Source organism: Gallinula chloropus (genome assembly GCF_964237585.1).
Source record: "Gallinula chloropus genome assembly, chromosome: 3".
In the NCBI taxonomy this organism is placed as follows: domain Eukaryota; kingdom Metazoa; phylum Chordata; class Aves; order Gruiformes; family Rallidae; genus Gallinula; species Gallinula chloropus.
Genome location: NC_140087.1, coordinates 120,243,468 through 120,369,815, shown reverse-complemented (window position 1 = coordinate 120,369,815; position 126,348 = coordinate 120,243,468). Strand labels below are relative to the sequence as shown.

Sequence of the window (126,348 nt, the reverse complement as noted above, 5' to 3'; positions counted from 1 at the left end):
TCCACACACAGTTCAGAAACGTTACTAGAAGTTTGGGACAGTGCTTTTGTTTCAGAGGGTATTTATAGTGCTGTGGCCAGGCATTCCTAAGAATTGGAGGAGAGGGGAGACCTTACCATGCTCTACAACTACCTGAAAGGAGGATGTAGAGAGGTGGGTGTTGGTCTCTTGTCCTAAGTAACTAGTGATAGGACAAGAGGAAATGGTCTCAAGTTGTGTCAGAAGTTTAAGTTGGATATTGAGAAAAATTTCCTCCCTGAAGGAGTGGTAAGGCATTGGAACATGCTGCCCAGGGAGGTGGTGCAGTCACCATCCCTGAAGGTGTTAAAAAAATGTGTAGACATGGCAATTTGGGAGATGGTTTAGATGATGTGGTGGTATTGGACAGATGGTTGGACTTGATGATCTTAGAGGTCTTAACCTTAAATATTCTATGACTCTAACATTGCTGTTTTAGAAATTTGAGGTTTTAGTTAATTTTCATTGCCCTTTACTCTCATTTCTGGTGATACTGGGGGAAACAACTTTGTGTGTCCTTGAGATGAGCTTGTAGTTTTATGCCCAAGCTAACTGGAACAGCTTGCCAAATTCACACCTAGAATCGACATGACTGCAGGAGAGGGACAAGATCACAAGAACATACATGTATGGCAAGGATTAAGTATGGGTTGAGTAGCAAGAAGTCCTTTTGTCTTCTGATAACAACTATCTGGTATGTCATGTCCCTTGATTCACGATCACAGCCAAACTGGCTCCTCCACCTGCCCACTCTCATTCCAGGGATCTTTCCATCTCCAATGAGGATATAAATCTCAGGCACTGAAGTTTTATAGACAATTCATAGAGAATTCCTAGACTGGATAACTCATACAAACCCATTCCCCTTAACTATTCAACCTTCACAGAACCTGTGCTTTCTCTTCTTCCAATCTGTAAAGGGGATGAAGAAAGAGGCTGAGCAAAGCTGAATAACTCAGCATCCAAGAAAGTAAAAAAACCCATAAAATATTACTGGAGTGAGCAGCTGATGAACTAGGAATATGCAGAAAAACCACAGCCTGAGTCAAGGCATGACCAAAAAGTGACACCCAGAAACCAACTACTGAGAGATGAACCAAGAAACTCATGACAATCGTTGAAGAGGCTCCTTCTACAACTGGATCTGGACTTGGGAGTTAAAGGCTGTATCTGAATAGAATAAACTTACTGTAGGTTCCATCAACTTCAGGTGTTGGAAGCTTTTTTCCAGCTTCTAAACAATCCTACTCAGACCCTTCTTTCTCAGGGTGGTGCCCAACTCCACATGCACACAGGCAGCTTGGATTGTTCTGATTAGAAAAGAACTTTCAGATCAAGTCCCACCGGTAACTTCACCACACAAACCTCCTGAGTTTCTTTCTTAGGTCCACAGTCCCAGGCAATTACCAATTTTGATTTTCATTAATGTGCTTCTTGCACTCTTAAAAAGCTATTTCAGAAATATTTCATCACCTATACTCTTTCTCTCTCACTTTTTCAATATGTTTATTACCAAGTCTGTGGACAGCTTTTATTCACCCAACAATGAGTCTTCAAAAACCCTTTGAAATAATCTTCCAAGCCAAATTAGGCTCTGCATAAAATTTGATAAGCAGTAGAAGCAGTCCAAGAGTTCCTGGCATCATGTGTTTATTTGGCCTTTTGTCTTCAATTCTTGTGCCATACAATTAAAGGTCACTTCAAGTCCTAGCCAAACTACCCTCCTATAGCCTTTTTTTTTTAAAAGGCATTCAATAACTCAGCCAATTTTTAATAATTTTCCTCCTTTTTCATTATTGATGCTGCTTTTTGCACTACTTCTGCTGTACCCCCAATATTTTTACCCTTCCAGGTTTTCTTATTCTTGATTTTAATTCACATCACCAGAACTTGGACCTCTCATCAAGGGTTATATTGCTAATACTGGTACCCTGGCCAAAGTTGAAATCTGTTGATTTCTGCAATTCTTTTCCTTGGCTACACTTGTTCTTTCTTTTCTCAATGTATTGAACCTCTGTGCCAGATTCTCAGGTTAGAGGAGCCAGCAGGACTCACTGGAGCTCACAAGATCCCTTGGGATTAGTTCTTGCTGAACACCTGCTCCTTTTGGGCACTGTGCACGAGCAGAAAGGTCAATGCTGTCTCTCTGCCACCAACTCCATGACAATGGTGAGTACCTCCCACAGGCACACATCTTCCCAGATGTGTTGGGAACAACTCTGGAAGAAGAAAGTGTTGTGGTGTGACAATACGGTCAGGTGGCTCCACAGCTGCTCAACACCAAACAGGGTCAGAAAGATCATGTGCAGTCATGGAGTACAGACAAGGATCAATCAACACTTGAGCACCATGGGTTGAATATATCCTAGCTGGGAAGGATGCTTTTGCCTCCATATGATGTCTAATGTCTCTAATTGAGACAATCTGCAGCCTTCCTTCAGATTCACCTTAAAGATGTGGTGCCTTTTATGCTGCTATCAACTCCTCCTGAACTGGATATCTGAGATAGAGTTCATCTTAAAACTACAGTTTCTCTCCACAGTCTGGAGAAGAAAGTCAAGGTGATGAACACAGGTGATGACAATAAGGTTGTTTCATTAGAGGCATATCATTCCTTGTGTCCTGGCTGTAAATGACCAGAATCAAATAGTTGAAATGCTAACAAAGAAGAGGGGAAGCAGAGGAATCTCCTTGGATGACCCTTCAAAGAATATTTTTTTTTATGTTTAAGAAAAAAAATTGGATGCAAATAGTCACTAGAAATAAATATCTGACATACTAAGAAGGAAAAAAAAAAAGGCATAAAATGCACCACATTCCCTTCTGTGCTGACCCTTCGAACAGCATTGCTTTGATATTTTCCTTAATTTTCTTTCTACTCTTTCAAAGTAGGTAAAAGAATATATGTGGTTTAAGAAAAAAAAAAGAAAAAATATAAATTTCATATTGAAATGTTCAAAAGTTCATGCACTGAGTGGTTTGGGTCCTTTAAAAGGCTTCACATTTAAAAATAACATTTTTTAAAAGCTTTAAAAAAGCCACCTCCTGCCCCTCCTCTACTCAAACTGCAGTTGAGGTCCAGCTCTCCTCCACATCAGTGGACACCACATGCGTTAACCTCAGTCTTCTTTGTGAGAGACCATCCATCTGCTGCTGCCTTTCTTCCATACCTTCTGAACACCTTGTTACTTCTTCCCCACCCTTCTTGCCTCTCCTGTTGATATCATGCTCCCTGTGATGTCAGCTGGTGATGTCATTCTCAACATACATGGTAGCAGGTGTAACGCTCCACTGCTGGGTCTCTCCTACCCTTCCTCTAAGCTCTTTCCCAGATGTGGGGCTGCCAACTCTTTTATCATGGTTAGAAGAACACCTCCTTATCTTTCACCACAAACTCTTCCCTCCCCCAGTCCTCCTTGCTGTGAGCAACCTGCACTCATACGACACTCAAACCCACAGCCTCCCTGTTGTGTTCAACACTTACATCTCCTTCGCACCAACCGCTCGCATCTGGATCGTTGCCAAACCCTGCAGATACTTCACCGTAATCCCTCCAGAACCTCAGGCCACCCCTTCCTGCTGAAACACCTATCTGCTTCTGAGTTAGCTTATCTCAACTTTTATAAACTTGACCAGCTTTCACAATACTATGCAACATCTATTTAAAAAATGCTGCCTTAAAAATCCTTTGCTTCTGCAAACTGGTGGTTTCCCTTTGTTTTTATATGTTTTTCCATTTGCCCTTACCACCCCTCAAGCAGCTCTGAAGGTCTCAAAATTCTCCTTTCTTACTCCTGAAGATTCTCAGGGTTGGCCAATTCAGCTCACACCTTGCAATCCATGGGGCAGAAAGTGTTCAGATGCTATGGTAAGAGGTGACACTGTAAGGAGAGATGTAGTCCTCCTTGCTTGCTGTGCACCAACCTCCCCTCCCTGGTTTCATACCCATCCTAAAAACACAGATCTCTAAAACATGTAGGAGTTAATGCAAAGCTTGTATAACCCCACAGCCATCACACAGCTCTTCATCACCACCATTTCCCAGCCTACTGCTGATCCTGACCTGGATTCAGATGTGAATGCTGTCCCATTTGTCCTGTCTCTCACTCAAAGGCAGATGTGATAAGAAATAGCGAGATTATTTATTAAGAGGCTTTGCATGCCTTTGAGGAAGCTTAAAGTGATAGTGGGCAAATGAATCCTCAACAAGAAGGGAATAGGTCTGGAAAAGTACTGCAAAACATACCTGGGATTACTTGTGCTACTTTTTTTTTCCCCATGGATTGGCCAAATGCCACATTTTTCCAACTTCAGCGTTGACTTTTTTTGCCTGAACTTTAACAGCAAGACCATCTGCCAAATGTGCTTATGGGCTTGCTGAGGTGTTTGTGGAGTGCAAGTCAGAACTACCTCCCTGCAAGACCTCATGGCCAGATCTCGGTGACACAAGATTGGCTTGCACAGTCAAGAAACAAGGATGACACCAGGTGACTCAGCCCCGTCAGCTAATGCAGAAAGAATGCAAATATGAAGAAACCAAGCCACCAGAGTGAAGGAAACCTGTGAGCAGTCTGTAGGGGATAATTCCAAACTAACTTTGACTCAACAGTGAATGTTCCCTCAAGTAGGGCAAAAAAAAATATTTCCACTGAACTTGTAAAACATTGAACCAGCTGTAGTGGCCAAGTTACAGCCACTTATCTTACCTTTATAAGATATATCTCATTACTCTTAGGGGCACTTTTAGTGCCAAAAGTTCCTCCAAATGTGTTTCTTCCCAGTAACTCTAGATCAAATATGCTAAATTTACAAGTCCATAGGTTATTTTTATCACCTGCCAGAGCCTTATTTCTTTTTGGGCTCTGCTCTTCTATCACTCCCAGTGCTACCCAGCACAGTAACTGGAGGTTAACTGGCACCAGCACCTATGTTTCCATAAGGCAGCAAAGAACCCATTTCTCATTCCCACAGCCTTTCTGACTGCACCAGGCTAAAAGTTGAAAAGACACATGCTTGCTTAAGAGTTAGAACTGGCACAACATGGTTCTGGGACGTGCATCAGGTATGTTGAGTAAGCAGATAGCATTTCTACAGATTTATTGCTCCTTTGGATTCCTTTGGAGGCTGCTGCTGAGATGGCTGATGGTAAATGCATGTGTTAGGACATCCACACCACCAGCCAGCACCAGCCCAGGCTTGCTGTCAGGAACAGACTCGTCCACCACCACAGTGTGATCAGGTATGTGTGCATGGAAGACAGAGGTCACATCTGCTCTCTGGGTGCTGTAACACATCTCAAGCTCTTTTTGCAGGCCAACATGCAGGTGGTGCTGTATATGCCATCACCAGGTATCCAAGCATGTGGTGGATGCTGAGACCCAGCTGAAGCCCAGCACATGGCACAGAGGTAGGGTTGGAAGCAGCCAGCCTTGCTTCATGTCCAAGATGTATACAGACAAGCCCAGGAGATAGTAATGGTTCCCAGAGAACCAGATGGCTAAAAGGGAAACTGAGGCACACCAACTGACTTGCTCAGTACTGCTTATTTAGCTATTGGGACAGCATTAGGAATATAACCTTTGTCTCCTTGGTCCTGATACAGAAGTGCTTTGTTTCTAGGTGAGCTGCTCTGAAACCAGCGTGGTTTCATTGGTACTGCCACCTCAGCAGCCCACCTTGCCCACTAAGCCTTTAAGTACATTCAGGACTCCTTACACAATCTGGGGCATCAACGCTGCTGGAAACTTACTGAAGTATGTAAGGCAAGAAACTTAATTTGTTTAATTAAGTGCACAGAATCACAGCATGTTAGGAGTTGGAAGGGACCTCGAAAGATCATCTAGTCCAACCCCCCTGCCAGAGCAGGAGCACCCAGACTAAAGTGCAGGAGGAGTAGGAGGAAGACTGAGGGTAACACTGGACAGCCACAAGCCTGCAGGATGCTGACAATTTTGGGGAGAAGCAACAAAATATTTGAAGGGTTGGTTAGATGAATTGAACGCAGTAAACATACATTGCTTGGCCAACTAATGCCTAAGGGAAAATAAGAGAGCTGGCAAGCAGGAGGGAGCTGAGAGCCAAGGAAGAAGTAGGATCTCCATTGTTAAGAGCTCTCAGCCCTTGTAAGTGAACAATGAGGAACAACTGCATGCTGCAAGCCAGGAGATAAGTTACGCTGAGGGGAAGCTGATGAGTGTAGGCACCACACAAATAGATGAAATCAAGTCCTTTCTGAAACAACATTTCTGGCACTGGGTGCACCTGGGTCCTGATTGTCTCCTGTGTTTTACATTCTCTGCATGGTTAAAACGTTTAAGGCGTTAATTCTTCCCAGGGATGCGGGGGAACCGCTTAATGCGGAGCGGGAGGGTATAAATAGATGTGAGAAAAGGGCAAGCGAGGTCATTTGGATTGGAATAATCTTCAAATGGAGTAGTGGAAGCCCCTTCCCACAGGTTATTTAAAATTAGGCTTAGGGAAAACAAAGCAAACAAAAAACCCCAAACAAACAAACAATCAAACAAGTTGTTTTATTTTTCTAAGGGAGAATAAAATTTAGGGAGGAAAAAGACTTCCACTGGGGAGGGAAGAGCTAAGGGGATCCATATCTTAGCTCTCCAAACTGATTTTTTTATATATATTAAAACAAGTTAAACTGTATAAGCAACATTTTCCACTTGAATGTGAAGTTTAGCCCTCTTTTACATTTAACAGGCACAAACTAATAATAACTGATAGGAATAAAACTCACCTACTTGGCCAGTGATTCATGTTTCTCCAAGGCACATTAAGACAACAGTCATGATTACAAAGAAATAAATTAAAGAGAAGAAGAAAAAAAAGAAGACAGAAGGAAAACAACCATTAAAGCTCCAAAGGAGAGTCAAGTGAAGCAGGGAAGGAGGAAAAAAACCCAACTCAAACAAAAGTCCAGGAAGAAATCAAGAAATGGAAATAGTATCTTGTGCCTTAGTTGATATAAGGAGCAATTTGGGGGAGTGGAAGATTAATACTAATTAATCACTGTTAAAACTGATAATTCATAGTGATTATAGGTAGGCCAAGGACCTACTGTAAGTTGAGATATTTAAAGACAAATACAAACCTTGGCCCTAACTGTAAAAGAAGAATCAGACAGATACTGAAATTCCCAGATCAGGAGTACTGTCCCCAGGCAATGTTCTTCCATAACAGATGAACCAGCTGGGTTTTGAGCAAGAAGTGACTGATTATTGCCAAGGTCCTCTCTTCAAAGGCTCAATGAGCTGCTGACCTACGGCTTCCTGGGAATTTTATATCAGAATTTTCCTCACATCCATGTTAATTCAACCCCTAAATATATATGTGTTGTCCTGACATTATGAGCTTCCTAACACAACTTGTAGAGGCCATAAATGAAAGGCCAGGAGATATGGGATGAAATTCAGTGCCCCCTTACTATGATGACCTGAACGACCCTCATCAACTATATGAAGTTCTCTTCAAGAAATGATCACATTTTTTAATAGTAACTTGCTCAAGAACTTGCAGGGGTTAATGACCTGAAGCCTGTATTCACCAAAAACACACAAGGGCCCCTTTTAAGGGCAGACTGAGGGCTTTCCAACAAACTAAAAAGAAAGGGAAAAAAACCATTTTTAAAAATGCCTTGTGGGCTATCTGGATCTTACAGAGACAAATCAGAGCAGAAGTTCTTTTTGGTTTAGACCCCAGCTGGGATTGTGGTGAAAATCACAGTCTCTCCCACCATGGACCAGTGTTAGAGCAAGTGGGCAACCAGCCTGGGTCCCTGCCAGGATATAAACCAGACAGGAGTCCCCCATCTTCTTATGGGCCTGATCTCCTGCTGCCCCTGAATAACAGCAGAGAATTTAAGTGGCTGCAGTGAATTATAGCAGGAAAACTGGAATCTAGCTCTGGTCAGAAAGAAGACCTCTTTGCTTGGGAAATGTCTCAATAAGGATGGACCCAAAGCCCACTACAAAAGCTCTGAGGAAAGCAACAACAACAACAAAAAACCCAAAACAGCCTTTGGAAGGCTTCCAGGGATAACATCTACATTGCTCAACAGAGCAAAACACAGCTATCAGCTGTGGCTTTGTCACTTCTGCAACCTTCCCCCTCCATAAGTATAACTTATTTTTCACAGGCACCCACTTCTCCCACATGAACATCAACCACATCTCCCTTCCCTAGAAAGAAACAAAGATTTAAAAATAAAGAGGACAACAAAGCTACTGAAAAAGGTGACCAATACCAACTTCAGACCTCCTGCTGCTGCCTGCTCTCCATTGCTCCATCAGATCTTCCACGGTGCTCCTTTCCCTGCACTGATTCACAAGCACACAGAGGGACAGAGAGAGGCAGCTTCAACTCACCACAGTGAAGGTAATCCAGGTACATAGCTCTGCTCAGGTCAATAATCCATCCCAAGTCAGATCTCCCTTGAGTGCTGAAAGCAGAGATCAAAAGCCAGGCAAAGAAATCTCCTAGGTTTGGGTTTCTCAGCCCTACAAATGAAAGATGGGACACTTCTGCTCACCCACTGCAGACACAGGGGGACAGGTCCCCACCTTCCTTCCTAAAGCTTTACATCTCTCCCTTCCTTGCAGCTTTCACCACCACTACACACTCCTGTGCTCAACCTCTTCCCCAGATAAAGAAACAGGCTGTTCTGCCTAGGGTAGCCACTTGGAATGGGATTAAGATGAGCAGAAAGGAGCTTACAGCTGGGCACCATCTGCAGTGACGATAATTAACTAATGAGGTTTTAAAGATGGGGTTTTTTCTTGCTCCTCATACAGCTCTGAGGATGACAAATGTGCATCATTGTCCTTGGTGATTGACAAGCTTGACCCAGTGCCTCCTTCTCTGTACCCATGTATTTGAGTCACGAGCCTGAGCAGAAGGGAAAAGCTGGCTCCTGGTGGAAAAGGCTTTCTTGCCTTTTCTGATCACAAAACCTACGTGTTAAGTCTCCTCCCTGTGATATACAGTAAGTAAATCAGATTAGATAATGGCAAAGGTTCCTCTCAGCCTGAAAAACTTCATGCACACTGATAAGAAACACTTGGATTCTGGGACAGAGTTTTATATATCCCATCACAGCATCCTAAAAGGCATTTGTAAATGATGAGGAATGAAAAAATATCCCAACTTCAGAGATTTGGAAGAAAAATTGTATTGATTATCCACCAGTGGGAAGAGAGGCATCTTCAAAAACTGGAATTCTTTCCAGTCAGAGGAGTGCAGACCCCACATGTCCTGATGCTTACCTTAATACCTTCACCCCAGACCATGCTTCCTTGCTATGACTCTCATATTTTTTCTTATATTAAAACATTGTCTGGCCTGCAAAGCCAGTGTGCTCTGCAGTTCCTGTTGATGACTGGGAATCCCAATCACAAGCACAGCTTCTGTTACGTTTTACCAATAAAAATAACTGGTGATGCCCAGCTTTTCCTGCTGAGTGCAAAGTTCTCTTTTAACAAGGTCAGATGCCTTCTTGCTCCACCTTAGCTGCAGATCACCCTTAGCCCAGCAGTAGGAGAGCCAGAACATCTCAGAGGGGGTTCAACATCCCCTTACAACTGAGCCTAAACACACTCTGTGGCTGCCTGTGAAATAAGTTAGATTTATTTTATTGACTAAGAGAAAGCACAGGAGGGTTCACACAATCACAAGGTTGGAAAAGACCTTTAAGATCATCAAGTCCAACCACTCCTGTCCTGTGCTAAACCATATCCCTGAGTACCTCATCTACCCTTTTTTTTAAACACATCCAGGGATGGTGACTCAGCCCCCTCCCTGGGCAGCCTGTTCCAGGGGTGGGTTTTTTTGGTTTGTTTTTTTTTTTTTTTTCTATTTGGGAGGGAAAAATCAGGGAATAAAACTGCAAATTTGGGAATTTCACCTGAGAGATGACAGGTGCCTCTGGGCCCTTTGCTTTAGAGTGTGCCTAAGTGTTTTCCAGGCTCTGCTGACTGTGTCTCATCCAGGAGTAACACCACCACCATACACAAAACACGTGCAGTGTAAGCAGAAAGAGTTCAATATCTGAGTTTATACAATCAGTCCCACCCACCCTTACCTCAGGTGACCTGTGGCTGTAAATACATAGCCCCAGCAAACACTACCTACCTTCAGGTGCTTCTGTTTCTTCTGCACAAACAGGGACAGGGAGAGATCTCAGCCAGCTCTGAATCACCCTTGCAGGTAACTGTTGCCCCACTGATGACAGACCAGAGACTGTTTGCAATGTATTATTCAACATTTGTAACTAGAGGAGAATCTGATTCTGCACGATCAGCCTAAAATTATACTCCAAAAGAAATGCCACATTAAAAGGGGTGTCAAAAGGTTTTCCTTTTCTGTATTGTACCCAGAGCCTTCATTCACCCTGTCCCATCTGAAACCTAAATCCCAGCAGCAGTGATGTTCAAACCACAGAGGGAAAACAGGGCTCCCTTCAGGCATGTGCAAGGACTCCACACGTTGCAGGCTGTAACTTCAGGATGGTGTCATGTTAAATCTCTCAGGGGATTGATTGCTGTTTATCATGTGAACGAGGGGAATCTCTCCAGCTTTAGCCTGTGCAATGGCTTCATAAGTTAAAGCTGCACATGATCAGCTTGACCTCATGCTGCAGTTGTGGACTGGTTGGTTGGTTGGGGTTTTTTTTCTCAAAGAAGATTACTCACTGAGTTGCTCAGAGTGGGATTTCCAGCACTTTTCCACTTTTCTCCTCTGAGATTGTCTTAATAATTAATTGTTTATTATCATTAATTGCATTTTGGCAGCCTCTCTGGACTATGCTATCTGCAAATCTTCATGCAACTTCAAGGCATTAATGAAAATGGACTTACCCACAGAGGTGACTGAGGTTTTTATTAAGCATTAAGGGAGAATTCAGGGGGGAAAGGCATTCTGGAAAATATGTTAGGTTTGAGAAAACTCCTGCTGGGAACTTTTCTCAAATTCAGGGCTGAACAGGGGAGAGGAAACTCCCAGGGTGGATAGCTATTAAACCAGATTCAACCTTTCTTAATAAATTAGGTCCCAGCTCCACACCACAGTGGCTGTTCTGATCCTGTCTCCTCTCTGAATAGAGAGTCCTATAAGGTCTCAAGCCCAAGAAAAAGCCTTGAGCTCACCTGCTTTGAGAGTGAGAGAAAGGCAAACGAGATACCACGTTGAATGTGACAAAGCAGCAGGTCACACAACAAACCCCTCTTGTCTAATCCCCCTCCTCCTCTAATAAGTACATCTTGTCCCCCAGTGAGATAGGAGAAACATGCTGACTGAGAGACAGGGAGAACTTAAGTTCTTTGACTCCCATCAAGCACTTGGCTATTGTTATCACCTGTTTCTAATCCATTATTTAAAGGTTTTACTGAAATTGCCAAGGGTGTCAGGTCTCACTCAGAAAAACTCAGTGTGGTACAACTGAGGTTACTTTAGGCAGTTCATCTACTCCTTGATCACAAAGGAATATGAGCCAGCACCTCGTTCCCAAGAGGTGAGTCTCTTCCTCCTAGGTTGTTCTCTGCTGAGTAGGGCCTCATTGTCATAAAATCACAGACTGGGTTGGGTTGGAAGGGACCCCAAGGATCACAGAGCTCCAACCCCCTGCCACAGGCAGGGACACCAACCTCCAGGCCTGGAGCTACACAAGGTTGCCCAGGGCCCCACCCAACCTGGCCTTGAACACCCCCAGGGATGGGGCACACCCCTCCCCCCCTGCCCTCTGGGCAGCCCCTTCCAGCCCCTCACCACTCTCTCTGCAAAGAACTTCCCCCCAGTCTCTTCTCTAACCCTTCCCTCCTCCAGCTTCACTCCAGCCCCCTTGTCCTGCCAGTCTCTGCCCTTTAACAAGCCCATTCCCCTCCTGTTCCTCTGCTCCCTTCAGGGATGGGGAGGCTGCAGTGAGGTCCCCCCACAGCCTTCTCTTCTCCAGGCTGACCCAGCCCAGCTCCCTCAGCCTCTCTCCATAGGGGAGCTGCTCCAGCCCTCTGAGCATCCCCGTGGCTCCTCTGACCCCTCTCCACCAGCCCCACATCTTCCTTGTGTTGGGCCCCAGCTCTGGACACAGGACTCCAGCTGGGGCCTCCCCAGGGCAGAGCAGAGAGGGACAGTCCCCTCCCTGTCCCTGCTGCCACCCCTCTGCTGATGGAGCCCAGGATCCCATCGCTGTTCCCAGCTGCCAGAGCCACTGCTGGCTCATGTTAAGTTTCTCATCCACCATGCACACCTCTGCACTTCCCCACTCTGACAGAGCACAGACGTCTATCTCTATTATCATTCACTGCTGTCTACCAAAATGATTCCCAGCACTAATAGGGCTCTTTGAAGTTCCTGTGTCCATGGTGACATGTCAATGTTCTCCAGCTGGTCACTGACATAGAGGTGACACCCCCTCCTCATCTCCCCTGCCTGTGTCCTTCCCTCCCAACACTCCAGTCATAGGAGACATCCCACCACGTCTCTATGAGGCCAATGAGATCACAACCCCCCGGGCGTGCGCACGTCTCCAATGCCTCTTCTTTGTTCCCCATGCTACGTGCGTTTGCCTAGAGGCATTTAAGTTGGCAGCTAAGTCTCCTTGTACCCAAAATCTGTATGAGAGAGACCTGTCTTATAGCCTAGGGAATTAATGTATTAGTGCTAAGAGCATTAGGGACTTGATTAGTGCTTTAACCTCCACGCCCCCACCCACCACGTGACTGTGCTTTAAAGGGCTCCATCCTTGCCTGGTCCTTGTGCCAGATGATCATTCATCATCTTCTGCAGGGATACTAAAATACACCCATGTGTCAGTGGGAGGCCTGTCTCCTGTACTCCTTAGGACATGCAAGCTCATAGCAGGAATGAGCTACTTTGCAAGCCATTTTGGCTGGTTCCTATAGCCACATCAAAACACTCTCACTTTGACATATTTCCTTCAGGCCAAAGGTAGTTTTTTTTCTCCACAATTTCAAGCTGCATCAGCCTGAATTCATCCAATATGTAGACAGATTGTCCAAGGAAGTGGTGAATACCCTCTCCCTGTAGGTGTTCAAGGCCAGGTTGGATGAGGCCTTGAGCAGCCTGGTCTAGTGAGAGGTGTCCCTGCCCATGGCAGGGGCTTGGAACTTGATGATCTTTAAGGTCCCTTCCAACCCCAACCATTCCATGATTTACAGAGTAAATGGAGATCTTCCTGAAAAGACCTTTGCTGGGAATAATTCAGGCCACATAGAGGAGATGGCAGCAAGGTCTGTGTGTGTGTGTGTGTGTGTGAAACTCCTGTATTCTGAGGAGTAATGCATCTTTCTCTAAATCTGAACCTGAAGATTTGGCCCCAGTCATACCAGGACACAGGGAAATCTCTCCCACCTATCATAGGAGATGGTTGCTACATAGAACGCTCTGAACTCCACAAAGTGGTGATGGAATTGACACTGCTGAGTAGGACACAAAAATCTCCAGTGCTTTCCTGGCTGTGCTGCAAACTCTGAATGCTCTAGCACATGCTCTGCAACTGGGACACAAACTCTTACTGCAGCTCACCTGATGAGCAGCTGTGGTTAACCAGAGAATGAAGGACTTGAACAATGCCAGGCATTGCCTGGGTAAATGCACCTTCTCAGGGTGGAGAATGTCCTGTGTCCTCTGGGATACACACACAAATGACCACAGGAGGAGTTACTCTGATAAATTTATGGACTGGGAAAAGAGAGGCATGGAAGGGTTGATGATCTTAGATTTCAGACAGAACCACCTCTGATTCTTTGGTTTAGAGAGGAAGGGTAATGCTAAGTGTGATTTGGTTGCTCCAAATCACATTTGCATTTTTGTGCATCAGTGTTGGAGATGCTATACAGATGCAGAACAAGAAGATGACATCTCTGCTAGGAAACTAAGCAGGGCTTGCAATCGCTTTCTGATCCTGAGGCCAATTGTCAGTGCTGACAACATACACAGTATTAAACTTCCTCCAAAACAAGGTGAATGCTAACTGACTAGCTCTGGCTTCCAAAACCCTCCTGCAGAGCCCAAAGACCCCTCATGACCACAAAAGGAGACTTGGAGAGGGATGGGGTGCCAGGTCCTGTGGGAGCTCCTGTGTTGGGAGCCCTGAGATCAAGTTTGAGATCTGCAGTGCAGTGCAGGACATGAAATGAAATTAAATTAAATGGAAAGTTAAGCTTCAGTGGTCCAGGATGAGCTATTTGCACATTCTGTCTCCCTGAATTCGGGGAAGCTGAGAGAACACCAGTATCCCAAGACCTGCAAGAGAAGAAATAACCCAAATTGTGCACTTTTGAGGCACCGTTTTTATCTGAGCATTCAGTGATTTGTTACACCTACAGCATGGTGGCTAGCAGGCCAAATCCACACCAGGAGATGGCCTTATCTCAGGTCCTTTTTGAGTAGGGCCTTCAGCTCAGCCCATGAAACACAACCTCCCAGCCTAAACAAATCCCAGTGCCACCAGCTTCTTCTACCTCCTTGTAAGTCCCATACCTGGGCTCCCTGCAAAGCACCACCTGACCTCTGCAGCCTGGACATCTCCAGGTTCATCCCACATACACTGAAGACCTTCATGAGGTGTCTAAGCAAGGCATGTTGCAACATTTTGGTCTTCCTTGCCAATGGAAAGGAAAAGATACCTCCAGAGATGGTTTACGTAAACAGCGTGGGAAGGTTTGCTCAAAATCCAGGCCATCTCAGGTAGATACTGTTTCAGAGAGGGAGTAGAAATTACATCATGTGTAAACACAGGCAGAAAAGTTCATGGTGGTCTGAGACCTGCCCCAGGCTGGGGAAAGCCCAGGAGGGAAGGATTTGTTAGAGCTGTGGTTGCTGGGGACACCATAATCCACGCTGTGCTCTGGTCAAAATGTCTGGGAGCACAGCCCAGCAGAACAAGTCTGGTAGGGTTGCTGGCATATTCATACTCGTGTGATTGGTATGAAATCATGCCCTCACCCTACCTCCCAGTTTGCTGCTGAAGAGTTTCCCTGTTTTGTAATAAAGATGACAACATCCAGCCATCCCCTGCCAAGCTGGGATCCGAGTGCAGCAGGTAAACATCCCCGTGCTCCCCTGAGGCCAGCAGGCAAGAGGGGGGTCCTGCCCACTGCTCTGGCTGGTGCAGGGTGAAACAGCACTCACCCCTACACGTGCCTGTGGTTTGCTGCAGCAAACAACTTTACTCAACACACACACACATACTCACAATACGGGGGTGTGTGAGAGAATTTCCTCCTTTGTATGACTGGCTTGAGGGACTACTGTTTAACTCAGGCCACGTGGCTTTGGGACCTGGTCTCAGGATGTGTCCAAACACTTTCCTTGTGTTGTCTTTGTCCCAGACATTTAAAACTATACTTACACCACCTTAGAAGTGAAAAGTGAAATAAAAGTCTGAGCCTGCAGTCCTATGCAGTGCAGCAAAGATATTGCTACTGATTTAACTTCTGTCTTACATCGCTTTGGACTTAGGTAAATTCTTGGGCATCAGGTCTAGATACAGATTCTCCTCCACAGTATTATTAATCTAGAGTAATGAGATTACAGTTGAAGGTGATACTATGGTTTTACACCATTGTAATTAATCCAGAATTCAACTTGAGGCTGAGTATTATAATCATGTTGGGTATGACAGTCTGTATGGGAGTGAGAAATTGGCTCTGCAGAAACCTGTCTGTGCCATTGCTGCAAATTCCAGTGCAGATGGGTTCTTCTCAGTGCATAAGGGCAGCCTTTACCCTTTTCTTCTTCCAAAACCACTGTCTGGAGTTGTTAATCCTCCACCTGTGCTGCTGCAGGCATGTCACCACCTTGCCCAGGTCTGACTATTCACAGAGGTGGCCCCATTAGCTCTTTAGTGAAACCTGTGAAGATTCTTTCTTAATAGGGCATTTTCTACTCACTTCCAGTAGTGGAGTCCCTTGAGGATCACCAAGAATGATGCACTGGTAAGTAAGAGTGAATAAGACCTAATCTGTGCCTGAGCATGTGTATGGATGCCCAGAACGCTTATCTTGATTCACTGGCAACTTTAGCTACTGGTACGACTAATGTCAAGTCCCTGACATGGTTTTGGCATGACCTTGGCCCACTCTCACAGTCTACAGGCATGGATCAGGAGCTAGTACAAGACCACCCTGTTCTGAAAGCTGAATTTTACAGCATGGACATGGCCAAACTGTACCAGTGGTACCAAGGCCCAGAGGATGGACAAGGCACTCTTTGATTTATAGATCACAGAATCACAAGGTTGGAAGAGACCTTTGAAGATCATTGAGTCCAACCATTCCCATCCTGTGCTAAACCATATCCCTAAGAATACTGATATATCCCTAGATACTGCAATCAACTCTTTTACATTGCCTCTGCTGGTTGTGGCTTTGTTGGACACGAATATATAGGTATCTTAAGGGCTTTACCCTGCAAGACACTCAGTTTGTGTTGCCTTAGCAGTTTCAGAGTGGGCAAAACAACTCTGTCCTTTCATACTTTGAAGTACCTGCATTGTTCTGGACATTTATGAACATCATCGGGCAGTTGGTTTCTTTCTTGCCCCCACTTGCTGCCAAGAAATAAATTAGAGTTAATACTTCCCTTGTTTACTTATGAGATAACAGAGTCACTTCACACGGCTGGGTGTGCCCAATGTGTACTCAGCACAGCTCTGAGCAGTGATGGGCAGTCACCTTTGACTGTGGAGCTTGGTGTGTGAGCTTCCTTAAAGCTTCCCTTACATCCAGTGTTGGGAAGGACACCCACAGATGTGGATTTGTCCTCTGCTCTTCACAGAATCACGGAGTGATGCAGTTCAGAAGAGGCCTCATCAGGTCTCTGGTCCAAACCTCATTCTAAGCAAGGTGAGTCTGAAGTTAGATCCAACTTCAAAGTTATAACATATTGCTCAGTCATACTCAGTAATGGTGGGAGTTTCTCCAGAGGTGGAGGTCCCCTAACACCTCCATGTACCTCCTCCAATTTTTCATTGTCTTCATGGTGGATTTCCCATCTGATGTCTAATTGGAATTTCTATTCTTGCAATCAAAGTCCTTTGACTCTTTCCCTTCACTATGGGCATTCAAGGAGAATCTGACTCTATATTCTCTATACCAAGTTAGGTAGTTGAAAATGGCAATAATGTCCTCTTTAGACATCTCTGCTGAACAAACCTCAGCCCCTGCTGTAAATCCTATGCTTTAACGCCCTAGGTAGGTTGGTGACCATCTGTCTCCAGCTTGTCAATATACCAGTGGCAAAGAACAAAACTAGAAAGCACAAAACCAGCAACAGTATTCTGGATGTTTCCCACACTACTAAATATTTACATATAGAGGAGATTAGGTCTTCCTTTACACTCTAGAAAGTGTAAGAATGATTATTCTTCTCTTGGGCTGGGTTTTCAGCCAATTCAGAAGTCTTTCTCACTTATGCATACATACAAGATAGAAATCAGATCTGAGCTAAGAAAGAGGTGAGGATGATCCCTTTCTCCTTCATGACTCCATTGAGAGTGAGAAGGATGGAGCAATAGATGAGAGAATCCAGAAGCAAAGCCACATCAACAAGGATCATCAGAAGATGTCCACATAAACATTGGGTAAATAAAAACCCAGCTAACTCCTCCACTGGATGGAGAGAGAAGAGGGAATGGCCCTATGGCACCATGTTGGTTTTGCATGCTGAGCTGGTTGATGTCCCATCTCACTCATCTTTTGGAGGTGGTCCACGTCCAAAGAGAGATAACAGGCTTTTGTACTGGAGTAAACCTGTTTATTTACTGGGGGGGGGGGGTTAGGGTACGTTTGAAATCTAATTAACAGTAGGTCTAGGGAGGTGATTGTGCCCCTGTACTTGGCATTGGTGAGGCCACACCTCGAGTGCTGGATCCAGTTCTGGGCTCCCAACCATAAAAAGGACATGGAGGTCCTCAAGCAAGTGCTGAGAAGGGCAACCAGGTTGGGGAAGGGGCTGGAGGGCAAATCATATGAGGAACAGTTGAAGGAGCTGGGGCTGTTTATCTTGGAGAAGAGGAGGCTGAAGGGAGACCTTATCACCACCTACAACTACCTGAAAGGAGGTTGTAGAGAGGTGGGTGATGGTCTCTTCAGCCAGGGGACAGGTGATGGGACAAGGGGAAATGGGCTCAAGCTGTGCCAGGGCAGGTTTAGATTGGATATTAGAAATTATTTTTTTTCTGAAAGAGTTGTCAGGGCCTGGAACAGGCTGCCCAGGGATGTGGTTGAGTCACCTTCCCTGGATGTGTTCAAAAAAAGGGTAGATGAGGTACTTAGGGATATGGTTTATCTTAGGATGGGAATGGTTGGACTTGATGATCTTCAAAGGTCTCTTCCAACCTTGTGATTCTGTGATTCTGTGTAATATAACATTAATAACTCAACACAGACCTGATGCCTGTGCCTGAACATACATGGACAGTGCCAGGCCCTAAGCAACACGCTAAAAGTGCAGAGCAGAGAAGAGAAGGTACTAATCTGTCCTGGATTAGACCCTGCACAGGGCAGCCTGGGAGATTCGGTATTTTGGTGCTTACAGAGCTGTTTAATCATAAGATAATGCACAGCCTGTTCACACACAAATTAGGGTGGGTCCTGTTTGCATAATGTTGATTTCAGAGGTGAATTAATCTCCCCGTCAACTTGTTTCTGCTGTGGATTTTATCCATTCAGCACATTCGATACAGGATCAGATCTCAGTCTGATGAAATTGTTTGAGGGTGGATTTTAGGAGGAAGGAAGAAGGAAAAGGGAAGCACAACCAGAAAAATAGCTGGACTTCACTGTATCATTGCTCCTGGGTTGCTAGTTTCAGGCAGAATTTAGCCAAGGCTTTTTAACTTCAGTGGGATCTTTGTTTCTTGCTGACCCCTCTGATCAAAGGATGTTTATTAATAATTAATTCCTTATTTGTTTTGCAAATAATACAACTTCAATCATGGATTAAACACCCACCTCCCAATCTGCATCTGCTCCTTGCCCCACACATCTTACTTAGTGGTGAGGGGCTGGAAGGGGCTGCCCAGAGAGGGGGTGGGTGCCCCGTCCCTGGAGGTGTTCAAGGCCAGGTTGGCTGGGGCCCTGGGCAACCTTGTGTAGCTCAAGGCTGGAGGTTGGTGTCCCTGCCTGTGGCAGGGGGTTGGAGCTCTGTGATCCTTGAGGTCCCTTCCAACCCAGACCATTCTGTGATTCTATGATACCTTCCTTGCATTTGCTTTCCCAGCACTCCACTGAGCACTGATTTTCAAACATTCCCTTTGAAATAAAAATCTGCTCAGGACAATCACTGCTTCTTAGCAAATTAATTAAATTTTAATTAAACATCACTAAGAAATTACATTTCCTTTTGCAGTCAGCTGGGTTGGGAAGGGCCTTGGGCTATTCTGACGAAGTTGCAGCTTTTCTCAGGCATCAAAGAGGAGGGATCTATGCTGATTCATTCATAACCAGCCTGTTGATGACAGACTGAAGTCCTGAGAAGGAGCCAGTGTACTTCCACAGCTCTTGGATGGGAGGAGTGGAGAGAGGAAGTGAAAAAGCCTTTCAACTATAAGAAGCCAGGATGGAAAACACAGGTTTGAGGACTTAGTGAATCATAAAATGTGTTAGGTTGGAAGGAACCTTCAAAGGCCATCTAGGCCCACCCCCTGCAGTGAGCAGGGACATCTTCACTAGATCTGGTCACTCAGAGCCCCATCCAGCCTGACCTTGAATGTCTCCAGGGATGGGGCCTCCACCACCTCTCTGGGCAACCTGGGCCAGTGACCCACCACCCTCAGAGGGAAGAACTTCTTCCTAATGCCCAACCTAAATCTCCTTTGTAGTTTAAAATAGTCACCCCTCATCCTGTTGCTCCATGCCCTTGGGAACAGTTCTTCCCCAGCTTTCCTACAGGCACCTTTCAGGTACCAGAAGGCCACTATAAGACCCCCCCAAAGCCTTCTCCAGGCTGAACAAGACTGACTATCCCATCCTGGCCTCACAGCAGAGGTGCTTCAGTTCTGTGGTCGTTTTTGTGGCCTCCTCTGGCCCCACTCCAACAGGTCCATGTCCTTCTTGTGCTGAGGGCTCCAGAGCTGGACCCAGCACTGCAGATGAGGTCTCCCCAGAGCAGAGCAGAGGGGCAGAATCCCCTACCTTGATCTCCTCATCAATCTGCTGGGGATGTAGCCCAGGACATGGGTGGCTTTCTGGGTTGTGAGTGCACATTGCCAGCTCATGTTGAGTTTTTCATCAAACAACAACATCAAATTAGGTCTACTCCTTAGGTCTGCTCTCAATCCATCCTCCACCCATCTAGTCTAACCCTCCTCCTGTAAGCAGGTTGCTCAAAGTGTCATCCAAACTGACCTTGAATGGTTCCAGTGATGAGGCATCCACCAGTGTTCTGGGCAACATGTTCCAGGGTCTCACCAACCCCATCTTAAAGAAATTCTTCCTTATGTACAACCTAAATCTACCCTCTTAAAAATCACTGTCTCTTCTCCTTGGTAAAAAGTCTCCCCCCATCTTACTTATAATTCCTATTATATATTGAAAGGGTGCAGTAAGGTCTCCCTGGAGCCTTCTGGTTATTTTTTCCTCCAGTTACCTCTTCACAGGCTGGGAAAGAATTTTCTGACATAAAGCCCATCTCTTCCCAGCTCTGTTGCTGTGATCCTATTCCTCTAAATACTGGTGGACTTTAGGAGAATCTTTTATTTAATTGCCCATCCCATTCAGGCAGGATGTGGTAAGAACAGTTGTCAGTGTCAGAAGATGGTCCCACTAGAAACGTTGGGGTGGGTATGATCACTCAATCACAGTTTATGAGACAGATGTCCCAGTAACACCTTTTTATCTGGTGTCCATAAATAGTGTAACTCACAAGCCAATGTCTACTTTATAGGCATGGGAGATGAAATTCACCTACCTTCAGATACCTTCCCTGACATCCAATGCCACTCCCAAACATTGGGAGATAAACAACCAACCTCTTCAGGTTCTTTCCTTCCTCCAAATAACCCAAATCCTTTCACCTTGTAACACCTTTCAGTGCAGTAAACATCCCAACTTTACAAGCTGGGGAACAAGGATAATGCTATGATTTGCCCAGAGTTCTGTAGCAGGTTACAGCATGACTAGGAAGAAGCATCCAATATCCTGGCCTATCCCACATGATTCTACATCATGCAGTTGTCAAGCTGTGAGGGAGCTCACCTCAAAGCTTGTCTTGTACACCATGCACTACTAGTAGGTCTTGCCCAAATGGATGCTCTTGTGTGCAGAGGTGTAGTTGTGTGTGTGCTGTGGCCACATCCACAGGAATAAGGAGTATTAAAGTGTCTGAATTCAATGAATGTCATCAAAACTATCTGAGCTGGACATCTATAGGACTTCTTCCATGCCCTCAGATTGGACAAGAGACTTAGAAATAATGGAGGAGAGGGAGGTGGATGTGGAGAGATTGTGTGATTGCAAAGGTCGTGTTTCCATAGAATTTTGTGCTTTTTCTCTTTTTAAAAAGCTGAATTTGTGCTAAAAAAGAAAGACTCCAAGTCAGAAGAACTTCTCCCTGGTGAGGGAGCCCTGGGACAGGCTGCCCAGGGGGTGTGGAGTCTCCTTCTCTGGAGATATTCCAGCCCCATCTGGACGCTGACCTGTGCGCCCTGTCCTAGGGACCCTGCTTTGGCAGGGGGTTGGACTCAATCTCTGGAAGACCCTTCCAACCCCTAAAAGTCTGTGGTTCTGTGATATTTCATTATATTATCTTTAATCTACTAAAACTAAATAGGCCCTCAAAGTGGTAGAAACTGATCATGAGGAGGAAGCCTAACTTGACCAAGAAAATGCTAATTGCAGGTAATGGAAAGAAAGAAATAGAGTGCATGAAGAAAATATGTTCAATTCTGTAATTTCTATAGATGTTCTGGGGGAGCTTGGTTATTGCTATGAAATATATTATTTTTTAAAAAAAATATGCATTTATAAAGTCAAACAATCTCACTCTGACTGGTCAGTCATGACTTTTATTTTTCCTTTATTCATATAGGCTATTTAGGAAGAAATAAAAGTGTAAGGAAAAGTCATATAAAATGCACTTTCTTTTAAAACATGTTTAACTAAGCTGAACCTAGAATTATCATTAAGTTTCTTATTATTTTTTTTTTCCTTACAAGGATGTTTTCTGCAAGGAAATCATCAATGGAAAATGTTTGACCAGCTGTATTCTTATCTTTAGATCTGGAAACACATGCAATACATGGAAATCCCCACCTTACTTGAAGTTTCAAGGAGGTGACTGGATTTTGTGCTCATACTTCTTTGGATGTGAGTAAGTGCTTCAGTATTTGCTTTTGTTTGCTATCCATCCACTCCAGGCCAAGCAAAAACACAGGAAAATTTCCCCTCTTTGCCATTACAGTGCATGATTGCTGTGCAGGGATCTGCAAAGTCCATGCCTGCTGATTTTTCTGCAGTCCCTTAAACCAAGGCTTGGTCTTGGCTCCTTCCTTTGTCTTCAGGGAATTTTAATCTGTGGATTAACTTCCAGCTTGCAGGAAATGACAGAGACAACCTGGATATAGCTCGATATGGACTGGCTGTCAGAGCTCAGTTGTTTTAACTGTTGTTAGTGTAGCCCTTAGCTTGGTTTTGGACTGAACCTGCTGGCCCAGACCCATAAGATCCCCAGCCACAGGTCAGGAGTTAGTGTAATCCAAGGACAATTCCTGGTATGTTGTTTAGATGCAGCCACCTTGCTCTGGAGAGAGTTTATCTATAAGGACTTCACCAGACCAGGTCACCAATGCAGAGCAAGGGCACTGGTCCACGTTACTCTGCCTGCAACTATCAGGGTTCATCACAGACTGGTTTTCTTTCTCTGGGGTTAATGGCTCAAGTGCATCTTTGTTCCATGGAGCAAAATAGCAGAAGGGTCTTGTCCTTTGGTGAATGCTGCCCTATGGGAATCCTTCTCCATCTGCTTTACTTCTCAAAACCCTCCAGGTTATCCTGAAGAAACATTAAACAAGTACTGGTTTTGGAAACAGCAGCCTCCCACCCTCTCTCCAGCTCAGGTAGGAAATAAAATGAAAATAATAATAATAAAGGGGGAAAGGGGGTTGAATTCCATTTTCCAGTTGAGTGAACATAAGTTGATGCCAATAGCTGCATTTTTATCTTTATTTTTTCAAAACCAGAGTATCAAAATTGTCCATGTTGACAACCACATGGCATTGCTATGGGATCATTTAGGCCTGCATTCACTCACCTTTGGGCACACAAAGAAGGTTCCTAGATGATTTTAGTTGGCTGTTTTCTCTGGAATGCATGGAGAGAGGGGTCCTCCTCTGGAAAGCTAAAAAGAACAGCATTGGTGGATAAGGGAAGAGCAACTGATATCATTTCCATGGACTTCTGCAAAGCACATGACACTGTCCTGCATAACAACCTTGTCTCTGAATTGGAGAGACATGGATTTGATGGATGAACCACTTGTTGGATTGCTGGATGGCTGCACTGAAATGGTAGAAGTCAATGGCTTAATGTCCAAGTGGAGACCAGTGAGAAGTGGCATTCCTTGGGGGTCAGTGTTGGGACCAGCACTGTTTAACAGCTTTGACAGGGACAGTAGGATCAAGTGCACCCTCAGCAAGTTTGCCAACGACACCGAGCTGTGCAGTGCGGTGTGGTTGACATGGCATGGATGCCCTCCAGAGGGATCTTAAGCTAGAGAGCTGGACCTGTGTGAACCTCATGAAGTTCTACAAGGCCAAGTGCAAGTACTCCAGCCCTTTGCCACCAATCCACTCTCCAACCTTTTTACCTCTTAATTTTTCACCTATGAGACGAAGGGTGAGGATGGGAAATGAGACTTGTCTTTGATGTAAAGAGATCTGGTTCTGTTTGCCATTCAAAGCATTTGAGTTTGGAATTCCTTTGTCCCTCTGGGTTTCTTTTTTGCCAAGCCTCAATAATGAGAACTAATCTATCTGAGAGTGACTTCTAATTCCTGATCACCACACCTCCTGCCTGTGTCTTTCAAGGGGACTGTAGTGCAAAACCCTGCTGTTCTTCCAGAAGAACAGCACTTTCAGCAGGAGGTTTGGGTGCAGAAAGCCTAAGATTCAGCTTCTCTTAATACAATCTGGACTGGGTTGCTACCTCTGGTTTTATTTCATAGCCCAACCATGAGGTGTTGATTGGAAATAAAGAAAAAAAAAATCACATGTACAAATAAATAAATAAAAAAGAAACCTAAAAAACCCCAGACATACACACACACACACAGACCTGCTTCAGCTTGCATTACAGGTTCTCAGCCCGGGAGCAAACCACTTGGGAAATTTAATTAAACTTTAATGAGGTACTTTGATTGTTGGGCCGTACGCCTAGTAGAATTAATGTACAATGAAGGGGTGTCTCGTCATGCTGCTGGCAATAGCTGGCAAGCTCATGTAGAGCAGAGCATGTCATCCTAAATCACCTTTTGAACTCGAGAAAGCAGCAGGGAAGAAGAACCAGGAAGCTCTAATTGGTCATTTAATTGCAGCAGGTCCTTTCCATGTGAGTCCTGTTCATTGAAGAAACCCCCTCTGAGCCGCTTTTGGGACTTTTCAGGAGGTTGGGGGATGGAAGGCAAGAAGGGCAGTGGTGGTGGTCTGGGTTGTGGGTTTCATTCTCTGCTTTCCCTTGAGAAGGCAGGAGCCTGGATTGGAGGGAGGGAATTCTGGCATGGGAGGTGTTGGGAGAGTTGGGTGGTGAGCAGGAATCTCCATGGATCCTCCATGGGACCTCAGTGCACAGCTACCCACCAGCCAGAGAAAGGCGCTATTTAGCTGCTAGTGGAGATGTGGCTTCTGTTTCAAGTGCAAAGCCCATTCAAACCCTCTCAGGCACCAGGGAAAGGCTGTTTCATAATGTAAAGATGGTTTGGACAGGGTCATTCAACCGCAGAAGTGACCCACCTCCTTCTGTCTCAGAGTTACACCAACATCTTAGGAAAGATCTGTCATAGAGCCCATGCAGGATCTCCAAACACCCCCTAGAACCCCAACATTTCTGTGAAAAGCTGCTGCACCAGGTGGGATTTGACCATCACCCACCCTTGGCTTACAGGGTCCCAAAGGGACAGAGACACTGTGCATTCCCCAAGGTGTTTTACCACACAAGACCCCTTATGGGAAGGGCCCTTTTTGGAGAGGGAGACTCCTCTCTAGGCATCCAGAAAGGTGAGCTCCACATGCTGGGGGAGAAAAGAGATGCCAGGTTTACAAAGGAGAATCAGGGGATAATTCAGGTTGGAAGGGACCTCTGGAGAATTCCAGTCATCCCCCTTGCCCTGCTGAAAACTGGGAAAATGAAAGCAGGTTACTCAGAACCTTGATGAGATGAGCTATCACTTTCTCCAGGGATAGAGATCCCATGGTGACTGTGGGACCTCATCCTCAGCCTGGACTCCTTCCAGAATTCCACTTGCTGCATCTTGTATTCATTGCATTTTATTTCCTGCTGCACAACCACTCACAAGAGACTCACTGTCTTCTCTACAGCCCCCCATTAGGTAGCTGAAAGCAGCGATAAGATATTCCCTGAGCCTTGTCTTCTCCAGCCTGAGCAAACCCAGACCTCAGACTCTCCTCATACACGTGTTCAGAGGATCATCAAAAAAGATAGTCCTCTGCTTGGACCTGTGTCAGTTTTGTCACCAAGAAGGAACTCTAATAGAAGCCCCACCCAGCCTGAATTTCTGTTTGCTCCTTTAGAGACCTGAGGATTCATGAAAGAGGTGGTCAGTGGCAAGGTACAATCCATACATGAGATTTTCCAGGCTGAGATGCAGACCACTTTTGAGATCCTGGAGCTGAGACTCCAGGAGAAGACACTAGCCTTGAAGGCATCTGTTCCAAGTCAACCCTAGGGACCCCAGTTTAGAAACACAGCCCTACTCTGCCCTCAGTCATGTCAGAGTTATAATCAAGATGGACAGGAGTGGGACCAGGGAGGGGACAGATATTTTCAGCTCTGGGCCTCACTTTTATCAGTCATCACTGAGACAGGCTCCTGGGAGGACAACTGTGTTTATTTGGAGGCTTGGGTGTGAAGGGTTCACAAGGACCTTTTTCATCCTTGCTCCATCAGATCTGGGTGTACTCTAGCCAGGGGTCCTGTGTTGCACTGACCATTAGGAAGCCAGAACTGGGTGATCTCTGTCTCCTCCTGACTCTCAGCTACCACAGCGATGTCCTATCTCAAGATAGCCAAACAGTAATGAAATGCCACGCTGCTCTGCAGCCCCACCAGGTCCCTCTGGGCACAGCATTGTAGATCAGCCCTCAAGGCAGGGTCCTTTAGCTCCTCTGGTCTTTTTGCTTCATGTAAAAGAACCTGAACAGTGCTGGGAACATGTCCCAGGAACACAATTGCTTAACACAAAGCACCACATGGGCTCTTGAAACCTAATTGAGATGGGAACCAAACAGAATGTTATGTCTGCACATGCCAAACGATCATGTACTGTGTTCTTGGAAATCTGGAGTCCACCAAGCCTGTGGCACTGTTGCTTGGCATTTCTACAGTGCCATACACCCAGTCTTACAAAACTAAGCTGTCAGGGCACTGACATAACGTGGCTGGGAGTGACAAACCATTTTGTGCTCTCCACTGCTTTTTTAGCAAGACCCATTCACTCCTGCTCCTCTTTTTTTTTGGCAGACAATGCAACTTCTGTGCTCTCTGGGTGTGTGAGACTGGGTCATTGAATCATTGCATCATTTAGGTTGGAAATGACCTTTAAGATCACTGAGCCCAACACTGCCAAGGCCACCACTCAACCATGTCTCCATGCACCACATCTACATGTCTTCTAAATCCCTCCAGGGATGGTGACTCCACCACTTCCCTGGGCAGCCTGTTCCAGTGGTTCACAACCATTTTGGTGAAGACATTTTTCCTAATGTCCAATCTAAACCTCCCCTGGCACAACTTGAGGCCATTTCCTCTTATCTTATCACTTGTTACTTGGGAGAAGAGACCCACATCTACCTCCTTCCAGGTAGTTGCAGAGCATGGTAAGATCTCTCCTTAGAGTCTTTTTCTTCAGGCTACCATATACCAGGGTCTTGAGGTCTGAGTTTCTGAGTGGAGTTTGACCAGTGGGCATCTAGTATCCCAGGTTGATGGGCAACTCCTTTGTCTCTTCAACATCTAGCTTCACTGGGGTCCAAGTTTGTGCAGCTCCAGTGTATTGCAGGACAAACATCAGGAAGGTGTTCTACCCAAATCCTCTTCTGTTGCAGCAGGGCATACAGAGGAAGCAGAAAATAAGGCCCAGGGATGGGCATCATGTGAAGAAAGAATGAATCCAGCAACTTTTCATTACTGAGGGGCTGTGGTCTAGGTTCAGCCATTTCAACGGTGCCTCTGCTGTGATGTTCAAGTTGAGAGCCCTGCTATCCTAAGATGTCAGTGGAGACACCTAGGCATGCCTGGGAAGTAAATCCCACCTTAAATAACTGATTAGACTTGCCCAGATCTGTGCAATCACTGGGGAGGGACCTGGCAGGCTCAGTTAAATGTTATATGTAGAGTGGCTGCATCCCAATCTGCCTGTGAGCTGAAAGAGGCAGTGGGGTTCCAAGGGAGGGAAGAAGCTCACGTGTGATCCTGCCATGTGATCACACAAGGAGTGCTTTTCATTGCAGGATCACATCATGGGATCTCCTGCAGCTCCAGGTCTCCCACAACGCCTGGCACCTGGAAGGAGCAGGGAGGCTGCACAAACCTGCTCCAGCCTGGTGTTTCCTAATCCTGGAGCACTTGACTCTTCACAGAAACATTTCTTCCATCCTCCTGTGAGCAGGAGAAGTTTTTTTCCTAAAGGTTGCAAGAGCCCAACAGACAAATCCACCCAAATCCCACACTTTAGCATTACCCAAGGGCCCCAGTCTGCATTGGGACCAGGATTAGGGGCTCACATGCTTCTGCAGTGACACCCCAGTTATGTGCAGTACTCTCCCTGCTGTGATTTTCTTGGCCTAGGTCAAGTGGCACTGCTGCAGCTGATGGCCAGGTTAGGTTCAAGATGCTCTCCTCATCTTTTTGGAGGCTGAGAGGGTTTAGTAGGAAGGATGGACCAGTTGGGCTCAAAGCCAAGCTGTTTATTTTCCTTCACAGATGCACCCATGTGAGCTCTCAGGGCCTCTGGAGCCACCATGCCACCAGAGCAAGAGGCTGTCACCTCTCCCAGGCCACCTCTGAAGGAGATACATGGGATGTGCACTCTGCTGAGGCTTTCACTGGTCTGTGCTGACAGCTGTGGAAAGGGATACCAGGGGACACTGCTTCCTCCAAGCCATGGCTGGTTGGACCTCTGTCCTCTGGCTTGGCCACTTGTGTGCAGCTCAGTCATTTCTTCTCCCCCCTTGGGCCATTGGTCCCTCTCTTGTCTGTTTTCTGTCAACAGTCCTTGGCCCTTCAGCAAGGTTTGTCATCCCCACCTGGTCCAGCAGATTCTGATGCCAATCCTTTCCCTCTGCCCATCAAGTCTCCACTCCAGAAGGTTCCTTCCACTAGGCTGGTCCTTTTCTTCTCTATCTTCTGGTTCTGGTTCAATGTCTGTCCTTCCAGCTACACTCCATTCCCTCCCAGTCCTACCTATTTTTGCCAGATCATGGTTGTTCACACCCACCTCTTCCTTCCTTGGCCGCTTTCTCTGGCCTCTTTCACCACCTAGTCCTGTCCCTACCACCCCAAATCCTCATCTCCCATCTCACCCAGACTGTATCCAACTCCCAGTCTCCTGCTTACTGCTTGCAGTGAATAGCACCATTCCCACACCCATGCAGCATCCCTTGGTGTCTCCTCCACCCATTCTACCCCTGCATTATGGCAGTTTAAAGCTGTTGGACTTCCACAACCCACAAGTCTCCTTCTGCAGCACGTGTCCTCAGTGTTTGACAAATAATCCTGAAGTGAGTCCCTGGAGACATTCAGGGTCAGGCTTGATGGGGCTCTGAGGGACCTGATCTAGTGAAGATGTCCCTGCTCACTGCAGGGGGTGGGACTAGATGGGCTTTAAAGGTCCCTTCCAACTCAACACATTCTCTGATTCTATGAATAAGGAGCAAATCAAGTCTCAGCTTGAGCACTCCTGAGGTAGATTGATATCCAGAGAGGAAGACTGGAGCTCCCCAGGCTGGAAAATAAGATGGTTGAAGGGATAGGATGTGATATATGGCTACAAAAATCACACATGGCCCAGAGAGGGTAAAGAAGGGATTACATAACTAGAGAAATACCACATCCAACCACCCTGGCAGGTGGCAGGGTCAAAGCAACAGGAGGAGGTGGTTCTTCACACGGAGTGGGGATGTGAAGGGTACTGAAATTTTAAACCCACGACTGAGCAAATGTACTGAGGAAAATCTCCCTGAGAGCTGAGGCAGAGAGCTCACAAAGTCCAGAGCTGCAGATGGGCCTGAAGAAGGAGAGGTGGGGTGGATTGCTCTGCTGTTCTTATACTCATCTTCAGACATGAATTTCTTACCCTGTCAGAAACAACATCATGGGCTGCACTGGCTTTAGGTCTGTCTGGGTATGACCTGTGTGTATATAATGTTGTAGGCATGGGGAGCTGCAAGAAGCTTCTAGAAGCTTCCCACAGGTCTGACAGAGCCAACGCCAGCTGGCTCAAGGACAGAGCTGCTGCTGGCCAGAGCTGAGCCAGACAGTGATGGTGGTGGTGCCTCTATGAGAACGTATTTAAAAAGGGGAAAAAAGGGCTGTTTTTTCTGCTGAAGGAGTGAGAAGATGTGAGAAGCTCTGCAGCCTCCAGGTCAAAGCAGAAGGAGGGCAGGAGGGGCTCCAGCCACCAGAGGAGAGATTCCCCTGCAGCCTCTAGAGAAGACCATGGTGAGGCAGGCTGTCATGCTGCAACCCATGGAGGATGGTGGGGAGCAGAGACCCCTCCACCTGCAGCCCCTGGAGGAACCCATGGTGGAGCGGGTGTCCCCCCACAGCCCATGGACAAGGCCCAGACCCCACCTGCAGCCCGTGGAGAGGCCCCACGCTGGAGCAGGAGGAGACACACAGGAGATGGTGAGACCCATGTTGGAGCAAACCCCTGCCAGCACTTGCAGCCTGTGGGCAGAGACAGAGACACAGAGATGAGCAAGGGAGAGAGATCTGTGCCGGAGCAGGTTTGCTGGGGGGGCTTGTGACCCCGTGGGGGGCCAGGCTGGAGCAGTCTGGGCCTGAGACACTGAGAGACACTGTGATTGGTGACTGCCCCATAGCAGTGACCCACGCTGGGGCAGCTGGGGAGGAGCTGAAGCCCTCTGGGAAAGGACTCATGTTGAAGTTCGTGGGAGACTGTCTGCTGTGGGTGGGACCCCACAGTGCAGCAGGGGGAGGGGATGAGGAGCCCTGCCCTGAGGAGAAAGGAGCAGCAGAGGCAAGGTGTGATGGACTGACCCCAACCCCTGTCCCCATCCCCCTGTGCCACTGGGGAAGGAGGGAAATGAGGAGTAGGGTTGAGTCTGGGAAGATGGGAGGGGTGGGGGTTGTGCTTGAAGATTTGGCTTTATTTCTCCTTATCCTACTGTTTTCATTGGTTATATAAATTAGATGCATTTTATTCTGTGTTGAGTCTGTTCTGCACATGATGCTGATTGTGGAATGATCTCTCCCTGTCCTTATCTCCACTCCTGAGCCTCTCAATAGATATTTTCTCCCCTGTACAACTGAAAAGGGGAGTGACAGAGCAGCTTTGGTGGGCATCTGGCCTCCAGCCAGGGTCAAACCACCACAGGGGTGACAACCTTCGTGATACAGTGTGATGCTCAAGACAAGAATCCTGGCCCTGACAGCAGAGACTCAATATCTGGTCCCAGGTCGGGCATGCTGAGGAGCCTGTTTTAAACTAAGGTTTTCAGCATCCTCCCTGGATTTTTGGCTGCAGCCCAAAAGGTCAGTGTGGAGCCTCTTCACTTGCTGGGGAAGCAAATCCAGCCTTTCCCACTCAAGCTGCAGAATAAATAGCAAAAACCAACAAAAAAACCCCACCCAAAAGCATCATTTTGTTTCTCACAAGCAAGCAGACAGGGTGGTGACAGGGCACAAGGACTTTTTGGTGGCCTGGCTGGGTGGTGAGGGTGTTGCTGAGACCTGCCATGCCTTGGTACCCGATGCCGCCTGCTCCCTGGGATGCTGTGAGGGAGCAGAGGGATCGTGACTCAGCCTCCACGTGAGCAGGTTTCCTTCCTGTGCTGCCAGCCCCAGCTTCTGATGTTTTGTTTGCTTGGGAAGCTCTGGGGGCCAAGCAGGAGCTCCTGGAAATCAAAGGGAAAGAACAACACCTTGGGTTTGCTGAGGCGGGGTGCAGCCCGCCTGGCCAGGGGGTGGAGTGGACATTTGGGGTGCTGAAGGAAGAGAAGTGGGACAGGGTGCAGGGATTAGGTCTCCAGCATGAGGTTTTTTTAACCCCAAACTCTCCCTGCATGCAGCAAGAATCCTTGGTAGCCCTTCAGCTGCTGGCAGAGACTCTCGTGGGCTCCCCAAGCTCTAAAAGGAGGAAGGGAAGGGCTTTTCCTCTCTCCTCTTTCTTCTCAGGGTGCCCTCCTCTCCTCCCTCTGCCCCACTGGGTGGGAAACAGGACCCCCCAGCAGTCCCTCTTGCATCAATATGGGAGTAAACAGGCTTGGGGAGGCAGCCCATCTCCCATTAACCACCCTGGACAGCAGAATACTGGATTTTCTGTTACCAGACTTACCTCTATTGGTGCCAAAGACAAAACCCAACTAGCAAAAAACCCAGCTCCCTAGTCCCTCTGGTAGTGCCCAGACTCAGCTCTTTGGTCCTGAGGGCCCCAGCTTGGTCTGGCCACATCTAAACCAAGATGCCCACATCCAAACCTTCCCTGGGGATGTCCTCACTACCCTCACCCCAGGGTTGGGGCAGCACTCGCTCGCCTGGGCAGTGGGGTAACTTCACTGTGTGGATGGCAATGGTTGAGGGCTGAGGATCTTCCCTGTCCTGGTTTCTTGACCTAAAGCAGGTGTCTCTCTGTTCCTTCCCATGTCCTGAGATGAGCCTGAACCTGTCCCAGCCTTCAGGCAGCGCTGAGGTTTTGGCTTGAGCCCTGTGGATGGTCCCAAAAGGTCCCAGGGATGCACAATGTGCCTTCCACACAGGAAGGTCTTGCCAGCATGGAGTTTAACATATTTATTGCAAACAAGATGGAAGAGATCCCTGCTTGACTTGATTCCCTCCAAACCCATTGCACACCCTCTGTCTCCTCCCCAGCCAGCTGGGCACTGCTGGGCTGTTGGACCTAATTCTTCCTCCACCCTCCCTCTTTCAGCATCTCTAGCTCCCTGGATAACAGAGGTTGGCAGCTGCTAACCCTGGATGGACCTTTAGCCGCAGAGGATGGTGTGGGTGGCCTTAAAGGGGCTTGAAGGGGCTTGAAGGGCTTTTCAGGAGCTTTGAAGGGTCTTTTCCAAGCAAGTCCTTCCTGAGGGCTGGAACAGGTACTTAGGGATATGGTTAGATGAGGTACTTAGGATGGGAATGGTTGGACTCGATGATCTTGAAGGTCTTTTCCAACCTTGTGATTCTGTGATCTTCTCCAGGTGGGCACCAGAGGTGATGTGCTGCACTGGGCCAAATGGGTGGCCGCTGAGGTGACTCTGGATTGATGCTGAGCCTGGACCCGCAGAGTCGAGCCTGCACGATATCCAGCTGTGGGCTCTCCCTGCCCAGCTCCCCCCTGCCTTCGCCTTGGCACCCTCCCACCCCAACCCCAGCACAAGGGAAAAGCCCCTCAGCCTTCCCACAGACCTCCTGCCTCGGGGCCAAAACCCTTCCCCCTCCCATCACCCACTTTCCATCCCCCTGGCTCCTGTTTTTCCCATTCCCAGCATTTACCCTCCCTCACGTAGCCCTGGGGGAGCTGGAGGACTGTACACAGAGGGAGAAGTTATTTTTCCTTGACATAAACATCCAAGCCTTTCCTCGGCCCCTTCTCTTGAAACGTGGAGGTAGGACCTGGACTCATAACATCCGGCAGGAGGGGTTGGCCTTATCTGCCAGGAAACACTCAGCTCCGGATACATCCTCCCCTGCTCCCGGCACCCCAAGCAGCTCCCATTGGCAGCGCCGGGCAGGAAACCACTCAGCAGCTTGCCTCATTCCCTCCTCTGGAGGGATGGGAGGGAGAGCCCGATCCTGTCTTCTCTGCTCCCTTCCCCACAGTGGGTGCGGCGGGGTTTGGAGTTGGGGGTGGGATGGGGGGAAAAGGAGGTGGAGGGGAAAGGTGAGGAGAAAGGGATTGGCAGGGACAAAAGGGGATTTGGGGATGTTGGCAGGGGGAGGCTCCCCTAGGCTCTGCCACTGATTTGCAGGGCAACCTTGGTCAAGTCTCCTCACCCCCTTCTCTGCTTTACTTCACTTACTTGCTTTGAGAGCAATGAGGGGGGAGGGGAATCACCTCCCAGATAATTTAGAAGAGCCCTCATATGGGGTAGAGACCCCCCTGTGCTCCAGGCAGCACATACACTTCACCCTCTTCAAAACCTTGGCAAGAGATGGTTCGTGTCGCAGAGCTGGGCAGAAGAAGGATGGGAGGGAAGGAGGTATTATCTCTGTTTCACAAACAGGGAAACTGAGGCACAGAGCAACGTTATTATTAATGTTATAGGAGTCTATCCCTACCCAGTGGCACTGGGACCAGCAGATGTTGGTTGGTGGAGCAAGGATGGAGAGCAGCCACCACCTGCTCAAGGGAAATCACCCACACGGGGAGGGTCAGGGCATGACACACACCACAGCTCCCAGCCAGCCCGAATCCCAGCGCTGTCCAGGAAGGTGAGCTCATCCCTGCTCCCAACGCCCAGCAGCGTGACCCAAACAATCCCCGGGGTCTGAGGGCTGGTTGGGGCTGCCAGGCACTGGGGCAGAGGACTCACACCCTGTCCACCTCCTGGCAGAGGCTCTTGCTCTGGCCCAACGTGACACCGCTGGCCGTGGCGTGAGGTCATTCCATCCCTTCCTGCAGCCCTGATTTGATCTTCCTGCTTGTTCCCAGCACAGAGAAAGCCACCCACAAACCACAAGACTCCTTGGCGTGCGCAAGGAGAGCCGTGGGCTTGCAAGTTTGGGATGGGGGGAGGAGTAACATGCCCATAGCTGATAGAGAACAAGTCCTATTTGGGATGGAGGCCCCCTCGAAGAGCCATACAACCCTGTGGCCATTAGTCCTCCATGGGGACACACGCTTTCCAAGCAGAAAAGGCTCCTTCCCACCTCTGCCAGCCACGCCTTTTCTGCCTGGTCCCTGCAGCAACACCCCACATCCCAAAAATGTGTTGTGGGATCATGGTGGGGGGCAGGGAGAGGGGGGTGGGCTCAGAGAGGGGGGGTAAGCCATAGCATTGCATTTTCCATCCCAAGCCCAGAAGAGGTAGATGGCTCCACTCCTGAATTTCATCTTGGCTGCTGGTGTCCTGGGAGGTGGAAGCTGGCTGCTCCCGGCGCTGGGTGTGTGCCCGGATCCCTGGCTCCCAGGGAGCCGCACCTCGGCCTTGGCTGCAGCTCCCAACACCCTCAGGGGGGGGCCCCGGATCCCGGTTGGGGCCTGTAGCTGTTCTTGACGTGCAGAGCACGGGGACACGCTCCCACTTCTCCTCACGTGGCTCCGGGTTGGGCAAGTGGGGACAAGCTCAGCTTTCAGGAGTCTCCGTGCATCCCAGCCTGGTGCGCTGCTTGGGGATGGGGATGCACAGAGAGACCCCTTTTCTTGGGAAAACCAGCCTCTGGCCACTGCTGGGACACCTCAGGTGTGGGCTTTGCCCCTGCCAACCCCAAATATAACTCTGTCTGCAAGAAGAGAAGTGGGAAGAGGCTGGTGGGGCTGCTGAGGGCATGGGAATGAGAAGCAGGACAGGGGAGAGGGGCCAACATCCCGTGGAGAGGGTCCCATCATGGTGGGGGGGATGAATGCACCAGCAATGGTGGCAATAACATGAGCTGATCTTGTTGGGGGTCCGGGCTGGATGTGCTCTGTGAGTCCTGACCAGGGCAGTTTGAAAACTCATTACACCGTTCTCAGCCATCCCCGCAGCAGACCTGACAGAAAGGGACATTGGCTGAGCACCCTGGGGTGGGTGTACCCTTAATGCACTGGGGTGAGTGCCCCTCCAACAAGACCCCCACTTGGCAGGGAGCAGAGCCCAGGATTTAATGGTTCAGAGACAGATCCAGGTTTGGACACACGTAACTGGGCCACCCCTGCCATAAACAACTTTCCACGTGCTGCTGGGGAGGGGGCAATGAGCATCCCTCAGCCCCATGGGACTGTGGGCAGGGCAGGAGGTGGGAGGAGCACTTCTCCAGCCCTGCTCCTGGTGTGGTCCCATGTGAGTCAACAGTGCTGGGCAGAGCGGTCAAACTGGCTCACGGCACCTCCCTCTCTCCAGCCCCATTGGGATGATCTAAAAACCCTCTTGGAAGGGTGATGCTGCCCCAGTCAGGCTGCTATCCCATCCATCTTGGCACCACACCAAGTGTCACAGCCTTGTGCTGTGCTGGTGCCAGAGCCACCAGAGTCCACAGTGCCAGCAGGACACCCAAAGGCTCCCATTTTTGGCCTCCTAAAAGGGAAACCAGCTGCACGTGGTCAAAGGTGGCTTTGGATGCCTGAGTGATGGGGGGTGTGTGATGGGAGGGCTATCTCGGGGGGGCTGCGAGTGGGGGACAAAGGGTGAGTGCAAGCACAGAACAGGGGCGTGTTGGTGCCTCACCCAGACTCCCACCTTCTGAGACTAGGGGTTCCCCAAGTCCAAGAAAAGCCATTTAAGGGAGGCATGCCACCCCAAGATGGGTTGGGTTGCCTTGGGTTGGGGTGGGTGACCTCTGGAGACACCTTCCCACCAGCACACCTAAGCAGGCATCACCAAGTGCATTAGGAACTACGCTTTTTTAGGGGGGCAAGTAGGAGGACACAGCTGGGAGGACACTGCTTTGGCAGGTGGGCATGGCTCAACCCCAAGGGCTGCTGGGGCACAGCTTAATTCAATGTCTGGCAAGGGCCAGAAGGGACACAAGGACCCAGCGTCTCTCCTCGCTAGCAACGCCTGAAGGCCCCACTCAACAACCACCTACAAGACACTGCCAGGACAAGGGGGGTGGATTAAAGCTGAAGGAAGGTTTAAATTAGATATTAGGGGGAATTTCTTTACAGAGAGAGTGGTGAGGGGCTGGAAGGGGCTGCCCAGAGAGGTGGTGGATGCCCCGTCCCTGGGGGTGTTCAAGGCCAGGTTGGATGGGGCCCTGGGCAACCTTGTGTAGCTCCAGGCCTGGAGGTTGGTGTCCCTGCCTGTGGCAGGGGGTTGGAGCTCTGTGATCCTTGGGGTCCCTCCCAACCCAGCCCATTCCATGATTCTATGATTCTAAAACTGTGGGTCATCCCAAATTTGACCCACGCTCCACTTTTGAGGCCTCATTGCTGAGGACCCTCAGCATCTTAAATGGGCATGGACAGTAGAAGACAACCTTGAATGTGAATAAAACCCACATGCCAGGTGCTGGCACACACATAATCGGGCATCATCTGTGCTCAGGGAAAAGCTTTGCCTCTGCTGTGGTATCGACATAGGACCTGGCCTTAGAAGGTTTTATTCCTGAGATGGAGAAGGCAGGATCAAGGCCACCAACAAGATGCACACGGTGGGAAGCAGAGGGGGACACACACCATGCCTCAAGTCAGTTGGTTAGAAAGCAATCCACAGCTTGCAAAGATAACCACAGGTCTTTTTTTTTATTATTATTATTATTTAAAAAAAAAATTGGAAGTAGAAAAGTTTGGCTGAAAATACCAACCCCCAAAAAAAAAAAAAAAAAGAGAAAATATAATTAAAAAAATGTTTCTGCTTGGGAAACTTTGTGACTAGCTGCAGCCATTGAAATCATAAAACAATCATCCTATAAAAAAAACCCATACTAATTTAAATTAAATATTTTATGCAAACTCGTATCTACACTCATTCAAAATGCATGGAGTCACACACCAAAAAAAAAAAAATACAAAAAGATGGAATGTATTAGCTTAAAAACCTGGGAAGTTGTGGGGTTTGTGGGGTTTGGGTTTTTTTTTTTCTTTTTTTAGGGATTATTTGCAATTATTATTAATACACATTTGGGACTGAAACCAGAGAAATCATAGCCACGCTACTAACTAATCATTACCAAGTGCCATAGAGTAAACACTAAGATTAATCATGTCATATAACTGATTTAAAATAAAGCTTCATCTTTATGAAAAGGAAGAGAACTCGAGCAATACAAAAATCCGAGGGGAGGAATAATGGAAGGAATAAATCAATGTACAGCTTTATTACAAGCAATAACAGGCCGGAGCTGGGTGCTACGGCTCGAGACGCGAAGCATTCGCCTCCAAAGGGGGTTTGGTATAAAGGAAACAACACCCCGTGGCTGCTACATCGTCATCTCTTTGTCCCAGGACCCGTTCCCAGCTCCCCACACTCCTCCTGTCCCCCGCTTCTGCTGTGGGTAAGCCACGGGGGGGGATGCTGGCTGAATCCTGCCTTTCCATGGCCTCATGTCACCCTCCTTTCAACACACAGGCTGAGCAACCTCAGGGCTGGATGTCCTCCCTGCATCCCCCCTCCCCCTGCGCATCACCAGGGCAGCATCCCTGGTGCAATTCCATCCCCCCAACCTTTCCCCAACTCAGTTTGGGGACAGGGGGATGGATGGGGGGGTTTAACCCCACCGGTGAGGTCAGGCTAGGCATGGAGGCAGCGGCAATGCCAGCGCCAGGAGCCAAGAGGTGGGCAACACACCCTCACAGACCATGCACTCCTTTATCAAAAATCTTCCCTTTCCCCCCCAAAATAACCCTGCCTTTTCCCCTTCCGGGGGGATTTGCCCCTGCCAGGACTTCAGATCTGCCATTGGCGGGATGCTGCCGCCCTCCTGACTCCAAAACAAAGCTGGGGATGCCCCAAAATGAGGGGAGGGGGGAAGGAGCTTTCCCACACTCTCAGGAGCATCTCTGCTTTGGAAGAGGGACTTGGCCAAAGGGCTCTGGCATTGGGAAATCCCCCCTCCCCAGCCCCATCTGGAGCAGGGCACCAGAGGCTGTGCACCAGTGGAGAGCTGATGATGGAAATCCTTTACCTACGCCACTGAGGACACTCCACAGCCCTCGCGGTTGGGACTTGGTCACCCTGAGGGGTGGCAAGAGTTGTCCCTGGGAGGGGGCAACACCTCATAATACTGTGTTGGGTCTGTCCTTGGCCGGTCCAGGCAGCCCCAGACGGGAGGTCTAGGAGACGCTGTAGTTATTGTAGTATGTGGCCGTGGCATCGGCAAGGACGGAGATGAGGCTGGTCTCAGAGGTGTGGGAGCCACCAGCTGCTGGGACGTGTCCATTGACCAAGACCCCACCGTGGTGGTCGCTGTGGCCGGGGTTGTTGAGATACTGGTCAAACTCGTTGCGGTCCATCTCCCCCAGGAGCTCAGCTTGGCTTAGCTGGTCCAAGGTGTCAAAGCCGTGGTGGTCAGGCGGTGGGGAGAGCTGGCCCAGGTGGGCATGGAGGCTGGGGGGGTGCAGAGAAGGGAAGGCAGGCGTGTAGTAGCTGGGAGGAGGAGGAGGAGGAAGGGGAGGGCAGCTGGAAGACGGGGGTATCATGCAGGTGGTGGGCTGTGGCATGGGGCTGAGAGGGTGGTGGTTGCACGGGAGGGAGCTGCCCGCATACTCTGGGGAGTAGGTGGCTCCAGCGAGGTGGGAATGGTGATGCTCATCGGGGCAGGGTGAGGAGAAGAAGCTCTGCTCGGGGTCTATGGCATCCAGCGGAGACATCTCTGGAGGGGTGGGCAGCCCGTAGGGATAGGTGTCCACACTGGTGCTGCTGCCGCTGCTGCTGCCGGCGGCCTCCCGGTATCCCCGGACAGTCGGCAGCCCCGGGCGAGGGGGGTACTCACCCGGCCCCTCTTTCTCCGCCCCGGCCCGGCTGCAGGTCCGCTTCTCGGGCACCGTGTTTTGGTCCCGTGTCAGGCTGCTCAGCAAAAACCCGGGGTCCACCCGCTTGCAGATCCTCTTGACCTGCTTCTTCCGCCGGGGCCGGTATTTGTAGTTGGGATAATCTTGCATGTGCTTCACCCGCAGCCGCTCGGCCTCCTCCACGTACGGTCGCTTCTGCGAGAGGCTCAGAGCTTTCCAGGACTTGCCTGAAACGGAGAACCAAACTCCCCTTAGTGCCTGAAGTTACCAGGGCAGGGAAGGGAGCTGCTACTGAGTACTTGTTGGGGGGGTACAACCCAGGGACAAGGCTGGGGCTCCCAGCAATCCAAACCAGAGCACATGGAAGACGCAGCCCGCAAACCCCCCAGAGGGACGCGACGGCAGCTGGGAGGGCAAAGAGGGGGGGTCATAGGTGCTGTAGGTCCTCTGACCGCTCTCATGTTCAGTCCCCAAACAGGGTGTGTTCAGGGGTAGCTGAGCCCCACAGCAAATAAATCAGGGCAAATAAATTCCCCCAGCTCTGAGGCCTGATCCTACAAAGCCTCTCTGGGATGGAGAGCCCGGCTGCTGCTGAGCAGAGATGGCTGAAGCCGTGCCTGGCTGGTCAGGACGTGGTGCCCCTGGATGTGTCCCAGCCCGTGCTCTGCCAGGACTCGCACTGGGGCGTATGGAGACCTGGGTGCTGGGACCTTGCTGTTCAGGATACACAAGATGCCCCCAAGACACCGGACAGTGAAGCAGGGCCTGGGGGCCAAGAGGTTGTATCACGCTGTGAGGCTATCCCCAGCTATTCCTCAGGGTAGGGAAGGATACAGATACGGATCCAAACCCCTTGATGCCGTCCCACTGCCAAAGAGACAGCAGAAAGAACACTAACAAGCCGAGATGCTGCGTGGCGATCCCATGGAGAAAACCAAACCACCAAAGAAAACACCAGAAAAGTGTCCAGGGAAACACAAACTTTGGGAAAGAGGCTGGATGGTGAAGCTGTGTTGCAATCCTGGCAGCTCCTTCTCTGGCTGCCTGTGCTGTTTGCCCTCTTGAAAATGGGGATTGGGGGGAAAGAGTGCAGGGGGAGTGGGAAACAAATGGGTTGTGACCCCCGTAAAGAAACAGCAGAAAGAGACACACACCCCCTGACACACACACACATGGAGCCAGGCAGTATTGGGGTGGGATAGTCGGTTTGGGGACAAAGTAGGGCAGCAAAGACAGGCTGGGAAAAACTGGGGGTCCCTCCTTGCATTGCATGTGGGGATCCCCAGCACTGCCAGCCCATGGGGTTGTACCCCAGCTGGGTTTAGCCCTGAGGGGTAGCAGGGTGCAGACACGGATGCCGGTCCCCCGGGGTGCAGGAGACCTCCCTGCTTCACACCCTGAGGGGTGCGTGCACCCCGACTACATGAGTTCTTGCTCCCTCGGGTACGGACCCCCTTCGAAAGGTACCCCCCGCGGATTGTCCCAGAGTGCCCCCAAAGCGTGGCCATGTGGGTACAAGGGTGCCCACCCCCTGCGGCGTGCCGGACCCGGGGGAGGGAGGATGCACGGACTCCAGGGTGCTGCTCCCAGACCCGGGCAGCGCCTGCACCCCGCGGAGTGGCGGGGTCCCCATCCGGGCTGGGGTTTGATACCCAAAGTGGGGAGCAGGGGTGCCCACGCCGGGCTACCGGCTCCTCGCACCCGGAGAGGTGTTTGTACCCCCGGGGGTGGCCGCACGCACCCGGAGACAGCCGGGCGGATGGATGCCCAGAGCCACCCCCCCCCCCCTTCCCCATCACCCCAACCCCCCGCACCCCAAACCCCGCAGCCCTCCGCTCCTCACCGAGCATCTTGCTGAGCTCCGCGTTGTGCAGGTCGGGGTTTTGCACCGCCAGCCGCTTCCTCTCGTCCTTCGCCCACACCATAAACGCGTTCATGGGCCGGCGGATGCGGCTCTCGGAGCCTTTCTCCCCCGTCGGACAACGAGGGGGGGGACCGGCCGGCTGTACCCCCTCGGCAGCGTCCCCTTCCAGCCGCTCCGGCCAGGGGTAGGTGCTCAGTAGCGCAGCCATAGCCCGGCCCCGCTTCCCCCCACCCCCCCCCTCCCTCCCTACCCCAGCCCGGTCCCCGCCTCTACCCGCTGCGCTGCCCCCGGGGTCCCCGCGCAGTCCCAGCCTCCTGCCCGGCCTTCCCCCGTATTTATGAGCTCCTTGGAAAAAGCCTCCTCCAATGACACCGAAGGTAACTCGCTGCTCCTCCTTGTTTGCAAACTCCTCAGCCCCGGCCAGGATGGCGCGGGGAGAAAAACTTCTCCCCACCCTCTGCCCGGCACCCCCCCCCCCCACCCCCCGGGGAAGCGGAGAGGGGGGCAGCACCCCACAGCGCCCCTCCTTCTGCTTCCAGCCATCCCCCCCCCCCCCTTCCCTAACCCTCCCCTTCCTCATTATTATTTTACCCGCTGAAAGGCAGGAGGGGAGTGAGGAGGGAGCTGGAAAGGGCCCTGCCCTCCCCCCCCCTCTCTTGCACAGCCCGTGTTTCCCCCTCCCTGCACCTCAGAGCCCCAAAACTTCAAGGCAGAGGGAGGAGATGAGGGCACTGTAGTTTGTTTGGGGGGTTTTTTTGGGGGGGAGGAAGGGGGTGGAATGTAAAATGGCCCCAAAAGGAAGGTTTAGCCGTAAGGGTGCAAAAGATACCCCCCTCCAACCCCCTCCCTAGGCTTTGGCAAACTGCAGCGTCCCTGTTTTCAAAGGGAGATAGAGGCACCGGTCCTAAAGGCAGGTGCCCCCTTTTCCCCCCACACCTGCTTTAACCACCAGTCCAGGCTGTGCTTCACCATCCCGTGTGGGTTTCATGGAATCCCAGAGCGTCAGGGGTCGGAAAGGACCTTTGGAAGATCATCTAGTCCAACCCCCCTGGCCAGAGCAGGAGCACCCAGACTAAATCACACAGGAACACATCCAGGAGGGTTTGAATGTCTCCAGAGAAGGAGACTCCACAACCTCTCTGGGCAGCCTGTCCCAGGGCTCTGTCACCCTCACAGGGACAAAGTTCCTCCTGCCATTCCCATGGAACTTCCTCTGCTCCAGCTGCACCCACTGCCCCTTGTCCTGTCACTGCCACCCCTGAGCAGAGCCTGGCTCCAGCCTCCTGTCTCTCACCCTTTACATATTTATAAGCATTAATGAGGTCACCATTATAAACATTAATGAGGTTCATCCCCGTTACCTCAGGTCCCCTCTTCAGGGAAGGAAACTGGGCCCCAGTGAACCTGCTGGTGGGTGCTCATCCAGCCTGGTTGGGGTCCTGAGGGAACTGTGCAGGGGCTACACAGGGCAGGGATGGGGCTGGGCACAACCCAGAGGGGCTACAACATCCTACTGCCCATCCCTGGGAGGCAGTGGGCTGGTCTGAGGCTCTGTGGCCTTTGTCTGGCTGCTGCATTTTAGGGAGCACTGCCCCATTCTGCAAAGCCAACCTCAGCCTGGCTAGGATGGAAGCACCACCATCATTTCCCACTGCCCCCAGTTTGGTGCTCGTGAGGGCTGGAAAGTCACCCCTGAGAAGCGTTCCCCTCCTCCCCAACTAAAGGGTCTCCAGGAAAGCGATGGAACCGAAAATCCCCAGCCAGATCCCCTTGCCCAGGTCATCCCTGCAACTTGCCCCGAGGAATATATTTAGTTGCTGGATTCCTTTATGATTCTGACCCCCTGACATGGGCTCGCAAGGCTGCAGCGGCTCCACTTTGACTGATTGTGGATTTCCTCTCCACCCTGCCAGAAAGCCACCGGGCTGGGGTGGGAAGAGATGGGAAGGCATTTCCTCCAGCCAGCCACCGCTGCCCTGGCTAACCCCTGTATGGAGGGGGGGGCAACCCCAGCGTGGATCCCAAGCCGGGGTGTTTGTGCAGGTAGGGAGGCAGCAGTTACCACGTGCCTGGGTGTTCCTATTGACTCTGGTCAGGTTTACAAGCGATGGAGAGAGCGGTATGTACATGTGAGCTCTGTGGCTTTCAGGATCCGCCTGGGTTTCCTGGTCTCTCCCTTCGCTTTGCTGGATCCCCAGGGTCGTGGTTTCTCATGGGGAGTTTGGGGAGGGTTCTGGAGGGGTGTAACCTGCCAACTTCACTTGCAGCAGGAGCGGCAGCTGCCCTTTCTGAGGGACCGAACTCAAACCCTGCGGAAGCAAGAACATTTTCCAGAGGAACTGATTAAATCTATTAAGCTATTTACAATCGGGCCCGATCAGAGCTGCGTTATCTGGGAATACAACAGGAAGGCAACTTCTCTTAAATCTAAAAGGCGCAGGAGATTTCCTGGTCTCAGGACAGATTTATAAACCCTTTACACACACACATACTCACACACACACACGCAGGCGCAGGCCAGCCCATAGCAACTGCCTTTCATCTGTGTTTTGGAGGCCTGCACGCTCCCCGGGATGGCCTGTGCTCTCCTGGGTGTTACACAGCCAGCTTCAGTTCTCTCAAGTCCCATCTCACACCAGGATGGAGTAGGGAGAGAGGTTGCCAAACCCTTGACGCTGCTCCGAACACGTCTCCTGGGTGGGTTTTGCTGGGAGGGAGCCGCTGCAGGGGCCAACAGCAAGAATTTGGGAAGAAAACCCATGACATCCTTATTTATTTGAGGTTTTTTTTTTCTAATTTCCCTTTAGTAGGGGTCAAAGTGCACTGACTGCTCGGAGTTGCAAGGTGTGAGTGTGAACAGGGTGTTGCGCTGCTCAGTGTTGCGGGTTTTGACCCTCAGGATGCACAGGGCCTGTAAAAACACCAACTCTATTCTCCAGGCCCTGAAGGCTGGAGAAGGCTTTCACAGCAGTAGTACAACGTTTCCCATCGAGGGAGAAGGAACTATGGATGTCCATGAGCACTCTTAGATGGCATGCAGCAGTGCCTCCATCCCAAAGGATGGGCGGGAAGGATGGGTGTAGGATAAAGCAAGAGCGGGATCGGCATCCACCATCCCTCTGCTGATGCCTGGAGAATCTGGGAGCAACTCAGCACGTTATTCCTGATCTGTGTTATCCCCTCTGCATCATGAAGGGGGGAAATAAGGTCGCTTGATCTCCCCCAGGTATTGCAGGGGTAAACTTTGGAGAAGTTGGAGCTTTTGAGAAGCACCCCACACCCCCCAAGATGCGTGCTGGGACTCCCACGCGATCACAGGGCAAAGAAACACTGCAGAGTATTTCTTGTTTGGATTTTCTCCCAGGACAGCACCTTCCCAGGGGCTCCCCCACCGTATTTTGAGTGCAAACAATAATAATAATAATAATAATAAAAAAACCCACTTTCCCCTCCCCTTCCCCCTCCTCCTCCCCTCCTCCTTTAGCACCCGGCATTCTGATCGCATTAGTAAGATGGGTTTCATTCTGCACCCTACCTAAAATGCTGGTTAAACCTGTCCTGGAGGAAGCACTGAGTTACATAAAGGCAGCTGGGGCCATGTGAAAATGCCACCTTTTAATTGCCACCGTATCAGGGTAATTAGCAGCAGTCTGGAAGGACTCTTTCTTTACTTCCCATGCTTTACCTTCTGGATTCTGGTGCGGCGCTTACCTGGATCTGGGACACGGGAAGGAAGAAGCTGAGCTCTCCCAGGGCTTGGAGAGCAGGGAAATTACAGCTAAAAGCCACAAGCTAAAATAGACCTAGCAGACAAAGGGTGGAAGAAAAGCTTTTGTTCTCCCCTATTTTCATGGATGGGGAACAGTGGCAGCAACTCCCATGGGTCATGAAGAATATCCATGACCTGACCCAGTGCTGTGTAGGGGAATCCGTCCCTGCTCGTTAAAATCATCCGTGGATCCAGCATCAGGCATTTTACTCAGCTTGTGTCTATATTCACTATGTAGCCTCCCCCAACATTCCACCCCTCCCCAGCTTTAGAGGCATTAAAACGTGTGAGAAAGCACAAATCCTAAATTAGCTGGATAGTCACATGTTCTTTAATTATGGATGAAACTCTCCTCTCCGGAGAGCAGTTCGTGCAGAGGCATCCCGGGGTTCCCAGCAGAGGAGCCGTCTCTCAGCGGTGCAGCTCCCAGATGCTTTTTGCCACTGAGACAGACCCACTGCCCGTTGCTTCCCAGGACCACCAGCTCTTCCCCAGGGACCGCTGCTGGGACCATTTAATTGCCAAGGAGGAGAAACCAGAGCTTTCCCCTTACGTAGCCCACAGTGAAAAGTGAAGACCAAAAAAAAAGATGCTAAAATTTTCACCAAGCACACAGAGTAGTGTCCTAGGGAGCTGCTTTGGCAGGGGGGTTGGACTCGATGATCTCTGGAGGTCCCTTCTGACCCCTGTGATTTGGTGATTCTGTGAACCTGCATTTCTGCTCTTGCTGGTTTTAAAATGCAGCTTTGAGTTGCCATTACGAAGCAGACAGGTTGTTTTCTGGGGAAAAGGGACTAGCAGGATTTCCCTCTCACGCTTTCAAATCTATAAATCTGGATTAAAAAGTCAGAAAATAAAAACCTCTGAGTGACTCCAAAGCAGAATTTAACCTCTCACTTGCTGAGAAACTGAGCTTTGGTTTGGCATCTGAAGTATATTCCCCACCTCACTATACAGGCTATTGGAGGACACAGAGCCATCTCCTTTAAGACAGGCATGATGCTACGCAGTGTTTCCAGTAGACTTTGAGTGGTTTCCCTCTCTTCTTGGAGCTTCCTTCCTCCTGCTGGTGCTGGCAGGCCTGGAGGTTGTGTGACGTAAATTGGGCCTTTTGAAGGTGGATCCTTCAAGAACTCCCATCTCACATGTTTACTGGTTGATGGCACTGGTGTGTTCTGTGTGTTTTCTTTGCTGGGAGCTGAGTATCTGGAAGAAGCCAGCACCAGAACTGCCTTTTGCTTCAAAGGAAAGCTGCATTCATTGAACATGATGCTGAAAGGGATGGGTCCTCAAGGGCATTTCATAGACTCACAGAGTGCTTTGGGTTGGAAGGGACCTTAAGAGATCATCCAGTTCCAACCCTCTGCTGTGGATAAGGACACCTGTCACTAGACCATGTGGCTCAAAGACCCATCCAACCTGGTCTTCAGCACTTCCAGGGATGGGGCATCCACAACAGAATCACAGAATCACAAGGTTGGAAAAGACCTTTAAGATCATCAAGTCCAACCATTCCTGTCCTGTGCTAAACCACATCCCTAAGTACCTCATCTACCCGTCTGTTAAACACACCCAGGGGTGGGGACTCAGCCCCCTCCCTGTGCCACAGCCCCACAACTCTTGCAGGGAAGAACTTTTCCCTCATATCTGCTCTGACCCTGCCCTGGGGCAGCTTGAGCCCATTGCCCCTTGTCCCATCTCCTGTCCCCTGGCTGAAGAGACCATCGCCCACCTCTCTGCACCCTCCTGGCAGGGCAGGGGAGGTGGGGAGAAGGTCTCCCCTCAGCCTCCTCTTCTCCAGGCTGAACACCCCCAGCTCCCTCAGCCGTTCCTCAGAGGATTTGCCCTCCAGCCTCTCTGGGCACCCTGTGCCAGGGCCTCCCCACCCTCACAGTGAATTTTTTCCCCTTATATCTAGTCTAAATCTACCCTCTTCCAATTTAGAGCCATTTCTTCAGTTTCACCAAGCCGGTGCATCTCACATACTACCTAATGGACCAAAACTCACGTAGACATAAGGATATGGGGTTCTGAAATCTTAGTGGGTTGCTGTGATACTTGCACTTAATAGTATCACACACTTTGAACTAACCCTAGTGACCAGCAATGAGAGGAAATGGTCTCAGGTCGTGCCAGGGGAGGTTCAGATTGGACATTAGGAAAAATTTCTTCACCCTCTTCTGATGGAAATGTTAACTTTATTCTGATTTCTTTCTTTTTTTCCCCTTACAACTCCAATTCTGCACATGAAAACTCCACGTTTCCTGGGATAAAATGAAATTCCCACTTCCTGTACAAGCAGAGAATCTTCGTAGCTGATAAATTCAGTCTGAGGAGATTTAAATCTTAGGCACGCTGTGCTTAATTGGAGTAACAGTATAAATGTAAAGATTTATTCCTGGTTTTATTCTTTCTATAGCTCACCCTGGAATCTGGCCAAACACAAAAGAATTAGCACATAGAGACTCCTGGAAGATTAATACAGAGAACAAACAAACCCAGCAGTATTTAGAGAAGGAAACCCTGTTCCTGGACTGGCACCCTTTGAAACTGAAATCCTGGAGAGACTGTAAAGTTTAGATGCTTAAGAGTTAAAATCCAACCTACACAAAATTAAAGGGGTCCCACAAGAATGTGGGAGAGGGGCTGGTCACCAGGGAGAGCAGGGACAGGCCAAGGGGCGATGGCTTCAAGCTGACAGAGGGCAGGGGTAGGTTAGATGTGAGGAAGGAATTCTGCACTCTGAGGGTGGGGAGGCCCTGGCACAGGGTGCCCAGAGAGGCTGTGGAAGCCCCATCCCTGGAGGTGTTCAGGGCCAGGTTGGATGGGGCTTTGGGCACCCTGGTTTTGTGAGGGTGTCCCTGCCCATGGCAGGGGGTTGGAACTAGATGGGCTTTGAGGTCCTTTCCAACCCAAACCATTCTATGGCAGTCTGGCTTTTGGCTTTCTGCTGATTTCACCCCAAATTCAGGGTGAAATCAGCAAGGCTGCTTTGAAAGGCACCCAGAAAACACAGAATGCTTCAATATAACATGAACATTTCGTTCATTGTCTTTTCCCATGGAGAAGACAAGTCCTTTTTCAGGCCAAGCATGGGGCTGGCTCACAACTCCACAGCAGCCTCATGCTGGGGTTTTGTTTAAGCCAGGGGACAAGCCCAGCCACAGCAGCATCCTGAGATGGTTAATATCTGTATAGCACTGAAAAGCATGTGCCACAAGGGTTAAAACCCACTGGCAATCCAGTGTGAAACAGAGAGAAAGGCATCTTGTTCTCCCTCACAGTAAGTAAAAATACAGTCGTTTTGCTTGGTGAATAAGTGTGTCCTGAGGGCAAGGAAGGTGCAGTGCAACCCAAAATATCTTCAAAAGGAAGAGTTCAGCTGTAACCAAAACATCTGAGGCCATGTGGATGGAGTGTGTGCTCCAGACAAAGTTTCTCCCACTGGATAATGAAGGCAGCTTCAGGGAATTTTTTTGTCCTATTAACATCTGCATCTTGACAATGTTTTTCAAGCCATGTTAAGCAACTCAACTGAGCTAAGACAATGAGAAAGAAAATGTACCCATTTTATTCAGCAGAGCAGGCCAATGGGATGGTTTAGATTTACCCTGCTGAAACACAGCCAGGCCTGAAGTCAAACAGACAGCTCAAGGATCTGAATTCTGGAATTCTGGTCAGCTCCTCTGGATGATGCCATGGTTAACTGGTGGCTTTTCAGGGCTGTGCTGTCACTTGGCCATGGCTAAAGCAGTATCAGAAGCAGACTTGAGGATGGTGAATGCTTCTTCCCATCCTACCACTTCACTTCCACGCTCACCCACCTCATCCAGCAGCACTTGGCTGAGTGAGACTGAGATGCCAAAATCCACCCCAGAGGTTTAAGCTCTGGTGGTGGCAGCTTCGAGTTTGGGCATTACTTATTTCCAGGTTTAGGAACAGAAACAAGCCCTGATTTGGTTCTAAATTTGAATTGCAGATTTTCAGTGTATAAATGGCAATACCAGCTGTGCTTTTAAAAGCTGTTTAGGTTCCTGATTTCACAGAAAGCCCTGCCCCATCCAAGACAGCTTTCCAAATTCCAGATGAACCACTGAAGGTACTGTGAACATTACCTGGGAAGCAAAGATTTAGGTAGGGTTAACAAGGCACAGCTCCTTTAGCTTTGTTGCAGATTTACAGTTGCTTGACAATAGTCAACTACTGGCTAGGAAATAAAGGGAGTTTTTATTTCATTCTTTAGTACTGACACTTGGGTGTAGAGCTTTAATTGGACAAAGCACTGTGGGAAGAAACAACCATCTTTTGATATGAAAAAGGAGATCAATGAAAAAAAATTAAGACATGACTTTGCAAAAATCAGTTAAAAAGTACAGACAGCTCTGCAAACTCCCTCCTGCTGCCAGAAGCAGAGCTGGGCTATCAGAAGTCAAAACAACGTTGGCTTTAATAAGAAAGGCAGTGGTAGGGTGGCTTCCTCACTCCCCCCCACAGCTGCATGGAGATAAACATAGTCCATGTGAAGCAGCAGATGGTAGTTCAGTGGCTTTCACAGTCTGTGTCTAACCACAGTCGGTGGTTTCAGCTGGAGATAGAGCTGGGAGCTCAAGGCCGGGCTGCATCGTGATGTCTGGCTGGGGGGTTTACACAGACTTCTCTAACCTGACAGAAGTTGGAATCACCTCAGCATCCCAGTTTGACTCTTAAGTGGTTAAACATGCTTACAGTGCTTCTTTTTCTTCCGAGGTGCCCCTTCAGCACACTCATCTGTCTCCTCTTTCTGCCTTTTGTGTTTCTTCTTCCGGCGTTTCTTTCGCTGCACCTCACAGTCCCCTACGCTGAGATCTTCCCCCTCAGATATTCCCATATCAATCTCTCCATTGCCCATATTTTCATCACAACTAATGCTTTCCACTTCTTGCTGTCCTTTATGTTTCCTTTTCTTTTTCCCTGAGTGACACTCATTTAATGGAGGATCCAGTTCCTTTCCATTCAAGGTACCTATCTCAGCTTGCTTCGCTTCTGGCTTCTCTGCCTCATCCCTCTTCTGCTTCTTCTTTTTCTTCTTGACTTTGGTTTTCAGTTCTTCTGAAGGCTCCAAAGCTTCATCAGCTGCTGGGCAGGGCTCATCCAACTTGGTTTCTGGTTCATTCAGGGATCCTTTCAGTTTTGCCATGCGCTCAGCGAAATATTCCTGTACAGTGAGAACACTCTTCACTGTATTGTAACCATCTGCAGTCTCAGATAGCCTGTGGTTCCTCTTCTCATCCTGAGACTCAGGATCAGTAATATCCTCCTGCAGGTAAACAAAGAGAAGCAGGAATGAGAGACAGAAAAAATGGCTTTAAAGGTAACAGCATTTTTTTTTTTTTGCACACTAATAAGAAAAACACTGAAAAAGTGCAAGGTGCTTTGAAAATTAATCATAAAAAAGTGCAGACTTTGGCAGAAGGGAGAGGCAGCCCTTAGGGTGGGAGGTAACGTAGGTTTAGGGAGAAGGGGTGTTGGTGTCGATGGCAGTAAGAAAATAAGGAACAAGACAATTCTCTGATTGTTTTGAATTTCTTATTGTTTATCTACTCCTGTGCAACTCACAGAATCACAAGGTTGGAAAAGACCTTTAAGATCATCAAGTCCAACCATTCCTGTCCTGTGCTAAATCATATCCCTGAGCACCTCATCTACCCATCTGTTAAACACCCCCAGGGGTGGCGACTCAGCCCCCTCCCTGGGCAGCCTGTGCCACAGCCCCACAACTCTGCCAGGGAAGAACTTTTCCCTCCCATCTGAGCTGACCCTGCCCTGGGGCAGCTTGAGCCCATTGCCCCTTGTCCCATCTCCTGTCCCCTGGCTGAAGAGACCATCGCCCACCTCTCTGCACCCTCCTGGCAGGGCAGGGGAGGTGGGGAGAAGGGCTCCCCTCAGCCTCCTCTTCTCCAGGCTCAACACCCCCAGCTCCCTCAGCTGCTCCTCAGAGGATTTGCCCTCCAGCCCCTTCCCCAGCCTGGTTGCCCTTCTCTGCACTCGCTCCAGGACCTCCATGTCCTTCTGATGCTGAGGAGCCCAGAACTGGACCCAGCATTCGAGGTGTGGCCTCACCCATGCAGATTACAATGCCTAATAGTATTATACATAATCAGTACTCATGCAGATTATGTATAATACTACCATACTCAGTATATTACACTCTCTTTTTAAAGGCAGGAGTCTCTACAAGATATAAAACAACATGAAAAATAACCCAGTACAATCTGTTAGGCTGTGGCAGAAAGGAAATCCCGTGCCTGGAATACTTCTCCAGCAAAGTGCAAGAACTGATACATGGAGCAATCCAGCCTTGATGCATCTCTTCTATCTTATCTGATCTTTAGAAATGTTTGTTTCGTGGCTCCTTTACTGTCATTGTGTCCTAGATGTTGTTATTTAAACACACTCCCATTTGATCATACATTATCAGATGGCAAAAACAACATCTCAGCTTGGATCTTACAAGGCTTCTGCATAGGCAAAATAAATAGCTGCTGAACTCTTGCTGCAGGTGAATATTTATAAAGAGACTCTAGGATCCAGAAAGTAAATTTAAACCCAAAAGCAAAGTATAGCTGTGGAGCTGGATGTTATGTATGGCATGAAGGGAATTGAGTCTGAAAAAAAAAAGCAACAAATGCAACAAGGTGAAAATGCATAACTTGTTAAATTATCTGTGACTTACAAAATAAACAAGCCAAAAAGGCAGCTGAAATTCAGACTTGTTTGCACAGATACTGTAGCACTCAAAAATAACCCTTTGTGGCATACCCTTTTGCTTGGCAAAAGGCACAAGCAACTGCTGGAATCATCCTAAATTTAACTTTTTTCCCCCTTTTTTCTTTCTTCAAAGCCATGTATGAGCTGCAGGTTCCCCCTTAATGGGAAAAGCTGAGCAGTTAGGAATTGTGGCTTCTTGAACAGGAGGGAACCTGCAGCTATTACAGTCAAATATGAGTAGGACAGAGATGCTTCACTCTTTTGCCATTCATAAATGCCCAGATAAAGAGCACCCACTCTCCCCATGCATCTGGTCCATGAATTGAAGCCACTATAATGCTACTCAATCAGAGCAGTAATATTTCATGCCTGCTTCTGCTGGCATAAACTGATATGGAGGGGGAAGGCCAGCAGGAACCCAGGAGATAGAAACCCACTTATCTCAACATTTTATGGTTATCACATGATGGTGGTAGATAAGTGATGTGGGTTCTCTTCAGGGCATCACTAAACTCCCTGGCTGAAGTGGGGTTTATTAGGCTCTGTGAGGAAGGTTGTGCAGGTCTGACTCCTTACACATCTCTCACCTTTACTCACAGGAGCAGGAATGCATTAGTGATGCACTGTGAGTCGCAGTGATTTCCTCATACATCTGCTTTCAAGAGAGCCATTCCAGTGGAACCAAAGTAACGCTACACTTGAGATTCCAGCAATGTTTGTGTGGCCACTTAAGAAAAATTAGGTACTTTTCTTGTAGGAATACCTCCCAGTGTACCTCCAGGGAAGTTTGTGAAGTAACTGGAACTCCCTGACTTGTGGCAAAGGAGGTTGCAAAACAATGTTGAAGATAGGAGGGGAAAAGAAGCCTGTATCTGCACACATCTATTGATAGATGTTACATTCAAAAGTGGAGCCACAGTAGAAGTTTGACAAGCCAAAATCCTCAGAATAAATGGACTGAGCTACATTTGTAGGCACTCTCTTTTTAACAAGATATACCTCCCAACCCAAGCAAGCAGCGTTAGCGTGGATCAAAAATAGATGCCCTGCTAAAGCAGAGTTAAACAGGTCACTTACTCTTCCTTTTCCTTCTACCCACAGCAGGATTTTGACACCTTGTATTGCAAAATGACAAACAGTCTCCTGGGTTTTCTGCTGCAGATGCCAGCCAGAACAGTTTCCCTCCCCACCCCAATATGTAAAACCTACTTGTGACCAGAACACCAATTACCCTCCTGGCCAACCAGGAAAGGATTTATTTTCTCATTCCCTTGGTGACTTCAAGTCCTGACAACTTAATTACTGTAATTGAAGGCAAATATTACTTGATCTCTACACATTTCTTTTATAAAATACATTAGGCATTAAAAAAAAAATAGAAGCAAAGGAAAAGTTCCTTTGGTTAAGCTGAGGAGTTCAGAAGGTATGCATGATCCCAGAAAATAAGAACCTTGCTCAGAAACTCCTTTATTGATAAGAATTTTAATAACCACGGGCCACTGAACACAGGATTAACAGGGCATGGAGACAAGCAAAGAGGTGCCAACCCTAGAAAACCTCTCGGTTTAGGAAAAGCTTATGTGAAACCATAAATCACCTGGAAGGGCTGTTCAATGCCAGAAGTGTTCCCGCTCCCGTGATGTACCTGTCCTAGGAGCCATGGGAACACAGTTGAGCTCTAAGTGTGGGTTTTCTCTGACCTCTCAATGGGAGACTCACAGTGTAGGCAGTTCCTCCCCCTGCTTGCCTATAAAGGTTTATGTCCTGTCCCTGGGGGTGTTCACGGCCAGGTTGGATGGGGCCATGGGCAACCTTGTGTAGCTCCAGGCCTGGAGGTTGGTGGCCCTGGCTGTGGCAGGGGGTTGGAGCTCTGGGATCCTTGGGGTCCCTTCCAACCCAGACCATTCTGTGATTCTATGATTCTATGAAAGGTTTCAAAGAAAAGGAAGATATACTGGGCTCCATCAGCAGGGACAGGGAGGTGATTGTCCCTCTCTGCTCTGCCCTTGTGAAGCCCCAGCTGGAGTCCTGTGTCCAGGTCTGGGGCCCCCAGTACAAGAAAGATGTGGGACTGTTGGAGAGGGTTCAGAGGACCCACAGAGATGATGGAGCAGCTCCCCTACGAAGAGAGGCTGAGGGAGCTGTGCTGGTTCAGCCTGGAGAAGAGAAGGCTGTGGGGGGACCTCACTGCAGCCTCCCCGTCCCTGAAGGGAGCAGAGAAACTGGAGGGGAATCAGCTTGTTCAAAGGGTAGACAATGGCAAGACAAGGGGGATGGATCAAAGCTAAAGGAAGGAAGGTTTAAATTGGATATTAGGGGGATATTTTTTACAGAGAGAGTGTTGAGGGGCTGGAACAGGCTGCCCAGAGAGGGGGTGGGTGCCCCGTCCCTGGGGGTGTTCAAGGCCAGGTTGGCTGGGGCCCTGGGCAACCTTGTGTAGCTCCAGGCCTGGAGGTTGGTGTCCCTGCCTGTGGCAGGGGGGTTGGAACTCTGTGATCCTTGGGGTCCCTTCCAACCCAGACCAGTCTGTGATTCTATGATTCAACACGTACCATGTTCCTGCAACTTCCAAAAAGCTATTAATTAAGCAAGATAAAAGACAGAAAGAAACACTCCCACTCTGCAGAACTAATCATGCTGGAAAAGGAAAAGAGCCATCGTGTTGTAGCTGGGAGGAGGCCTGAAGATTGAGCCTTGGAGGAGATCCACGTGTCCACATTGTGAGTTCCAAAACTGCCAAGGAAATCAGGCCAAGAGGCTGAAGGTAAAAGGAGTTGGGAATACCAGCCTTGAGGGAATTGGTGGGATGGTCCCAAGCAAGAGAAGAGGACTGCTTGAAACATGGTGTTAAATGTGGAACGAGTGAGAGGAAACAATAGGAAAATGCAAGCAGAGGCTGGGAAGTGCACAGGAAAAGATGAAGGTCAATTATAGCCAGAAATCCCCTGTAAATATCATCTGTTTATGTAATTAAATGTATGGAAAATAATATGGACTGCATAAAGCACTCCAAGTACCATATTTATTTATTTTTTTCTGCCTGCTTTCTTCACTTGGGACACACAAAGCTGATTTAATCATTAAGTGAGTCCGCTAAACTTATGGAGTGAAATCCTGGTTCCCTCAATTCCTGCAGGATCAGGATTGCATCTCTAAGGCATCGTATTCTCAGAGCACCTTTCAACCACAGTTAATTAGTAATGAAAAAATAGGGGTTAACGGTCAACTATATAGAGAAAACAGTTTGCATCACACTGTGAAAACAGTTTTCCACCAGTAGAAGCTCAAATTGGAAAGTATTTAGACACTTCATTGAAATCAAATGATTTTGAAAACCAAGTATCTTTGGAGATTTAAGACCTCATGTTAAGGAATTAAAATCCAAAAGGAAAATACATTCAGAATCACAAAATCACAGGGATTGGAAGGGACCTCCAGAGATCATCAGGTCCAACCCCCTGCCAAAGCAGGGTCCCTAGGACAGGGCGCACAGGTCGACATCCAGATGGGGCTGGAATATCTCCAGTGAAGGAGACTCCACACCCCCTGGGCAGCCTGTCCCAGGGCTCCCTCACCCTCACTGTGTAAAAGTCCTTCCACATGTTGGTGTGGAACAACCTGTGCTCCAACTTGCAGCCATTGCCCCTTGTCCTGTCCCCACAGACACTGAAAAGGGGCTGCCCATTTCCCCTGCATCCCATACTTAAGATATTTATAAACATTAATAATGTCCCCCCTTAGTCTTCGTTTCTCCAGGCTGAACAGCCCCAGGTCACTCAGCCTTTCCTCACAGGGGAGATGCTCCAGGCCCTTCATCATCTCCGTAGCCTCCTCTGAACTCTCTCCAGGAGATTCCTGGCTTTGTTATCCCAGGGAGCCCAGCACTGGACACAACACTCCAGGTGGGGCCTGACCAGGGCAGAGCAGAGGGGGAGGATCCCCTCCTTTGACTTGCTGGCCTCACTCCTCTTGATGCCCCCCAGGATCCCACTGACTCTCTGAGCCCCCAGGACACACTGCTGGCTCATGGCCAACCTGTCATCCACCCGCATGTCACTCTGGGAAGAAAAGTGAGATATAACCAATCAGCAAAGACAAAGGATGCCAGCACACAAGCAGCAGAAGCAGCTTGGATTAATTCAGTGAAGTTTCCCTCCTCTTCAGACTGCAAGTCATTTTTATCCTTAGCATTTACTCCTTAGAACAGGGGAATCAAAAAAAAAATCTACTATATGGTCTCTGATCTGCCACATACGAACTCCAATTACTTCAGTAATTTCAGATGCCTTTGCTTCTTCATTTGCAGATGAGGGGGTACTAATTCACAAGCAATTCTGCAGCTCAAACTCACAAAAATGACATGAAAGGAGAGGAACAGGAGGGGTGAGCATAAAGGCAGAGCACAGCGCAACTGTAATTTCAGTAGATTCTCACTTGAATTACAGAAAATGGGCCAGATGAAGTAAGTAGAGGCTAAACCCCTAGCCTGAGTTACAAGGCAATCACACAACCATTCATTGCTTTAAAATGCAAGTTGGCAGCCTTGGCTGAACCACAGTGATTAGCTACTTTCTTGTTGAGAAACCAGAACAATAAGATTAATATAATCCAGCTCTGTTTCTGCCACTCCAGATCCTCAGCGCGGAGGTGCGGCGGTGTGACCCCACGCAGCAGGCAAGAGCTGAGGGCATCCCCTGCATCCTTCTAACCCAGGTTTAGGCTGTGATGGAGAGAAGCACAGCAGATTATTCATGAAGAGTCACTCTGGAGCTTTGCAGATATGAAGGATGACAGAGCCTTGCTTTAAGGAGTTGACAACTTGGAAGTTACTTATGGGCATAAACATTTGGATTGGGATCAAACAGGCAAGAGAGTGAACAAAGACTCGTAGGGTGATGAGTTTAAGCAGGATTAAAATAAATACATGCATAAATAAGGCCGTGTACCATCAGTTCTGAAGTCAGTTCTGGCACAGGAACAGGCACTCAGGAGGCTCTAACATTTCTGGTTTACCTGATTAAGGTTGGGGTTCTACAGACAGCATCTTATGAAGACCTGATGGTAACCGACTTCCAGTAGAGGAAGGGCTGATGGAAACAGAAAAGGGGAGAGTTTTCTCTGTGTTTATGAGAAAGGACAAGCAGGAGCAGATGAAAATCTGGCTCCCTGGTTCAAGAAGGACAGGGAGCTACTGGATAGGGGACAAAAAAGGGCTACAGGGGTGATCAGGGGACTAGAACATCTCTCTGAAGAAGAGAGGCTGAGGGACTTGGGACTTCTTAGCCTGGAGAAGAGAAGACTGAAGGGGGATTTTCTCAATGCTTATAATACTTGAGGGGTGGGAGTCAGGAGGATGGGGTCAGTCTTTGTTTAGTGGTGCCTAGGCCAGGATAAGGAGTAATGGGCACAAATTGGAATATTGGAAGTATCACCTAAACATGAGGAAGAACTTCTTTACTGGGAGGGCGGCAGAGCACCAGGAAAGGCTGCCCAGAGAGATTGTGGAGTCTTGACCTCTGGAGGCATTCAAATCCCATGATCCTGGATATTGTCCTGTGCAGACTGCTCAAAGTGATCCTGCTCTGGCCAGGGGGAGTTGGACTAGATGCTCTCCAGAGGTCCCTTCCAACCCCCATCATTCTGTGACTCTGTAAATTGCCAAGATGAAACTTTGCTTGTAGGATAAATTCCATTTACATGTGAAGCCTCAACAACCACTGGATGTCTCAACCACTGGAAGTAACTCAGAGTGCTATCAGAGAAGTGTTAGGTAGAGTTAATCCTTGCCTGGAATGAAAAATGGAAGATATGGACTCTAGAACCATCATCCAGCCCCGTAATACTTTAAAGACCTCCTGGTAATAAAAGAGGGTTTAATGAAAGAGATGAAAAGCAGAACATAAAACTGGGAAAGAAATGGTAAAAATTCAGGTCACCTGCCTGTTCCTGTTTGCTGACCCTGGTATTCAAACCACCAGGATACCTCACATCACCATGTCAAGGTTTAATTTTACTACTATTTATCCTGAGTGCCAATGCAGCAAGGATTCTGCTTACAGGAAACAGAATGAAAATCCTGAATATTAAATACCTGGCTGGGCTGTATGACATGATAGCCCTTTTGAAAAGGACAAGTTGCAGTTACTGCAAGTGAAGCACCTTCCTGTTTGACTCCATTAAAATAAATTCTGTGACAAGTCAATTGGGTATTAGCTACTATACTCCACATGAACTGTCGTCTCTCTCTCTTATCCAGTAAGGAGAAAGGTTAGAAAATAACTTATGGAATGGGGATGAGGAAAAAACCTTTAAAAGAAAAAAAATAAATCAATTTTTTTTCCCTCCATGGAATTATGAAGATCTATTTTTGCTCCACCTGCCTCCATCTGACACTGCAAAGGAGCTGTCAGACTGCTCTTGTTGCAATTGAAAAGGCCATGGAATTCTACAGCAGGAAACCTCTGCTGGGAATATTTTTGGGGTTACTCACAGACTCCTGGATTGGAAGTGACCTCTGGAAGTCTTCAGTCCAGCCTCTGGCCTGCAGCAGGACCTGCTGCTACCTGATCAGCTTTTTGTAGAAAACTGCAAGGATGGAGGTTCCCCAACCTTTCTGGATACCTGTTCCACTGCAGCCCTGTATCCTCGTGAGGAGGTTTAGTTATGACTGAACAGCACCCATTTCATCCTGTAGTATCAATCTCCAGGTGCTTGGTTTTCAAGGCCATTTACATTATATCTGCTGACTCTATTTTTTATTCAAGTTTCACATCCCGTGGTGATGTGCTTCTATTAAAACCACACTCAAGTTCTCCCAGGCTGTCTGGTACTTCTGGTTTATATTTTTGCCAAAAAATATAAATTTATTAATTTATTTTCATCCCTCAGCAAGTGGCCAATTTTAGGATTTTCATTTATTCTTCTAATTCAGACGTTACCATCTGTCTTGCTGAACAAAACCTCCAGGTATCCAAAGACCTATTTGCTTGTCGTAGAAACAACACACTTGCACTGTCATATGATGTCCTGGATCCCAGTCTGCTCCCATCAAGGAAACAGGAGCCATACAAGAAGATATGGGGCCCCCAATACAAGAAAGATGTAGAACTGTTGGAGAGGGTTCAGAGGAGCCATGAAGATGCTCAGAGGGCTGGAGCAGCTCCCCTACGGAGAGAGGCTGAGGGAGCTGGGCTGGGTCAGCCTGGAGAAGAGAAGGCTGTGGGGGGACCTCACTGCAGCCTCCCCATCCCTGAAGGGAGCAGAGGAACAGGAGGGGAATGGGCTTGTTAAAGGGCAGAGACTGGCAGGACAAGGGGGATGGATTAAAGCTAAAGGAAGGAAGGAAGGTTTAAATTGGATATTAGGGGGAATTTTTTTTACAGAGTGTTGAGGGGCTGGAAGGGGCTGCCCAGAGAGGGGGTGGATGCCCCATCCCTGGAGGTGTTCAAGGCCAGGTTGGCTGGGGCCCTGGGCAACCTTGTGTAGATCCAGGCCTGGAGGTTGGAGGCCCTGCCTGTGGCAGGGGGGTTGGAACTCTGTGATCCTTGGGGTCCCTTCCATCCCATACCTTTCTATGATTCTATGATTCTATGTAATGCTCAGCCAGGTTTTGCCTTCAGCCTGAAGAACAACAGTACAACAGGAAGCAACAGGGTTGCAAAAGTGCAACGGATTAAATTTTGGCCAGAGACTTGATTGCAATGATAGTCAGGGGGATTCATTCCAGCTGTCATTATCAGATCCTGGTCAGTCCTTTGGTACTAACAGTTATGATACCAGCAGTTACAACACCTGTATTTCTAATGGCAGCCTGGGAACCCCGATACAGTGTCTCACAGAGCACACAAACTTCCTCCTACTGTTCTTACACTTTTCAGGGAAGAAAAAAAAAAACCCAACCAAAATGACCTAAAAAACATTCATTTCACTTTGAGCAAACAAAGGCAGGGAGTAAAATCCACGAGCAGAAGAAGGCAGCTTGTGAATAGCTAAGGGATAATACACACAGTGAGATAACGCACAAGATGGGCAGAAGACTGAAGGGACATAGGGAAAGAGTTAATAAAAGCCCATCAGCACGCTGCAGAGAAGAAAAATCCTTTTCCTACCTCAAAAGAGAGACACTTAGATATCCTTGTGACATCTCATTTCACTTTAGCTACACTGCTGAGGCCAGCAAAAGCTCTTTTCCTTCGCATTTCCTTGCAAATTACATCTGTGCGTTAGACTGAATATAAACAACACTAAAGGAAGAGATTTCCCCTAGGATCTCTCTATTGGCACGATACAGAGATCCAAACATGGTGACTTCATCTTCCCAGAAGCACCTAAATCAATTCTAACTCTTCTGTTCTCACCTTGAATAACAGAGGAAGTATGGCCAGGCAAAGCGAGCACAGGACAGGGAAGGTCACGTTTCCCAAGTTCTCTTCCCAGCTGGTGGGAAACACTGGAGAAGTTCTTCCCTCCAGCTCTGGCACAGGCTATCAACGTACAAAACATGCCTTATCAACTATATGGAACTCACAGCAAAGTTAAGGGTTTTATTAAGTTTTTGTAAAGTGCTTTAAGGCCCTTCAGAGGCACTGGATGTGCAAGGCACTGACATAACCCTGCTGCTGTCCCACTCGTGTGTCAGTGCTACGTGGCTATGACACTTACAGCAAACAGACACATGGCAATTTTTGCCTGTTCTCTGATCCACCCAGATGTAATCAAATCACTGAGAGACTCTATCACAAGGTATTGTAAAGGTGTGGGCAGGATTATAATCAAATCAATGCAGACTGTTTTTACTGTCCCATAGCCACACTCTAGACTGTCAACGCCTTTGAATGTCCAGAACAGTCATTCCAGTAGTGTAGGTACTATCCAATGTAAGGCACACTCAGAAGCAATCCAAGTCTCCTTCATGTAGTAGTTTACTAGTGCTGTGTCACTCCCATGTCACTGCCCAGGTGGCCAGGAAAGCCAACAGCATCCTGGATTCTGTCAGAAATAGTGTGGCCAGTAGGACTTGGAAGGTGATTGTGCCCCTGTACTCAGCACTGGTGAGGCTGCACCTCGAGTGCTGGGTCCAGTTCTGGGCCCCTCAGCATCAGAAGGACATTGAGGTCCTGGAATGAATCCAGAGAATGGCAACCAGGCTGGGGAAGGGGCTGGAGGGCAAATCCTCTGAGGAGCAGCTGAGGGAGCTGGGGGTGTTGAGCCTGGAGAAGAGGAGGCTGAGGGGAGACCTTCTCCCCACCTCCCCTGCCCTGCCAGGAGGGTACAGAGAGGTGGGCGATGGTCTCTGCAGCCAGGGGACAGGAGATGGGACAAGGGACAGTGGGCTCAAGCTGCCCCAGGGCAGGGTCAGAGCAGATGTGAGGGCAAAGTTCTTCCCTGGCAGAGTTGTGGGGCTGTGGCACAGGCTGCCCAGGGAGGGGGCTGAGTCCCCACCCCTGGGTGTGTTTAACAGACGGGTAGATGAGGTACTTAGGGATATGGTTTAGCACAGGACAGGAATGGTTGGACTGGATGATCTTAAAGGTCTTTTCCAACCTTGTGATTCTGTGATTCCCATGGCACCTTTCTTCATCCCTTTGTAATCTGTATGGAACATCCAGATGCTGTTAATCCTTTCTGGTCAGGATTGGGAAGACTGAACCCTTCTTCATTCTGGAGTTGAGGATTTCATCCTGTACCCAACTGACAGAGAAGAAACTGAATGGACTACATGAGAAACAATAAATGGACTTGGCCAGCCAAACAAGCAAAGGTATTAACAAGGGCTCTCAAGATTTAAGATGCTGAGATAAACCACTGAGATAAAGGATGCAATAAAAATCATTGGAAATACCCAGAGGAGAGAAAAGGAATTCTGGTAACAATTCTGTGAGCCAGCAGGGTCAGCATCCCAGCTTGGCTTCTAGCAGAGGAAACTACATGTACCTGGAAATGTGAAAACAACACCTGCCTGTATAAAACTATGTCTTTTTGAGTAATAAATGTAAAAAAACGTATATATGTATAAATGAAATGCTTCTAGGAGCATTTGAAGCAGATAACTTAAATGGCCAAACCTTCTCTCCTTTTCCCTTCCCCTTTGAAAATGCTTCTCAGAGGGAAAACACACTCTTGAAACTCTTCCGCTCCTTTGCTCTGAGAGGGTAGGATGCAAGAGCTGATCCCCATCTGAAAATCAAGGCTGAGCTCTGTGCAAGGGTACAGCCATTTCCTGTTTTTCAGCACAAACCCTGGCCGAGGAGCTGCTGAGAAATACCTCATGTCACTTTTTAGGCACTTATTTGTTAAGCTTTCATCATGACTTGGTTCCTTTTCTCTTCAGCAGGTGTGAAGAAGGATTCGCAGCACAGGAAAATTAATCAGAACATTGCAATTTAGAGCAGCACAGACCATAAACACCAGCAGAGCCCTCCTGCCTCAGAGAGTGCAGACTGCAACACAGATGCAGAAAAACAAGACAAACAGCAAGAATGAGCACTCAAATCTGAAATACAACTGCACAGATGTGTGAGCACATCTTTTTTTCCCCTTCTCTTCCATCTCTAAGGGTCTGAAGTAAAGAGTTTGTCTGAGGTTTCATTTTTTTCAAGGAGTATCACTCGTGCTGTGTACCTACAGTTCATAAGGATCTTGTTTTCAAGAACTCACATGGTGCAGCCCTGCAACTATAAGTACAATCTCCCTGCAGCCTTCTTTCATACAGTTCTGCATTATTTCTTGATTGCTTCCTTTAGCTTCCGTGCTTCCTCAAACGACTATTCTCACAAGTCAACTGCTTGGATGGATCCAAATTAGCCCCCCTTGTCTCCCCCCCATGAATCAACAACTCTTCTACGTGATGCTTCATAATGCCTCTGGGTTTTTCAATCACAGAATCATAGGGGTTGGAAGGGACCTCCAGAGATCATGGGGTCCAACCCCCTGCCAAAGCAGGGTCCCTAGGACAGGGCACACTGGTTGGTGTCCAGACGGGGCTGGAATCTCTCCGGAGAAGGAGACTCCACACCCCCTGGGCAGCCTGTCCCAGGGCTCCCTCACCCTCACTGGGAAGAAGTTCTTCCCCACATTGGGGGGGAACTCCCTGTGCTCCAACTTGAGCCCATCGCCTCTTGTCCTGTCCCCACACTGAGAAGAGTCTGGCCATTTCCCCCTGTGTCCCACCCTTCAGATATTGATACCCATTGATCAGATCCCCTCTTAGGCTTCTTCTCTCAAGGCTGAACAACCCCAGGTCATTCAGCCTTTCCTTGTAGGTGAGATCATGGACCTTCAGTGTTTAAACTACCCATATTGCCCACATCCTACCTTACACCCTTAAACTATCTGATCAGTGTAACACCCTGCCCTTGTTCTGTCCATCATTTCATTGTAAGCTCTCTGGGGAAGCAATTAACCCACATGTGAGCACTATATAACATAATTAACAAATAATAACCACCGAGAAATGTAGGCCAAAAAAGCAAAGTTATGGGAGCATCATCTCTGCAGAGACTTGTATTGTTCTGTGCTCACTTGCAGCGTTAGCTTCCAAGTTCCTGGAGGCACATTTATACTCCGAGCAGCGTAAAAGCAAAGGTGAACACTGCTTTCAAGAAGACCTAAGATGTCCTGACTTTATTTGAATTTATGGGCTGTGTAATTCTTCCAGGCTCGTTAGCATTACCAGTAGTAAGCCTTTACACTGAACACTGCAGTTAATGAATTTCAGAATTTGAGGGGAAAGGCTTATAATCTGAATTTAACTTTGGCAACAAGAGTATCAGAGGAAGGAAAGACAGGATGACTGTAACCATGAGCAAGATGCAACACAAACATTCTAAGTGCCATCATTTCGTATGGAAAAATTGCTTCAGGAGGCAAGGACAAGAGTATTCATCCCCCCATCCGGAACAGCTACTAGGGAGCGGCAGTAATTGTTGCTGTCCTAACAGGGAAAACCTAAAAACTCCCTTTTATTTCACAAGGAAACAAATTATTTCCCATTCCTGAGGCTTCCCACTGTAGGACAGGTATTTCAGCCTCTTGCATGCTTGCTAGAAAGCGTTAAGAGTCCTGGGTGTCTTTAAGTGCTGTCTCTATCCCCTTGGAAAAATTAGTCTGGCTGTTGCAATTAGACAAAGGGTTCTAATAAGCCTGAAGTAGATTTCCCACTTCCTGGGGAGCTGAGGAAGCATAAAGGTGAAAGAAGGGAAGGAAAGGAGCAAGGATGAGTTTGACGTGTTACTGGGATGATGAAAGATGGGACTGGTAAGAGGCTCTTCTCAGTGGTGTCCAGTGATGGGATAAGGGGCAATGGGTACAAGCTGAAGCAGAGGAAGTTCCATGAGAATGTCAGGAGGAATTTTTTCCCTGTGAGGGTGAGGGAGCCCTGGGCCAGGCTGCCCAGAGAGGTTGTGGAGTTTCCTTCTCTGGAGACATTCAAACCCACCTGGATGTGTTCCTGTGTGATTTAGTCTGGGTGATCCTGCTCTGGCAGGGGGGTTGGACTAGATGAGCTTTTGAGGTCCCTTCCAACTCCTAACCTTCTGTGATTCAGGAAAGAAAGGAAGAAAATATGTGATTTCCCTTGTTCTCATCCTTGGGTATGTTAGCAAAGGTGACCATACTCTGAAATGCTGAATTTCGATTGAGCAATAGCTGGTCTTGTCTTGAACTACCAAATTAAGGTGATCCCTACTGAGAACGTGACAGTGAACAGAACATTTCAACCACAAAGCAGGTGGAAAACCTGTCATCAAGCAGTTGGCACTACCTTTATGGGCAGTCCCTGGAGACTGCAAGCGCCAGCATGACCTACGCAGCCTCGCAGCCTGAGCAAGACAGAGCACGTATGCTGTGACCTGTAACAAAGGTGCTGGCTTGTCATGGTCAGTTTGTGAAATCTGCAATCTGTGGCAGAACTTTGGCTCTGTCAACCTGCACAGCAACTCCTCTGCTTTCCCCGATGTAAGCAAGCCATTTGAGAGGAGAACAGCTTAGATCATCACGTACGGTATCTACATTACCAAGGTCTGCTTCAATGCCAAAGAAAAGCTGAACTATCCAAATGAAGAGGACAGGTCTTGTGCTTCAAAACTGATAGGCAGCTGTATGGCTGTTGAGATAGCTTGTACCCCCACAGCCTGTCTTATCTCAGCTCTTCTGCTCACAGGCAATCCAGCTCTGATCTCCTGAGCATTAAAGGTGAAAGCATTCAGTTTATTTGTGTTTCACATCCGTACCTGTCCAGACTGCTCTTAGAGTTTACATCACTTCCCTGCCCTGGGAGTAAAGAGCTTCACTTTCCACCTTAAAACCCCTCCTCAAACTTCATTTCCTTTGGCTTGCTTTCCTGTGGCTGACCTCTGTGTTTCTGCTCTGCTTTTCTTGCCTCCTTTCAACTCCTGCAGCTCACAAAGCATAGCCTTCATTTCACACCCTTCTTTGCTGCTTCCCTTCTTACCTCCCCTCTTCTTTTCTGGGGGATTTATGGGGTTTGTGGCAATTCTGTTTTATTGTTTGGGGGGTTTTCTTGTTGGTTATTTTTTTTTTGGTCTTCTTTTGGTGTGCTTGCTTCTATCATTTTGACCCAGGTGAGTTTTAAAGACACACACGTGTCCTTCACTACACTAAGTATTAGCTTTATGGTACTGCATAAAGATGTAGTGGTAAAGTTCAAAATGACAATGAGAAAATCCCTGTACCTGTAATCCCAAAAAGATTTCCTAGGATTTTATTATTAACACTTTATGTCATGCCCTACGGGGAATGAAGTGCTCTACAGTTGTTGCCCAGTGAACCACACAAAACACATAACCAGTGCCTCAAGGGACTTGCAGGTTAAAGCTCTGAGTGGGTACAACACAATACAACTAATTGCCAGGTAGGTGAACCCCCAGGCAGCCTGGGTTGTTCCAAGCTGGAGCATCTCCTGGCACAGGAGCTTTGGAAAAGGAGCAGCAATGGGATGCTTATCACAGCTTATGAGTAAACTGCTCCAGGAATAAGCAGCAAAATGAGGAGAAGACTCAGGAGGAAATGGCAGATTAAAGGAAAGATCAATTTGTTCCCCGTGTCTCACTTACTCCTAATACTCTGCTGTCTACATGTAAGCAAAGGCAAACAGGATTAAAACACGGCTGCTATCTCCAGTCCTTCAGCCACATTGTGGGAAGATGTTCTGTTGAGAGGGAAGGGGTGCTGGTTGGGTCTCAAATCCTTAGTGGAAAGCATGGTTGGAGTAGTTCACCTAGCCATGCCAAGTCTACCACAGCAGAGAGAAACCAGATACCAGATGGAAAGGGCATAGAGAAAAGAGGAAAACAGACCCTTGGCCAACAGAGCCCATTGGCCCAGCACTTAGCAAGAGCTCCAGCAGCTTTAAAGGGTTTTGTTTACCCCCAGTTAGACTCCAACAATGCACCCTTAGAAGCTGCTTTCTACTTTTGCTTTACCTTCTTTCAGTCAGCCCACCTACTTACTACATGAGCCAGAAGCTTGCTCAGGCAGCCAGGAGGGGCAACAGCACCCTGGGGTGCATCACACACAGCATGGCCAGGGAGGGGATTGTCCTGCTCTGCACTGTGCTGGGGTGGCCTCACCTCCAGTCCTGGGGGCAGGTTTGGGTGTCACAGGACAAGAGGGACAGGAAACTATTGGAGAGTGTCCAGAGGAGGCAGCGAGGATGGGGAAGGGTCTGGAGGGGAAGGCTTATGAGGAGAAGCTGAAGGCCCTGGTTTGTTCATCCTGGAGAAGAGGAGGCTGAGGGGAGACCTCATGGGGTCTGTGGCTTCCTGCCAAGGGGAGCGAAGGGGCAGCGCTGATCTCTCTTCTCTTTGAGGAGCAAGGACAGAACCCGAGGGAACAGCGTGAAGCTGCACCTGGGGAGGTTTAGGTGTGCTGTTAGGAAGAGTTTCTGTGCTGAGAGGGGGGTCAGGCACTGGCACAGGCTCCCCAGGGAAGGGGTCACAGCCCCGAGCTGGGCTGAGGTCAAGAAGCATCTGGACGATGCCCTCAGTGCCAGCTCTGACTTGGAGCCTGTGTGGAGCCAGGAGTTGGACTGGATGGTCCTTACAGGTCCCTTCCAGCTCAGGAGATTCTGTGATACCCTGCTGTCCTCTCACTAGGTGAGCCCTCTGCTCATCCCTTCTGCTACCTGTAAAAGCTGGGTGGTCCCTCTACCTTGAGCACAGCTCCACCACCAAGTCAGTCTCAAATCTCAGCACTGACTCAGCAACACCAGCTCAGTTTTATTTCTTCCCTTCGTTGCCCCACACTTAATGCCATAAGAGAAGCAGGGGGGTGGAGCCATGGAGTTTTTAACAAAGTCACTCCAAGCACCAATGAAGGTCACAGCTATTCCAAGATCTGAGCTACGTTTTTCATTTAAAAATAGATAGTTGTAGTAACTCTAAGCAAAGGAACTTGGCTTCCTGTGGCTTTGCATCTTGTGGCTAGATGACCACATATCTAATGAAGTACAAGTTCTGATAGAAGCTGTTCCTGTGGTTATGGACTCGTAACGGCTTTCCTCTCTGTGGATTCTCTGATGTCTAATAATACAGTTGAACCCAGCTGGGAAAACAATTTGTCTTTCCTTTTTATGTGTCCATTTATTTTTCACAAAGAGTAGGAACTTAATATTTGTAATGGGGATGTCTGCCTATGGAACATGGTTGAGATCAGTAAAGCTGGACAGAACAGACAAACAGAATAATCACACATCCTTAACTGACCCAGAAACCAGGCTAAAAATCAGGTACCACTTTAAGCAGCAAAGAGAAATTCAGTGTAAATATAATGTAATATATTATATTTATCATATAATATATAAATAGTGTAAAAATTAAGAAGATAGAATGTATTTCAGCAGCCTGCTACCATTAGTTCTGCGTGTGTAAAATGCATTAGGAGTCGGACACTTTAAAAGGAGCACACCACACAGAGACAGGTTAAAAAGAAAACCCATGTAATGCTGGTTAAAGGAGCCCAGAGTCTCACAAGGTAAAGTGGGGCAGCACTGCTTACCACTGATTCACATTCACAGCACCTTTAAACTAGTTTCTCAGACACATTTCCTTCATGAGAACACGATTTGTGCTGCAGGACAGGTGTTAATTTAAGAAGGAAGCTCAATGAGAAACAGGCAAACAGTAATCATAGAATCACAGAGTGGTCTGGGTTAGAAGGGACCCCAAGGATCACAGAGTTCCAACCCCCCTGCCACAGGCAGGGACACCAACCTCCAGGCCTGGAGCTACACAAGGGTGCCCAGGGCCCCAGCCAGCCTGGTCTTGAACACCTCCAGGGATGGGGCATCCACCCCCTCTCTGGGCAGCCCCTTCCAGCCCCTCACCACTCTTTCTGGAAAGAACTTCCCCCCAATCTCTCCTCTAACCCCTCCCTCCTTCAGCTTCACTCCATCCCCCTTGTCCTGCCAGTGTCTGCCCTTTAACAAGCCCATTCCCCTCCTGTTCCTCTGCTCCCTTCAGGGACGGGGAGGCTGCAGTGAGGTCCCCCCACAGCCTTCTCTTCTCCAGGCTGACCCAGCCCAGCTCCCTCAGCCTCTCTCCGTAGGGGAGCTGCTCCAGCCCTCTGAGCATCCCCATGGCTCCTCTGACCCCTCTCCAACAGCTCCACATCTTCCTTGTGTTGGGCCCCAGCTCTGGACACAGGACTCCAGCTGGGGCCTTCCCAGGGCAGAGCAGAGAGGGACAATCCCCTCCCTGTCCCTGCTGCCACCCCTCCTCTGATGGAGCCCAGAATCCCATTGCTATTCCGAGCTGCCAGAGCCACTGCTGGCTCATATTAAGTTTCTCATCCACCAGAACCCCCAGGTCCTTCTCAGCTGGGCTACTCTCAAGGAGCTTTTCTCCCAGTCTGTATATATTTCTAAACCACTGCTAAGGATGATTTTGAGTAAGTGGCTGATTCTGTGCTGAAATAGATGAGAAGCAATCCCAGTTTGTCCCACCAGCTCTGCTGCCGAGATCAGTGCTGGAAGAGAAGCAGCAACGTACAAGTGGAAGTAGCAAGGCTAAGGTGCAGATGGCAACTATTAACAAGACTATTTTTGCAACAGCTCTTCAAGGAAAAAAGAACCCATGCTAAGTCATAGGTGGGAAGAAGCCAACACATCACTAAAGAGGAAGAATTGTTCAGTTATTACTCTGGATACGAGCATTGCAAATGCCAGCACTACATCCATGTTACAACCTGTTACCAAGCCCGGAGTGTTGAAGGGATTAAAAGCTGATGTCGCACCAACATTCCTCTTAAAATCCCGTGTCAGGCCAGGGTCTTCCAATTTCTCAGCTTAAATATCCATAGAATTGCAACATCACACCAACTGGGGTTTTTTTTGCTCCTAATGAAAGAGGTGATTCACTTCCTCTCAAGGAGCTACACCGTAGAATGTTGATTAAAGTGCAAACAGTCCCCAATATTTAAAAGCAGAGCAAGAAAGAATACAAAATGAGGTGTAAAAGAAGATGGGAGTCGAGGGGAAAATCAAAGCAGAGAATTCACCAGGAGGTAGAGATTTTATCAAAGCGATTGGTTCATTAGGCAGAGAATTTGACTGTGCATTAACAGTGTACAGTAGTGGTTTTCGTTAGTGAGTTCTTCAGGGCAGACACCTTTGTCTTTATACTTGTAAAACACCAATTAGTATCTTGGGCAGACTACAAACAAATCAACATTAAAACAAAGCAGTGAAATAGAGCCATTTGTATATCCTGTTAAGCCTGGAGTCACTAGGATGGATTTAACTCCCTGGGGAGCAACCATATTCTCTTTTCCCTAATAAGTCCTGCTTGTGTGCACAGCACATCTATAGTAGTTAAAAAGAACAAACTTTGATTTATTTCTCTGCTTTGGTTCAGGAGGAGTTCACCATAGGATGCTGCTCTGGGAATTCTTGTTAACACTTCATGTATGTGTATCCAAGCTAGGTTTAAATCAGGAACGGTGGAACTGCAGGAGGAGAGTCCTCTGCAAAGCCCACCCACCACTGCACAAGCCAGCCCTAAGGCATCAGTGCTTCCCCAATATGAAACAGAAGGTATCTTTACAGATCTGAAGGGATACAGGCACATTTGGGAGTTGAAAGGCTGCTGGAATGGGACTGGAAGGCTATATAGCACAGCAGGAACCATACCTGGCTCAATGTTATCCATCTGATAAGTACCTCATCTACCCTTTTTTTTAAACACATCCAGGGAAGGTGACTCAGCCCCCTCCCTGGGCAGCCTGTGCCACAGCCCCACAACTCTGCCAGGGAAGAACTTTGCCCTCCCAGCTGAGCTGACCCTGCCCTGGGGCAGCTTGAGCCCATTGTCCCTTGTCCCATCTCCTGTCCCCTGGCTGAAGAGACCATCGCCCACCTCTCTGCACCCTCCTGGCAGGGCAGGGGAGGTGGGGAGAAGGTCTCCCCTCAGCCTCCTCTTCTCCAGGCTCAACACCCCCAGCTCCCTCAGCTGCTCCTCAGAGGATTTGCCCTCCAGCCCCTTCCCCAGCCTGGTTGCCCTTCTCTGGACTCGCTCAAGGACCTACTCAATACAGCATCTTCACCCACTTCCCACACACACTTTCTAAACTGGAAAAGCCATTTAATAGTGTTAAACTCCCAAAAATATCTTTAGAGGCAAGGACAGACTCAGCTAAAACCTGTTGGTTTAGGGTGCCAGTAATGGTTAAGATGCCATACTACAGATCCAGAGTCTGAGCCCTCCCCTGATTCACACCAAGGGCCGGGCAGGTTGTACTTGCAGTAAGTAGTAAGTAGGAAGATGGTAATTTAGACTCATGATGAAAAAACCTGAAAACACGCCAGCCACATTTCTGTCTGGCATGCCAGGAGCTATTAAAACCCTACCCAAGGCTGCAAGAAGGAATGCATCATTTGGGGTTTATGATTCCTAGAACAACTTTAACAACCAAGGTCAGAAAGGAACAGCAGTCTTATCTCCATGTTCTACTCCCCATGGTCAAAAAATAATCATCTTAAATAGTAGTGAGAGAGGTGCAGTTTTAAGAGATGGAAAAGGCTTCCCACTTTTGGTCCAGCACACAGAAGTTGCCACAGAGTTTGCAGAGTTCATGTAAGCCAGGCACCTAGTTAGTGCTTCTCTCTCAAACACATCTGTCAAGACTCAGGTGAGCAGAGCTGATCCCTCTTAAAGACAAAATGATGGATTTGATGAGCCCTTAAGGTCCTTTCCAAAATTACCTTCTCTGAAAAGAAACCTAACACGCAGAAACACAAAGAGAGGAATTAATAAATGCATCTTACAAGTGGAAAAGGGGTCTGTATCACCTTGCATCCTGTCCTGAGCAGCTCTGGAGGACAGCAGCTTGGTAAGAGGAAAGGGGGAGATTTAGAGATCTCATGAAAGAGTTAAATAGTCAAACAGGTAATATCTGAATTTTGAAAGAATTTGGCCACCACAGCTACTTCCCTGCAACAGTTACAAGAAGCTGCTGCCAATGTTAACATCACAAGGCAGATGCTGACAGGTTTTTTTGCCCAGTCAGATGCTGGTATTGACACTCATTGAGACAAGCCAGTACAAACATGCATAAAAGGACATTCTCTATGGCAACAGCTTCTCAAGTAACTAAGGAATTTACTGACAGTCATGAAATCTCTGGCAGGCGGGTGGAAGGCAGTGGGGTTAGCTTCCCAAATGTCCTGGGGCACGGAAAAGCTGATGCGACTCGCATAACAACGGTTCCTACCACACTGCTGAAGCCTGGGTAGTTTGAGAGATGAGTGACAGCATGGGTAGTTTGAGAGATGAGTGACAGCCTCTGCGAGCCATGGAATAAGCAAAAGGTGTGATTGAAACTTGGTAACGTGTCTCTTCAGATGATGGCCAAGTGATGGGGACGATGGGTGACATATTACAGTTGTGGGTCAGGCTCCTCATGAGAGGACAGGAAGGTTTGCAGAATCACAAGGTTGGAAAAGACCTTTAAGATCATTGAGTCCAACCATTCCTGTCCTGTGCTAAACCATATACCTAAGTACCTCATCTACCCTTTTTTTAAACACCCCCAGGGGTGGAGACTCAGCCCCCTCCCTGGGCAGCCTGTGCCACAGCCCCACAACTCTGCCAGGGAAGAACTTTGCCCTCCCAGCTGAGCTGACCCTGCCCTGGGGCAGCTTGAGCCCATTGCCCCTTGTCCCATCTCCTGTCCGCTGGCTGAAGAGACCATTGCCCACCTCTCTGCACCCTCCTGGCAGGGCAGTGGAGGTGGGGAGAAGGTCTCCCCTCAGACTCCTCTTCTCCAGGCTCAACACCCCCAGCTCCCTCAGCTGTTCCTCAGAGGATTTTCCTTCCAGCCCCTTCCCCAGCCTGGTTGCCCTTCTCTGCACTCGCTCCAGGACCTCAATGTCCTTCTTATGGTGAGGGGCCCAGAACTGGACACAGCACTGCAGATGCAGCCTCACCAGTGCCGAGTACAGGGGCACAAGCAGAACCAACAACTACTCAAATTTTTCTTTATACTGGAAAAGGAAAGCAGGATTCCTTACACACGAGTTACTAAGCAGTTGTTAGAACTCAATGGCACACCAGCTAAGTGCGACTCTGTGCTGGCACGGAAGGTAGAACTAATTCAGAGAGGGGAAGCTGATCAAATTTGGCAAAGTCTAGGCAAAGGGTGAGCTGTGCACAAGGTGTGTTACGTTCCCTTGCAGACTGGGATCTTCACACCCAGTGCTCAGACCAATTTCTAGTTTTCCTGCCTTGAAGAAAAGGGGATGTGTGTGTACACCTGGAGCTGAACTCTCAGCTCAATCGGCTTCTCCAGCCTCAGCATTCCTACACTTGGATTTTGAATCCAAACCTCTCAAAATTTATGCCTTTAGCACATCACTGGTTTGAAGGCAGAAGAAAAACTTTAGGCTCAGCAAATTTAATCTGGTCTTTAGATTTGTATCACTTTAGGAAAAGATTTCACCAGCAGTTGTCCTTTTGTCTTTAAAGCCAAGCTGAATAGAATACAAATCCTGGAAAGCTGATAGCCATGTAAGAAAGACAATGTTAAAGGTTCCACATTGATTTTTTAAATACCAGAAGAGAAGGTCTGGTTAGGTAGCTGAGAGTCTGCTATAGATGACAGATCAGCCAACTCTATGGGGTACAATTTGCATCTGATTCATGGGGACTGGAAGAGAACTATAAAGTAGAGATTATAATGAGATTAATCATACCACTCTAGGGATGCCATTCATCCCGCTCCTGAAGGGTCCTAGAGCTGATTTGTACTATCTGAACTGCATTTAGGAAGTTATTTGGGGTTTGCTGGGACAGAAACATACCTGATTGGAAGGAGGGAAGAGATAAAAGTTTGCTGGTTTTCCAATCAAAGCCAGCCTGTATCAAAGTTATGTGACCACAAACTGAGATTAAGGACTGCAGTAAACCTCAAATTCCAGACTAGAGCTGAAAAGCTTTGAGATTTAATGCTAATAATTCATACAGCTCTCACCAGAGTGACTGTTAAAAAAAAAATAAAAAAAAAAAAAAGAAATCAACCTTTCTGCACCCTGAAACAAAGGGAAAGGATGAGATCATACCTATTTCTTCAGCCTTGGTGAGGTCTCAAAGCTAAAGTATGAAACAGATGAGGAGACTCGTGTTAGCAAGGCAAGCCAAAGCCATAGCAATAAATAAACGTTCAAATAATAAGGCTGCACCTTCAGCTGATGTGGCAGCTCACCACACTGCTGTCAAACCTGGGCAAGCTGTGTTAGTCCCAGGTTCTCTGAGTAATTGAAGACCTGGCGCCATGCTTACCTAAAGGTAGACTTCAGAGCTCAACCACTATATAAAGCCCTAGGTTGTCAGGCAGGCAGTTAATTAGAAGAGAAACACTGTGCACTTCCAAAATTTCTTTCCCACTGTGATCTTCTGTGTTGAACTTGGCATTATCGTGGAGTTCCTGGGCTGTTCTACCCAGAGGGACAGTGAGGCCCAGGAAGCAGTGAAGCAGTTTGCCCCAAATTGTACAGCATCAATATTTAACGTGGGAGTCCTGACTTTGTTCCTGGATTCCTGGTCCCAGGCTTTTCCAAACGTGGCCAGAAGAAAAGCTGCAAGCAGGAGCTTCTTGTGCCTACCTTAATGGCAAAAAAACCTTAGGAATGAAATCTAACTATTAAGTGCAACAGAAATGAGGCAGTCTAACCAATTCATCACAGCATCAGAGGGGTTGGAAGGGACCTCAAGAGATCACAGAGTCCAACCCCTGTAGGACATAAGTGTGTTTATGTTTTTTTCAAGGACTGGTTACTGACCTGGAGTCAGAGCACAAACCTTGGCTAAGATCCTGAGGTCCAGTCACACAAGGCTCAGGCAGTCCTGGTGGAAGGCTCTCTGCTCCAATTCACATTCCCTTTGCCTTAGACCCTTCATTTCTAGGTCACATAAAGACAATACATAAAAGAAAACCTCTGATGTCTGCCTGTAAAGACACTTGCTGTCCAAATAACCCCTTTCTTTGAGGACAGTTTCTGTCTGACCTTTGTTCCAAATCTGATAGCACAACTCTGAGTTTTATAAAACTCTCCTAGGAAAAAAAAAGCAGGTTTTTTTTTTTTTATTTAAACTTAATTCACCTTCTGCTAGAAGTCTAAATGAACAATTAGGAGTCACACTGAATTTATGCCTGTTGGGGAGAATAAAACCAAAACACTTAATGTCTACAGAGATGTCTATTGACCCAGCAGTTATCAGAAATATGTTTGGGGGGTTTTTTTGGGTGGGTTTTTTGTTGTTTTCTGGCACAGAACCAGCTTTCTAAACAGCCAGTGACCCACTTTCACCTAGCTGGCCTCTGAAGTTGCGAGAAGATTCATACCCTCCAGACGTTAGAGGCTCTGTTTGAAGTCAGGGCTGTCAGGAGATGGTCAGTTTACGTCTCCTGTCCTAGGACAGGAAAAGGATGCACTCTCAGCTCCATGTGTTGCAGTGAGATAAGCACAAAGATTTCTGTCCTATGCCCTTATCAGCTTTTCCTGCTACTCTCCAGAACAGACACCACCAAGACTGGCAGTAAAAATTAAACTTGCTTAAGCAAAAGGAGAAGGGAGGGGGAAAAAAATAAAAGAAGACACAAGTATTTCTCATAACTTTAATCCAAATGGTTGATGTTTTGGGAAAATTTTCATGTTAGGAGTTTTGGGAGCACTGAAAATTATCTAGAACCTTCTGTATCCTCACTATAAAGAGATCTCCTCCTTCGGTGCTCCCAGGATGACTTAGATTTTAAAACATCTCACTAGTTAAATAACAATCCTTACTACCTGAAAGACTGAAACAGTCCCCTTGCAAATAAAGCCAATTAGCCAGCAAAAGGACATTCTTTACATATGGAAATTATGTTGATATATTTAAATTTCTCTTCCATGGTTTCCTTTGCTTTTCATTCTCTCTCTGCTGCTCCCTCCTCTTTACGTTACTTCTGTCCTTCCACCTGAGTTTCTTAGTGTGCAGAGGACAGGCTAGACAGAGTCTCCAAAGACCTCAGCTTCTCTCCAATCTTTCCATCGCCTACCCACATAGGATTTCGTTTATGGGTGCTTCAGTCTCCACCCTGCATAAAACCAGTGTTAGTTCTTGTTAAAACATTGTCACCCACATGTGAGATGGACTCAACATCACAGTAGCACGTTGGTTCAATAAAGGGATTTTACAATGTTAAAGGGTTTTCTCTAATCTGGTGGAAGATGTGACTGTGCTACCTAAACTTTCCTCGGATATTTTGGTAGGTAAGAAGACCTCTCAGGATCCTACATCCATGCATATATGTGTAGGCTACATTTTTGACATCTACTGACACAGTTTCACCATCCATGGATGGTGCAAACTGCCTGTGGAGTGCAGAACCAGGAACCAGCCCCCACCATCCCTGGCTTGGCACCAATGGCCTATGTGAGAGCAAGCAGGACTGACATTCACCACCCCAACCAGACAGATCTACCTCCCAACTGCCCCTTTAACACACTAACACCACTTTAGGAGGCATCCTCCACTAAGACTTGAACACAGAGGTGATAGATGAACCTTCCACATAGAAACCAAGTTCCCAGTCTCTCTACAAAGCCCCGTTTTCACCTACTGATGTATATAAACCCAAACACCATTTAGCATATATCCAGGTATCACGGCCACACAGCACAGTTCAGAAACATCAGCAATTGCTCTTATGCTCCTTCTCAACCCTCATTTTACATCCTTATTAAAACTAGGACTGCTGACCATCTATCATCTGAAAGTCCCCAGACCCAATCCATTCTGGCCACAGAGAGGAAATAAAACAGCATAGTCGTTTTACTCTATTTATAGAGTTTTAGAAAATACACCACATTTCATTGCAGCAGCTCTTAAATACACAGCATAGAAGTCATGGGATACTATAAAAATGAGGGGACAAGTTTACTGATGTGAAGGTATCACTGAAAGGCAAGGTACAAGAAAGCTGCTGGGTAGTTTAAGACTCCTCTGATTTCTAGACTCACTTGTGCTACTGATTTCTTGTAGGACAAGATATTTGGGGTAAAGTTTAAAAGAACAGTCCAGTTTAATTTTTACAAACACACACGATCCTCAATCATAGCAACCTTCCAAGTGACTCGAAGACCTACTTATGTATCTACACACAGAACCATAGAATGTGATAGGTTGGAAGGGACTTTTAAAGGCCATCTAGTCCGATCCCCTGCAGTAAGCAGGGACATCTTCATTAGAGCAGGATGCTCAGAGCCCCATCAAGCCTGACCCTGAATATCTCCAGGGATGTGGCCTTCAAAATCTCTCTGAGCAATATGTGCCAGTGATCCACCACCCTCAGAGGGAAGGACTTTGTCCTAATATCCAGCCTAAATATCCCCTTTTCTAGTTTAAAACCATCACCCCTCATCCTATCACTCCATGCCCTTTGGAACAGTTCTTCCCCAGCTTTCCTACAGGCACCTTTCAGGGACTGGAAGGCCACTATAAGGTCCCCCCGGAGCCTTCTCTTCTCCAGGCTGAACCAGCCCAACTCTTTCAGCCTGGCTTCACAGAAGAGCTGCTCCAGCCCTTTGGTCATTTTTGTGATCAAATGGAACACATGTGGAGATACAAAATTTTTGTGACCACATGGATTCACGTGTGGAGATCTAAAACAAACACTGAAGCTATAATCCATGTACTGGTTTGTGAGTGTAAGCAGAACTTTCCTGTTGGTTAAACAAAGAGGCTGCTAAAATTTTGCTTTTAAAATGAATGTGCTCCCTGGTACATTTTACCCTTAAACTCGACTTGGTATCCTTGAAAGAAACCCAACCACTTCCCTACATCAATACAGTATCAAAACTTCGTTACTCTTGCTGCTATTGAGTAAAGTTTTTTAAAAGGAAGATGTTGACACATCAACATTTCTCTAAGTCACTCTGGCCTTTAAATTCTACTTCAATAGAGAAAATGTGACTCACACTAATCCTCTGCAATAGTATGAAAATATAGGAAAGAATGATGATTCAATGATCCCTGGGCAAGACAAGAATGATGATGATGGCATCAAAACAGTCAAATATTCCTTCAAAACCAAACTGGAATGAAGTATTTTAAGTATTTTAAGACCTTAATCACGTGAAACCAGCAACCACATTATGCACAGTGGATGGAACAGCATGTGTGTGTATGTGCATGTGTCCGGTTGTGTTTATCCCTAGATATCAGACAGAACAGGAAAGGAAGAGCTTGAAACACTTGTCCAGAAAATCCTCAAAAAGAAAACACAGCCAGGACAAATTTAGAAGCTTTACTTAGCTGTAATATCAAAGGCATAGTTGACTGTAAAAGCAACCCCTTCTCAAGAATGGCAAAATAAACTTAGGCAAGTCTCGGGAGGAAAACACTGATCAGAGACTGGATATTGTTAACTGCTGCTGTTTTGGTTACACGAGGTCCTTTTTGACACTGCTTAGATAGTCTTGTCAAAGAACAACAGAAATGAAAAGCAAAATAATAATCAAAAAAACCCACCAAAAAAGAAAAAGCAACAGGCATTTCAGGGGGAATCTGTTTGGCAAAGCCTTGCTTTGAGCTGGTGTCTGAAGAAACAAAACTGGGAATGAACTTCCTAACCCGTTATTTTTTTTTGGTCTCCTTTGGAAAAAGCAGGAGTGTTGGGGCCTTTTGGAAATTTCAAGGGTCTGGTTGGCAACTTGTTCCTTGATCAAAGCAAAATGCTGAAACAACTGAAAGAGTTGTGGGGCTGTGGAACAGGCTGCTCAGGGAGGGGGTTGAGTCACCCACCCTGGATGTGTTTAACAGACGGGTAGATGAGGTACTTAGGGATATGGTTTAGCTTAGGATGAGAATGGTGGGACTCAATGATCTTAAAGGTCTATTCCAACCTTGTGACTCTGTGATTATCTGAAATAGATTTTCTGAAAAAAAAAAAAAGAATTAAAAAAGGGAGAAGTTTCATGCTCTGTCCAGGAGGAAGTTTCACTAACAGAAACTAGGTTATCTGAACACTTTTTTTAAAGAAGTTTTCATCAAATAAAATAGCCAAACTGACACATTTTAATAACCTCTGGCTTAAAGATATGTGGTTTACATAGATTATTACCCATTACCTGGATATGATACGTGCTGAAATCATGGTTTAAAACTGTATGACTTCCTCTGGGACGCAGATTAATTTGCTTGCATTACAAAGGGGATTTACCTGAAAAACATCCCTATCTCTTCTTTTACAGTAGCCATGATCACAAACTTATACTCAAGAACTGTGTATTTAGATAGGAGTGTGGCATCTGCCCATCTCTGCCAAAAAAAGTAAACCAATCACATCCTGAACTTGGTTAGTAGCATGCCTTGAAATTGCTGCTACTTCACCTGGGGATGTCTACCTTGAGGATTTAGTAAGAGCAATAAAGCATGTGTTGTCAACATGATCTATACCATCCAATGGATAAAACTGGCTTCAGAATTCACTCTCAGAGTGCCAAACTCCCCATGTCTAGATATTCAGAAATGTAAGTGATGTCAAGCAATTTCCCTTGGCTTAAAGTAATGCCCGTAGACAGACACGCTGACGCCAAGAGAGGATGATGGGGAGATAGTGCGTCCCTCTCGTTTTCACAAGAACTCGAGGGAACTGCTTCCATATCTTCTGCAGAATTAATCAAGATAAGTTAATGTGTGATAACATGTATCTGAAGCGTTCTGAAGGGAAGAAAACCCGAGCAGCTTCTGGCTCTCCAAGATTAACTTTTAACAGCTCTCCAAGAAACACAAAAGCTTTTTTTTCCCCCCCTGCCCTGATCCAACCCCAAAGCAGAGTTCAGATGTCAGTCAGAAATGTTGGGGATGAAAGCATAAGGTATGTCACATGATGGAGAAGCATCTCATAATACAGAGGTACTAACATATTACTGATGCCTTTACACCCCGGCACAAGAAGTTTATACCTGACCTCTAACTATTCCTCCTACTGCTACTCTTGAAATACTCAACAGTAACCATATATGAACAGTTTCTGTGTACACAAGCATGGTTGTTTTTGAGGTATTTCAGAGAGGTCTAAACTGTATTTTATCACTACATTAGAAATGTGACATGTTTTATATTAAATGCAAAAGTCAGAAACTCCTGGAACATTTGAGTTATGGGGAAGGGAGGAAACTGGTAACAGGTTTTGGCTGCAACCATGTGAACTGGAGCATAAAGAGACTACTACCTCTACGCAGAGCCACGCACACAAGCACTTTCCTCTCTGTAACCCAAGTGCACCAAGCAAGCTGGTTCTTCCCAACCGGTCTCACCTTTCGGGTTATAATCCTTTTTATTCTCCTAAAAGCTCTTAAAACAGAGAAAGAATGAAAAGACAAGCTTGACTTCTTACTTGCCCTGTAACCAAGATGTTAGTACACTGGTCTGGTGGGCCAAGGGGTGACTGCAACCCCTGTGCAATCCATCCACACTCAGATGATGGGGACGAGCCACTGCACGCAGGCAGACGCAGGCAAGAACCAGCTCCCCCAGCAGTCAGTATCTAATTCAAAAGCTAATTGAAACAGTAAAATGAAGGGTTTCTAAGATAATACCATTTTGCTTACTTGACTATAAACTACTATGGTAACTCTCCCCCAGCTGCTAAGTGGGGAGGTAAGGCAGTCTGCGGGATGTTTCTCTCAAAGGGGCGATGGTCCTTTGATTAAGAGCTGGAGAAGCGCTGCCCTCCCCAGCGAAACACAGCAATTAACACAGTTCTCAATCAGCCATCAGTGCATAAATACTCTACTATCTGTGCAGCTTTATTCATCACAAATGAGGTACTTTGCAGACTCAAGAAGTCTTCTAGCCACATGACAGTAACTAACTCACCAGGAATCGCTTGCTAGCAAGCAAATATCTGCATCGAGCGCTTTGAAGTGTTCACAGGGAATTCCCAACGAGTGCAATGAATTAGATCTAATTAATAAACCACACTAGGAAGACACAGACTGTCTGTGTATCTGTGCTCACAGAATCACAGAATGATGGGGGTTGGAAGGAACCTCTGGAGATCATCTAGTCCAACCCCCCTGCCAGAGAAGGATCACCTCAAGCAGGATGCACGGGACAGCATCCAGGATCATGGGTTTGAAAGTCTCCAGAGATGGAGACTCCACAACCTCTCTGGGCAGCCTGAGCCAGGGCTCTGCCACTCTCACAGGAAAGAAGTTCTCCCTGGTGTTTAGGTGGAACTTCCTATATTCCAGTTTGTGGCCATTGGCTCTTGTCCTGGGAACCACTAAACAAAGACTGACCCCATCCTCCTGACCCCACCCCTCAAGTATTTATCAGCATTGGTAAGATCCCCCCTCAGTCTTCTCCAGGCTAAAATGTCTTAAGTCCCTCAGGCTCACTTCTTCTGAGAGATGTCCAGTCAGCATCTCCATAGCCCTTTTTTGTACCCTCTCCAGTACCTCCCTGTCCTTCTTGAACCAGGGAGCCCAGCACCACACACAAAATTCCAGATGAAGTCTCACCAGGGCAGAGCAGAGGGGCAGGAGAACCTCCCTTGACCTGCTGGCCACACCTTTCTTATGGCATCCACAGGATGCCATTGGCTTTCTTGGCTGGCTCATGGTCAACCTGTTGCCCACCAGGACTGCAAGGTCTATTATGTCCTGATCTCTTCTAGGCACATACAGACACAGATGGCATGGCAGACAAGCATCGTGCATGTGTACATTATACACAAGAACATAAAAAGAGTTGGTTAGATAGCCAAAGGCATCTAGAAATATCAGCTGGTATTTTTACAGAAAACACTATTTGAATGGAAAGCTCTTATGCTCCATTTTCTCACCTGCTCCGTTCACAAGGTGACACACATAAGAAGCATCCCTGATGGCATGGATTAATAGAGCAACTTCAGAGGATGAGTTTCTAGCCAGGTATTTATATCAGCTCCCATTGTGAGTGAGCTGACTGCACTTATATAAGAAACTGTAACCCAAAAAAAAAAGGCAGAGGTGTCAATGCATCCAAAAAATGAAATCAAACAGGGAAAAGAAAAAATCCCAATTTGGTTTGTATGCAGACACATTGGATGTGGAGTAGCTCTCTAAATGAAAGGTGATTTGACCAGCGTATTTCCCCGAGGCACAATTTACCCCTCTAATAAAACAGTAACTTCTCACTGTGCAGTCATGAATAACATCCCATGAAATGCCTATTTCTTTACTCCAGGAATATATGGAAGGATGAAAAAAAACCCCATATTCCTATTTATAACCAATGAGCAACAAAGCAGCTGGGCTGACATCAAAAACTCTGTCATCTTTAATGCTTTAGAGTTGTTCTGGTCAGAGACTAATAGTGGAGAACTAAAATCTTTCAGGTCCAGATGTGTGAACTGGAGTTTGGAAACCTGTAGTACACAGTGAGACAACTGTCAAAGCTAAACACTAACCAGTCACAGAAGTCTGTAGGTGGACTATAACACAGACCCACAAGAGGTATTTAGGTGTCTGATTCTTTCAGCACCGTTGCAGTTTGGGATGCTGATACAGACACCTTCAGAATCACAAGGTTGGAAAATACCTTTAAGATCAAGTCCAACCGTTCCCATACTATGCTGACCCATATCCCTAAGTACCTCATCTACCCTTTTTTAAACATATTCATGATGAACCAGAGGTTAGCAGTGAAGGAAGTGGCAGTCTTCAGGACCACATCTCATCTGGAAGAAACTGCAGAGAGCCTAATGAACAGTTTCATGGTTAAATGGGCTGAATGCTGACCTGAGAAATTCAACTCTGGATTTGGCCACAGAGCAATGAAGTCACACCCTTAATTTCTGTTTCTCTTTTTGCAAGTGCCTATCAAAGACCTCAATCAGAAAATGATTCAGAGATTTTCTGAAGTCACAGAGTCACTGAACTGTAGGGGTTGGAAGGGACCTCCAGAGATCATTGGGTCCAACCCCCTGCCAAAGCAGGGTCCCTAGGACAAGATGCACAGGTTGGTGTCCAGACAGGGCTGGAATCTCTCCAGAGAAGGAGACTCCAGACCCCCCTGGGCAGCCTGTATCAGGGCTCCCTCACCGGGAAGAAGTTCTTCCAAATATTAGTGCAGAACTCCCTGTGCTCCAATGTGAGGCCATTGCCCCTTGTCCTGTCCCCACAGACACTGAGAAGAGTCTGGCCATTTCCCCCTGTGTCCCACCCTTCAGCTATTGATACCCATTGATCAAATCCCCTCTCAGGCTTCTTTTCTCAAGGCTGAACAGCCCCAGGTCACTCAGCCTTTCCTCACAGGGGAGATGCTCCAGGCCTTTAATCATCTTCTTAGCCCTCCGCTGGACTTTCTCCAGGAGATCCCCGGCTTTTTATACCAGGGAGCCCAGAACTGCACACTGCTGGCTCATGGCCACCCTGCCACCTATCAGGACTTCCATGTCCTTCTTGTCAGAGCTCCTCTCCAACAGGTCACCCCCAGCCTGTACTGATACAAGCGGTTATTCCTTCCCAGCTGCAAGACTCTACACTCAATTTTATTAAACCTCATCTGGTTTCTTAAACCAGAGCAGTCAAGAGCAGTAGCACTGCAAAAACACACAACTCTATGATCTGAAGTAATATGAAATCAAAAAAATGCTGAGATCTCAGCTACCTCAAGCTGTACACCTAAAATCAGTAGACATCTATACTGCATCATACAAAATGGGACAGCTGCATCCAAATTACTTCCCAAGAAGAGCTCCTGATATGTGCTAGTTTCCTGAAACAGGCCAGGGCACTGTATGGAACTGTCATCTGTCCAGGGACAGTGCTTCCAGTGTAAAGCATGGACAATTTGAGGCCAGGGAAGAAGCTGGGACTCCAACCTTTTAAGTTTGTTAAAAAATACAGGTTTTGAGCTTCCTCGCCCATCAGAAGTTTGGGATTGTATCCTTTCTGTCTCATAGCAACATTGTGAGGACTGGAACAGGGGAGAGGGAATTCCCTTTGCTCAGACTCCTCCAGATACTGATGTATCCTACTTCAGGATATAACAAACAGTCCTCTGGAAGTACATGATCTCTCCCCAACACCACAGAGGAAATGTTGAAAAGAAAGTCTGTGGATACAACTGCAGCAGCCAATGTAGAAAGGCAGTGAGAATATTCATAAGCCTGTCTTCTAAGCAGCATCTGAATTGTATGGAGTGAATAAAGACCAAGGCCACACCCTAAATGAAAACAAAATACTGAATAGTTGCTCATTATGTGAGTGTTATTTCCAGAGAACTGAATAGCACGTAATTATGTAATTAACAATTATGACTGTCTAAATAATCTTATTGTAAAATTGGCAGGAGTCAAGTTACATGATCAATCTCAGGCCCAGCATTTCGAGTTTTTCACTACTTACACCAATTGGTATTGGAACCAGGCTGAGTATAATGTATTCTGGTTTAAGAAATGGTATTTTATAGTGCAGATAAAGGATGAAATTAACATTAAACTACCTGGAAAAGAAGTGCATTATATAAAGGCCTCGAGGAGATGCGGTCTCCACTTCAACCCACGCAGGCTACAGGCCTGGCCAAGTCACATCCATGCTCAGCAGCCAGGCCAAACTCTGTCTGTGAGGATGTGCAATCCCATCCTGAGCTAAGTAGAAGCATTTCGTTCAGCTGGGAGCTGAAACAGTCCTTGTGTCACATCCACACAGGTCTATGTAACAAGAAAAAGCCTGATGGGATATTTTTCTTTAAGTACCATCACAACAGCCTAATGAAGTTCATGTTACCTTTGTACAGACGTCACGGAGTCACAGAACTGTAGGGGCTGGAAGGGACCTCCAGAGCTCATCAGTTCCAACCCCCCGCCAAAGCAGGGTCCTTAGGACAGGGCACACAGGTCGGTGTCCAGACAGGGCTGGAATCTCTCCAGAGAAGGAGACTCCACACCCCCTGGGCAGCCTGTCCCAGGGCTCCCTCACCCTCACCAGAAAGAAGTTCTTCCACATATTGGTGTGGAACTCCCTGTGCTCCAACTTGAGGCCATCACCCCTTGTCCTGTCCCCACAGACACTGAGCAGAGGCTGCCCATGTCCCCTGTGTCCCACCCTTCAGCTATTGATAAACACTGATCAGATCCCCTCTCAGGCTTCTTTTCTCCAAGCTGAACAGCCCCAGCTCACTCAGCCTTTCCTCATAGGGGAGATGCTCCAGGCCCTTAATCATCTCTGTAGCCTCCTCTGGACTCTCTCCAGGAGATCCCTGGCTTTTTTATCCCAGGGAGCCCAGAACTGGACACAACACTCCAGGTGGGGCCTGACCAGGGCAGAACAGAGGGGGAGGATCACTTCCTTTGACCTGCTGGCCACGCTTCCTTTGCTGCCCCCCAGGATCCCCTTGGCCCCCTTGGCCCCTGGGGGCACACTGCTGGCTCATGACCAACCTGTTGCCCACCAGGACCTTCAGGTCCTTCTCCTTAGAGCTCCTCTCCAAAAGGTCACCCCCCAGCCTGTACTGATACATGTGGTTATTCCTTCCCAGGTGCCAGACTCTACACTTGCTTTTATTTCACCTCATCTGGTTTCTTCCTGCCCAGCTCTCCAGCCTGTCCAGGTCTTGCTGAATGTCATACAAACGTCTTTCAAAACCTTGCCATAAAAAAACCTCAAGAGCAACATCCTCTCCCCTCAAAAACTAATTTGAAAATACAGTGCTTACAACACCCTGCAGCGCTTTGAGTGTGACCAAAAGTTATTGATACACTTTACTAAAAACACACAGGGAAAAACACCTTACATTGGATTGTCTGACTCCACTGAGAAGTTCAGTGATGTTGGACACACAGAAGTGAAGTGCACTTCCTTAAATATCAACACAATATTCCATCCCACACTGAAATTTAGAAAGCCAACCTATCTACATTATGATCCAACAGCCACGTTGTTTTCAAGTCAGTATTTCATTGTTTGCCTTATGGATTCTTTCTGTTGAACACCCCTTCAAAAAATCCTCTGCAGACAATTTTGAGTCTTCTGGTTTCCACCTCAGAATGGACAAAACCCAACTTTTCTTTAAAATAACACCAGCCATCCCTCCAGGCGATGACATTACCTCCAAACCATCCAGACAGGTGCTGAAATCAATGTTGCAGGGCTTGCAAAACAGAAAGTCACTTCCCACTCAGACGGTTAAAACCTGTCTGTAGCCTGTTGGACTCCTCGGAGCAACTGGATGCTCCAATAGCTTTGGCAATACATGTTCCCATTTTCACTGGGGTTAGCCAGAACAAGATTAGACCACATTCCTGTCGACTCTGGCCGTGGTAATCCACGCTTGTGTAACCTCAGGTACAAAGGCAGAAGTTTATCTCCACGTTTGAGTGCAGCTAGCTCAGTTTGCAAACGTACCTGCAGCGAAAAGAGCAGCTCAGTGAACACGCCTCCAAAGACCATCAGCCCACTGAAGAGAGAGATCAAGGTCACTGGCTTGATAATACTCTTCCTCAGTATCAGCCAGACATTTGAGAGATTATTTTCACTATCAAGCATCGATGGCAGGTAGTCCCTGCAGCAGGGAAACATCTATCTGCTAGTTGGAAGCATCTGTGAGGCGAGGTCTTTATTGCAGTAACATCCTGGTGATGGAAACCATCCACCCAGGAAACTGCAACTAGCTGCAAGAAAAGCACTCACACATTCAAACAGCTCGGTGGTTTGTTCACACATCAGCAGGTAAACACAGGGAAAGCTGGAGAATAAATTGTTCCTCTTCTTTCAGAGAGAAAGAAGAATTAAACTATGCTGAAATGCTTCAAAGGAGTTTAGGAATGGCTTCAGTGGGAATTAGGGGGAACCCTCCAACCAGAGAACAGGTGCCTGCTTGGTATCAGGTAATCTCTTGAATAGAAAGTTAAATAATATTAGAATATAGCAGACCTGGTTAATGTTTTTAATAGCAAGCAACATGCCTTTGTGCTTATATATTTGAAAGACAATTGACTGCTTGCATCCTTCCCAGCTCATTACAGGCAGGGGGTACAGGACACAAATCTGTACCCCACAAACCTTCTCTCCAGTAATGAACAAAAATGACAGGGAAAAGACACTTTGGTCCCTGTTCCAGCTGGAACCACCATATCTTTTGATAGGACTACTTTTGAGAGGTTTTCGTTGGTTTAGAAGCTGTACTCTTGTGTTATGAGTTCTAAGTCAGTCTCACATGTACAGTCTCTGAAATACTCTCTGTTCAGGACAGCTGTGGGAATCCTAGATAATTAAAACACTATGCCTCAGTTTCCCTGAGTGTGGAGAACTAAGAGATGTATTACAGGGGTATTAAAGAGTTAATTATGTAGCATCACAGCTTCACTGTTTCAGCAAGTCTCCAGTAACACCTAATTAACAAATCCCTGATGAGTTGTTTCTTAGAGAGCTCAGCGTTGCTGCTCCACTCAAACCTTCTTTAACATGCCAGCCATGCAGCTAGGATGCCCCTGCTGCCCCTCCTGAGGGTGTATCCTGATTCTTCTGGCTGGCTTTAAGCTGTCATTCAAGCCCCTCCCGCCCAATAAAAAAGGTTATTTACTAAACTTTGGAGGCATTTGGTACAAAGCAAAAAACAGCAAGCTACATCAAAGCCTCCCTATTATCACTCCCTAGTGAACTGTGAAAATATAAATTCAAAGCTGACAAGCTAGTTAGACTTTTAACTAAAATCTGAGTGCAATTAACTTTAACCATGCCACTCTGCTACTGTACTGCTGGCACCAACTTTGAGACGTGGCCCAAATTCTTCTGAGGAACAGAAAGACCATTTATCTCCTATATTTATTCAGGGCAAACCTCCTCCTTCGTGTCAAGCAGGGAATGTAGCGTTGCTGACTGTGACTGGCAGTGATAAAGGAGCTGGTATGATTTTCAAATGAGTAGCATGTCCCCCTTTCCCAAATGTTACAGAAAAGTGAGTAATATGCCCTTCTAAATAGGAACCAGCTGCCAATTCAGCGATGCACACTGGGGAAAAGGTGCTTATATATATAAAACTACTGCTTTAAGAAGGCTTTCTGCTTGGATCCCCTACTTAAAGGTATTTTTATTTGCAAAAGTTAAAGAAGTGATTGAGAAAGAGGGAGAGAAGTATCGTTTGTCTATGGTGAAGTTAGGAAATGGCAATAATTTACACAAGAATTTGTATACACATGATGCCTTCCAAGGCTCCTTGAGGTTCTATGCCCATTCTGTGTACTGAACCATTTCAGCTGTACCAAATCTGTAAGAAACTGTCACAAATCCAATGCCTTACCTAAGCATCCATATGGAAAGCAAAATAATATAAAGCTTTTCTGCATTTGTAACATATGTATATAAAAACCACAGGCTTTGTCCTCAAAGCTCCAACCATTCCAAATATTTATATTTAGTGGAAGCTTGAAATCTGGAGGACAAAATCATCATATTCAATGGAAAGAGGTGACCCTCAAATGCAAAGGTCATACCTTAAGTGGGTTAAATGGCCCTTCACTCGTGCTTTTCTCTTCCCCTGCTTCTTGCATGTTACATCACTATATTTAACCTCTCAGCTAGGATTAATCTCCCTCTACTTTAGGCATCTAGCTTAACTCTGAAACAATTGGAGAATATTGTCTTGACTCCATCATTATCAGCAAATCTCCACAGCAACAAGATATCCTGAAGGACAAAACAAGAAAGCTAAGTGGGTACCTCTCGCATGACACCCTGAAGATGATTGTGTGTCAGGGCCCTTAAGTGATATTAAACCCCATGACTCTCCCTGGAGAGCAATCTCATGTTTTCTTTCAAGGACTTCAGACCCAGGAAGACAGAGAATTTTCCTACCAGCCTGGCAACACAGGTTCCAGAAAAATTGGTTGCTAATTAGGACAAGAAGAGTTTTTTCAGCTTTCAGGTCAAAACTTTTCTGGTTAAAAAGTTTCTTTGAAAAATAAATAGAAAAAGTACTTTACAGATGTCATGGCAGAGTTCTAATGTTTCCTTACCTGGCATCAACTCAAGGCAATTTTTCCAAGTTACCAACCCTGCAAGGTTTCTCTGAGAGTGCTACCAGTTCCTATCCCTTCAGCCATCCTTGTCATGTTCCCACGGTCTTTCTTTAAAGAGAAAACCTGTCTTTGTGGAACCTGCTTTGGCAAGGGGGTTGGACCTGATCATCTCAAGGTCCATTCCAACCCCTACAATTCTGTGATTCAGCTTTGCCCCACAATGATCTGGGCTCAGCACTAGTCCAAGGGCTTTGACAGGTGAATGCTGGCAAATCTTGCTGCAGCAGCTGAAGATGTCAGCAAACCCAGCTCTGCACATCTCTTCACTGAAGGTTACTGTCATCTTCCACGTGCAGGTGAAGAGCATTTTGTTCCACTAATACAGGAAGGAAAGAAGCTTGAAGACTAAATAAACTTTACTGTTGTATCTGCAACAGCCCTGTGAGGCTTTAGATACCATCAAGCCTGTGGAAGTACCAGATTTTGTGGTACAGAAGGTGTCTGGGACTGGACAGGCTCTACAAACCACACTGGTGAGTTCTGCCATCCAGAGACAGCTCTGTGGGTTAAAGCAGAGGGGCAGCATCACCACCACCCTGGAAGGATCCCAGAAAGCAAACGCAAGCCAGGACTGGGCATGAAGCCCTTTATTGTTATCACTGTTTTTGTAAAGTCAGTTGCCAGGAGTGACCAACCTCTGTTTTCCAGTAGCAAAATCAGAACACCCAGACTTCTGTTGCCGAAGAGCAGGGGCTACACCAATGGGCGTCTCTTGGAGACACCCATTTCCCTACGACAACGGTGGAAAAAAGGAACAGCCCCACATTTTGTGCCTTTGGATGTGATCCATTGCAGTTGCTACACACAGCATTCCATTGCCATTTGGTAACTGAGAAACACTAGGCTTATTAAAAAGAAAGAAAGGGGAAAAAAAAAACCCAACCACCCAACCCCAACCAAGACCAACCCCGCGGTGCTCTGGTTGGTAAGCGCTGGTCAGAGGAGGTTCTGCTGTAATGAATGGATGTCAGAGAATCAGCAGCCCAAATGATACATGAAGTACTAGCTGTCAAAACAAGGGCTGCTACTCCACTTGAACAGAAGCAGCCATTTATACAAACACTCCCTCAGGTAGGTATTTCTTCACTTCTTGCTTGACCTCAAAGTTTCCCAGATTCACAAATCTGCAGGGTTACATATCCTGGGGTGGGTGTAAGTAACGTGCTCCCCCCTCCCCTCCAGCTTTTATGTAAACAGCCTTGCTTGTGCAGGGAACTCAGGAAAGCTGGAGACAGTCACGCCTCAAGAATCTCTGAAAGTTTAATTAAGTTACAAGGTCCTCAACTTTTATATATAGCTTTTATAGGCACTGTGGCTGTAGAGTTCAAAAGGTAAACAGGTAAGCACATAGGGTACACTTCAAACAGCTCTTCTAGCTCTCCAGAAATATCCATCAGGAGAAACTAAACATGTATAACACACACTTTGCGCTCACAGGTTCTAATTTACCACCCATGAGTGGAGTTTCAATGCACTCCACGAAGAACCCCACGTTTAAATTAGGCTAATACCACCTACATGGGGTTGGTTATGTGAAATCATGCCCAGATTTAGGGATTGTGAATCACAAGGTTGGAAAAGACCTTTAAGATCATCAAGTCCAACCGTCCCTGTCCTATGCTAAACCATATCCCTGAGTACCTCATCTACCCTTTTTTTAAACACATCCAGGGAAGGTGACTCAACCCCCTCCCTGGGCAGCCTGTGCCACAGCCCCACAACTCTTGCAGGGAAGAACTTTTCCCTCCCATCAGGGCTGACCCTGCCCTGGTGCAGCTTGAGCCCACTGTCCCTCGTCCCATCTCCTGTCCCCTGGCTGAAGAGACCATTGCCCACCTCTCTGCACCCTCCTGGCAGCGCAGGGGAGGTGGGGAGAAGGGCTCCCCTCAGCCTCCTCTTCTCCAGGCTCAACACCCCCATCTCCCTCAGCTGCTCCTCAGATGATCTGCCCTCCTGCCACTTCCCCAGCCTGGTTGCCCTTCTCTGCACTCGCTCCAGGACCTCAATGGTGAGGGGCCCAGAAGTGGACCCAGCACTCGAGCTGCAGCCTCACCAATGCCAAGTACAGGGGCACAATCACCTCCCCAGACCTACTGGCCAAGATGCAAAGAACCTGCCCACATCTACAGCATCTGAGAAGGACACGGTGACAGGGAACCAAAGAGCCCTGACTTCAGGCTGGCTGTGCCTCACCTGAGCCCCATTCCTGGGATCCGCTGCGGGGTGATGTCCTCTAGAGATAAATCCGTAGGGGACAGGGAGAGTGGAGTTTAAAGGCAGCGATTAATAGAAGGCTTAACAAGGTCTTAAAACAGGGACATTTTTCATTCTAACTTCTTAGTGTGCAAGTTACAACAAAAATACTTCCTCTTCCAGTCGCTCGCTGACGTGGAAGGTTACACAATTCTCTCTCATCACCTCCAAGCTTGGCCCAGCCTTCTCACTCCTTTTAAGCTGAAATGTAAATGAATACCTAAGCTTTCACCATTAGCACACTCAGAGATATTAAGAGGCTAAAATTAGGTCACTTGGGCCAACACTGCATCGCTTCCCACAGAACATTCAGTCTTCAATTCAGGAGGAGAAAAGTTTTTAGGTAGAAGCAAACTGGAGAACTGGATAACTCGATGCTCACGTGCTTCATTATATCACTGCCCCAGATTCAAGCTGAGTAGCACCAAAAGGTTTATACAACCAGACTATTATGGTGGTCTTCACGAACCAATTTGAGTTTTGAACTGCTGCCATTACTGGGCAGATTGAGAACATAGAAAAGGGAGGTATTTAGAAAACTTAATAAGCCACTGGGCTAAGTGTCTTGATTAATGACTGATTAAGGACCTGATACTGGGACGAGCTGAGCCACCCAAGTAAATAAAGATCTGAAGCTCTAAGATAATTTGAGAATTGTTGGAGGAAATTGCTTTTGCTTCAGTGTGTTAGCAGGGGCACATAGTCAGTAACCCCTGAGATGCTGGGCATCAAAACAGAATAAAAGAAGTTGTCTTTGTTGCTTCGTGTTACACTTTTCATACCAACTTTCTTAGTGTTCTAACACATGAGTAGTTGCAGAGAATTTCCACATCTACTGCTATCCAGACAACGTTATAGTTACTGAGTAACAGCTCAACCCAGTGTTCCAGGTACCTTGGAGGGTTTGGTACAAACCAAACTGCTTTCTGAGTACAGTTAAAAGAGTGGGTAAGAGGTGGAGAGGATGAACAAAAAGCTCCTGCCTAATTACATACACTGTTCCCCTTTTTCTCCTAGAAGTATATGAATCATATTCATATTAATGAGACATCATATACATACACAAATGGTTACCTGAACTAATACATAGCTGAAATTGGATGACTTTTCTTCCCTGAGATAAGATTTTTACTCCATTACAAGATCTAGTGGTCTAGTGACTAATAATAAAAAGAAACCTGCAAGTTTGCACTTGACACACAGTATTTGCTCTAATTCCAAATACTTGCTGCAAGACATTCTGGTTGGCTATTTTTAATGAAAATAATTTTTTAGAGACTTTCCAAAGAAAATCCATCATAATATCTGTGAATTAGAAAGCATTTCATAATTAGAATTAGCCTTTGACTAACTCTCTGTAATACAGTAACTGTCTTGTAGTCCCAAGCTTACAGAAATTTCTTTGTAAAAATAGTATTGAGAATGATATTGAAGTACTGAGTGACACTGAAATTCTTCAATATTCTGGAAAACAAGATTTTAGGGCAGCCAGTGTTTTTGATCTTCATTTGTTAAGAAACAACCTTGACCACAGGTGACATAGGATCTAGTCAGCCGGAGCTGGGCTCGATTCTGCTCCTGCCAATGTGTCCCAGTGTTGAGAACAACTCAGCTCCCTGTGAGAACAGAGCAGATTTAAACTAAACACTAGCAAAACAGAAATAAGAAGAAAGAACTAAATTATTGTGAGTCTTATACTCTGTGGATAACCATACTCCTTAATCTGTCTCCTCTACTATCCCTGGTCAAATTAATTCTGGTCTTGTCCTTTTTTCATGGGAGCTTAAAATTCAACGTGAGGGTCTTCCAACAAAGTGTTATCATTTAACTTCAGCAAAGGGAAGATAGAGGTGATCATTAAAACAGCCCCAGTGACTCCAGATCCTGAGGGACAGGTTAACACTCATCAATGCAGAACTTTCTGGAGGTCCATCGCGGACTGCGCAACAAACTTCCACAGAAACTAATTATCATAAACAGCATCTTCTTCAGCTCCAAAGCCAGAGCACACTTCAACTTGTCTTCACTAACACCCACTGGGTTCATATTACCAAGAGTCTGCCAAATCAAAACACTTGAATGCTGCACAACCCATTTCCCCCAAGGAGGGGAAGAACAAACTATGCACCACAGGCTGACGTCACATCCCTTAACCCAGTGCAGGGAAGAGTTCAGCCACTGTTATGTGCACAGAAATTTCTGAATCTGTACAGCACGGTACTCAAATGCTTCCCAACTCAGCAAAACTCAAATTTCCTTGAGTTACCATTCCCTTTCCTGTTGCTTACTTCAGCTGTTAGACCCTCACTTCTTTGCACCCTCCTCTCAACAACAGCCAATCCAGTTTAGCAATGAAAATTGGACAATATTCATCCTTAACACCAAATCTGAGGTCTTTTCCCAATAGTGTTCTGTGATGGAAAACAGCAGGGCATTGTCACTGAGACACATCATTTAAAAATGATGCTGAAGCAAACTGAACATGGAAGGTACCTACTATCCCACTGCACGATCATCTTCTCCATCATACTCCTGCTCTTACTCTAACCAAGGGATCCATGCAGTTATAAACAGGTGGTCAAATTGGTGACATTAAGTCACTAGGTCACATTTACATATATAATTACATACACACACAGCAACACTGTTATTCCAAGGAGACACACTGGCTGTGATGGAAGTTGGCAGTGTGAGCTGTAGATGTAGGAAATCAGACTCATAGAATGGTTTCGGTTGGAAAAACCCTTCAAGATCATCGAGTCCAACCACCTATCCAGCCCTACAAGGTCCAACACTAGACCCTGTCACCAAGTATGACATCTACTCTTCTTTTAAGCCATCCAGGGATGGTTTTTCAGCCACCTCCCTGGGCAGCCTGGGAAGAACACAGAGAAAAATTTGAGAAAATTCAAACAAGCCCAAATTAACTTCAAATTGCTGAATTTTTCAAACATGTTGGGCAGCTGAAGTGAGGTCAGAGAGAGGAGGGAGTACATCATTCACTCTCAAGGTTACCCTGATGGGGAGGTTTATCATTAAGTCACACTCCAGCACTAGATATTTCTCCCAACTGGAGAGAAAGAAAAGCAAATACAGCTGAAGAAAGAATAATTCAGTAGAGAAGTCGAAATACTGGGCTGGAAGCAGAAAAGCTTGTTTCTTTGATTTTAAGAACTTTCTCAGGCTGAATCATTTATTTTGCTCTAACTTTTGGTTTGCTTAACCCATCTGAACCAGCTAGCAGTTTCATAATCAGTTTGATGAGTCAAAATCCGAAGACACCCTTTTAATAACTAAAAGTCAGCAAAAATAGTCCTGTGCTATGAAGATCCAATCCTTCTGCAGCCTACTTGAGGAGATCCTTCTTAAAGGGTATTAAATGTATTCCATTCCCTGATTGCAGCTATTTCCCTCTCATTCTCACCAGATACCAACCCCAAATGCCATCTCACGCTACCCCCATTCCTCGCACACAGAGGAGTAAATGCCATGGGGCAAAGGACCATCCTCTTACACCAGGGCAGGTAGCAGCCTGTGAGACCAACTCATCCAGAACTTGTCCACCTGGCTTTAAAATCAACAGGAAGCCACCTGCTCAGTTCACACTTCCATCTACAAATCCTGTTATGATAGGATCAAAAAAACCCAAAAGTACTTTTCCTTGTTTTGAAGTACTGCACTGGAATTTTCTTTATTTCTTTTTCAGAAAGGCTCTTTGATCCCACAAATATTTTTAAAAGCAAAAACAAAACAAAGCTGGCTTATAAAAGCCCAGGCCCATGACAGGGGCTGTTTTGCACATGAAATAAAAAAAAAAGGTTAATTTTCTTTTCTAGTAGCCAAGCCCATATTCTTAGGAGCTGGCACGTCACTTTGTCACAGTACACACACAGTTAAAGAAGAAGGAGGAAAAAAAAGCTCCATTAGGGTTTGTTTTGCACACCCAGTGCACCCAGTTAAGGAGCTATGCCAAACATCATTGTTTAATGTTTCCTTACGTGGTTACACCACTTTAACCCTATTTACACAGCCCGTGTGTAAGAGTGGCTCTGCATCGTGTTTTTATGTAATTTCATTTAGAGCTGGATTTCCTCCCTCTCTTTTTTCTTCTTTATTATGTTTTTTTTTTAAAACTCCCTGTGAAGAATCCCACTGGGGAACAATCTTTTCAGGATAAGGTGTTATAAAATATACAGATGACAAGATTCGGTGTATAAATGCTGAAAGCCTGTACTAACTGAATCAGGTAGGATGAACTCTTTTACCAACACTAACTCACATTTTACTACATCTATTTTCCCCTGTGATTTTGTTAGACCCATTTCTGGACATCAGCTTTGGTCACCCAGTGCCTAAGGCTGCATACGAGACGCTGAACAGTCTCAGTGTATTTAAATCATAGAATCACAGACTGGTCTGGGTTGGAAGGGTCCCCAAGGATCACACAGCTCCACCCCCCCTGCCACAGGCAGGGACACCAACCTCCAGGCCTGGAGCTACACAAGGATGCCCAGGGCCCCATCCAACCTGGCCTTGAACACCCCCAGGGATGGGGCATCCACCCCCTCTCTGGGCAGCCCCTTCCAGCTCCTCACCACTCTCTCTGCAAAGAACTTCCCCCCAGTCTCTCCTCTCCCCCTTCCCTCCTTCAGCTTCACTCCAGCCCCCTTGTCCTGCCAGTCTCTGCCCTTTAACAAGCCCATTCCCCTCCTGTTCCTGGGGTCCCTTCAGGGACAGGAAGGCTGCAGTGAGGTCCCCCCACAGCCTTCTCTTCTCCAGGCTGAACCAGCCCAACTCCCTCAGCATCTCTCTTTTGTTCTTTTTGTCTAAATGACAAAAAGCTATCAGCACCTCTGATTAGAGACCCACTCAATCTTAATAAAGCCATGACAATGATTCCTACCTCCTTTCTTTAAACCTGAGGGTTGGTTCCCCCCCCCCAATTCAGAAAGCAGAAGAACTACAATTGTAACAAAGTTCTGTTTGGGCTTTTCCTCTTGAAAACGTTCACAAACCTAAAAACTCCCACAATGCAAAAAGCAAGGGCAGCAAAAAATCCACCTCCAAAAAATGCAGCGCAGCTTTCACACCAAGTGTAGTTAAAAAATGACTAAGTTTTCTTGATATATGAATTTGTGGGTAAACCATTTATCAATGACCTGTTTACCTGTGCAGCAGAGTCCCTCAAGCCGAGGGCCATGTCATTCCCCTTTGACTGATTAATTAGCCAATCAAGGGATATTTTTCACTCTGAGGCATGATGGTTTATTCCAGCTAATGCATGGTCTCTAATGGTAAAGCATTAAAGCCAACTCGGCTCTTTAAGCCTATGGAAGTGACCAAAAGGGAAGGAGAGAAGATAAATCAAAAGATCTCCCCCCAGTTTTCTTTCTGTTCCTTAACAACCCCCCCAAGGAACTAACAGTAGAGGCAAGACTCTTCTCCAGTGAAGAGAGAAGAAAAAGCACCATCGCTTCCAGATTGTGGGATGGCTCCTCCTCTCCCTCTCTGCTGATATCTGAACAGGGATAATTTATCCTCAGTTGATTAACAAGGTGCTTACAGAACAGGCAACAAAACATCAATACTTTGCTCTTCCCCCTTTTATCAAAAGCACTACTAGGACACCACGCTGGGCACAGTAATTTTAACCACTGCTCCTATCTGCATAGAGAAGTATTAAAAACAAGGCCCAAATTAACACCTTGAGCCTAATTACTTTTTTTCTGATGTTCTGCATACTGTGTTACAAGTTACCAGCTCGGAGTGGTGGGGTTTTAGATCCATGTTCATGGCAGTCAGTGCTGCCAGCGTTGCTCTACCAGTACCACTTGTGTACTCTGACAATGCATTTAGCCCTTCAGCCATACTGTCATGCTGTCCTCCTCGGGAGTTTGTCTCGTCAACCCCTCTGGTTGCCCCTCAAGCACAGGCAAAGGGAGGTGATTGTGCCCCTGTACTCGGCATTGGTGAGGCTGCACCTCGAGTGCTGGGTCCAGTTCTGGGCCCCTCACCGTAAGAAGGACATTGAGGTGCTGGAGCAAGTCCAGAGAAGGGCAACCAGGCTGGGGAAGGGGCTGGAGAGCAAATCCTCTGAGGAGCAGCTGAGGGAGCTGGGTGTGTTGAGCCTGGAGAAGAGGAGGCTGAGGGGAGACCTTACAACCACCTCCCCTGCCCTGCCAGGAGGGTGCAGAGAGGTGGGCGATGGTCTCTGCAGCCAGGGGACAGGAGATGGGCCAAGGGGCAATGGGCTCAAGCTGCCCCAGGGCAGGGTCAGCTCAGCTGGGAGGGCAAAGTTCTTCCCTGGCAGAGTTGTGGGGCTGTGGAACAGGCTGCCCAGGGAGGGGGCTGAGTCCCCACCCCTGGGGGTGTTTAATAGATGGGTAGATGAGGTACTTAGGGATATGGTTTAGCACAGGACAGGGACGGTTGGACTTGATGATCTTAAAGGTCTTTTCCAACCTTGTAATTCTGTGAAAGGCTTTGCAGTACTAACTGCTGCCAGAATCTGGTTCTGAGGGGGTTTAAACCCTTTTTTTTCCCCAGGAAATGATCACTCTGGGTGTTACAAGTCCATCTTACTCACCAGAGCAAAACTGGAGAGGCCAAAGAAGTAACTACAGTATTACAGTGGTAGTAAAAGAACTTTGGCAATTTAAATATATTTAATTCAAAGGATCAGACACACAAAGCTAATGGGGCCAACTTAACACTGATGCTGCAGAACACAGTGAGCTCCCATGAAAGTCAAGAAGAACTCAACCACTCTGAGTGTTACCATTTCCCTAGATCATGTCTAAAAATCTGCAGCAAGTAAGCCATGCTGGTCAAAGTAACACTGAACCCAGAGGCTGGGAGAAAACTTCTCATCAGAAGCAGGTTCCTGGGGACACCAAATGTGTAGAAGCACCGTTGTAGTGTCTCACAGACTCTCACTAGGTCACCAGACTCTTCTCACTAGCCAACATTAAAAAAACCCCAACCCTCTTTAAAATGCAGCCCTCACAAGAACAGAGTACGTCAAGAGGGTTGAGCAGTAATCACATGCTTACAAGAACATGTGTCAGCTTTTGCACTGAAACAGGATATATTCAGAGTCTAATTTCTTGGAAAGGATACACCTCACTTAGATGTCCCCTACAAGGAAAGAGGCAGGCATCTTTAGGAAAGGCTCAGCTTCACACACCTTTACCATCTTTTGAGACAATAACCTTTCTGTTTGGGTACTTGTGCATCACCATTATGGAGTCTGAAGAAGATGCCTTGATGTTCTATTAAGAAAGCTGGGTGGGATTAAATCCCACCTTTTGTTACCTGTTTCCCTTGCTCTTGATTCTTGGTAAAGTGTTATATCCACTCTTCCCAGTGACACACAGCATGTTACATCTGTGCTGAAATGGTGAAGTGCAACACACTCTGTAGCCCAGGAAAAATTATAATACCTAGGCACAAGATATTCAGTGCCTCCAAAAATGCAATTATTCTCCCTAATAATAAACATATAATGAAATAAAGAAGAAGGAAGTATGTCACAGATGCCATCTCAGTGTTTTCCTACCATCTTCCTCTGGGACACACTGACAGCTATTACATTTTCACTCTGATTTCTTAAGGAAGCAAAGTTTCCACAACCATTTTGCCCAGTTATTTGTGTACATCATTCACTCTCTTCTTCTAGCTGCTTTTTAATGCAACCTAACAGAAGCTTAGAGAGTTGAAAGATCTTAAGACTCAAATATTTCATGAAAACAGGTAGCTGGATAGAGAAGGATGACAGATGAGCGTGCACAAGGACAGGGATTTCAGGATGAGCTCATCTCCTTTAGGCACACAGAATCCAAGCACAACATGACCAGAGGAAACCAAGCTTCAGCACTACAGCTGCACACAGAACGACTTGCTGGGAGATGTTTTAAAAAACAATTCATTTTGCCCATTTCAGACCTATTCTGATGGGTCTGAAAGTGTTAAATTCATGGGTTTTTTCTTGACATCACTTACTGAGGAGCTGGGATTTCCCTGAGGAGACTTCCACTGCCCTGCTGACATCACTGCGAGGAAGCCTGCCGAAGAGTAAGGTTGCGTCTTCCTTTCTCTAATTGAAGTTCTCAGCCCCAGTACCATTCTTGGCTTTTGCCTACCCTGATCACTATCCCTTCCCTTCCTCTGCTTCTCCCTCCCCCCTGACCCTCAGATATTTATAGGCAGAGAGGTCATATTTTTCTGCCTCTTTTCTGAGATGAACGGATCCAGTTACTCCACTCTCTCCTTCTAGGACATGCCCTCTAACCCTGTCGCCCAGTTTACTAAATCCTTTTGGACTCTCTCCAGGTTTTTGATGTCCTTTTTCTGTTCTGCTTCTCAGTCTCAAACATCTCATGCTAGCTGAAGTCTCCAAAGCAGAAAGGTAAAAAAAAACCAACCAAAAGAAAGGTTAAAAATTAACTAATTTTTCTATTTTTCTGGTTTTTGTTCCCCAACATTGGCTCCCCCCCTCTGCTCTGCCCTGGTCAGGCCCCACCTGGAGTGTTGTGTCCAGTTCTGGGCTCCCTGGGATAAAAAAAGACAGGGATCTCCTGGAGAGAGTCCAGAGAAGGGACAGAGATGATGAAGGGCCTGGAGCATCTCCCCTGTGAGGAAAGGCTGAGTGAGCTGGGGCTGTTCAGCCTGGAGAGAAGAAGACTAAGAGGGGACCTTATTAATGTTTATAAATATCTGAAGTATGGGACACAGGGGGAATGGGCAGCCCCTTTTCAGTGTCTGTGGGGACAGGACAAGGGGCAATGGCTGCAAATTGGAGCACAGGGAGTTCTGCACCAACATGCGGGAGAACTTTTACACAGTGAGGGTGAGGGAGCCCTGGGACAGGCTGCCCAGGGGGGTGTGGAGTCTCCTTCTCTGGAGAAATTCAAGCCCCATCTGGACACCTATCTGTGCAATATGAGCTAGGGACCCTGATTTGGCAGGGGGGTTGGACCCAATGATGGCTCAAGGTCCCTTCCAACCCCTGTGATTCTGTGTTAATAAAAAGGAACAGCAATTTAATTTATACCCTACCTCAGCAACAGAGGCTTTCATCAGCTAAAAAACCCAGCAGACTCAGCTTGAAACTTGCCTAAAAGTCACGATTTTGAAAGCCACAGCCATCAGTATCACGACTGGTTATTCTGCAGCAAGAAAGCTGAGGTGAAGGGAATGCCACCACTTTACCCATAGCTTCAGTGAGCCCGTGGCAGAGTCAGACTTTAATGGATTTTCAGTTATGTCCCTTAAGATTAGCCAACATGCTTTTCTGATAAGTGCTGGGAAATGTAAGTCAGTTGAGGAAGTTCTGCAAAATGTGTCAGAAGACAATTTCCTGATATTTTTTTGAAAAAAAAAAAAAAAATAAATAAATAAAGTGAAAAAGCAACAGGGTGGATAGTTCCACTTCTAATGACTAACAAGGAAGAAACCATGGTGAACTCAGAGACTTTCAGGCTACTTGGATATGGTGGTTGAAGGGAACTTACGTAGGTTTGCATCCAAAAAATTTGGAGGAAGATTACTCATCAAGCAGCCTGAGACATGGAAGTGAGATGGACACAAAACATTCAGTTTTCTACGCATCTCAGAGCTATTCCAAACACACCAACAAATCAGAACTACTCCCCCAGCCCCCAAAGTGAAATCACTGCCAGAATCATGTTGTTCAGAAACCAAGTTGGGACTGTCTGTAACTCATTCCCAAATCCTCAGTCTCACTCAGGAGCATTTTCTCCAGTGATAAGGCTTCATCAGGAAACACAGCTGGATGGAGGAAGGAAATTCTGAGAAGCAAGAAGAAAAAAAATTAGTGGGGGTTCCAGGAAGTTCAACCAGATAGGAACTAATGGAATTTGTTTTTCTGTCTCCCCAGCTCCCAATGTTCCTAAGCAAGGGAGAAAAACCAGAGAGAAAGTGGGGGGCAAAAAAAGTCTGGCAGATCTCCCCCTGCAAAACAGGTCCTCGCTGCAGGTCTCCAGAGAGCACTGGAATTACAATTCAATATTTTTGATCACTTAACTCTCCCTGGGAAAAACTGCAGACGTGCTCAATTGAGGCCCCTCTGAAGTCCAGACATTGTTTTCTTCCCTCTATTTGTGGTTTTTTATTTAAACAGAGGTCGCAGTGCAGGTTATTAAGGAGGCTTCAGTTGGACACATGATTTATCAGTAATAATACTCTTTAAAAAGTACTGTTGTGTTTAACATTCAAGAGAATTAAAGGTTGCAGGTGCTTCTGATTGGTACCACGTATCAGAACCAGCAAAACAACAGCCTAAACTAGTATCTTGGTCACAGAATCACAAGGTTGGAAAAGATCTTTAACATCGAGTGCAACCATTCCCATCCTATGCTAAACCAGATCCCTAAGTACCTCATCTACCCATCTGTTAAACACCCCCAGGGGTGGGGACTCAGCCCCCTCCCTGGGCAGCCTGTGCCACAGCCCCACAACTCTGACAGGGAAGAACTTTGCCCTCCCAGCTGAGCTGACCCTGCCCTGGGGCTCCTTGAGCCCATTGCCCCTTGTCCCATCTCCTGTCCCCATCACCCACCTCTCTGCACCCTCCTGGCAGGTGTAGGTGGTGATAAGGTCTCCTCTCAGCCTCCTCTTCCCCAGGCTAAACACCCTCAGGTCCTTCAGCTGCTCCTCAGATGATCTGCCCTCCAGAAATTGCTCTTACTAGAGAAACTCCTTTCAACCCTTACGGGCAAACAGCATTTCCTTCCATATCCTCTGCAATCCCACTCTTTTGCAATCGGTACCATCCTCTACTCGACTCCCTCTTCCTTTGATAAGGCAGATAATCCAAATTTCAACATCCTCACTGACTGTAGTACTGTCAGTGTGAAACCAGAGAAAAGAACCATTACCCAGATCAATCCTAGGCCACTGTGACAGTTAAAAAAGTGAGTCTGAGATCAGTTCTATGCTTAAAACAACTCAGAGTAAACGAGCACAAAACATCTTCTGCCAAAGACTACTCCACAGGTCACAATCATAAAGCACCTTATAATGACCACCACTAATTGGAACAAAGCAAAGATGGAGTTTCCTTGGGTTTTCCTTTTCCTAATCTTTACAAAGAGTTTGGCATTACACCAACCAACCAGCCAGACCTAGTACCACAGTGCTGATGAGCACCGGTGCAACACCACTGCCAGGATCTACTGCACCACAGGCCATTTGTATACTGAGAAAAGCTCAAAGGCAGTGGGTACAACATCTCTCTGGAGTAAGAGAAGCTCTGTAACTCATTCAGATGAAATAAAAGGCCATCATGCCTTCAACAGCATACATCCTTAAACCTTTCCAGCACTTTCAGAGTGCCTACAGGATTGCAAATGATCACCCTGCTCCATTTACAGTATAAGTATTTTATGATTCCAGAACGTTCCCATCTCCTGCTCCTTAAGTGATCCATTTCATCCATCCACTGAATTTTGTCACAGGCTGTAAGGGAAGCTGTAAGGGTGGGAGATCATCAAAATTCAGCTGAACGAAGCCCTGAGCAACTTGACGTACTTGACCCTGCTTAGAGCAGGGTGGCTGATCTGGAGACTTCCCAAGGTCCCCTCCAATCTCAGTAATTATGGGATTCTATCAAAAGGAGTTCCTGCATCCTTCTGCCTAGTTATACCCAAGATGGTTCTGAACCTGGGTTGAAAAAACTAGAAATAGGGGAAACAATTAAGCGAATATATTTGTCAAAAGATCAAGAATGGGATGACAACTCTACTGCTAACTGAGGACTGGTCATTCATCCCAAATCAAATCTGTACTGAATGTTTCTCAAATGGTACTGCTGAAAAAAAGAGGAAGAATCTTACACATCAGGAAGAGCCTTAAAGACAGGATTTCAAGCTACAGGGTTAATACATAACAGGTACTTCCATGTCTCATCTCAGATGCAACTACAGTTGGGAACCTGCAACCAGAGATTGCAGCTGTTCTGACATGTATGGAAGCATGGAAGATGTCCTCTCTCCTCTGAATGGGGACAGCAGCACACAACTGTTAGTAATCACAGACTCATTAAGGTTGGAAAAGACCTCCAAGATCTTCCAGTCCAACTGTCCCCCTCCCACCTCTATCACTCACTAACCATGTCCCTGAGTACCCCATCCAACCTCTCCTTGAACACCCCCAGCGACGGTGACTCCACCACCTCCCTGGACAGCCCCTTCCAATGCCCAACCGCTCTTTGGGAGAAGAAATGTCTCCTCATTTCTAACCTGAACCTCCCCTGGCACAACTTGCAGCCATTCCCTCTCCTCCTGTCGCTGGGTATCTGTGAGAAGAGGCTGAGCCCAGCTCCCCACAACCTCCTTTCAGGGAGCTGGAGAGAGCAAGGGCTCCCCTCAGCCTCCTCTTCTCCAGGCTGAAGAGTCCCAGTTCCCTCAGCTGCTCCTCAGAGGATTTGCCCTCCAGCCCCTTCCCCAGCCTGGTTGCCCTTCTCTGGACACACTCCAAGACCTCCATGTCTTTCTTGGAGTGAGGGGCCCAAAACTGGACACAGTATTCAAGGTGCAACCTCACCAGAGCTGAGTACAGGGGGATGATCCCCTCCCTGGTTGCAGAAGCTGCAATTAAAAAGGGACTGCAGCCTAGCACAGCCCAGAGGCACAGCCCAGCACTCTGATGGACACCAGGACTCTTCTTACATTATCTCTACACAGGAACAGATATCAACAACTCACTTCCAGGAGAATGACAGCACTTTCCTGCACATTCTGCCACATGAGGGAAATGCCCAGAGCCTGGGGAATTCAGATCATAGCACAACCACCACACACAGAGAGCAGGACTTCAGATCCTCACAGGGTAGTTTCATTTGTGCCACCTTAAGGACCAGGCTCTGGAACATGATGGAAAGGGATCATGAGAGTTCATGGGTGCAATGAAATGGAATTGCTCTGAGCCAGAGGGCCTGAGCAATATGGGTTTTGTTCTGTGCAAACTCCACTGATCTCTGATCCATGAAAGTTTAAAAAAAAAGGGAAGAAAAAAAATGACCAAAGCAATTGTGCTGCCCCTGGCTTTCTCTCCCTGTGGCTGCTTAGCATCCAACAGTAGCCAGAAGACAACAATGCAGCTCCAAATTACATTAGCACTTGCCTGTATTTGCATGTGGAAATCTGGGTGCTGAACAGTGAAGAGCCTGTGAGTTTTTGGCAGAACCTTGAACCATAAACTCAGCATTCAGTGAGGGGAAAAAGAGAGTCTGCACAGTAGCCATCAGCCAACCAGGGTGCAAGCCAGGGAATCAGGAAAAGCACGTACAGACTTACATATCCTTCACAAGAGGCCATAAACACACATGATCTGCAGTGTCTATCAGCAGAAAAACAAGCACTCTACAGGATTAAGTCCCAGAAGAAGCAACAGCACATTCCAAACTCATCTTTAGTTTCAAAGACACAGAGAAAAGACCAACTACTTGGGTCATGGGTGGACAACATCATCTCCCTTAGCCAGACCACTGGTGATCTGCACCAAATCCCAGTTTCTTCTTGCCTCATATTGATCTGACAAAGCAAGGGAGGTAAGAGGTAGACCCAGGGCATATTTAGGTGATCAGAAGTGTTAATCAAGTTGTCTCCAATGGTGCAAGCTTACCCACAGAATGTGAGGCCTCTAACAGCTCTCACGGACTTGAAATCCCCAAATGCTTATTTCCAGACAGTAATAACTAGTGTAGGTGGGTTCTGTTGTGGCTGATGCCTCCTCCCAAGCTCTTACCTTTCACACCAAACCACATGACTTGTAACAAAGGATCATACTGTTTTTCAGTGACAAACAATACAGGACAGCTCTATATTGGTTTAAATTTCTTCTAACCTCCTGGTTTAATCAACTGTATTTTTGCAGTTTAGAGAACAGTATTCAAAGTAGACCTGACTTACTTCTGTGTCCTACCAGTAACTTAAAAAATCTAAAGCACATTAACTGAAATTATAACATCATATGGGATTAGGAGAAGATCAAATCCTTCAAACCATTCAATGCAAGACAGCCCATCAAAGTATTTTTTATTTTGCACTGTTTTCCAGTAAAGAATCCCCAGTGGATCTCCATTTCATGGAACCATAGGGGTTGGAAGGGACCTCCATAGATCATCAGGTCCAACCCCCTGCCAAAGCAGGGTCTCTAGGACAGGTCACACAGGTCGGTGTCCAGACAGGGCTGGAATCTCTCCAGAGAAGGAGACTCCACACCCCCTGGGCAGCCTGTCCCAGGGCTCCCTCACACTGACCAGGAAGAAGTTCTTCCCTAGATTGGTGCAGAACTCCCTGTGCTCCAACTTGAGGCCATTTACCCTTGTGCTGTCTCCACACACCACTGAAAAGGGGCTGCCCATGTCCCCCTGCATCCCCTGCTTCAGATACTGATACCCACTGATCAGATCCCCCCTCAGTCTTCTTTTCTCCAGGCTGAACAGCCCCAGCTCACTCAGCCTTTCCTCACAGGGCAGATGCTCCAGGCCCTTAATCATCTCCATAGCCTCCTCTGGACTCTCTCCAGGAGATCCCTGGCTTTTTTATCCCAGGGAGCCCAGAACTGGACACAACACTCCAGTGGGGCCTGACCAGGGCAGAGTAGAGGGGGAGGATCCCCTCCTGTCACCTGCTGGCCACACTCCTCTTAATGCCCCCCAGGATCCTATTGTCTCTCTCAGCCCCCAGGGCACACTGCTGGCTCATGGCCAACCTGCCATCCACTAGGACCCCCAGGATTTATTCTCCACAAGCTCCCTTGTCACTCTGCCTAGCAAACTATTCCTCTCCACCCAAATTTCGCCTACAGTAAAATCACAGAACAATTATCAAGAGTACTTCACAAGCAAGGTGTCAAACACCTAGTGCATTTCAAAACCTTCCACTGAGGCCAAACCTTCCCCTGTAATAAGAATCTTCAGAGACCTCTAAACCAACTAGAAAAATTCTTACTACATATTCATTTGTGCCTGTTCTGCTGGTATCTTTTCCAAAGAATTTTTCTGGATATACATCAGTCAAGTCTGTTATTTTATATACAAATAGAGCAGGTCTATTCTCTGCAATTGCAAAATGTTAATGAAAAATAAAAATAAATAAAATAAATGCTAGTACAAACCTTGACCTCATTACATGGATGGAAAAAAGTCTTTTTGTTAAAAGTTGGTTGGTGTCCCTGCCTGTGGCAGGGGGGTTGGAGCTCTATGATCCTTGGGGTCCCTTCCAACCCAGACCATTCCATGATTCTATGATTCAATATTTACTAGTTTTCCAGCCACCTTAGAACCCAGTGTTCAAAGATGAACACAAGTTTGCAGATGCCTTTTCCAGTTCTTGTGAAAATAAAAGCAGTTTGCTGAGACTGGCCAGTTGCTGCCAAATGTTAAGTTCTAGTTTGGATATTTAGGCAACTTTTGGATAAAGCAAAATTGATCTAAGGTTGTGAATTATACTGCATAACAAGTGAAAATTAAAATGAAGATTCCTAACTCCCAAGAAGTCCCATTCAAAATAATTCATAAAATAATTCATAATTCATGTATTAAATTCACTCTTATTTTCTAATGGTTCAGAGCATGGCCTTCACAGAATCACAAGGTTGGAAAAGACCTTTGAGATCATCCAGCCCAATCGTCCCTGTCCTGTGCTGACCCAGATCTCTCAGCACCTCATCTCCCCCCTGTTAAACACCCCCAGGGGTGGGGACTCAGCCTCCTCCCTGGGCAGCCTGTGCCACAGCCCCACAACTCTGCCAGGGAAGAACTTTGCCCTCCCAGCTGAGCTGACCCTGCCCTGGGGCAGCTTGAGCCCATTGCCCCTTGGCCCATCTCCTGTGCCCTGGCTGAAGAAACCATCGCCCACCTCTCTGCACCCTCCTGGCAGGGCAGGGGAGGTGGGGAGAAGGTCTCCCCTCTGCCTCCTCTTCTCCAGGCTCAACACCCCCAGCTCCCTCAGCTGCTCCTCAGAGGATTTGCCCTCCAGCCCCTTCCCCAGCCTGGTTGCCCTTCTCTGGACTCACTCCAGGACCTCCATGTCCTTCTGATGGTGAGGAGCCCAGAACTGGACCCAGCACTCAAGGTGCAGCCCTTCACCTGCAGCCTTGCTTTTGGTAGCCATGAGGTAATCTCATTAGCAAAAAAAAACACTTAAATATGATTTTGACATAATGGAAAATACATTAGGAAATAAGAGATAGGTGAAGCCTCTTGTTTACCTGTGTCTTGTTCTTCTGTCGCTTCCCAAATATGCAGGACAGATCATCCTCACTGCGTGAAGAGAGGTCTTTACCTGAAAGGGGTAAGGGGAGGAATAAAAAATCATCCACAACCTTCACATCTGGTGATACCAGGTACATTTTGGTAACACAAACAGATAAACAATTTATTTTTATATTTTTATCTACCCACAGAGGTAGGCAGATTATTTTTGGAGGTGATGAAATGATCAGGAGGAGAATGTTAAGACACTAAATGAAGTCTGATCATGGCTCCAACATACAGGAGGAAATGCCTGTGTGTAGAGGGCAAGGTTGGTGGGGAGACAACCACAGCTTGCTGGTGGATGCCCACAGGGAAACATCTAATTAACAGCTTGTTTTCCCCCACTTGATACTGCAACTGTCATAGCAAGATGAGGGAAAGCAGCCTGCACTACACTAAAGGGAAAGAAGAGTTGTAACCTCCTACACACAAGAAAAGTTCAAGGAGAAGCTGCACTTCTTGGGATTCTCAGGAGAATTTCCAATCTCTGATAGTGGTGCAGAGTTACAGCTCCTCCATACAGCAAAAAAAAATCCATCTTTACTCAGTGGGGGCTTTTCTTTGATTCATGAAATCACTTCTGAAAAGCAGTACTTTCATCTCTGTAACACACTGGATTATTCAAAATTAAAACAATTTCAAGGGTGAAGCAAAGATTTCTCTGAGTTCCAGCAGGACCATTATTCCCACCTGATTGTTGTGTGGCTGATGTGGAGCAGGGAGGGGGGAAACTAAAGGGTGAGATGTGATATTCTGAGATCCTGGTTGAAGTTTAGCTGATTTCTCATTGTAAGAGCCTTTGAGTTTTCCACAGCTTGCCTCAGAAAATTCTTTTTAGGAAGTCAGAATTAATGAGAGGAAGAAAATTAGTTCAGATTGGCCACACAAAGGCACTTCAGAGTCTGCTGGGGTCTTATCTTACTCCACCTCATTCTGATTTCAAAATCACTGACCTCAAAATAAAATTAAATACTTGTAATGGACCAAAAAAAGCCCCTAAAACCAAAATAAATTTGACTACTTCACCTGTTTCTTCCTCTCAGGTCCCCCAACTGCCCACAGAGGGTAAGCAGACACATCAACACAGAGGACAAAGTGTTACCCAACTTTCTGGTTTCTCACTGTGCAGCATCTACATCTCCTTTCCCAAGCAAGCTCCCTAAGACTGGGGCTGTTTTCAGCTTTATCTTGACCAAGGCTTGGAACAAAAGACTTACATTCCTGCTGCTCCTCCTCTCACCCTATGCTTTCTTTCCATGCCCCCATCCTGATGTATCCCCCCCTCTTTTTGCATTCTCTAACAGAAAGCCAACGCAGCTAATAGTCCTGACCTTCTGCGGCATCAGAGTGGAACCAGAGAAGCAATTGAAATCACTGTCTTGATCTCATAGAATCACAGACTGGTCTGGGTTGGAAGGGACCCCAAGGATCACAGAGTTCCAACCCCCTGCCAAAGGCAGGAACACCAACTTCCAGGCCTGGAGCTACACAAGGTTGCCCAGGGCCCCAGCCAACCTGGCCTTGAACACCCACAGGGATGGGGCATCCACCACCTCTCCGGGCAGCCCCTTCCAGCCCCTCACCACTCTCTCTCTAAAAAACTTCCCCCTAATATCCAATTTACACCTTCCTTCCTTTAATCCATCCCCCTTGTCCCGCCATTGTCTACCCTTTTAAAAGTTGATTCCCCTCCTGTTTCTCCCTTCAGGGACGGGGAGGCTGCAGTGAGGTCCCCCCACAGCCTTCTCTTCTCCAGGCTGACACAGCCCAGCTCCCTCAGCCTCTCTCCATAGGGGAGCTGCTCCAGTCCTCTGAGCATCCCCGTGGCTCCTCCGACCCCTCTCCAACAGCCCCACATCTTCCTTGTGTTGGGCCCCAGCTCTGGACACAGTGTGTACTTCTCAGACCCAAGCCTGGCTGCTATGACTATGTGTGGTGCTGATGTTCCTCCAGCAGTGAGGCTACAAAGCAGCACCAGAAACGGAAGGTGCATTTTCTCTCCTTGCTGCTCCCTTCTCCAGCCTTTGTGTGAGCTCGTCTTGTTTAGTCTAAAAGGAAGCAGGATCGGACTTGAACAACAAGGGCCACGACAACATTGTCTTCTCTCAAGTAACTTTCTTCTTGTTTTTCCTTGAAAAAGGACAATTTCCCTGTTTTACACCATGGAGGGCACAGCCAAACAGGTACACCCTACCTTATAGAAACACCACAGCCAAATAAATCAGGGATATCATTAATATGAAAGCCCTGCTCCATATTTCACATGCTCAAAAGACTTCCTTTTTTCTCTATATTTAGTAAAAGGTTAAATCCAAATCAAAATAAATCCTCTTTGCTACTACCTCAAACAGGCCACGGCCTCTGTACTTGCAAGCCCTGAACCAATTTAATTGTTTAATGTTGTAGAGTGGCAGGGTCATGTTAACATGTTTGACTTCCAGGCTGAATTATTTAATCAAAAGGCCTGAACCCCCATATCAGAATTTGGCCTCTACTCAAGTATCAATTACTTCTGGTTTAGCAAAGATACTTGCTATCAGAAAACATTACATGGAGCTTGAAGTACAGTAAGTTAGGTATTTGTGGAAACTGATCCTATCCATACATTGAAACACATATAGAGACACCCCACGTGCACATGGACATGTGAAAGGAGAACACAACCAACAGAGAAACAGAGCAAGGGATGGAATAATGACCAAGAGACACAACCAGGGATGGCTGAAATAATGTCATCATTCTGAGAAAGAAACAAAAACTACTAAACTCCATGAGTTCTTGATATAGTTTGTGTGGCCACCAACCGCTGTCCTCATTTATCCAGTAAAGAATCTGATAGATGTAAGAGGGCTTTCCTCTTCCTGCATTCAGGTTTAATCTGATCACTGATCTTATCCACATGATCTCTTAGCAGGGGTTACTGGAGATTTCAGGGGATAGTGTGGTGCAGATGCCCAAGTAACTCTCTTATCACCTTTGCCTCCTCCTGCCATCCCCTACCCACGCACAGATCACTCAGAATATTCACTGTTGCTTTATTCAGCTGAGGGTTCCTTCAGAGAGAAATCACTTTATTCAACATTTATCAGCTTAAAGCCATCCAAAATTATCCAAAAATAAAGAGGAATGGAGTATTATGGCTTTAAGTAAGTTGCTGCAGGGGGTATTCCTAAACCAAGAATTTACTTGCCAAATTTAGACACCAGAAGACAACAGATCTCCTTGACATGAGTTTTTTTTTCCTCTTAATCTTGGCTAGAGCTTATGAAACAACAAAACTCCTCTTACCTTTAGCAAATTTCATATAATGGACACGTTTCTTGGAAGATTTGGATTTTTCTTCGAGGCTGAAAGTCTTCTTCTGATTATTCACTGCAGACTCTTAAAAAAAGAAGACACCAAACAGGTTTTAGAACTGTCAGAGGGACTCTAACCACCGAACTCAAACATCAGTGTAGTGAACTTTCTCTCTCAAAACCAAGTCTCAACAATGTAGTAGTGAAGGCAGCATGGTAAGTTTTGTCTGAGACATGCTACTACTTGCTTAGTTTTTTTTTTTGTGCCACATCCCCTTCTTTTTCCCATTTCCAATCTAATGTAATTTGAAGAAGCAGATTATAGGCACTCCAGGTCAAAGTGGAATTTAACACCATTTTCTGTGGTAAGAAAAGAAAAAATAGGTCAGGGTTTATTGTGCTGGTTGTTAGAAAATATCTCCAGTGCCAGGGTCTGAGAAAGATCTAAGAAATTGTACAAAATAAAATACTGAACCTGAGTAGCCAAAAAGGGGGAAAAAAATATCCCAGAGACAAGCTCTGCACCTCTAACACTACACAAAGTGCTTCTATCTGGACACAGTGATATATCTGTGTAAGAAATTAAACAGTGGCAGAGCTTTTCTGTCCCTGAGGCCAGCTAGAACAAATTGCCACATCCACATTATTTAATTTTCTTAGCTTCCAGAAGAGGGGCTGCATCTAAACTGTCCACTGGGAACGGTCTCTGGGGCTGGCTAAGTCCCAAATTCACTCAGCAGTTGTTTGGGAGAATGTTAGCTCATGCAGGTCAAAACCACAGGAAGGATGAGTCTAACTATTAAACAGTAGAGATGTCAAGTTCCTGTGAGGTGTCAGGCTATTTTACTGCTACAGATACACTATTTGCATCCACAGAACCCGTTAATTTACTAGAAATTCTCAGGAGGAGGTTACCTGCTGTCTGGTTAATAACTACTTCATTAGTCCTGGCCTGAAAAGAAATAGGCACCACAGGATTCTTTGCTCTGAAAAGGCTCCTCTAGTGAGATGCTGCTTTTTTTCCCCCTCCCAGTGGCAACTGGTATGTGTAGGGAAATCAACCCATAGCCCCAGGGCCATGTTGAGTCACTTTTTTCATGTGATCCCACCCCTGAAAGCTCCACAGCACCATGCTCTTCTACATTGGAATGAGAGCTCTTCGGTGTTCAATACAGGGTGACACCTCATGATAAAGTCATGGAGCTAAAAATGAACCCCACAGCCTGCAATGGGAGAGCTGACTACCAGAAGGCAGCGTGAGATCTACTCTCCCAATCAGACTCTAAGTCCTAATGAGAAGGGGAAGGGCTAATGAACCCAGTTTTAGACAGAATTTGCAAGCAACTTGAAAATCCTGATTAAAAAACTTGTGATGTTTGCTTTCCCCACAGAGCTAAGATATCCCAACCAGAGATGAAGCACTTGGAGTCTGCTCTCGATCCACCTGTACCGAAGGGATCATTACCCAGCAAAGGATTTCCACAGGGCTTCCTCCTCCACTTTACGTTTCCAGGGAAAGGAGCAGCAGCACCGCCTTGTGCTTTCAAAGAGGAATTTCACTATTGAAACGTCCTGGCACTTGCAATGGACAGGTTGGTACAGCCCTGAATTTCCTACCCACTGGTAAATCCTCTGAGCAAGCACCACAGGAGGATTAATGTGCTTTTTTAAAGCAATTTACTCATAGGAATAAAGCCACGTGTCACCTTTATAGCAAATCCTGAAAGGAGGTTGTAGTGAGGTGGGTTATTTCTCCCAAGTAACTAGTGACAGGATGAGAGAAAACTGTCTCAAGTTGCATCAGAAGAGGTTCAGATTGGGTATCAGGAAAAATTTCTTCACTGAAAAGAGTGGTCAGGCATTGAAACAGGCTGCCCAGAGAGGTGGTGGAGTCACCATCCCTGGAGGTGTTCATAAACCACACAGACGTGGCACTCATAGAATCACAGACTGGGCTGGGTTGGAAGGGACCCCAAGGATCACAGAGTCCCAACCCCCCTGCCACAGGCAGGGACACCAACCTCCAGGCCTGGAGCTACACAAGGTTGCCCAGGGCCCATCCAACCTGGCCTTGAACACCTCCAGGGACGGGGCACCCACCCCCTCTCTGGGCAGCCTGTTCCGGCCCCTCACCACTCTCTCTGCAAAGAACTTCCCCTTATATCCAATTTAAACCTTCCTTCCTTTAGTTTTAATCCATTCCCCTTTGTCCTACCCTTTTAAAGAGTTGATTCCCCTCCTGTATGCTCCCTTCAGGTATTGAAAGGCTACAATAAGGTCCCCAGGATATGGTTTAGCTGACATAGTGGTATTGGACTGATGGTTGGACCTGATGGTCTTAAGAGGTCTTTTTCAACCTTAAAGATTCTCTGTGATACAGACAAATATTCCAGAGAACACCACAGCCAGGGCCAGGATGTTGTTGCCCCATTTAACAAATGGGAATGGAACACAGTCATCATCACTTTGTATCCCAGCAAGAGAGACAGGAATCAAAACTCCTCACCAGGCTAGAAAGTAAGAGAAGAAGCCTAAAACTATGTGCACCAAGGGTGTATTTGAGTGCTGGCATACTAACCACCACCAGGCCCTTCCTTCCCAAGCTCTAATTGCAATCCAACCCTGGCAACCACAGCAGTTATTTAAGAACAATGAAGTTTTTCAGCTGACTTTTAATGCAATTTGAAACTGGATGATGGCCAATAAGGTAACATTTGATCCTGTAGCACAGCTGCAGGCAGAATTATCTGGATGAGTTTTGCCAGCTTAAACAATTGCCAAAAAAGCCAAGTTTCAGAGCAATGCTTGCAATCTGCAAATCACTAAGTGGGATTCTGGCTGGGAATTTCCAATGTGCACCCAAATTTGTCCTCAGTAGCTGAAAAGTCTTGTCTTGGCCCCTAAAAAGATCCAAGGAAAAGCAACTGGGTAAAACAGGGAGAAATGTGGTTTTCAGGGGCCACTTTGCATATGTAGATGACCTGGGGAATGGTGCAGTGATTGAGGAACAAGACAGCCTTGCTCAATGAACCTGCCTCTGTGCTGACTCACTGTGTCCTTGGGCAAGTCATTTCAGCTCTCTGCTCATCAGCTTGCGGGTTTCCCACCAGTTACACCTAACTTATCTTCCCATGGCTCAAGTTGGGACTTGGGTAGGATTTAGTTATAAAGGTAGAAAGGAACTTTTGGAATTTCCCTACCACATGCTGTGCTGCCTCTTGAGGTTTTGAACTACAGCACCTAGCACCCTGTGGCCTCACACTGTGATTACAGCTCCAGTGCACAAGGATAACTCACACAGGAATTGAAAAAACCCAACACTGCATCAGATTTGGGAGTTCTCTAAGATTAGAAACCAAGTGTGATCGTTCTTGCTGATTGATCTTCCTCTTCTGTCCTATCTTTCCTCTCCTAGAAAACCTTCTGTGCTCAAATGTGAAGAATGAATGAATGAATAAGTAGTTGCTAAATTCACCAAGCTGGCAATTCTGCCACCAGCAGCATGTGGACAGCCTGCTGTGTCCAAACAGAAGCCTTTGGTTTAACAACACTCCACAAGAGAATTCTTTATATATATCATCAGAGTTTAAACTTGGATCTAACTAAAGGAGAAATGATAAAGCATTTGATGTAAGCTCACACCCAGCAGCTTTGCATGACTTCACTTTACAAACCAAGGTCAAACTTGGTTTTCAAAATTAAAAGACTATGGACAGCCCTTTTGGGGAAGTTGTGTAGTTTCCCCACTTGTGTGCTCCACATCAGGGCTGTGAAAATCACATTATCCCACTCTCAAAACAGAGGTGCATTACTCTGAGTCAAAGGCTAAGAAGCAGCTCTCTGAGGACAGGAAAAGTAGGTATTAAGAAACCACCAGAGCATCGAAGCCAGGTAGGGCACTTCATTAGTATAAGGAAGGCAAACAAATTGCAACAGTGATTTTTCATACTGGCTCTGGTTGCTTTAAGAAGAAACAAGTGCTTCTGTGGTACATCCCAGCAAAAGGTCCCTAATGTTGAGGTCCTGGATAAAATGAACAAGTTCAACATTTTCTGTTTGTTTTCCACAAGAAAGAGCCTTTAATAGAGGCCTGACAGAGCAAAACTCATCCACTGTGATCTACACACCTAGGCAGAAAAACTTGAACATGGTCACAGATCACAGAATCAGAGTAACAAGGTTGGAAAAGACCTTTTAAGATCATCAAGTCCAACCGTTCCTGTCCTGTGCTAAACCAGATCCCTAAGTACCTCATCTACTCTTTTTGCCTGATGGCAACATGTCCTTCAGCTCCCAGGGATTTAGGGGGAGAAGGTGGAGTTGCCAAGCTCAGCAAGGAGACTATCAGCAGCTCAAAGGATGGGACTTCAGCTGGCCTATTAAGACAAAGAATGGAAACTCTGCAAAGCTTCCAACATCTGATTGAGCCAAGCATGAACCTACCTGTTTCACCCTGTCCATGGCAAACATTCAGTTCAGCCAGAAGCTGGTTGAAGTCATCCTGATGAGCAATCCAGTTGTCCTGTAAATATCACCCACATGAATACAAGGTTAAAGTCTTCAGAGCTAACAGAAGTTTTGCTAAAAACAGATATTAAGACTCTGCACTCTAAGAATTAACTTGATTGCATATGCTCAGTCCTTGGTGGTGGGAGGGACCCTCAGCAACTCCATGGGTGGCAACGGTAACAACAGCTTGCTACAGTCACTCCAAAGCACAGAAATGATAAGGATTTAATTTGTAAATTCTTAATACTGAGCTGCTGTTGGCTCCATGTGTCCCCCCTCTGTGCAAGATGCTTTCAAAAGCAGGCAGGAAATACTACTGTATTTTTTCCAGCAACAAAATTATTTAAGATGCTGATAATGAGACAAGCACCTTTAGGATCATGTTCTGCCTCATACCTAAACTCTAGTCAGGAAGGTGACTGTATCAGGAGGAAGGACAGAAGGCATGAAGCTAAGGAAGGCAGGAGACATAAGGAGAAAGGAAGGATTTCAGTGGTTTGCTTACAAGCAAAATAAATCCCTCAACACCCAGATCCCAGAATTCATTGTAACCTTTCCAAGAAGGTACTTATTCCTAAAACACCCAAAAATAAACTAAACTCCAGGTTTAAGACTTTCTGCAGAGACATCTGCACAGGTACATGCTGCCACTAGATGTGATGACACATTTGACTAATGCCTTGTTACAAAGCCTGCTCTTTAGCTGAGGCAGGAGCCATTTCCTTACCTGGGTTTGGTGCTCACCTCATAATTGATGGTTGCTCCTAATCCCAACGTGTTGTTTTTCACCTGAACCTTGATATGTTCTGTATTTCCTTGTTCCTGAGCCCCAAGACCCTGAAGAGAATTTAAAGGTAAAAATGTGAGGATTTTACAGCAGTGACAAAACAAGTAGAGCTTTTGTAAGATACTCTGCAAGGAAATAAAGCAAGAAATCACAACTTAGTATTTGTTTGCTTGCCTGTAACTGAATTCATTCACAGGCATTAGCACACATGAGATATTGCTTTTTTAATTTACTACTTAAGCCTCCAGCAAAGTATTATAAATACCAAAATAGCAACAACATTAAGCAGTTGGGTGATTAATCAGGAAGCCACCTGACATTCCTAGGCAAGCCCAAAGCGTTTACAATTTAAAAGAAGACACTGCATAAAAAGAACATGCCTCTCACCTAAACTACTACTCTCATTGGGAAGGCAGCTGTGTGACAGCTGTTAAGACAGGTACCATACAGAATGTACAGTAAAGCATGAAGTTATGTGGGGGGGGAAGCAGGAGGGGAAAGGTCAGAATGGAGCTAGCAGGACATTAAGAATTTCTTCCATCTCATTCCCATGGATAAGCTGATGAAGATGTTGGAGCAAACAAGTGCTTTGTTTATCCTAAAAACCCCATAATCATTCGAATTTGGGAAACAATTTAGGCCCAGTATTGGCTTTCTTAAACAGGTGAAAGAAAACAACAACCCAAACCCAAAAAGAAGACAAAGCATATGGTTTAAAGCTTTATTCCTGGCATCTACCCCCTTTCTTTCCCTAATCTGCCACCAGTAACACATCATCAGCTCAGGGTATGGCTATAATATATATGTAGAGTGGAGTAGCAGAGAGAAGCCCTCTGGGATAGATCCTGGGCACAGGTAATATTCAAAGCAATGAGGCATTCTCTGAAAAAGGGCTGTTGCTCTGACCAATCCAGTCAAGTTTATTTGGTCACTGGGGTGGAAAATTTACCTTGAAACTTCTCCTAACCAAAAAGGATGGAAGCAAGCAGGACACTTGGCTACACATCCTGCTGTGACCCAATTTCAATGCAACTAATAACAGGACTAGTGTAAGCAGCTTAATTTCACTGCACAGATGGGCTTTTGCCCATTAATTTGATCAAGAGAAGGTTCCATTTGTCTGAGTTTGGAGTGGAATGGAGATATGAATCCTTCTGATACAGCTGTAACTGATGTAAAGGAAGATCATAGAATCATAGAATCGTAGGGGTTGGAAGGGACTTCCAGAGATCATCACGTCCAACCCCCTTGCCAAAGCAGGGTCCCTAGGACAGGTCACACAGGTCAGAATCCAGATGGGTCTGGAATATCTCCAGAGAAGGAGACTCCACACCCCCCCGGGCAGCCTGTCCCAGGGCTCCCTCACCCTCACTGGGTAAAAGTTCTTCCCCATGTTGGTGTGGAACTCCCTGTGCTCCAACTTGCAGCCATTGCCCCTTGTCCTGTCCCCACAGACACTGAAAAGGGGCTGCCCAATTCCCCCTGCATCCCATATTTAGATATTTATAAACATTAATAAGGTCCCCCTTTAGTCTTATTCTCTCCAGGCTGAACAGCCCCAGCTCACTCAGCCTTTCCTCACAGGGGAGATGCTCCAGGCCCTTCAGCATCTCCGTAGCCTCCTCTGGACTCACTCCAGGAGATCCCTGGCTTTTTTATCCCAGGGAGCCCAGCACTGGACACAACACTCCAGGTGGGGCCTGACCAGGGCAGAGCAGAGGGGGAGGATCCCCTCCTGTGACCTGCTGGCCACACTCCTCCTGATGCCCCCAGGATCCCATTGTCTCTCTCAGCCCCCAGGACACACTGCTGGCTCATGGCCACCCTGTCACCCACCAGCACCCACAGGTCCTTCTCCACAGAGCTCCTCTCCAGCAGGTCACCCCCAGCCTGTCCTGATTCAAGCAGTTATTCCCAGCAGCGTTCCACTCTTCAACCATCCTTCAGATCTTACCTTTCCTTTGGACCAGCCCATCTTTTCCAGCATCTTCTGGCCAAATTTAGATTCATCGTTACTCCAAGCGCTGTTTCGTGGATCCACAGACCACTTCTGCCTTCTACGGGCTAGAGGAGGAAGGAGAAGTTCAAACAGGCTCTATTTATGTTTCCAGGCTGTTCTCAGTATTTAATCAATACAAGAAAAGTTCTTCATTGCAAAAAAAACCACCTCAGAATTTACACCATGTAGCTGCACAGGCCATATTTATTCCACCTTTATTTTACATATGGCTTCAACGTGAAAACTATAGGGGATGAGGCTACAGGGTTCCCAGTCCTGGACAATATCCAGTGGCCAGTCTTCCTTTTAAGCAGAACAGAGAAGTTTTAATATTTACCTTCACAACAAAAGCTTAGTTAAAACTCAAACATAAGGGACCAGAGAAATTGAATTACAGAACGATGGGATTTCAGGTTTTGGATTTGATTTCTGTGAAAACTGAATAGTCACTGGAAATTCTTGCAGGTGTTAAGAGATCCAAAGGAGAAAATCAAGGCTCCTTTGTGCTATTACGAAGAGAGGCTGAGGGAGCTGGGCTGGGTCAGCCTGGAGAAGAGAAGGCTGCGGGGGGGACCTCACTGCAGCCTCCCCGTCCCTGAAGGGACCCCAGGAACAGGAGGGGAATGGGCTTGTTAAAGGGCAGAGACTGGCAGGACAAGGGGCTGGAGTGAAGCTGGAGGAGGGAAGGGGGAGAGGAGAGACTGGGGGGAAGTTCTTTGCAGAGAGAGTGGTGAGGGGCTGGAAGGGGCTGCCCAGAGAGGGGGTGGGTGCCCCATCCCTGGGGGTGTCCAAGGCCAGGTTGGCTGGGGCCCTGGGCAACCTTGTGTAGCTCCAGGCCTGGAGGTTGGTGTCCCTGCCTGTGGCAGGGGGTTTGGAGTTGTGTGATCCTTGGGGTCCCTTCCAACCCAGACCAGTCTGTGATTCTATGCAGACTACTGAACTATGGCCCCATAGGCCCACATGCCTGTGCTGGCCTCTATCATCAGGAACAGTTTCACTGAAACCAAGGAAGAGAAGCTAAGCACAGTGCTGGCACTTTAAGCCCACACCTAAACACACACAGGAAGACAACCTACATCAACAAGACAAACAAAGAATGGGAGACAGGAAGATTATAAACTTCATTAAACGCAATGGGAAACAGTGATCAGAAATGACCAATTATCCCAAGGCCAAGTGAAGTCAGTAAGATGCCAAGTCACAGAACCACAAGGTTGGAAAAGACCTTTGAAGATCAAGTCCAACCATTCCCATCCTAAGCTAAACCAGATCCCCATGTACCTCACCTACCCTTTTTTTAACTTCATCCAGGGATGATGCCTCAACCCCCTCCCTAGGATTTAAAAATGGACAAAGAAGGAAAAGAGACTGAGAAAACAGTCCACTGAGGCACTTTCAACATAATCAGGGAGTCACCTTTCCCTAAAATGCAACACGAAGGATTTGGGCCAGAGGGACAGAGTATTACAGGGATGCTTGATTTATTTTCTGCCTGGTTTTGTTTCACTCTTTAAGACAAACTAACCCTGTCAGCATACCCAACGGGGGCTTTGTCTTTTAAACACACACCCAAAGCTTTGAAGCTCAAGATAGGTGCTGCGTGGCAGCCCCATAAAAAGCAACAGCCTGATCAAGAATTTCACAAAACCCCAAAGAATCCATAAAATAGGATTTTACAGTAAGTTAAAGGAGTAAGTGCTGTGAGAGGAACCTACACAGCCTTTGCTTGGCTCCCTTCTCTACAGGGAAACAACTGATTCCCAACAGGCAGCCTGCAGAGAAGCATCCACTACAAGCCCTGCCTGTGCTGCTAACAAAAGATGGTCAAGTGCCACTGTGGATGAAGATTTTAAGTGACCAAGCAAATTAGGGATCCCTGCTGCTCCAGTGAGGACAAAAAGTTTGGCTCCCTTATCCATGTGGCTCCCTTCACTCATTTATTGCCATCTTTGAAGCACTGACCTAGGAATTTGGGACAATTAGTGTGCTTTGTCATCTTAGTTGTTAGAATAAAGTGTTTTACTGAAAGAGTTGTGGGGCTGTGGAACAGGCTGCCCAGGGAGGGGGCTGAGTCCCCACCCCTGGGTGTGTTTAACAGATGGGTAGATGAGGTACTTAGGGATATGGGTCAGCACAGGACAGGAATACTTGGACTTGATGATCTTAAAGGTCTTTTCCAACCTTGTGATTCTGTGATTCCCTTACCTAGAATGCAAATGATCTCTAAGAACCAAAGTGTCCAATGGTTTGTGGGGGGGAATGAGTTAAAAAAAATGCTAGCAAGCTGGGAGCAAAAGCTAAGCACTACAAAACCTGGGAACACCTTGGCTGTGGCTTTCATCCCTGGCTGACAGTGAAAGAAAAATCGTAAAAAACAATAAAAATCACAGAATCACAAGGTTGGAAAAGATCTGTAAGATCATCAAGTCCAACCATTTCCATCCTGAGCTAGACCATATCCCTAAGTACCTCATCTCCCCCCTGTTAAACACCCCCAGGGGTGGGGACTCAGCCCCCTCCCTGGGCAGCCTGTGCCACAGCCCCACAACTCTGCCAGGGAAGAACTTTGCCCTCCCAGCTGAGCTGACCCTGCCCTGGGGCAGCTTGAGCCCATTGCCCCTTGTCCCATCTCCTGTCCCCTGGCTGAAGAGACCATCGCCCACCTCTCTGCACCCTCCTGGCAGGGCAGGGGAGGTGGGGAGAAGGGCTCCCCTCAGCCTCCTCTTCTCCAGGCTCAACACCCCCAGCTCCCTCAGCTGCTCCTCAGAGGATTTGCCCTCCAGCCCCTTCCCCAGCCTGGTTGCCCTTCTCTGCACTCGCTCCAGGACCTCCATGTCCTTCTGATGGTGAGGAGCCCAGAACTGGACCCAGCACTGGAGCTGCAGCCTCCCCAGTGCCCAGTCCAGGGGCACAATCACCTCCCCAGACCTACTGCCCACACTGTTTTTGATACAAGCCAAGATGCCATTGGCCTTCCTGGCTGCCTGGGCACACTGCTGGCTCATATTCAGCCTGCAGTCAGTGAAAAGATGCAATTTCACAGGTTATGCTGAGCAGCAGCCTTCCTTTTCAACCACATGTCCTATTTTATTCCCTCAGTTTAAAAACAAAATCTCTCAATTAACATGAATTTCCCCTCATTCAGTCACCCAAAACCTGTTCAAACTACATTTTAAACTATGCCCACATTCTGCTGTGCTCTCTGTAACTAGTTCTGCAGGTGGTGGCTTTGCAAATCCTCCAGGAATTAAATTCAACACAGTTCTTGAGGTTGTAAACCCACTATAGGTACCTGGGGATTTGTGGACACAGCAGAGGTAATCCCTGTCAACTGAATGCCTGAATTTAAATTAACTTCCAAACTGAGTCGTTTGATGCAGTTCAACTAATCCACTTTAAAAGTTAATTTCTATTAATTTTCCTGAATATCTCTCTGCAGAGAAGCTTTAAGATGTTTTATTCCCTGGAGGACCCTGGTAATAAAACACAAGGGCACCTACTACAGAGGCTTCTCAAGCTTGAAATTTTAAGAGACCTTCTGTGTCCCAGCACCTCCAATCCCAGTATTTAATAGTGCTGTGGGATTTATCCTCACATTTCTGTTGAGTTAACGCACTCTTCTTTTTAAATATAGTAAGCTAGACATAGGGAGGGAAAAGAAACCTTCTTACACCTTTAGAGAAGTATTTAAGAAAGCCAGAAAGAACTTCATGCCACACAGAGCAACCATGAAATCACCTCTCCAATCAAGCAATTAAAAAATGACTGTTTAATCAGCAATTTACCAGTAAGGCTTGTTCACTGATGGCTGAAGAGTGAGAAGGGGAACACACTACCTCCCAGGTAATAAATTCTACTCAGGAGTTAGTGCTGGTGTTCTGGGCTGCTCATAAAAAGATGCTAGAGATAGTAAAGCAACTCTGGGCAAGCAGCACCATCCAGTGGAGAAATGCATTATTTCTTTAGCTATAGAATCACTGAATGTGTTGGGTTGGAAGGGACCTTTTAAGGCCATCTAGTCCCACCCTGCAGTGAGCAGGGACATCTTCACTAGAGCAGGTCACTCAGAGCCCCATCCAGCCTGACCTTGAACGTCTCCAGGGATGGGGCCTCCACCACCTCTCTGGGCAACCTGGGCTAGTGATCCACCACCTTCAGAGTGAAGGACTTTGTCCTAATATCAATCAAATCTCCCATTTTCTAGTTTAAAACCATCACCCCTTGTCCTATCTCTCCATGCCCTTGGGAACAGCTCTTCCCAGCTTTCCTACAGGCACCTTTCAGGGACTGGAAGGGGCTATAAAGTCCCCCCCAGAGCCTTCTCTCCTCCAGGCTGAACCAGCCCAGCTCTCCCAGCCTGGCTTCACAGCAGAGCTGCTCCAGCCCTTCACTCAGATAACCCCAGGTTTGGAAAAAGATCAGTTTCTGAACCCTTTCACCAAGACTAATTCTCACTACTATTCCTGAAAGCTCCCAACCCCCTGCTGTACACCCAGAAACAATGACAACATGGATAACAATCATGAACAGGATGAATTCCACCAACACATGGAACACTGCCTACAGAAGGGATTTCAATCCAAGCTGTGACACCCATCATTAACATACACTCTTTCTTTCCCTGCTAAGCACCAATAAGGTAAACAGTCAATTAAAGTTTATTAAAAATAAAGAAGAATTAAAAATAAGTGATAAATAAAATCTAACTCTTTGGGCTTTTTTGTAATTGATATATTTTTTTAAGTTCAAACTATGTGAGGACAGAGTGACTGAGATTGTCCTTTCTATGTTTAACTCACAGCACCACAAAAATTAGGAGGATCTCTTGAGCTCATCTACTTAAACCCCCTTCTAGTAACCTGCTGATGAATGTTTCAGTGATGCTGGCTCAGGATACAAATATGAAAGTGTAACTCACTATTACTTGTGAAGCTGGGGAAACCATGTTTTCAAGGATAGTTTTAGAGCTCAAAAATGTGAGGCTTTCCTTTGGCTTTGTCTTCATTCTGGATGTGGAAATCAATGGCACTACTTGTGTGAGAAACAGAAAGAGACAGAAAAGATGGCTTAGGTACAGCATCTTTAGGTTTAGATTGGCTGTTAAGAAGAGGTTCTGTGCTGAGAGGGGGGTCAGGCACTGGCACAGGCTCCCCAGGGAAGGGGTCACAGCCCCGAGCTGGGCTGAGGTCAGGAAGCATCTGGACGATGCCCTCAGTGCCATCTCTGACTTGGCTGGGGCTGTGTGGAGCCAGGAGTTGGACTGGATGGTCCTTGTGTGTCTCTTCCAGCTCAGGAGATTCTGTAATTCTATGTTTCAGCAGACTGTCCAAGACCACATGCAGTCTGATTCCAAGTATCTCCAAAACCTGACACTCCACACCCTCCCTGAGAAATGTGTTCCAGTGTTTGGAAACCCTTACAGTAAAAATTCTTGTGTTTCAATCTGCACTCACTGCTGCTCCTGTCACTCAGCACTGCTGAGAAGTTCCTTTAATTCTCTCAAATCCATGTCCTTTCCTAGCTGTGGTGAAACAAATTAACTGCCCTACCTTCCCCTTCCTTTTTCTAGGACAGATATTTATAAAATCCAGAACTGCAAAGAAAAAGACATGACATGCTTCACACTTACAGCTGCAGGTGATGAACAAGTCACAGAATCAAGAGAGTCTCCTGAGTTGGGAGGGACCCATAAGGCCCACCCAGTCCAACTCCTGGCTCCACACAGACTCCAAGTCAGAGCTGGCACTGAGGGCATCGTCCAGATGCTTCTTGACCTCAGCCCAGCTCGGGGCTGTGACCCCTTCCCTGGGGAGCCTGTGCCAGTGCCTGACCCCCCTCTCAGCACAGAACCTCTTCCTAACAGCAGCTCCCTGTGCGGACAAGAGGGCGCGTTAAGCTCAACCCCCGGCCCTGCGAGCGAGCAAGAGCCCAGAGCCGCACACACGGCTCCCCCCAGCCCCGCCAGGCTGACTCGGCAGCCGGCCCCAGGGTGTCCCCGCTGCTCTGCCGCAGCCCCGCGGAGGCGGCAGGGGGTGGGTGAGAAGGAAAATGCCGGCCCCAGAGTCACAGAATCACAGAGCTGTAGGGGTTGGAAGGGACCTCCAGAGATCATCGGGGCCAACCCCCTGCCAAAGCAGCTCCCTAGGACATATCACTCAGATAGGCGTCCAGATGGGTCTTCAATCTCTCCAGAGAAGGAGACTCCACACCCCCTGGGCAGCCTGTCCCAGGGCTCCCTCACCCTCACTGGGAAGAAGTTCTTCCCCACATTGGTGGGGAACTCCCTGTGCTCCAACTTGCAGCCATTGCCCCTTGTCCTGTCCCCACAGACACTGAAAAGGGGCTGCCCATTTCCCCTGCATCCCCTGCTTAAGATAATTATAGACTTTAATTAGGTCCCCCCTTAGTCTTCTCTTCTCCAGGCTGAACAGCCCCAGCTCACTCAGCCTTTCCTCACAGGGGAGATGCTCCAGGCCCTTCATCATCTCTGTAGCCTCCTCTGGACTCTCTCCAGGAGATCCCTGGCTTTTTTATCCCAGGGAGCCCAGAACTGGACACAACACTCCAGGTGGGGCCTGACCAGGGCAGAGCAGAGGGGGAGGATCCCCTCCTGTGACCTGCTGGCCACACTCCTCCTGATGCCCCCCCAGGATCCCATTGTCTCTCTCAGCCCCCAGGGCACACTGCTGGCTCATGGCCAACCTGTCACCCATCAGGACCCCCAGGTCCTTCTCCACAGAGCTCCTCTCCAGCAGGTCACCCCCAGCCTGTCCTGATTCCAGCGGTTGTTCCTTCCCAGTCTGCGGGGCCTCTCGCTCGGTCCCATCCGCATCCCCCACCACATAGGCCGGGAAGCGAGAGCCCCGCAAGCCCCTGCACCCAGCCGCGGCCTCCAGCCCGCCAGCCGCGGGAGGGACAGACCGGCCCCCGCAGGACAGCGGCTGCTCCCCCCGCTCCCCTCTCGGCCCGGCGGGTCCCCCCCGCGCCCAGCCGTACTCACGCTCCGCCAGCATCGCCATGTTGGGGACCTCCCTGCCTCGGCGGCGCGTAGCGAGGGGACGCCGCCATGCGCCCTCATCGCTGAGGGGCTTTGCTTAGCTCGGACGCAGAAAAAAGGTCAGGGAGAGAAACGCCTGATTCAAAAGTCTGGAAATAGGTGAGGGCAGAGGCCACCCTTACACTAATAGATGGTGTAACCCTGTTAAAATTATAGTTTTTGATATCTTTACGGGATCTGTTGGGTCGCATATGGGCGATTCGCGGCGGATATTGAACAGGCACTTGCCAGGCAGCCGAAGAGCGGCAGCGCCGAGGCGGGGGAAGGGGGGGGTAGGCGGGAAACCGCCTCTGCCTCCACAGAGGGGGCGGGCGGCTCCCGCGGGTGCGTGGCGGCGGTTGACGGCTCCGTCCGGGCTGTCCGGGAGCGCTTCGTGGAGTCACGGGGAAGCCCGAGCGGGAGGGGACCCGTAAGGCCCATCCAGTCCCACTCCTGGCTCCACACAGTTTCCAAGTCAGAGCTGGCACTGAGGGCATCGTCCTGACGCTTCCTGACCTCAGCCCAGCTCGGGGCTGTGACCCCTTCCCTGGGGAGCCTGTGCCAGTGCCTGACCCCCCTCTCAGCACAGAACCTCTTCCTGACACCCAGCCTAAACCTCCCCTGGGGCAGCTTCACACTGTTCCCTTGGGTTCTGTCCCTGGTCCCCAAAGAGAGGAGAGAGATCAGTGCTGCCCCTTCACTCCCCTCTGCAGGAAGCCACAGGCCACCATCACAGAGTCACTGGGTTGGAAAAGACCTTTGAGATCATCGAGTCCAACCATACCTGTCCTCTACTAACTCATATCCCTGAGCACCTCGGGTACCAGTCTCTTAAACACATCAGGGTTAGTGACTCGACCCCCTCCCTGGGCAGCCTGTTCCGGTGTCTGATAACCCTTTCAGGGAAGAACTTTTTCCTAATGTCTTATCTGAACCTTCCCTGGTGCAGCTTGAGGCCATTTTCCCTCCTCCCATCACCTGCCACTTGGGTGAAGAGACCATCGCCCACCTCTCTGCACCCTCCTGGCAGGGCAGGGGAGGTGGGGAGAAGGGCTCCCCTCAGCCTCCTCGTCTCCAGGCTCAACACCCCCAGCTCCCTCAGCTGCTCCTCAGAGGATTTGCCTTCCAGCCCCTTCCCCAGCCTGGTTGTCCTTCTCTGGACACACTCTAGAACCTCAATATCCTTCCTATGGTGAGGAGCCCAGAACTGAACACAGTACTCAAGGTGCGGCCTCACCAATGTAAATACAGGGATCATAAGCTCTCCCGTCAGCCTCCTCCAGGCTGAACAACCCCAGGGACAACCTCTCCTTCTAAACCTTCCCCTCCAGACCCTTCCCCATCCTCACTGCCTCCTCTGGCCACTCTCCAATAGTTCCCTGTCCCTCTTGTCCTGTGACACCCAAACCTGCCCCCAGGACTGGAGGTGAGGTCGCCCCAGCACAGTGCAGAGCGAGACAATCCCCTCCCTGGCCATGCTGTGTGTGATGCACCCCAGGGTGCTGTTGCCTCTCCTGGCTGCCTGGGCACGCTGCTGGCTCATGGGTTACTTACTGCCAACCAAGACCCCCAAGCCATTAAACCCACTGTGAGCAAGTAAGTGGTGTCTCTTAGCAAACTTTTCAGGGTGTTTCACAGTCTCTACAGTTGGACCCATTGTGAGAGGGCCCTGGGTAGGTTGGGGGCAGAATGGGATGGACAGCATTCGCCATCACCTCAGGGTGTATGGTTAAAAATAACAGGGGATGGGCATTTTGAATCCCTCTGGGCACGGGGGGAAGATGAATGTCTCTGAACTTACTCAAATCTGTGCCCATCAGAGGAGGGGAGAGCGGTGGGAGAGCCCTCACGCCTCCTGTGTGCCATCCTCTGCCTGCCCTCTTGGAAGGCAGCTGGACTTGTCATGGTCACATCCCAGGACAGCTCTTTGGTTTATAAATGATCATGTAACAGCAGCAACTTGAAGCCTCATCGACAGCTTAACATCTTTATCCTCCTTGCCAAGGTTTGTAAAGATCCTGTGATGAACTCAGATGAACTCCTTCCTGTAATATCAGCTCACTGCTGCTTGTCTTACCTGCCATAGCTGTGGAAAAACATGTTTTTTCCCTTTCTGCAACAATTTTTTACGTATTTGAAGACTGAATGCAACCTCTCCTTGATGTTTACTTGCTGAATCAAGCCACCTCTGCTC

At 47.3% G+C, this 126,348-nt stretch overlaps 2 protein-coding genes across 2 annotated transcripts; both read right to left on the bottom strand.

Annotated features, from left to right (window-relative positions):
- Positions 1-36,842: 36,842 nt before the first annotated feature.
- Positions 36,843-41,120, bottom strand: SOX7 (SRY-box transcription factor 7; the record flags this gene model as incomplete). The annotated part of the gene is made up of 2 exons (XM_084261921.1): positions 36,843-39,275; positions 40,892-41,120. 2 exons carry the CDS (start codon positions 41,118-41,120, stop codon positions 38,371-38,373), a joined length of 1,134 nt encoding a protein of 377 aa, XP_084118047.1. The 3' UTR covers positions 36,843-38,370.
- A 7,782-nt stretch (positions 41,121-48,902) lies between these two features.
- On the bottom strand, positions 48,903-124,188 carry PINX1 (PIN2 (TERF1) interacting telomerase inhibitor 1). Its single transcript, XM_084261549.1, has 7 exons — positions 124,119-124,188; positions 117,074-117,183; positions 115,077-115,169; positions 114,267-114,345; positions 109,816-109,908; positions 106,482-106,555; positions 48,903-49,977 (listed from the first exon to the last, which is right to left on the bottom strand). The coding sequence occupies exons 1-7, from the start codon at positions 124,135-124,137 to the stop codon at positions 49,393-49,395; spliced, it is 1,053 nt and encodes a 350-aa protein (XP_084117675.1). The 5' UTR covers positions 124,138-124,188; the 3' UTR covers positions 48,903-49,392.
- Between the last annotated feature and the right edge of the window lie 2,160 nt (positions 124,189-126,348).

What these genes read in the sequence shown, in the direction of transcription:
- PINX1 (XM_084261549.1), bottom strand. An exon ending in GAGCAACCATCAATTATGAG is followed by an intron (nt 114,346 to 115,076) that starts GTGAGCACCAAA and finishes TGATATTTACAG; the next exon opens with GACAACTGGATTGCTCATCA. An exon ending in GACAGAAGAACAAGACACAG is followed by an intron (nt 49,978 to 106,481) that starts GTAAACAAGAGG and finishes GTTTACCTGCAG; the next exon opens with GAGGATATTACTGATCCTGA.